Raw genomic sequence first — 144179 nt, forward strand, 5'->3', positions numbered from 1 at the left:
TACAGCCTTTTGACAAGAAGCACCTTGAGGTCAAGGGCTCTGCCCTAGTCATTTTTCCATTCCAGCAACAAGCACAGTCCCTAGCACACCATGAACATTTAGGAAATAATTTTGATTGTTGAATTACTGAATAAGTAACTGAATCAATGAAAATGAAAGAATGAATGAATAATTTGATGCCCAGGGCTAGTTCCAAAGAAAATGAAAATACTCAACAAGACTACAAACACTTTTGAGCTCTTGTTATATGTCCGGGCTTTATGTGAGATGACACTGAAGAAGAATTCCATGTTCTCCAACCTGCTTCCTGCTCTCATTGGCTTTTCCTTAGCCCCTCCAGACTTCCATGCTGTTCACCATAACCTGTGTCACAGGCTGCTCTTCGACCCTAACTCAGAATATATTTCCCCCCTCTACCTAGAAAATGTCCACTATTACTGTCTCCTGGATTTAACTGGCTGGCATGTTGATGAACTAAACACATTAGTTGAGCTCCCTCAGAGGCAGAGCCTGAGACAAGGATTCAAGTGCATGTGGTTTATTTGGGAAAAAGGGATAGAAGAAAAGACAGTAATGAAGAGTACATTATTAAGGAAGTTGTCACTATAGACAATCAAACTTCATCCTATGTGAAAATTTGCAAAAATGGCATAAGAAATATGTCACCTTGCTTAAAGTTATCCCACCTGGAAGCAAGAAAGTGGTATTTATTCACCAACTTATTGATGATTACCTGTTGCTGTCATTGTTGTTCAATCACTTATGTCTGACTCTTTGCAACCCCATGGACCACAGCATACCAGGCCTCCCTGTCCCTCACCATCTCCCAGAGTTTGCCTAAGTTCATGTCCATTACATCAGTGATGCCATCCAGCCATCTCATCCTCTGACACCCTCTTCTCCTCCTGTCCTCAATCTTTTCCATCATCAGGGACTTTTCCAATGAGTTGGCTGTTCGAATCAGGTGACCAAAATACTGCAGCATTATTCCTTCCATTGAGTATTTAGGGTTGATTTCCTTTAAGACTGACTGGTTTGATCTCCTTGCTGTCCAAGGGACTCTCAAGAGTCTTCTCCAGAACCACAGTTCAAAGGTATCAATTCTTTTGCACTCTGCCTTCTTTACAGTTCAGCTCTCACAACTGTACATGACCACCGGGAAGACAATAACCTTGACTATATGGACCTCTGTGGACAGAGAGATGTCTCTGCTTTTCAACACACTGTTAATTCTCTGGCACTTTCAAGCTCCTTGAACATGAGCAGATTGGCCTTCCTTGACTTTGGAGAAAGCACTCAGATAAGCAGTGTTGATATCTACAGTCAGAAGTTACCAGGGCATATTGAAGTGATAAAACTGAAGGACTCTGGGTGGGCCACTGACCACATTGGCCAACCTAACTGTTAGATGGAGAAATGGCTGATCACATCCACCATAAACACCCTCCTAAAGGGACCTGACTTCTAAAGAAGAGTTTGAATGGGATAATGTCTTAACACAAATGAATGCCTCTCTTATCCAGGCTGGAAGACAAAAAGAGGAAGTTGAGATTTGGTGGCGGAAGCAGACAGATGAGTCTCCATTTAAATATGGCAAGTGCAGGAGCCTTTCCTGGAATTTTGGGTGAGGTGAGCATTACTTTTATAGCAGAGTTATAATGCAGCCAATATTCTTTACAGGCCAGAAGTTGACCAGAAATTAACTAGCCTCTATCAAACCCATTCATGTTAGGAATTTTGCCTTTCAGCTACCAGAGAAATTCTGTGTCTACTCAGAGCACTACATCCCTCAGTTGCAGGACATATCTAGATTATCAAAAGGCTAGCTTCCCTTCCTTTCTCCTCCTTGTTTGCTTACAAACCTGTAAGAGAGAGAGAACTGATAGTTTCACAGAGCTTTTTAACATGAGATTAAAATCAAGAGGAAACTGAGAGGTCATCCTACAAACCTGTCATTTTATAGCCTGGAAGCTAAGGCCCAGAATGTGGAAGTCACTTGCCCAAAATCACACAATGATGAGTGGAAGATCTGTTTTATCAGGCAGAATTCAGTCAAGAAAACTAAATCACTCTAGGTTTGTCAAGCAAAAAGTGATGTAACGCAGGGAAATACAAAACCACTGGAAATGTTAAGGGGGCAAGAGTCAGAAATGGGCTGTCACTAGTGTGTAAGCTGTGGTTTCAACAGCCATAGAACTTTGCAAGCTGTCCAGAGCATGGAAACCAGTTCCTTCCATGGACCTGAGGCATGCAAATGTCAGGAGACAACTTCAAAACCTCCTGTGCTTAGCATCACATGCTGATCCTTCCAGAAGAAAATGATGGCTTCCGTCTCTTTCATCTTCCACATTTGCCACTCCATCTGGCTGGCAGGCTGTAAGCCACACTAAGCAGTGTGGTGAGCTCCCATTTTTAGGCATATATGCAAACCTAGGTGATAGAGAGGACATCTGCTCAGTGGTGTATGCATCTCCCAAATAACAGGTGAGAAAGAGGGCTGGCATTGGCTGGAATTCAGTACCTGGTCCCACCCTTGACAGCAGTTTTAGAGACCCTGACACTGGAGAATTTCCAATGGCATCATTTGGTCCATCACATTCACTGTCTTTCTGTCGCCCCCATGTACGTCTGTATTGCTGTATTACAGGTGTGTAGTGACAAATCTGGGCTTCCCTGGTAGTTCAGCTGGTAAAGGATCTGCCTGCAATGCAGGAGACTGGGGTTCAGTTCCTGGGTTGGGAAGATCTGCTGGAGGAGGGCATGGCAACCCACTCCAGTATTCTTTCCTGGAGTACCCAATGGGCAAAGGAGCCTGGCGGGCTACAATCCATAGGTTTGTAAAACAGTTGGAAATGACTTAGTGACTTAACAACAACAACATTGTCCTGAACTCCAAAGCATGGTAGTTTCACTACAATCTGGAGTTTTCTACCTTCATGGGGAAAGCTCTGTCTAAACAATTTCCACCTGATCCCCTCTCCCTTAGCCAGAGTTAGAATTGACCCATCAAATGCCAATGGGGTCATTGCAGTGTCTGGTTCACAAACAAGTGTGCAAATTACAGGACACAGTATAATTGCAAGTCATCCATTAGAAACCACTACAGGGCTATGAATTCTGCGTTCAGTGCAGTCCTCGTACCAAACTTGCAGATGAGGCTTTTAGGAAGACAAGATTCTCAATTCTTTTTAAGCATCCCTAAGCTTCCTGTTACCTTGTTTTAAACTCCTCTGCAGGCAGCACACATTCCTAATGTCTTTCTCACTAATCCACACTTATTGACAGTCACTTCTTCCTAGGCTATTGCTCTCTATTCTGAGATGAGGATGGCATTATTACATAATTAAATTCTTGTTAACTTCTTGCTGAATTAATGTGCAATCTCATCTAATTTATGAAATACTAGAATCAATTTAAAATGTGATGTTCCTGGTGGATTTGTTAGTGCTATTATTATTACTAAATGATACTATTAGTTAGTAATAACAATAATTATTCACGATGATGGTGATGATAACACTTTACCTTTGTACCTCTGCAGAGTCTTGGGGTCGTCAAATTATTTTATTATTTATTTTCTAAGGAGGGAACTAAGACTCAGATTAGTTAAGACATTTGCCCAAGATCACCCAACTGATTGGCTGCAGAACTGAAAATAAAACCTATGTCTTTGGGCTTCCAGTTCATGCCCTTTTAATTGCGTACATCGCTGCTATAAGGAAAAGCTTACGGAGGTTCCTGGGTAAGGATGACTGAAGAAGAAGGATGAACTGAGTAAAAGGACTGATGCCATGGTGGGTCCCTAGGTGGCATTGGATAGACTAGCAGACCTTCACAGCAAAATATCCATCCTGGTTCACAGAGTGGTCTGATTTCTGAGCTTTAGAGGTAGTTAAACACTCATTTTTGGGGCTTCCCCAGTGGCCCAGCAGGTAAAGAATCTGCCTGCAATGCAGGAGATGCAGCACACGTGGGTTCGATTCCTGAGTCAGGACGATCCTCTGGAGAAGGGCGTGGCAATCCATTTCAATATTCTTGCCTGGAGAATCCCATGGACAGAGGACCCTGGCAGGCTATGTCCATAGGGTCGCAAAAAGTCAGACACGACTGAAGCAACTTAGCATGCATGCACACAAACACTCATTTCTATATCCATCAGTCTGGCTTCCTGCCTTAAGAAGCATAGTCAGGGGGACTGCACAACCTCAGGTGGTACCATTCCCACGATTAGGCACTGTAGACGTATGTGTTCATCAAGAAAGCTTCCTGGATGATGACAGTAAAATGTCTTGTTCTAAAAAAAATTAGTGAATTCTGACAATTTTCTGTGACTTGGAGGTAAAGCTTTTTGAGGAAGGGGTTTTTTTCTTTTTTAATCTTATTCACTCAAGCTGAATAGGTGAACAGGTGTCAGGCACACAATCTAGGGTCCAGATAGATGGAAGAGATGGAAAAGAAATTTGCCTTTCATTTGTGTCTTTATTGATTTCCTCATAGTTCATCCATTCATGTGTTACGCATCTGTCAACTACGAATTAGCACTTGTCAAGAGCACTGCATCTCCTCATAGGTAGAAAAGCACTAAATTCCTTCATGATGACATCTGATCCTTGTGACGAGCAGAAAACCTTGTCAAGTAAGCACTTGATGGCACTGAACTCTCCCTTCACCAACATTTTATATAGTGACCTTCCCCCACTACCTCTTTGGAGCAGTCTCTCAGAACTAACTGAGGTGCTGTCTCCTAGGCTGCAGTCCTTATTTTGCCCCAAATAAAACTTAAGTCACAGCTCTCATGTCGTGCAGCTTTTTTAGTCAACATATTTTTAAAAACTAGACTTCAGTGGCTAGTCTGTGCTGGACAGTGTGCCTGACACTGGGATGCTTCAGGCCCAGTTTCTGCTTCTGGGAACCCAGTCTTATGGAGACTCAGACCCTATAGTGCATGCATGTGTAGTTGTTCATTCATGTCTGACTCTTTGCAACCCCATGGACTGTCGCCAGCCAGGCTCCTCTATTCATGGGATTCTCTAGTGAGAACACTGGAGTGGCTTGCCATTTCCTTCTTCAGACCTTATAGTAGTGTAGGGTTTTACAGAAACCTAGAGGCAGGAAATGTAATCTAGCCTCACATGGGAACAGACAGAGTGAGGAAAATAAGCAAAAGTCACTTTCCTACCCAGGTGGCATGAGGGGGCTCCAGGAGGAGGGAGCAGCATGTGCAAATCCCTGGAGGCAACAGGCTTCGTCCTCAGTATCTGCCATGTATTAGCTCATATAACCTCAGAACAATCCTATCAGACAAGCACTACTATTATTCTCATTTAACAGATAAGGAAAGAAAGGCACAGATAAATTAGGTAACCTGCTAAAGGTTACATGGAAGATAAAGACCAGACATAGCATTTGAACCCAGAGAATCCATCTGCAGAGTTCACAGTCAGAGAGACATCATCGGTGCTTGTTGTTTGTTGTCCAGTCTCTAGGTCATGTCTGACTCTTTGTGACCCAATGACCTGCAGCATGCCAGGCTTCCGTGTCCTTCAGTATCTCCTGGAGTGTGCTCAAACTCATGTCCATTGAGTCAGTGATGCCATCCAACCATCTCATCCTCTGTTGCCCCCCTTTTCTCTTGCCCTCAATCTTTTCCAGCACCAAGGTCATTTCCAATGAGTTGGCTCTTTGCATCAGGTGGCCAAAGTGTTGGAGCTCTGGCTTCAGCATCAGTCCTTCCAATGAATATTCAGGACTGATTTCCTTAAGAGTCTTCTCCAGTCCCACAGTTCAAAACCATCAATTCTTCAGTGCTCAACTGTTTTTATGGTCCAAATCTCTCATCCATACATGACTACTGGAAATATCATAGCTTTGACTCTGTGTTTAAGAGAACCCAGTTTGGCAATTGCTGAGCATTGGAGGTGGTAAGACATGAGGCTAGAGGACTCCTGGGATGTGAGTTAAGGGAACCCTTCATGGCCTGGGTAGTCTAACTCAGGGCTGCTTGTAAGAACATGAGCCTTATCTCTTCTTTAGCTCTAGCTGGTGACTTCACCTTTGTTTCCTGCTGCTTCCTGGAATCCACTGCCCAGTCCCCCAAGAGGCACATACCTAACAAATTGTGAGGACCCCAGGAAGTGATTCATCTTCCCCATTCTATGTCTGAACTGACTCCAGAGACATTTTCCAGAAGTTGCTTTGTCAATTTTTAACTAAATTTCCATCTCTTGTTTTGTTGCTATGAAGCTCTTTTCCCCTAAATGTTGAGTGATGGGAAGAGTGACCCGAAAACTAAATTTCAGTTATTGGAGGGCTCTGGTTTATATTGATTCCAGTTAATTATGAGTTTACTCTATTGGGTTATTGCATTACTCAAGTTCCCAAAAAGCTGGAAGGAATGCATAAATTTCAAAAAAATCTGTTACTTGCTCTCTCAGAACTTTTTGTCAGAGTCAAAATTTATCCTTGAGAGATTATCAGAGAAAAATTAAAATTTAACTGAAAAATAACTTACTCTGTACATGTCCTAAGTGTAATAGTCCATTATAATCACTATGCAAGATCTTGCCACTGTTCCGAGGGTTTGACTGAATGAACAGAGAGCACTTAATTTATTTTTTTGGCTCTATCCTGGGTTCAACAATTGTTCAACCATCAGATACAAATACTCCAACTATTAAGACACCAGGTCACTGCACACACAAGTTACAAAACTTATTTTACCAAACACTAGAGTATTTCCATGCAAAACAGCAAAAAGAGCTTAAGAAAAAGTCCCTCTGAAAACCACAGTGGGTATTTTGCTATTGACCATGGAAAGTGAAGGGCTTCCCTGGCAGGTCAGTTGGTAAAGAATCTGCCTGTAATGCAGGAAACTCCAGTTTGATTCCTGGGTTGGGAACATCCTCTGGAGGAGGGCATGGCAACCCACTCTAGTATACTTGCTTGGAAAATCCCATGGACAGAGGAGCCTGGCGGGCTACAGTCCATGAGGCTGCAAAGAGTCAGACATGACTGAGCAACTAAGCACAGCACATGGAAAGCTAAGAACTATCCCTTTGATCCACTGGCTGCCTGGATGAGCCCCCTTGTTGGAGAGGGCACTGGCCTGGGGGTCAAGGGAGTGGGGAGGAGAACTCAGTACTAACGCCATTCTACCATTACACAACCCTGAAGAGTTCCTTTACTTTGGGAACATCAGTTTCTTATCTAAAATGGATTGAATGTTATGATCTCTTGTTTCACTGGGGAAATAAGACCAAAACTTTGATACTAATATAGATAGGCAAGCCTCAAGTAAGCCTACATTATATTTAATCAGGTTTTATAAACTTTTCTTTTTGGTAAAGGACCAGGTGGTAAATATTTTAGGCTTTGCAGATGTAGCACTGTGTTTTGTAATATATATGTATATATGTGTGTATATATATATATATATATATATAAATAATCTTCATCTACAGTTAATGGCTCACAGGTCACCAGCCAAACCTTGGAATTTCCTGAGCCATAAAAGCAAGGGGAATATCTTTTGCTATGATGTTTGTTCTCTTGTCCTCAGTTCCTGAAAATGCTTCAGAGCCATACAGGTAAAACAACACTATCTTGTTATTCATAACTACTCCCTTTCTATAACTGCTGCTGCTAAGTTGCTTCAGTCGTGTCCGACTCTGTGCGACCCCATAGACGGCAGCCCACCAGGCTCCCCCATCCCTGGGATTCTCTAGGCAAGAACACTGGAGTGGGTTGCCATTTCCTTCTCCAATGCATGAAAGTGAAAAGTGAAAATGAAGTCCTCAGTCGTGCCCGACTCTTAGCGACGCCATGGACTGCAGCCTACCAGGCTCTTTCATCCATGGGATTTTCCAGGCAAGAGTACTGGAGTGGGGTGCCATTGCCTTCTCCATTGCTATAACTGGGTTTATGCTAATGAAATGACTTTTGCCATGTGCCTAAGGATAGAGGCTGGTTGCCAAGGGAACCAAATGGATAAAGAGGTTGGAGCTTTCAGGCCCATCTGATTTCTGGGGAGAGGGGAGCAGCTAGAGTTTGGACCTAAGGTCAGTGAGTTAATCAATCATGCCTATGTGATGAAGTCTCCATACAAACTCAAAAAGCACAGGGCTCAGAGAACTTCCATGTTCCATCAGGGAGGTCCCAAGCTTCACGAGACAGAAGTGTCTTTGTTCAGGATGTTGCCCTGTGTATCTCTATATCTGGCTGTTGATTCATAGTCTTTAATATCCTTTGTAATAAGTTGGTAATGTAGGGAATAAACAGGTTTTCTCAGTTCTATGAGCTGTTCTGATAAATTACTCAAAACCCAAGGAGGATGTCATGGGAGCCTCTGATCGATAGCCTGTCATTCAAAAGTATAGGTGACAATATGGACTTGCAAATGGCCTCCTGAGTTGTTGGAACCTCCAACTTTGCAACTTAGGGTTGTGACTGGTGTCTAGAGTGGAGGGCACTCTTGTGGGACTGAACCCTTTACCTGTGGAGTCTATTTGTATATCCAAGTGGACAGTGTCAAAACTGAATTGAATCCTCAGATAACCTGCTGGTGTCCAAGAATTGCTTGCTGGTATGGGGAAGCCTACACATACACACAGACACAGACACATACAAACAAGCATGCATGCATACATGTGCACACATTAGAATTAAGTCCAGGAACATAACTTAGCAGGCCATAGTGTTTGTGTCACCACTACTCAACTCTAATGCATCAAGAAAGCAACCATAGACAGTATATAAGCAAATAGGCATGGCTGTGTCCCAACAGGACTCTAAAAAAGAAAGCCACAGGCAGGACTCTAAGTTTACAACCTGATGGAGAGGATGGCTACGGGGATCTCATTGGGACAAGGGAGGCTCCAGGACCCTGCTCCAGCCCCACCTTGCAAAGGCCACCAAAGCTGTGCAGCCCAGGCCACCTCGGAGGAACCAGAGAACAGACTTGGGGTGTGTCTCCCTCCAGGATGGGGATGAAAGAGTTAAGGAGCCAGGGACAGGCACAATTGTTTCTTTCTAGGGAAACAATTCAGACTTGGGAATCTTGCTCTGCCACACAGCTGGAAGTCATTACTGCAGAAGTTTTTAAAGTGAAAACGTTTTATTTAGGCCCCCATGAAGGTTTTCTTAGGCCAAGGGTGAACTCTGTGCTCACACTGCTGCTGTCCCCAGCCAAGAGCTTTGGTCAGCCCTGCCGTGAGCCGTATTCTCGAGCCCTCCTTGCCCTCTTACTGACCCTCTGGCCACCTGGCCTCATCCCTCTCTCCTCCAAGCCTCTTTCATAAACTATCAGTCTGCTTAGGTCCTCTCTGGCAAGCAGGGCTGGCCTGTGCCAGCAATATGGAAAACTGTGTAGCTCAACAATGGGAACACTTACCTCTCATCAAGCTGGGATACAAAAATGACAGTGTTTCAGATGAACTCAAGAGTCTCTCTGGATGGACATGAACTTGGGCAAACTTCGGGAGATGGTGAGGGTCAGAGAGGCCTGGCATGCTGCAGTCCATGGGGTTGCAAAGAGCTGGACATGACTGGGTGGCTGAACAACAACAAGAGTCTTGCAGGGCTTCCCAGGTGGTGCTAGTGGTAGAGAATCTGCCTATCAATGCACGAGATTTAAGAGACACAGGTTTGATCCTGGGTTGGGAAGATCCCCTGGAGTAGGAAATGGCTACCCACTCCAGTTTTCTTGCTTGGAGAATCCCATGGACAGGGGAACCTGGCAGGCTATAGTCCATGGGGTTGTAAAGAGTCGGGCATGACTTAGCACACACGTCTCTCACCCAGAGCCTCGGGTACAGATAGAGTGGGAGGGGTTCACAGATCAACGAAAAAGTCAGGTCACCACACACAGCGAAAATCAAATGGTAAAAACAGACTCCTTCTTTCAGGCTGATTCAGACAAAGGAGACAAAGGGGTGGTTTGCCCGGTGTGAATGAGTGTAAGTCTCTAAAACTAAAACTCGATAAGCAAAAGCCTTTATTTAACTAGACACCTTTTTTCTTTTTTCCTTACTTTTAGGCTAAAGAAATTAGGGTAAGGAAGTGGCTGGTGTCTGGGCTTGATAAACAGTGTTTACAGCTAACCTCCTAGTATCACAATGTCTGGGATCCTGTCAACAGGTCCATCTCAGCCACAGTTGGGTAGAATGGTGACAGTTTTAAGTTCAGGGTAACTCTCCTTGGCACTGCAGGTTCAGAACCGTCACAATTCAGTGGCATTTTCCATCTGTGTGTCACCAAAGCAAGGGGTGGGGGGACTCTCAGACCCCTAATAGGATCATTTATAAGACTGGTGGTGCTCGCTTCTCTAGTGAATCTCCTAGTTTATCAGAAAACTGCTAAAAGGAACAGCCCTTTCTCTAAGCATTAGGTTCAAGATCTAGTAACTTAGGTAACAGTGGGTAATTCTGGTGAGGTCAGCTGTCCTTTCAGAAGCCCAGTGGAAGAGCTACATGTGGCCAGCAAGGAAAAAGTATACAGAGGATTGAGAGGCACAGACTTGGGTCTGAGCTCTCAACCCATAAATTCAGCATTCAGTATGCAAATCTGGAGTAAGCCAACCAAAATATCCCAGAGTCAGGAAGGAGATAATAAGAGCAGTCATGTAAGTGAACATTTGCTGAGTCCTTACAACGTGCCAAGAACTGTGCTACAGGTCTTCCACGCATTATATGAAGCACACGCAGCTGCTCCCATTTTACAGAAAGAACCCAAGGCTCAGAGAGAAGATGTGTGCATCTTTCCAGGTGAGCCCGCAAGGTTGTGTCTGTGAACACTCCTAGGAAGGACTTCTGACTTATGGCAGTACCAGGCAGGGCTGCGACTCAGCAAAGAGCCAAGAGCCAAGATACAGACATACTGGTTGTTAAAATACATAAATAATCTGAGCAGCTGCTATAAGCTTTGTACATGATCCCTTATGATCCAGTCGCTCTTCCAGAACATTCTAGAATCCAGTTACTGGAGAGTTAATACCTGGCCCCGCGACCTGCTCCATCAGTGGTTCTGATACCACTGATATCAGAACTCATGAGTGGATGCCACCAGTATTTGTGCTCAGTTGTGTTCAACTCTGACACCATGAGCTACAGCCAGCCTGGCTTCTTTGTCCATGGGATTTCCCAGGCAAGAATACTGGAGTGGGTTGCCAGTTCCTCCTACAAGGGATCTTTCCTACCCAGGGATTGAACTTGCATCTCCTGTATTGGCAGGTGAATTCTTTACCACTGTACCACCTGGGAAGCCTCGGACACCATCAATGTGTCTGTGTGCTCAGTTGCTTTAGCCATGTCTGGTTCTTTGTAACCCCGTGAACCACAGCCCACCAGCCTCCTCTGTCCATGAGATTTTCCAAGTAAGAATACTGTAATGGGTTTCCATGCCCTCCTGCAGAAGATCTTTCCAACCCAGGGATTGAACCCAAGTCTTCTGCATCTCCTGCATTTCAGGCATATTCTTGACCACTTGAACCATCAGGGAAGCCCAGAGCAGTTGTTAACTAGTTTGAATATCATCCCTGGCCCCAAGCATGGGCAGAACAAGAGGTACTCTCTAGGAAACTTGTTCAAGGATACCAGAAGTGTTCCTTTCTCTATCCACTTGCTAATGTTTAAAATTAGACAAAATATTTCCTGCAATTTATTCATTTATTCCTTCATCACTGCTATTGTCTGAACGTTTATGATCCCCCAACATTCATGTGTTAAAGTCCTAAACCTCAAGTTGATGGTTCTAGAGGATGGGAGGTGCTGGGTCATGAAGGCAGAGTCCTCATGAGTAGGATTTAGTGCTCTTATTAAAGAAGGCCTTTCCACCATGTGAGGACACGATGAGAAGGTGCTATCTATGAACCAGAAAGCGGGTCTCCATCAGACATAGCATCTGCTGGCACTTTGATCTTGGACTTTCCAGCCTCTAGAACTGTAAAAAAAAAAAATTTCTATTGTTTATAAGTTACCCAGTCTATGGTATTCTGTTATAGTAGCCTGAACAAACTAAGATGATTCAATATTTGAGACATTCCTATTATATTCAACTAAGCACACAGCACAATACGTGCCATGTGCCTGATTAGGCTCTGAACAAACAGCAGAATACAAGAAAAAGAGCAAGAGAGAATAGAAATAGAAAGAGAGGGAGAGAAAGGCAGACACAGGGACAGGGAAAGGAAGAGAGAGACCAGAACTTATCACCTCTGGTCGAACATGCAAGCACTTGAGGAATGCTCAAGATTGATTCATTCAGCAAAAGTTACCAGTCCCCCAAAATGCAGCAGGCTGTGTTCTAGGTGCAAGGAAACTACAGGGAATGAGACCAGGACCCTCCATGCCTGAAGCTTCCTTTCTCATGGAGAGAGAAAAACAATAGACATGAACCACTTGCAAACACAGTTAACCATAGAGAGTGAAGGAAGAACAAGGAGGGGACCTGAAGTTCAGGGTGTCCAGAAATGGCTGTTTTATTATGATAAAGATGATCTTGTATTCTCCTTCAATATTTCAGCTGCTGCTGCTGCTGCTAAGTCGCTTCAGTCGTGTCCGACTCTGTGCGACCAGTAATTATTAACTGGTAGTATCTATAATGTGACCATATCATTCCAGGGCAATGTGTCACGGTAGTTTATAATGTAGCCTTGTAAAACCTCGTAGACTTCCCAGTTACTCAATTCACAATGCAAAGTTTTCAACAATAAATCGTAAGATGCATGAGGAGTTGGTGAATGTCTGCATTTCTGATGCCTCTAAATCATCGTTTTGAACCATAGTTGCTATTAATTATGTCAATTGCATGGAAGGCTGAAAGTACAGAAAAGACTGAGCTGAAAGGATGTTTGACCCTGGATACTCTTTGTAAGTAGTCTTTTCTCCTTACGAAAATATTTATGTCATTTGGTTTTCTTATCACGTCATTTTCTTAATGTAGGACAAAAAGTGTCTGTCTAATGGAAAAGGTCTTATTGCTTTGGTTCTACTTAATCAAGATGTTGCTGTAATTCAGACATAAGCAATCTTCTTGTTCCAAAATTTGAGGCAAACCTCCTGTACTTTTCTTACGAAAGCTGGTCAGAACTATTGCTCAAAATCTGGCAAGACGTAGAACAAGACGTAGAACAAGATTTTTAACTGTTGAAAATCCTGGAACCAGCTCCAGAAAATGCTGGGCGGAGAACCTCATTGTCATCTTTGAGTTTCAGTATTGAGAATTCTCACTTCAGTGTTTCTTAATTTTAGCTTTCATAATACTGGCACTACCAAAGGGTGCCAAATTCAGTTGATAATCTTAGTGGGTTTTTTTTCTTTTGCTTCTCTCTGATTGTCATGCCCTGGCTTGAGAGGAGAGCTTATGGAAGAGCAGCAGCTTGGTGCTCCTTTAAGTGTCTAGGTTTCCAGGGCAGATTTTCTGTTCAAAAGGTATTTGCCGCCATGTCTATGAGCAGTCTGATGGGTAGAGCATAGATGAACTCATTAACTGTCTGAGACTGGACTGATTTCTTCCCTTTTATAAACATTCTTTGACTACAGGTAAAGAATACTACTAGACAAGGCAAAGCCTATGAAAACTAATTTTAAGCTGACAGACTTCCTGCATTCTAAAAATACCTGAGATTTTGGCTGTCTGTAGGAAATAGAGATTTCCTTACAAGACCATCAGACTTGAGATGGATACGCTCTTTCCTGAGAGCTACCTACTTTAAGCCACTAGGTAAATGTACTCATTCACTCAAATGGATACACTATTCTATTTTTGCATGATGCAGAGACATGATCTATAACCCAACTGGGAGTGCTTTGATTACCTATTTCCTTTTATAAATATTGGAACATTCATTAAATAGTTTTTGAATGCCAGATCTATGCCAGCACTAATTCTAGATCAAAAGTTCCCAAACATTTTGGTCTCAGAATCCTCTTACACTCAAAAAATTTTGAGGACCCTGCAAAAGCTTTTGTTTATATGGGTTATATCTATAAGCATTTACCAATTTCTAAATTAAGATGAAAACAATTAAAAGTTGATTGAAGTTAAAAAATCCATTCAGTTCAGTTCAGTCACTCAGTCGTGTCCGACTTTTTGTGACCCCATGAATTGCAGCATGCCAGGCCTCCCTGTCCATCACTAACTCCCGGAGTTCACTCAGACTCACGTCCATCGAGTCCATCATGCCATCCAGCCATCTCATCCTCTGTCGTCCCCTTCTCCTCCTGCCCCCAATCCCTCCCAGCATCAGAGTCTTTTCCAACGAGTCAACTCTTTGCATGAGGTGGCCAAAGTACTGGAGTTTCAGCTTTAGCATCATTCCTTCCAAAGAAATACCAGGGCTGATTTCCTTCAGAATGGACTGGTTGGCTCTCCTTGCAGTCCAAGGGACTCTCAAGAGTTTTCACCAACACCACAGTTCAAAAGCATCAATTCTTCAGCGCTCAGCAAAGTCCATTATATATTAACAAAAATAATGATAAATTTTAATAAAAGAGCTCTATTAAAAAAATAACTAGTGAGAAAAGTGACATTGTTTCACCTTTTTGTGAATTTATTTAGTATCTGGTTTCATCTGACAGTTCTACCTTCACTCTGCATTCAGTCTGTTGGGATATGTGTTTTGGATAAAGTATATTTTAAAAATCTGTTTCTCACATACGTATGTAATTGGAAAAGGGAAACTGATGTGATAGCCTTTTTGGATAACTGTGGATAATCTTCTTTGATGCTAAACTAAAACTCAACTAGTAGTAAGTTCTTAAAAGTCAGCAGATTTTGAAACCATATCAATTGATTTTTCATACTCTATTTCATTAAAATCCATTGATCTATCTTGCACTTCGAATGGATCCTTTAACATCATTTTGTAACTTCATGCATTGTTCACCATGAAAATGACAGTTCCCTGAGTTATTCAGGTAGACTAAAAGTTGACACATTGTATTACATGATATATTCTATTTTTTTTTCAAATCACACATTTGTTAATATCACCAATTTCATCAGAAAAAGTCTCAAAGTATTGGGAAACTATCAAAATGAGGATGGCAGATGCAAAATTTCCAACATTCTAATTTTCACTTGAAGTTTTCAATTATATCAGAGGGCAACTACACTATCAGCTGTTTTCCTTGAAGTGACATTTTAATTCACTTTTGGGAAGATGTCTGTTAGATCCCCAGATATAAAATAAATAACCATAGTTTGACTATCAGTCGTCCTTTCAAGTAACAATGGTGTTTCATGAAAAATGCACCTAGTACAGCTCATGCGAAAAATTTAAGTTAAAGTGAAAGTCACTTAGTCATGTCTGACTCTTGTAACCCCATGGACTGTAGCCCGCCAGACTCCTCCGCCCATAACATTCTCCAGGCAAGAATATTGGAGTGGGTAGCCCTTCCCTTCTGCAGGGGATCTTCCCAACCCAGAGATTGAACCCAGGTCTCCAGCATTGCAGGCAGATTCTGAGCTATACCAAACATTCACATAAATGCTTTTCTTCAACAAAAATGTTCTTTGTCATGCAAGGGGAATACTTTATGGTTGCTTTTAACATTGAATGTTAAAAGGATGTGTACTCAAGGGTCACAATTTTAAAACAATAATTTTTCTTGCTTCATCATGGACATTCTTTAATGAAACTGGCTTTCCCTACCCCCCCGGCCCCAGCCCCTACAAGGACATTATATGAGGAGCACATGACTATTCATGGAGTTTGATGGCACTGCTCGACTTGTGCTGTGGAGCCAACAGCTTTACCCACCAGTGCCTTCATACAATCATTGCAAAATATCAACATAATGAAAAAGACATTTAGTGTCTAAGTAAGGACAGAAATGATATGGACCTAACAGAAGCAGAAGATATTAAGAGGTGGCAAGAATATACAGAAGAACTACGCAAGAAAACTTAATGATCCAGACAACCACGATGGTGTGAGTCATCACCTAGAACCAGACATGCTGGAGTACAAAGTCAAGTGGGCCTTAGGTAGCATAACTACCAACAAAGCCAGTGGAGATGATGGAATTCCAGTTGAGCTATTTCAAATCCTAAAAGATGATGCTGTAAAAGTGCTGCACTCAATATGCCAGAAAATTTGGAAAACACAGCAGTGGCCACAGGACTGGAAAAGTTCAGTTTTCATTCCAATCCCAAAGAAAGGCAATGCCAAAGAATGCTCAAACTACCACACAATTGCACTCATCTTATACGCTAGCAAAGCAATGCTTAAAATTCTACAAGTGAGGCTTCAACAGTACATGAACTGTGAACTTCCAGGTGTTCAAGCTGGTTTTAGAAAAGGCAGAGGAACCAGAAATCAAACTGTCAACATCCGTTGGATCATAGAAGAAGCAAAATAGTTCCAGGAAAACATCTAATCCTGCTTAATTGATTATGCCAAAGCCTTTAAATTTTTTAAGAGATGGGAATACCAGACTACCTTATCTGCCCCCTGAGAAATCTGTATGCAGGTCAAGAAGCAACAGTTAGAACTGGACTTGGAACAATGGACTGGTTCCAAATTAGAAAAGGAGTACATAAAGGCTGTATATTGTCACCCTGCTTATTTAACTTATACGCAGAACACATCATGTGAAGTGCCGGGCTGGATGAAACATAAGCTGGAATCAAGATTGCCAGGAGAAATATCAATAACCTCAGATATGCAGATGATGCCACCCTTATGGCAGAAAGTGAAGAGGAACTAAAGAGACCCTTGATGAAAGTGAAAGAGGGGAGTGAAAAAGCTGGCTTAAAACTCAACATTCAAAAAACTAGGATCATGGTATCCAGTTCCATCACTTCATGGCATAGTTCCCATCTATTGATGGGGAAAAAATGAAACAGTGAGAGATTTTACTTTGGGGGGCTTCAAAATTACTGCAGATGGTGACTGCAGCCATGAAATTAAAAGAGGCTTGCTCCTTGGAAGAAAAGTTATGACCAGCTTAGACAGCATATTAAAAAGCAGATCTTTGCTGACAAAGGTTGGTCTAGTCAAAGTTATGGTTTTTCCAGTATTCATGTATGGACGTGAGAGTTGGACCATAAAAAAGCTGAGTGGTGAAGAATTGATGCTTTTTAAACTGTGGCATTGGAGAAGACCCTTGAGAGTCCTGTGGACTGCAAGGAGATCAAAACAGTCAGTCCTAAAGGAAATCAGTCTTGAATATTCATTGGAAAGACTGATGCTAAAGCTGAAGCTCCAATAGTTTGGCCACCTGATATAAAGAACTGACTCATTGGAAAAGACCCTGATGCTGGGAGAGATTGAAGGTGGGAAGAGAAGGGGATGACAGAGGATGAGATGGTTGGGTGGCATCACCGACTCATCACCGGCCATGAGTTTGAGCAAGCTCCGGGAGTTGGTGATGGATAGGGAAACCTGGCATGCTGCAGTTCATGGGGTCGCAAAGAGTTGGACATGACTGAAGGACTAAACTGAACTGATTATTATGAAAATAGTTTCATCTGTGGTCCATGGACCATGCTTTGAGAACTACTGTTCAAAGCACTGAGGATATCGATAAAGTGCCTGCTATCATGGGGATTATATTTTTCTGGAGGCCAAGCCTTGAGGGAGAAGATAATACACAAGTAAATTCATAAGCTAACTGTCAGAGAATTAAGTGCTACTATGAACGTATACTGGTTTACCAGTTGGCCCTAGTGGTAAAGAACCTGCCTCCTAATGCAGGCGAGATAAGAGATGCGTGTTCTATTCCTGGGTTTGAAAGATCCCCTGGAGGAGGACATGGCAACCCACTGTAGTATTCTTGCCTGGAAAATCCTATGGACAGAGGAACCTGGCCAGCTATAGTCCGTAGAGTCACAAAGAGTCAGATACAACTGAGCTACTTAGCATGCACACATGTATGACCATACAGTAGAATAGTGTGCTAGAGAAGAGAGACTATAACAAGAAGGTGACCTTACACTGGATGGTCAGGGGAGGTATCTTTGAGGTGATGACCCTGTAGCGGAGCTCTGATAGATAAGAAAGGGCCAGTCATGTAATGATCTGGAGGAAGAAATTTCCAGACAGAGGGAAGCGGTAGTGCAAAGCTCTGATGGGATTGCGTTTGGTGTGTTCAGGAAGGCAGAGGAGGCCATTGTGACTGAAGCTAGTATATGAGGTGCCTAGTGGCAGGAGATGTGGATATAGAGGTCACCATTCAGAGGTCCACCTGCTAAGTGGCATATTGGTGTGCTGACTAGAGCAGGGAATTTGCATTCAAGTTCTCGTTCTGTTATTTGGTAGTGGGGTGACGTTGGTCAAGTTAGAGTCATTAGGTTGGTTTCCTGGGAACCAGGCTCTGAAGTTGAGATTTGCATGCAAAATGTTAACTGAAGAGGCCCCTGGGATGCACACCTGAGAGAAAGGAAGGAACATGGACTAGGAAAAGGCAGCAGAAGTTCAGGAACTGTGACGAAAGTGTTAAAGTCGATTGAGTAGCTGAATCTGGGATAGCTTTTCAGAGATACCCTGAATCGGGGCAAGGGGCTGAAACTTTGTGCCAGTTTCTTGACAAGTCAGTTGATGTGGACTATCCCCAGAGGGAGGTCTGACTTTGTGCAAGACAACTCCCTTCCCTGGGGACGGACTTAGAGGTGACCCATCAAAAGCCTATAGTTTGGGCAGGAGGAAGGAGAAGTTGTGCTGCTAAGGGGAATCTGGGTAGCACACTACAACATCCACTGCACTCAGCCTCTCAGAGTTTTCGTGTCCTTATCTATAAACTGGAGACAAAAACTGGAATAATGAAATAGTAAATAATAATGAAATAATAGTAAATAAGAATGAAATAATAAAATGAATAATGAAATAACTCTAGGATAATGTATAAGGGATTATATAAACCACATTTACTGACAATGTGATTATGCAAATGGGGATTGTTGATATTGCAAGGAGTTTATATGACTTTAGTGTTACTGCCATGAATCCTTTATGATATTTGAACCTACTTGTAGTATTTTTATTATACAGTAATTTATCTTAATAGCTGGACTTTTGGAGACAACACTATTTTAACAAGCTAGCAGGTGAGCTGCACTGCAGTTGTTCCTGAATGTCAAAACATAAATCATCTCTAGTTTTTTTCCATAAACATCCTTACATATAGCCTTTTCTAAGTGACTATAAATTGTATTTATCACCTCTTGTTTTTCTCCTCTAGAGACTGCTGTCACAAATTACTGGATCATGTTCCCATATTAAGGGCTTCCCTGATAGCTCAGTTGGTAAAGAGCCCGCCTGCAGTACAGGAGACCCCAGTTCGATTCCTGCATCGGGAAAATCTGCTGTAGAAGGGAGAAGCTACCCACTCCAGTGTTCTTGGGCTTCCCTGGTGGCTCAGCTGGTAAAGAATCCACCTGCAATGCAGGAGACTACGCTTTGATCCCTGGGTTGGAAAGATCCCCTGGAGAATGGAAAGGCTACCCACTCCAGTATTCTGACCTGGAGAATTCCATGGACTGTATAGTCCATGGGGTTGCAATGAGTTGGACAGGACTGAGCGACTTTCACTTTCACTTTATTCTCATGTTAGCAGATAGGAAATTTGCCTGGTTCTCACCAGTAATTATTCTTTTCAGTCATTATTGTCTTGCTAATAAATTTAGGAAAACTAGGCTAGGGATTTCTTGGGAGGAAAGAAAAGATTCCATGATAAATAAGTTTAAGAAGTTTATTTACTTCAAATCTTCTTGGGGCCTTTAATAAGGTAATATATTGTGATCTCTAAGTATGGAACATAGCATGAGGCATAAGACACTGAATAGTACAAGAATGCATAGATTTTTTTCTGCTAATAACTAAAATTCTGAAAAGCTGACTTTGAGTCATTTTGATTAAAATTGAATAAAATGATTATAGGGCTTCAATGTATCTCAAAGTTCACCCTGTCATCTAGTTCATCCACATACCTACCCACCCTAATGCTATAGACATTCAAACAAAGGCAAATCCAAGGGTTAGTACAGTGAGGTAATTCTATTTCCAGGAAACAATTTCTGGAGAAATATACTAGACTGAGCATGATCCAGCATTCAGCCCATCATGCTGTCAGGCACATCATCACCTCTTGGTCCAGGCAAATCTCACTGGCAAGTGATTCCTGATCTGTATGGAAGGACAACAATTTCTCTATCAGTATATTATTTGGCTCCTCTCAATACATCAAGCAGAAGTTTAAATTTTGTTTCAAGATGTGAACTATAAAAACAAATTTCATTGCAATCAAGGCCTAATCAATTCTAGTTTCTTAAGAAAATACTTGGCTGTTGGCAAGCCAGGACCTGGTCACAAGGCCCAGATAAGGTGTGGACAGGGCCTGGAATGAAGACCTTCTGATTAAATAATGGGTGAGAGGAAGAATGGGCTTCCCCAGTCAGTTCAGTTTAGTCACTCAGTAATGAACTGTAGCACGCCAGGCTTCCCTATCCATCACCAACTCCCGGAGCTTGCTCAAATATGTGGCTGGTGATGAGTTGGTGATGCCATCCAACCATCTCATCCTCTGTCATCCCCTTCTCTTCCCGCCTTCAATCCTTCCCAGCATCAGGGTCTTTTTCAATGGGTCAGTTCTTCGCATCAAATGGCCTAAGTATTGGAGTTTCAGCTTCAGCATCAGTCCTTCCAATGAATATTCAGGACTAATTTCCTTTAGGATGGCCTGGTTGGATCTCCTTGCAGTCCAAGTGACTCTCAAGAGTCTTCTCCAACACCACAGTTCAAAAGCATCAATTCTTCAATGATCAGCTTTCTTTATAGTCCAACTTCACATCCATACATGACTACTGGAAAAACCACAGCTTTGACTAGATGGACTTTTGTTGGAAAAGTAATGTCTCTGCTTTTGAATATGCTGTCTAGGTTGGTCATAGCTTTTCTTCCAAGGAGCAAGCGTCTTTTAATTTCATGGCTGCAGTCACCATCTGAAGTGATTTTGGAGCCCAAGAAAATAAAATCTCTCACTGTTTCCATTGCTTCCCCATCTATTTGCCATGAAGTGATGGAGTGATGCCATGATCTTAGTTTTCTGAATGTTGAGTTTTACACCAACTTTTCACTCTCCATCAAGAGGCTCTTTAGTTCCTCTTCACTGACTGCCATAAAGGTGGTGTCATCCACATATCTGGTTATTGATATTTCTCCTGGCAAATCTTGATTCCAGCTTGTGCTTCATCCAGCCTGGCATTTCATATGATGTGCTCTGCATATAAGTTAAATAAGCAGGGTGACAATATACAGCCTTGATGTACTCCTTTTCTGATTTGGAACCAGTTCATTGTTCCAAGTCCGGTTCTAACTGTTGCTTCTTGACCTGCATACAGATTTCTTATGAGGCAGATAAGGTGGTCTGGTATTCCTATCTCTTGAAGAATTTTCCACAGTTTGTTATGATCTACACAAAGACTTTGGCATAATCAATAAAGCAGAAGTAGATATCCCCAGTGGCTCAGTGGTAAAGAAGCTGCCTACAATGCAAGGTGCTGAGGAGATGCAGGTTTAATTCCTGGGTTGGGAAGATCCCCTGGAGAAGGACATGGCAACGCACTCCAGTGTTCTTGCTTGGGAGATCCCATGGACAGAGGTGCCTGGTGGGCTACAGTTAAGGGGATTGCAAAGAGTTGGACACAACTAAAGCAACTAGCAGGAACCAAAGGAAGAAGTGGAATTTGAAGGGAAAGTGGAGCAAACATAGAAGAAAAGCAGGTGTCTTTTGATTTCAGGCTGTAGCAAAGGCAAGTATAGATGCCTGTGTTAATTCTTGTTCCTCTTGTCTGCTCACTACAATACTAGACTTAATTCTCTTAGATCTTTTAATGCAGATTTTAAAATTTATCAATAGTAAGTGTGCACTTTGGTTGATTCACATATGAGGAGATGGGATAAAACATCAGTCGTGTCCAACTCTTTGTGACCCCATGGACTGTAGCCTACCAGGCTCCTCTGTCCATGGGATTTTCCAGGCAATAGTACTGGAGTGGATTGTCATTTCCTTCTCCAGGGGATCTTTCCAACCCAGGGATCGAACCCAGGTCTCCCGCATTGTAGCGAGACGCTTTACTATCTGAGCCACCAGGGAAGTCCAAGACTTTTTTTGGTTCTATGATCCTAAGATGTGCTGTCCATTTCTGAAGAGGCCTTGGTTGGGTAGGATACCAGACCAAGAGCCAGAGACCTGAGTTGAAGTCTTTGTTTTATCATGGATTGACTGACATAGTCTCTTAGGCAAGTCACTTCATTTCTCAGGACCTTGGGTTTCCTCCTCAATCCCAGGTAGAGGCTGAATTGAATGAAGTAAGTCCTAGCTCCAGCATTCCAAGTGTCTCTCCCTCTTTGACTCTTAAACATTTCTTATATTCTTAAACATTGACCCACTCCCACATTGATTATAGGATCAAGGCCAGAGTCCTTCACCTGCTGTTCAAGGCCCTCTAGCTTCTGACTCCATTCTGCCTTGTCAGCCTGATCTTTTAAGCTAGCCTCTTCTTCTAATGTCGCTCGGTCATGTCTCTTTGTGACCACATGGACTGTAGCTTGCCAGGCTCCTCTGTCCATGCAATTCTCCAGGAAAGAGTACTGGAGTGGGTAGCTGGAAAGAGTACTGGAGTGGTGGAGTACTGGAGTGGAATCCCCTGGATTCGCCTCTCCAGGGGATCTTCCCAACCCATGGATTGAACCTGGGTCTGTTGCATCGCAAGCAGATTCTTTACCATTTGAGCCAGCAGGGAAGCTTTCCTGCCATCTATTCAGACTCAGTTCACATGTAAGACCAGCCCAAAGTACCACCTCCATTCTGAGTTGTCCTTGACTATGTTTTCTGGGAAAGATCCCTAATCCTCTACTGCTGATGACCATTGCCTTGTCTTTGGCCCTCCTTGCTTACTGGAAAGTACTCTTAGTTCTTCTTCCCCATAGAAATGTTTATCTTCACAAGTCTACTAATATATTGGCAAGATACAATGGAAATTGCTCTTAACTCAGGACCTAGTAATGAAGAAAACATAGAGGAAGTTTATTAACTAAAGCTTTTTGACTGATTGAGGATTTTTAGATGTCTTACTGGTTTCAGCCACGGTGATGGATTAATTCACAAATTCTAACTTGGGTTGATGAGATGGTGACAAGCAACTCAGCTCATGTGGGCCTCTTTCAGTTCAGTTCAGTTCAGTTCAGTTCAGAGTTCACTCAGACTTACGTCCATCGAGTCAGTGATGCCATCCAGCCATCTCATCCTCTGTCGTCCCCTTCTCCTCCTGCCCCCAATCCCTCCCAGCATCAGAGTCTTTTCCAGTGAGTCAACTCTTCGCATGAGGTGGTCAAAGTACTGGAGTTTCAGCTTCAGCATCATTTCCTCCAAAGAAATCCCAGGACTGATCTCCTTTAGGATGGACTGGTTGGATCTCCTTGCAGTCCAAGGGACTCTCAACAGTCTTCTCCAACACCACAGCTCAAAAGCATCAATTCTTCAGTGCTCAGATTTCTTCACAGTCCAACTCTCACATCCATACGTGACCACTGGAAAAACCATAGCCTTCCTTGTTAATTATACTACCATTTCCTTATCATATCTAAGTTCTATGCATTCTCATAGTATTCACCAGTGCTTCATAAACACAATTTCATCCACTCCTTACGATTACTCTCTCCAGTAAGAACTATTTGGCGGTGGTCAAGAAGTCTTGTCAAAGAGATGTTTAAGTCACTTGTCTTTGGTCACACAGCAAAGTTGAAATTTGAAGACTTTCTGAGTTCAGGGTCAACATTCTTTCCTGGAGTGGCCTGGAAGAACATACAATTTTGTTGTTGTTCAGTTGCTCAGTTGTGTTTGACTCTTTGTGACCCCATGGACTGCAGCAAGCCAGGTTTCCCTGTCCTTCACCATCTCCTGGAGCTTGCTCAAACTCATGTCCATTGAGTCCGTGATGCCATCCAACCATCTTGTCCTCTTTCATCCCCTTCTCCTGCCTTCGATCTTTCAGTCCTTCCAGTAAACATTCAGGGTTAATTTCATTTAGGATTGACTGGTTTGATCTCCTTGCAGTTCAAGGGACTCTCAAGAGTCTTCTCCAACACCACAGCTTGAAAGCATCAGTTCTTCAGCACACAGCCTTCTTTACGGTCCAACTCTCACATCCATACATGAATACCGGAAAAACCATAGCTTTGATTATATGGGCCTTGGTCGGCAAAGTATTATCTCTGCTTTTTAATATGTGGTCTAGGTTTGTCATAGCTTTTATTCCAAGGAGCAAATGTCTTTTAATTTCATGGCTGCAGTCATTGGCCTCAGTGATTTTGGAGCCCAAGAAAATTAAGTCTGTCTACTTCAACATTCTTGCCTTAAGAACCCCATGAACAATATGAACACACAATAATAAGGCATTATAAAGTGCATGTCATATCCAAAATGCTACAGAAAATCTACTTACAGTGTTCTCGTTTGCAGGATTTCTTTTTAGTATCTGACGAGGCTGGGTTAAAGGAGCACGCCTCATCTCCTTGTACCACTGTGGACAGAGAATGATTTATAATATGTAAAATTGTGGCTCTCTACTTTGGAAAGCCTAAGAGAAATTATGCAGTAAATGCTGACAACTTCAGTCTATAGGAATTGGTGTGGAAGAGACTAAGGATTATAGAAGTGGTTGGACTATACCTGAAAGCTACTGATTTGAGGAGACTTTGTATTATGCAGGAAAAGCAGTACAAGGATGCCCTGCAGTAAGTGATCATTGGTGACTGTCAAAGGAACATTGATGACTGTCAGTGTGACTTTAGGAAAGTCACTTAACATCTCTAAGCCTTATTTTTCTCCATCTGTGAAAGGGATACAGCAGAATCTGCTTCACATGTTTGTTGAAAGGATTAAATGGTATAATTCATTTCCTGGGTACATATTTGCTGAGTGCTTATTATAGACCCTTAGATACTGGGACAAGACTGAAGCAACTTAGCAGCAGCAGGAGTAGCAGCAGCAGCAGATATTGGGAATTCAGAAGGGAACAAATCAGACACAAATCTTTCTTCCAGAGACAAACAATAAATAAAATAAATAAGTGAGGGCTTTCCCAGTGGCTCAGTGGTAAAAGAATCCACCTGCCAATGCAGAAGACACAGGTTCCATCCCTGATTCTGGTAGATCCTGCATGCAGTGGAGCAACTAAGACCGTGAGCCACAACTACTGAGTCTTTGCTCTAGAGCCTGTGAGCCACAACTGCTGAGCCCACATGTCACAACTACTGAAATCTCACCTGCCCTAGAGTCTGTGCTCCACAACAAGAGTAACCACCACAAGAAGCCCGCATACCACAACTAGAGAGTAGCCCCTACTTGGTGCAACTAGAGAAAAGTACATGCAGCAACGAAGACTTCAGTTCAGTTCAGTTCAGTCGCTCGGTCGTGTCCAACTCTTTGCAACCCCATGAATCACAGCATGCCAGGCCTCCCTGTCCATCACCAACTACCGGAGTTCACTCAAACTCACGTCCATTGAGTCGGTGATGCCATCCAGCCATCTCATCCTCTGTTGTCCCCTTCTCCTCCTGCCCCCAATCTCTCCCAGCATCAGAGTCTTTTCCAATGAGTCAACTCTTTGCATGAGGTGGCCAAAGTACCAGAGTTTCAGCTTTAGCATCATTTCTTCCAAAGAACATCCAGGACTGATCTCCTTTAGGATGGACTGGTTAGATCTCCTTGCAGTCCAAGGGACTCTCAAGAGTCTTCTCCAACACCACAGTTCAAAAGCATTAATTGTTCAGCACTCAGCTTTCTTAATAGTCCAACTCTCGCACCCATACACAACCACTGGAAAAACCATAGCCTTGACTAGACAGACCTTTGTTGGCAAAGTAATGTCTCTGCTTTTGAATATGCTATTTAGGTTGGTCATAACTTTCCTTCCAAGGAGTAAGCGTCTTTTAATTTCATGGCGGCAGTCACCACCTGCAGTGATTTTGGAGCCCCCCAAAATAAAGTCTGATACTGTTTCTACTGTTTCCCCATCTATTTCCCATGAAGTGATGGAGCCAGATGCCATGATCTTCATTTTCTGAATGTTGAGCTTTAAGCCAACTTTTTCACTCTCCTCTTTCACTTTCATCAAGAGGCTTTTTAGCTCATCTTCACTTTATGCCATCTGCATATCTGAGGTGACTGATATTTTCCCCAGCAATCTTGATTCCAGCTTGTGCTTCTTTCAGCCCAGCGTTTCTCATGATGTACTCTGCATAGAAGTTAAATAAGCAGGGTGACAATATACCGCCTTGACGTACTCTTTTTCCTATTTGGAACCAATCTGTTGTTCCATGTCCAGTTCTAACTGTTGCTTCCTGACCTGCATATAGGTTTCTCAAGAGGCAGGTCAGGTGGTCTGGTATTCCCATCTCTTTCAGAATTTTCCACAGTTGATTGTGATCCACACAGTCAAAGGCTGTGGCATAGTCAATAAAGCAGAAATAGATGTCTTTCTGGAACTCTCTTGCCTTTTCCATGATCCAGCGGATGTTGGCAATTTGATCTCTGGTTCCTCTGCCTTTTCTAAAACCAACTTGAACATCTGGAAGTTCATGGTTCATGTATTGCTGAAGCCTGGCTTGGAGAATTTTGAGCATTACTTTACTAGCGTGTGACCTAGCATGGCCTAAATAAATAAATAAAAATTAAAAATAAATAAAGCAGGTGGATTCTTTACCAGTTGAATAAGTAAACCATATACTATGTTAGACTTTGATAAATGTTAGGGTGAAACAGTAGATAAGGAAGTAAAGGAGAGGGTGCTGGTAGGTTAGGAGGCATCAGAGAAGGTCTTTTTGAGAAGATCACATTGGAGCAAACCTAGAGAGTATAAAGGAGCAAGCTATGTGGAGAAGCAGATAAAAAGTAAGAGGGGGTGGTCCTGAGACAGAAACATGTTCACAGAAGAGTGGGGAGGTTAGTGTGGCTAAGCAGAGTGGATGAAAGTAAAGAGAAGTAGGTGACGTTACAATCAGGTCTTACAGGTCATCATGAGGACTCTGGCTTTTAATTTACTGAGTGAGGTGTGATGCCTTTGGGAGGCTCTGAGTAGAGCAGTGATGTGATCTGACCTAGGTCTGCACAGCATGACTGTGGCTGCTATGTGGGGAACTGACTGAGGGAACAAGAGAGAAAGCAGGGAGGCCACTGAAGATTGTGGTAAAAATTCCAGCCAGAGACGAGAAAGAGCCTTAGTGCAGTCACTCTGAAAAAGAACACAATTCTCCCACAATGTTCTGTGTGGACACCCACCAAGTACCCTTTAGTTTTCTTGTGCATCAAGGTATACTGAGCAGCTGTGGAGACAGACTTCCCTTGCTGTTTGGTTTGGGCCAGACATGGAACACCAGATGCCAACCCCCATAGGCCAACTCTAGAACATTCTCTGAGCCAGCCAGCCACTGTTAAGACATGCTGGGAACTTCAGCCAGAAATAAACATTTCGCTTCAGTTGTGTCTGACTTTTTGCGACCCTATGGACTGTAGCTCGCCAGGCTCCTCTATCCATGGGATTCTCCAGGCAAGAATGCTGGAGTGGGTTGCCATGTCCTACTCCAAAATATCTTCCCGACCCAGGGATTGAACCCACGTTGCTTATGTCTTCTGCATTGGCAGGCGGGTTCTTTACCACTAGGGCCACCTGGGAAGCCCAGTGGCACCATTCAAAGCAGGGAAGATTCCCTGCACACCCTGAGGGATGCCAACTCAAGCCTTTCTCTTGTGGGGGAGAAGGCGTGCCTTCTTTTTTGTTTCAGCAATCAAGCAGATCACATTACAGATCAAGTCAGATTTCAGTTTCCCTGGGGGTCAGGTTGGCACTGGCATCATTGATGTAGAAACACCCTGGGAAGTCCTAGCCTGGTCTCAGTTGGGAGCATAGCGACCAGACCACAGAAGAAAACAACATTCACAAGACAGTTTCCACTGTAACGAAATTCTCATTACATAGTTTGGCTCCTCTGCTATTGAGAGGCAGGTGGAAAGGTCTCTTTAATTAAATTATTATTTTAAAATGTTTCAGATTACCTTAAACAAGCATGGGAAGATGACTGGCTCCCTCCCACACTGCCTAGCCATCTGGTCTGACCAAGCCATTCCATGCTTTCAGCTGGACATACCTTCCATGAGGTCTTCACCATGGCAGCTATGTAGTTGGCTTTGCCAACCCCGACTGAAAAGCCAGGCACGCTCGCCCCATGTTCCCATGCTAAAGCACTTCATTTCAGGATTTGGTGAGCAATGCAGTCTGCCCCAGGTTATCCCAGACCTAGCAACCCACAACCACGCAAAAACACAGAGGTTCCCCTAGAGGCCCTCTGCAACCGTTCTGTGGCCAAGTGCTTTTTTGGCACCTGGAAACACAGCCTTCTACTGGAAAAGTTTGCTTTCTACCCACTTTCTAAAAGCTAAGAAATAAGGCCAAGGTTGCAGAGAGGCTGTACCCATTGAAAAGCAGCCATCTCAACTGTCTCCCAAAGGGGTGAATGTCCAGGAACAGAAGTTCATGTGGCACAGCACTGGTCTGTCTTTCCTTGGGGAGCCATCAGTCTCCTTTGAAATGGTTCCCATGTTGCCTGGACTTCTGTAGCCTGTGTAGGATGGGATGAAGAATGCAGTGTCATTTCTAGAACAGAAACTCTTAAGGGAAAGGACCTGGAATTGCTTTTGTGTCCATGAATGTGGTTGGAGTAGTCCGGAGAAATGGCATTACTGTTACTCATCCAGAGGAAGCAAAATATTGGTAGCTATAGTGACAGCAGCAGCAGGACCAGGAGGATCAATCTAGATGATATTTATTTCTTCTCCCCATGGAAATGTGCCAAGACTAGAGACCATAAATAAACTCATTTAAAATTCTAGTTTCTGGAATTCACCAGCCTTCAGAAGTATGACTGTAATAGGCAAAATTAAGCATACGCCCCTCCTGATGTTGTTCTCTGCTCCTAGCTTCCATACTGAGACTCCCATGAAGTATGTCTCATCTTTACTTCTACATGAACCTCTCTTCTGTGAGATTATGTAACTAAGATTTTCAGTCTTTCCAGATCGAAGTCCTTAGCAGAAGATTTGATATTTTCCCAGAATAGCTGTTAACATATTATCTTCACAAATGCAGTTACCTTACTGAGCAAACTCAAGAACAGACATGTCTATCTGTCCAAATCCAATTCCCATACTGAGGCTACCATCTTAGAATAAAAATAGATTGTGGGAGTTCCTATTAGTCCAGTGGCTAGGACTCCATGCTCCCAATGCAGGGGGCCTGGTCTGGATTCGATCCCTGGTCAGGGAACTAGATTCCATATGCCTCAACTAGGAGTTTCCAAGCTGCAACTAAGATCAAAGATCCTAAGTGTCACAACAAAGACCCAGCACAGACAAATAAATAAATATCATAAAAAAAGAGACTGTGCTTTGACGTCAGACAGACCTGCATTTGGATCCTAGCTTCTCTAACTACTAGATGGGTTGCTTTGATGGTTTTATGACCTTTTCGAAACTCGTCCTCTGTATCTCAGAGACAGTTATGCCTACCATTATGAGTTGATTATATTAAAAATACTCAGCATATGTCAAGTGTTTTTTTTCAGTGAGTAGATAAATACTCAATGCAGTTTGTTCCCTGGGTCAGGAAGATTCCTGGAGATGGAAATGGCAACCCACTCCAGTATTCTTGTCTGCAAAATCCCATGGACAGAGGAGCCTGGTGGGCTACAGTCCATGACATCACAAAGAGTTGGACAACTGAGCATGCAAGCAACAACTAAACCTTACTATGGCATCCAGAAGTGAATGGTCTTTAAGAAATTCATTAATAATGCCACAAAAGTAAAAATGTGCATATGGAACAGTATTTAAGTATGTCAGAAGTAATTACCAGACTATTACATAGCCACATTAAATGACAAAATTCTCTAGAAGATTAATAATGAAGAAACATGGATTCAATAATAGAAACTAGTACCCAAAGTAAGATGATTGAATTAATAACCTAGAAACAAGGACCACATTCAAGTCAATTTGGAGGAAGATACAGAATGCATGCTTATCATATCTGTAGATGGCTAGAAGTTAAGGACAGATAATGAATATTTTATGTAACAGAACCAGAATCAACAAGCATGTTGGCAGTTAAATTGACAGGCCAAGAGGAAATATAGTAAAGATCAATGCAAGCGTCTGCACTTGGTTCCAAAAGAATGAACAAGGTCCATCCATGTTGTTGCAAATGGCAGGATATCCTTCTTTCTCGTGGCTGAATAATATTCCATTGTTAACACATATACCACATACTCTTTATCCATTTATCTGTCTATGGACACTTAGGTTGTTTCCATGTCCTGGCTATTGTGAATAGCACTAGAAAGGACATGGGGATGCAGATATCTCTTCAAGATTGTAATCTCATTTACTTTGGCTATATAATCAAAAGTGGCATTGCTGGATCAAATGGCCATTCCATTTTTAACTTTTAGAGGAAACTCCATAGTGATTTTTGCAGTGGCTGTATCAATTTACATTTCCACCAGCAGTGCACAAGGGTTCACTTTCTTTACATCTTCACCAACACTTGTTATCTTTTGTCTTTTTGATGACAGTTTTTTAGTTTGATGAGTTCCACTTTTTTTCTTTTGTTGTTTGGCCTTTTGGTGTCATAGAAAGAATCTTCTCCCTATAGCTTATTCTAGGAGTATTGAAGTTTCAGGTCTTATGTTAAATCCTTAACTTCTTTCCATGTAATTTTTGTGAATGCCTCATTTTTTGAATGTCTGACTCTTTGTGACCCCCTGGCCTGTAGCCCACTAAGCTCCTCTGTCCACAGAATTCTCCACAGGCAAGAATACTGGAGTGGGTTGCCATTTCCTTCTCCATTCATTCATATAAGAGGGGTTGAATTTCATTCTTCTGCATAAGAATATCCAGTTTTCCTAAAACCTTTCTTTTGAGAGACTACGCTTTACCCATTGAGTGTTCTTGACTCCTTTGTCAAATATTAGTTGACTGTATATGCCAGGATTTCTGGGCTCTCAATTATGTTCCATTGGTCTGGGAGCCTATTTTTATGCCAGTACTATAACATTTTGATTACTGTAGCTTTGTAGTTTTGAAATCAGGAAGTGATTCCTCCAACTTTGTTCTTTCTCTGAATTGATTTGGTTGTTCATGGTCTCTTGTGGTTCCATACAGGTTTCAGAATTGTTTTTCTATTTCTGTGAAAAATGCCATTGGAATTTTGATGGGAATTATGTTAAATCTATAGATGGCTCTAGTTAGTATAGGAATTTTAACAATATTAATTGTTCCAATTTATGAATACAAGAAATCTTCCCATTGATTTGTGTCTTCTTAGTATCATTTGGTGTTACACTAAGTGATATAAGTAAGAAAGGGGAAAACAGTGTACAACATCACTGTATGATATCATTTACACGGAATAAAAAAGCCAAATGCATAGAAACAGAGAGAAAAATGGTGGTTTTCCAGGGGCTTGGGCATGAGGGGATATGGGAAGATGTTGATCAAAGTGTACAGACTTTCATTTATAAAGTTATAAGAGGAGTAAGTTCTGGGGACCTACTGTACAACATGATGAGCACCGTTAAAGATATTGAACTATATACTTGAAAGTTGCTGATGGTGACCTTAAATGTTTTCACCACATTAAAAAATGATAGGTATGTGAGGTGATGGATTGGCTAATGTTATGCTGGTAATCATTTTGCAATACATACGTCATATCAACATGTCCATCTTAAACTTACAGAATATTATGCATCAGTTTTGTCTCAACAGAGCTGGAGAGCAGGAAGAACATTCTCTACTGGGAAGAAAAAAAAAAGAATGAACAAGATGGGAAAGGATATTATAATGCTCGTGTGGATAAAAAAGGCTTATGGATCTTAAGGACCAGTGAGCCCTTTAGAAACATACAGTAGTTCAACTGCCCAGAAAGCTAATGAAAACACAGATTGTGTTAGGAAAATCAGAATAGATATAATGAGAGAATTTTATATGAAATTGGTGTCCCCAAACCTAAGTGGGCATATAGACAAATCAGAGGCAAAAAAATAGGATGGTAAATTAATTTTGCATAATATTATATGATTGAAAGTACTGGGAATGTTTGTTCTAATGAAGGCTGTCATTCTTTTCAAATACCACATATACAGAGGGAACATGTAAGGTGTTTCCTAAAATGGGGTAGTCATACCACCACCAAAACATTAATAATACATTAATAATAATGTTATTTAGTAATACACTAATGCAAATAATTCATATCATTAATAGCATACTGATAATAGAGTTAATATTTATCAGAAAAAATAGAAAACAACCATATCAAACCTACGATTTCATGGATATTATTGCTCAGTTTTGAGATTAAAATAGGTGTTTCAGTTACAATGAGTTGAAAGAGAAAACATTAGCCTTATAATAGTGTTAAGTGTGTGGTGGGGCTTCCCAGGTGGTGCTAGTGGTAAAGAATCTGCCTGCCAAAGCAGGAGATGCAAGAGAAGCATGTTCGATCCCTACGTCGGGAAGATCCCCTGGAGTAGGAAATGGCAACATGCTCCAGTGCTCTTGCCTGGAAAACTCCATGAAGAGAGGAGCCTGGCAGGCTACAGTCCATGGGGCTGCAGAGAGTGGGACACGACTGAGCGACTGAGCACATAGCACCGTGTGTGCTGTGAGTATTATAGGAGTAATATAGAAACATGAACCATGTGGAAGCAGATCAGATTTCTGGGTGACCCCAAGGGAAAAAGTGAAAACAAATGGGTGGAAGCTGCCTGAAGCAGATTTTAGCTCAACATATAGTACTTTCCACTCGGTTCATTCCAATGGGTTACCACAAACGTGAACCAGCTCTCCAACCCACAGGCTAAGAGCACTTGGTGGGATGGAGCAGGGGAGATTAAACAGTCAAGTAAACAGCTGAACTAGGTGACTTCCAGGCCCCCTCTAGGCCTGTTATTGTGGGACTGAGTTCTCTATCAAGTTCACTCAGCACAGAGACTCCTGGCCTTTTGGTGTTAAGGAAATCTGTTGTTTGTTTCACTTTATTTGGAAAATGTTGGGAGGAAATCAAGACCGCATTATCAGAGATGCTCTGGGTTTCTATTAGACGGGCTGGTAATGACTGCCCTCAGGGCATTAATTTCAGCTAATAGCCATGGTACCCATATCCAGCTGTGACATATTAGGCGGAAGTCATCACCTCATCCATCCCCACTTAGTTTAGTCTGGAAAAGAAGACCATGTTCCCCGATAATAAAAACAGGATCTGGGGAAAGAATGAAACTTCCCCTTAAAGGAGAAGAAAAATGTGTGTTCTCAGGCCACTGATTTTTTCGCTATCTGTGCATACAGGTTTGAAGCCTTGGGCAAATTACTTTATATCTCTGAACTTCATTTTTTTTCTCACCCTTAAAATGAGAATATAATACCAAATATCATGGATGCTAGGAGGATACATCATGTCATTTATCACAAACTAAGAGAAGGCAATGGCACCTCACTCCAGTACTCTTGCCTGGACAATCCCATGGATGGAGGAGCCTGGTAGGCTGCAGTTCACTGGGTCATGAAGAGTCGGATATGACTGAATGACTTCACTTTCACTTTTCACTTTCATGCATTGGAGAAGGAAATGGCAACCCACTCCAGTGTTCTTGCCTGGAGAATCCCAGGAAAGGGGGAGCCTCGTGGGCTGTCATCTGTGGGGTCGCACAGAGTCAGACACAACTGAAGCGACAGCAGCAGCAGCAGCAGCAGCAGCAGTTCATTAATTCATATATATTCTCATCAACCCCTTTTTCTTATCATGATTTTTATTTATGTAACAAATGGAACGTTAGTAATAATGCTTCTAATTAATTTGGCCAGTCATTAATTTGTTCAGCAGACATTTCTGAAGGTCATGAAACCAGGCACAGGGCCAAGTAAGCACAGTGATATTCTCCATTACAGAAACTAACAATCAAGCTTGACAGCAGTCCTGCTGGTAACTTGTTAAATTGTAATAATGCTCTACATTTAGCCCCTGCCCTGTGTGTAACAAATACATTCCCATAACTTAATCTCATTTTAATCGTCTCCCAAATCCTGGGATATAGCAGCTCCAGGAAGGCAGAAACCATGTCTGTCTTGTTGATTACCACATTCCTCATCCCTAGCACAGAGTCTGGGGACATAATGGGGACTCTGTAAGTATCAGTTGAAAAACATAAAGGAAAGAATTGATGAATCAATGAAATAAGCTGAAAAGAGAGTAGTAGCATCATTTTACAGGCAAAGAAATAAAGCGTCACTGGCTTTGGTATTTACTAGCCACTGAGTAAAGGAGTAATTTTGCCAAGTAAACCACTTCTGGGGGAAATGGCATCTAACCCTTCCATTTTCTTGGATACTAACTAAAATAAGAACTAAGTAATGAAAAATAAATGTAATCTGCAATAGCAGTGGTAGTAATAACGTCTACAGAATGCTTACCATGAGCCAGGCTTTGTTTGAGAAACTTCATGCAATAGTGGTGACAACCCTCTTGGATGGTTTGGGTAATGTCTTTGTGGCTTATTGTATCTTCATCTTGTTTTGGTGGAGTCTGTATTGTTCCTTCTTCACATCTTCTTTCAGTGGCAGAAATTACGAGCTGCTCAAAAGTAGGCTCTTTGTCTTATTCAGGTCTGCATTCCCAGCATCATGTTGTACCCATGAGCAGGTGTTCAATATACTTTTGATGAATAAATGAAAGAACGGTCTAATTGAAAGTCAGAAATGGAAATGCTCAATGGAGCTTAGAGTCATGAGAAAATCTGAAGAAGGGGCCACTTGAACAAAGCCTTAATTGAACTTTGATCAACAGTGAGTGCGAATGATGTATTAGGAGAACTGTAAGAAGACTACATGTCCTGCCTAAAGACTGGGTTGAGATGTGGGGTGGAACAGAGCTGGATGACCTCTTGGCCTCATGAGATCTTCCAGTCCTTGGTGCCATGAACAGATACTCTGTTTCAGTCATCACCCTGTTCTTTTGCCCTTTTGTGCTTTGGTCAGGTCTCCTGGTTTACTACTGAGTTCTATCTTTGTGAGCAAAGTGGAGTAATCAAACCCTATGAGACAGATCTTCTTTCATCATATGAGAGCCTAAGGTAAGAACTCTGTGTTTTGCCCACTAACATTGGCCAATGTATGCCCCAGGAGCAGCTGTCCCACGGGATGTCATGGATTTGTGAGGAAACAAAACAGAAAAGGTTTCAGCAGTCAAATATGTGTGGGAACTGGAATTTCATCATTGCATAACGTCCCAGAGCCTTTACTACAGAAGCCTTCATTAACACTGCTTCTGCGAAGGGGGCTTGGGGAGCATGGCATACAGAGAATTCCTAATTTTTTAACCATGGGCCCTAGGAGGGGTATGTGAATGGAATATGACATAGGACTGATGCTTTACAGACCTTTATATTCTACAAGCTAGCTATTCGGCCCTGAAACAAATTAAAATATGATTACCTAACAGTGCAGAGGTTTCTATGGTTTAAAAATAAATCCTATAGCCAGCTGCTGATTCTGCATAGTAATTTCTTAATAAGCACAATGAGTGATTTATCACTGGATTGAGTCAGTATTTATTTTCAATCACAGATCTTGCAACTGGAGGGTTCCTTAGAGTTTTACCATTGAGAAAATATTTATCTACTTGGGTTCGTAATGGCATGTGACATATGACATGCTTCATTTCCACCCTAGCCAACCCTCCCTGTACAACTCCATTCCATTCTTAGTGCTCCCAATTTGTAGCACTTGAATATGCAGGAACAATTTTTGAAAAATAAAAGTTTGGTTCAACAGAAAAAAGGAAAGCCTCAGAAAATGAAAGCAAACCCAAACCCTGGCTATTAGTTACTGTCAGTGGGAGCCAGAGTTAAAAGAAGTTACACTCAATGGCACAGTATAGTTTCTGAGTATTTAAGTATAGCTAAACCTTGCAAACACCCTCTTTCAACAACATAAGAGAAGACTTTACACATGGACATCACCAGATGGTCAACACTGATATCAGATTGATTATATTCTTTGCAGCCAAAGATGGAGAAGCTCTACACAGTCAGCAAAAACAAGACCGGGAGCTGACTGTGGCTCAGATCATGAACTCCTTATTGCCAAATTTAGACTTAAATTGAAGAAAGTAAGGAAAACCACTAGACCATTCAGGTATGACCTAAATCAAATTCCTTATGATTATACAGTGGAAGTGAGAAATAGATTTAAGGGACTAGATCTGATAGACAGAGTGCCTGATGAACTATGGATGGAGGTTTGTGACATTGTACAGAAGACAAGGATCAAGACCATCCCCATGGGAAAGAAATGCAAAAAAGCAAAATAGCTGTCTGGGGAGACCTTACAAATAGCTGTGAAAAGAAGAGAAGCGAAAAGCAAAGGAGAAAAGGAAAGATATAAGCATCTGAATGCAGAGTTCCAAAGAATAGCAAAGAGAGATAAGAAAGCCTTCCTCAGCGATCAATGCAAAGAAATAGAGGAAAACAACAGAATGGGAAAGACTAGAGATCTCTTCAAGAAAATTAGAGATACCAAGGGAACATTTCATGCAAAGAGGGGCTCGATAAAGGACCGAAATTGTATGGACCTAACAGAAGCAGAAGATATTAAGAAGAGATGGCAAGAATACATGGAAGAACTATACAAAAAAGATCTTCATGACCAAGATAATCACGATGGTGGAATCACTCACCTAGAGCCAGACATCCTGAAATGTGAAGTCAAGTGGGCCTTAGAAGGCATCACTACGAACAAAGCTAGTGGAGGTGGTGGAATTCCAGTTGAGCTATTGCAAATTCTGAAAGATGATGCTGTGAAAGTGCGGCACTTAATATGCCAGCAAATTTGGAAAACTCAGCAGTGGCCACAGGACTGGAAAAGGTCCGTTTTCATTCCAATTCCAAAGAAAGGCAATGCAAAAGAATGCTCAAACTACCGCACAATTACACTCATCTCACACGCTAGTAAAGTGATTCTCAAAATTCTCCAAACCAGGCTTCAGCAATACATGAACTATGAACTGAACTTCCTGATGTTCAAGCTGGTTTTAGAAAAGGCAGAGGAACCAGAGATGAAATTACCAACATCCGCTGGATCATGGAAAAAGCAAGAGAGTTCCAGAAAAACATCTATTTCTGCTTTATTGACAATGCCAAGGCCTTTGACTTGTGTGGATCACAATAAACTATGGAAAATTCTGAAAGAGATGGGAATACCAGACCACCTGACCTGCCTCTTGAGAAATATGTATGCAAGTCAGGAAGCAACAGTTAAAACTGGACATGGAATAACAGACTGGTTCCAAATAGGAAAAGGAGTACGTCAAGGCTGTGTATTGTAACCCTACTTATTTAACTTATAAGCAGAGTACATCATGAGAAACACTGGGCTGGAAGAAGCACAAGGTAGAATCAAGATTGCCGGGAGAAATATCAATAACCTCAGATATGCAGATGACACCACCCTTATGGCAGAATGTGAAGAGGAACTAAAAATCTCTTGATAAAAATGAAAGAGGAGAGTGAAAAAGTTGGCTTAAAGCTCAACATTCAGAAAATTAAGGTCATGACATCTGGTCCCATCCCTTCATGGGAAATAGATGGGGAAATAGAGGAAACAATGTCAGACTTTATTTTGGGGGGCTCCAAAATCACTGCAGATGGTGATTTCAGCCATGTAATTAAAAGACGCTTACTCCTTGGAAGGAAAGTTATGACCAACCTAGACAGTATATTCAGAAGCAGAGACATTACTTTGCCAACTAAGGTCTGTCTAGTCAAGGCTATGGTTTTTCCAGTGGTCATGTATGGGTGCGAGAGTTGGACTGTGAAGAAAGTTGAGTGCCAAAGAATTGATGCTTTTGAACTGTGGTGTTGGAGAAGACTCTTGAGAGTCCCTGGACTGCAAGGAGATCCAACCAGTCCATTCTAAAGGAGGTCAGTCCTGTGTGTTCTTTGGAAGAAATGATGCTACAGCTGAAACTCCAGTAATTTGGCCACATCATGCGAAGAGTTGACTCATTGGAAAAGACTCTGATGCTGGGAGGGATTGGGGGCAGGAGGAGAAGGGGACGATAGAGGATGAGATGGCTGGATGGCATCACTGACTCGATGGACATGAGTTTGGGTGAACTCTGGGAGTTGGTGATGGACAGGGAGGCCTGGCGTGCTGCGATTCATGGGGTCTCAGAGTCAGAGATGACTGAGTGACTGAGTGACTGAGCTGAACCGATATTCTACAAGAATTAGACCTTCTCGTTAGAAAAATATTTGTCTAATTTTTACAGTCATTGGATACTTATTAATTCATGGACCTTCTGTAAATACGGGAATGTTTCTTTCCCCATACCTTCTCCATTCTTCTAGAGGTTTTGTCACAAATGCTCTCTGATCCACACGTCTGCCCATTTTGCACACTAGAGGGTAGCGTTGAGCCTGTTTAGAATTTCCCACACTGGGGACTAAGAAAAAGTATGATGAAATTGGCCTTCCTTTTCACATAAATCAGGAAGACTAAGCACCCAGCAGCTGTTGCTCTTACTGTGAAAACCATTGTGATGGGCAGGATTTTGTTCAAAATCCCTAAATTCAAAAGTTTTCGAAAACCCCAGGCCAACAATTCTCCTTAGAAGTTTCTCTGTCTGGACTTGCGTGCCTGGGAGGATCAAGTCTTTAGCCGGGTTCTCGAGAGGTTTGTGAGTGAGGGCAAAATCATGACAGAGTATACAAAATGAACTAAATAAATAAAGAGATTGCCTTCTTGTAGCCTGTCTTCAGACTTACAAAGGTTGGAGTGGACTTGAAGCATGCAACAGAGTTTAGTCACAGAGATGCTTCTTAGCCTTTGTTTAGTTTCTGCCTTAATTCTATGTCTCTCCCTGCTGCTGCTGCTGCTGCTAAGTCGCTTCAGTCATGTCCGACTCTGTGCGACCCCACAGATGGCAGCCCACCAGGCTCCGCTGTCCCTGGGATTCTCCAGGCAAGTGGGTTGCCATTTCCTTCTCCAATGCATGAAAGTGAAAAGTGAAAGCAAAGTTGCTCAGTCATGTCAGACTCTTTGAGACCCCATGGACCACAGCCTACCAGGCTCCTCCTTCCCTGGGATTCTCCAGGCAAGAGTACTGGAGTGGGGTGCCATTGCCTTCTCCATGTCTCTCCCTAGTTAGCCCCAGTTATGGCCTTCCATCTTCTAGTCAGTCGTCAAGATTCACTTCCAACTCTGTATCTCCTTAAAAATTAAAACCAGGGGAATTTCATATCTAAATTCTTATGCTTAGCCCTTAACTCTTATGCTTAGCCCTGGATTATTAACATCTTAGTGTGACCTTTTAAGAGCTTTTGCTTATGTTCTTCAATTCTATCAACTATATTATAGGACCTATATGCCCCTGTAAGGACTCAGAAGCTTGACTGAAAGAAACAGACATCTTCTGAGTTTCTACTATGTAACAGGCCCTGAGTTAGGTTTTTCCATGCTTTGACTCAATTAAACTGGATTTCGACTGGCTATAATATCTGTGCCCTTTTCACAAAGTTGTAGATTATCCAAGAAGGACATCTGAAATGGCAGGACACATAGAGTGACCTTACCTCTAGATTTGCCTATGATAGTCCTGGTTTGCATGTGTCATCGGGGCATAATCATTAACAATGCCTCCTTTCACTCTCAAAGGCACCCCCAGCTTGGTCCAGAAGTTCTAAGGACTCAGACATTTCGGGTTTGGATTCTGGTTCTTCCACTCACTAACCATGTGACTTCAAGCAAGTTACTTAACTTCTCTAGGCTTCACTTCCCTCCATGTAGAAATCGGGGTGAAAATGCCTTCTAAATAGGGCTGTGATGAAGATTAATGCTGTTGTTGTTAAGTCCCTCAGTTGTGTTTGACCCTTTGCAACCCCAAGGACTGCAGCACACCAGGCTTCCCTGTCCTTCACTATCTCCCGGAGCTTGTTCTAACTCATGCCCATTGGGTCAGTGATGCCATCCACCCATCTCATCCTCTGTCATCCCCTTCTCCTGCCTTCAATCTTTCCCAGCATCAGGGTCTTTTCCAATGAGTCGGCTCTTTGCATCAGGTAGCCAAAGTATTGGAGCTTCAGCAACAGTCATTCCAATGAATATTCAGGGTTGATTTCCTTTAGGATGGACTGGTTTGATCTCCTTGCTGTCCAAAGGACTCTCAAGAGTCTTCTCTAGTACCACAGTCCAAAAGCATCAATCCTTCAGCACTCAGCCTTCTTCATGGTTCAACTCTCACATCTGTACATGATTACTGGAAAAACCATAGCTTTGACTATATGTGTTTAGATAAATGGCTGGCACATAGTAAACATTCAAAAATGACAGTTATGATTGTCAAAATGTATTCAATCACGTGAGCAACCCTAGAAGGGCCCAAAGTGACTGATGTGTGAAGTGACAGAAAGGAGAGAGAAGCTAAGGAAGGAGTGAGTACTGATTTAAGAAGAAAAACATCATATGTAGTGAATAGTGTGTTATAGCAGTGATTCTTACTTAAGGTGTTAATCCTGGGCCAGTGGCACCATCATTCTTCAGGAGCCTGTTAGAAGTGCAAATTCTCAGATCTTCTGAAGCAGAAATTTGGGGGGGCGGGACCTGGCAATGTGTATTTTAACAACTCCACCAGGTGATTTTGATGTGTGCTAACTTTTGAGAACCTTGGTTTTCCTGGAAAGGTAAGGGAACAGCAGAGAAGCTTCAGTGAGCAACAGAAAGATTAAGCCAGAAACATTTCTATACAGAAAAATTTACATAAAAGTCCAGATTTCCAGCAACCCTCACAAATTCAGAATATTTGGTGCCTCTGGGTGATCTCCCTCCGGAGCACTTAAAAAAATTATTTATAATATATTTATTTATTTATTTATGGCTGTGCTGGGTCTCTAGTTGCAACAAGCAGGGGCTGCTCTCCAGTTGTGGTGCTTGAGCTTCTCATTGGGGTAGCTTCTTGTGAAGCACAGGCTCTAGGGCGTGAGAGCTCAGTAGTTGTAGCCTGAGGGCTTAGTTGCCCCGTGGCAGGTGGGATCTTCCTAGACCAGGGATTAAACCCATATCTCCTGTACTGGCAGGCAGAATCGTTACCACTGGACCACCAGGAAAGTTTCCAGTCACAATTGACTACTATGGAGAAGCAGCTGCCCCTTTAACCACAGCATAGGGCCTGCAGCTTCCCCTAACTTTCCCTGTTCCCATTCATGACTTAAGACACACTCCCTGCTTTTAGATGAGAAAGTGATGGGTTGGAGAGTTTCCATGATTTGCATAAGTGTGTGACCCAGGCTCTGGACAGGACATGTGTTGGGGGTGGGTGGTCTCTGACCCTTTGAACAAGGTCTTGAAAGAGAAAGAATTTGAGACCCCCGAAAGCAGTCTTGCTCTTGCTGAGGTTCGTAAACTGTCCTGTATATCAGAATCCACTAGGTCAAAGATTTTCAGTGTGGCTCTCCATAGTCACCTCCTCCCCAGTCTGGTTTAGTAGGTTGGGTGGACCCAGCTCAGGAATCTATCTGTAACATAACCTTCCTTTCTTCCTCCTCCTTTACCCTCATCCATGTGATTCCAAAGCAGGTGGTCCAAGGAACACACTTTGGGAAACATTGAGTTATAACATTCCGTGTGAGATCTATACTTCGGGATGGAGTATGGGGAGGTTGAGGTGGGAAGCCCAGAACGAGATTTCATCACAGTCTGTGTGCAGAGAAGAGGGTCAGAGACATATGGAAAGTTGAGTACAGAGATTTAATGTGGTATAAAGGTGGGTTCTAATAGCCTGATAAAGGTTTTTTTTTTTTTTAATAATATATTACATATAACATTGTGTAAATTTAAGGTGTTCTCAGGGCTTCCCATGTGGCACCGTGGTAAAGAATCCACCTGCCAATGCAGGAGACACAAGAAATGTGGGTTCTTTCTAGGTCAGAAAGATCCCCTGGAGGAGGAAATGGCAACCCACTCCAGTATTCTTGCCTAGAGAATCCCATGGACAGAGGAGCCTGGAGGTCTACGGTCCATGGGGTTGCAAAAAGTTGGACACGACTGAATGTGCACATGCAACGTCAGGTGTACTCCTGTTGATTTCATACTTTCATATAGTGTAATGTGACTGTCACTGTATCATAATTAGCACCGGTGTTACATTATATAATTATCATTTCTTTTTAGCCAAACTTGTTAAAACAGACAGTAATATGGTAGTTATAATACTAGGGGATGCAGGGGCGGGGGGGCTCGGACAGGTGTTGTTTAAGGGCACAAATCTACAATGAGTAGTAAAAAAGTCCTCGAGATCTTATGCATGGTATAGTGAATCTAGACAATAGTATTGTATTATACTCATCAAACCTGTTAAGAGACTAGATCTTAATCATTCCAACCACTAAAAGAAAATTTAACCCATAAAATGTTACTGCCCTGAAGTAGGTAGTCTAGCCTTTGATAGAAAATAAAGGAGTGATAGTGGCAAAAAAACAAAGCAAAAGAAAACCAGGGGGTGAGAGTTCATGGTAAGTGTTAGCAGTGAGTTATCAAGGCTGAAAGATGAGCCCAAAAAATGTCACCCTCTGTGCCTCTTGCAGGACTTAAGAGTGGTAGTGAAGAGGGAATTCACAGGGCCTGGACTCCATCTTAGGCCTGTTCATGCTGATCATGCTCGGCCACCTCTCCAGTGGACTCTGAACTCTGTGTTTAGTACCTATGGAAATGACAGCAGAAGGATAAGACACCCTCCAGACAGGCCATAAATTTTTCTGTAACTATCAGAGTGTAACCTCGGGCTTATTGATTATTGGCCAATTGTTTAACTGTTTGAGCACATAACACGTAAATGATGGGGTTACTGGGGTTGTATTTACCTTTCCTTTTTTTATGTATGTCTCAAGGAATTTGGAGTGGTGGGTTCAGACACACACACACATGGGGTATAAAAGATTTTCACAAATGCTGGTCGAGGTCCTTGGCTAAGAAGAGACTCTGCCTTGGGCCCGCCAGGGTAATAAACCACACTCCTCTATCTGCATTGTCCTTCTGAGTGAGTTTGTTTCCCGGAACGCATGGCTACAACAGGAGCATGTGAGTTCCCTTTGAAGGATACTCTGACCATGTGTACATGCGTGTGTACTAAGTTGCTTCAGTCATGTCTGACTCTTTGCACCCCATGGCTCCTCTGTCCATGGGATTCTTCAGGCAAGAATACTGTAGTGCATTGGCATGCCCTCCTCCAGGGGATCTTCCCAACCCAGGTATAGATTTTGCGTCTCTCATGTCTCCTGCATTGGCAGGCTAGTTCTTTACCACTAGTGCCACCTGGGAAGCCCACTCTGATCACCCTTGACTATAAAGAAGGGGGAGCCTTGGCCTGGGGTCCTCCCAGCCTCTGTCCTTCTCTGACTTCCTACCCTTTTCTCTACAGTTGTCTACTCCATCTACTGACATGTTTTTTTCTCCTTCCCTTCTCTGTCTTTGTCTCTCTGTGTCTCTTTGTCTCTTTCTGCTCTCTCTCTGTTCCTTTCTCTTTCTGGAACTCTTCCTAATACGTAACTCACAAACAATGCAAATAGTGATGGCATCAAAAAGTATTCAGGAACAAAACATCCATCACTATGCAGGGAGAATCCAGGAGAAGAAACCAAATGCCTGAAAAAAGTTTCTAAAGTAATAAGTCCTTGTCAGACTCCAACCAGCTTGGGCCTCCAAACGGAGAGGCAGAGGTATTTGTCTCCTGTTCCAAAGACATGAGCCACAGCCCACAGAGAAGTTCCGCTCCCACTGTGCTTTTTCCTTTGACCACTGCTGTCAAATGTGCTTTGTCATGTCCTCTTAGCACCAGGCCTGGCGCATTTCTCGGTATAGTAAAAGCTAATGAGCCGTATGGCTTTTGGCAGTGTCGGGCAATATACATGCTCCATTTGGAGTAGAGTAAATCCTTGGAGTCTATAGCTGTGTGCGCAGCCTCAGGCTGTCCCCTGTGCTTCATGGGTCTGTAAATATCATAGCTGTTGTCACTACTCAGGATTATTAATATTCCAAAGGCCTGCTTTGACCCTACCCCCTACAGAGCTGGCTTCAGTAACACACAGCTTCGCATTGGATCCCATCCAATTGGAATTTATGACTGGAAGTGGCAGAAGGCCCGAGCTTTAGAGCAATGTCTCACCTTCAGCTGGCTCTGCAGCTTGGACCCTGAGGACATCATGGTATTTATTCAATTCAGATCCCATTTATTGTGCTTCTAACTGTGCTTAGCACTGAGCTTAGATGCTAAAGATGGCGCCATGACAAAGACTCAATCCCTGTTCTAAAGAAAGCCATCTGGGAAGGAGGCAAGGGCATGTAAATAAGTTCTCTTATATGCTAATAACTTTCAGGTCCAGCCCTGGGCAGGTTTTGGAAAAGAGCCACTCATTCTTTCATTTGCATCCCCTGAAACCATTGCTATTCGAGGGTGGTCCTCCAAAGGCAACAGCACCCTGGAGCTTGTTAAAAATGCAGTATCTCAGGCCCCACCCAGTACTGAATCAGATTAAAATTCAAGAAGCCATCATCTAATCAGGCTCTCCCAAACCTGGATAAGTTAAAAAAATCACCGGGTGCTGCCACTCTTAAATGCTGACACAGCAGATTTGATAGCAGGTACTTACAATTTGGCTGATCTATGGAATGGCATTTGGGAACTAGCGTCTAACCCTGCTGCTGCTGCTAAGTTGCTTCAGTTGTGTCCGACTCTGGGCGACCCCATAGACGGCAGCCCATCAGGCTCCCCGTCCCTGGGATTCTCCAGGCCAAGAATACTGGAGTGGGTTGCCATTTCCTTCTCCAATGTATGAAAATGAAAAGTGAAAGTGAAGTCGCTCAGTCGTGCCTGAGTCTTAGCGACCCCTTGGACTGCAGCCCACCAGGCTCCTCCGTCCATGGGATTTTCTAGGCAAGAGTACTGGAGTGGGGTGCCATTGCCTTCTCCAGCGTCTAACCCTATGGTTCTCAAACTTGTTTGAATATTAGAATCACCTGGGGAGCTTTGAAAAGTCTTGATGCCCAGCCTTTACTCTGAATAATGAAATCGTAAACAAAGGACATGGGGCTGAGGCAGCAGTAATTTTTTTTCCAGTTTTATTGAGAAATAATTAACATCCACAACCATATAAGTTTAAGGCATGCAGCAGAAGGGTCTGATTTATAGATATTGTGATTTACATATCACCATAGGTTCAGCTAATATCCACCTGCTCATATAGGTACAATAAAAAGAAATGAAGAAAGGGAAAATTTTTCTCCTTGTATTGAGAACTCATATAATTTACTCTCTTAAAAATTTTTATGTATCTCATGCAGCAGTGTTACCTATAGCCATCATGCTGTAGATTACATTCCCAGTACTTACTTATCTTCTAACTGAAAGTGTGTATCTATGGACCACCTTCATCCAACTTCCCCCTTTCACCACCCTCTGACTCGTAACCACAAGTTTGATCTCTTTTCTATAATCTTTATTTTTCTTTTTATTGAGTTAGATTCCTCATGTAAGTGAGATCATATAGTATTTGTCTTCCTCCATCTGACTTATTTCACTTAACATAATGCCTTCAAGGGCTATATGTGTTGCTGCAAATAGTATGAGCCTCTCTTTTTTTATGGTCAAATAATATTCCATTTTATAGATACCACACTTCTTTATTCATTTATCTATTGATGGGCTCAGAGGTCATTTCCATGTCTTGGCTACTGTGAATAATAGCAGCACTGATTTTAAAATCTCTCCAGGTGACTCTTGCTATTGTTCAGTTGCTCACTCATGTCTTTTTGACCCATGAACAGCAGCACACTAACCTTCACTATCCTTTGCTTTCTCCTGGAGTTTGCTCAAACTCATGTCCATTGAGTTGGTGATGCCATCCAACCATCTCATCTTCTGTTGCCCACTTCTCCTCCTGCCCTCAATCTTTCCCAGCATCAAGGTCTTTTCCAATAAGTTGGCACTTTGCATCAGGTGGCCAGAGTATTGGAGCTTCAGCTTTAGCGTCAGTCTTTCCAATGAATATTCAGGGTTGACTTCCTTTAGGATTGACTGGCTTGATCTCCTTGCAGTCCAAGGGACTCTCAATAGTCTTCTCCAACACCACAGTTCAAAAGCATCAATTCTGCGGTGCTCAGCCTTCTTTATGGTCTAGCTCTCACATCCATACATGACTACTAGGTGAGTCTAATGTGCAGCTAAGGTTGAAGGCCACTGCCACAAACTATTTAACTAGTATAAGAGCCACTGGACACACAGTCCCACAGGGTCAGCAGAGTTTCAGAATTTCCAAGTTGAAAAAGGTATTACATATCTATGGCCAAAACCTAACTTTCCTCCCCTAACCAGGGCACTTGTCATCTGAGAAACTGCCAGAAAACTGCCTTGGGACTACCTAGATCTCTAGCATGGGGCCAGGTGAGGAAACTCAGACCTACAGTTCAATAGCCTTAATCTGGCTGGTCTTAGCTTGGAGGCGAGTTTCAATGGCTTGCTCCTTCTCTTGTTCTCCAGCTTTCCCAGAGTCCCAGAGGTATTTTCCTCAGCACTCTGGGCTGTAGACATGTTGGCTTTCTTTCATTTTCTCAAATGCATCCCTTTCCTTCCACCTCAGGGCCTTTGCACAGGCTGTTTCCTCTGCCAGGGATGTTTCCTCTCCTTCCTTCTCTCCAGTTTCTCCTTCAAGAAAGCCTTTCCTGATCCTCTTAATGAGACTACATTCCCCTACTGTACCTTATATAGCACCTTGTACCTTTCATTCATTGTAACTATCACAGCTTTAAATTGTGTATTGTGCTAATATTTGAATACTTTTCTCTAAACAATTCCAATTAAAAGAGAAACCACATCTCTTTTGCTTAGAACTGTACTGCAGCCACTTGCATTGTGTCTGGAACATGAGAGGGAATCAATGAGTGCCTGAGTATCCATGCACCACTCTTGTCAGCATTGGAGGTCCCAGATCCTTACATATCCTCCCTATCCCACCCCAGAACACTGCTGTTTGCCAAGGTAATCAGTTTAGCCCCTGTGTCCCAGGTGGCTCAGCTGGTAAAGAATCCACCTGCAATGCAGGAGACTCTGGTTCAATTCCTGGGACAGGAAGTTCCCCTGGAGAAAGGATAGGCTAGCCACTCCAGTTTTATTGGACTTCTCTGATGGCTCAGATGGTAAAGAATCCACCTGTGATGTGGGAGACCTGGGTTCAACCCCTGGGTTGGGAAGATCCCCCGGAGAAGGACATGGCAACCCACTCCATTATTCTAGCCTGGAGAATCCCCATGGACAGAGGAGCCTGGCAGGCTACAGTCCATGAGGTCACAAAGAGTTGGAAACAACTATGTGAGTAAGCACAGCACACACACAATCTTGAGGTATATACCACTTTTTTTTTGGATCATCATGGGCTCCTAAATTTTACACATGATCAGTCTATCTGAGGCCCCTCTTCCATGTCCAGATATAAGTATTAGCATCCTCCCTCCAACCACCCAAGCATCTGAACCTCCATGGACCCTTCCTGTTGCTGCCGCTCTGAACGTGGCCTGGCAGTCCTCCAGGTGTTCTGTCTTCATCATAGTATTAAGCAGGAAGTATTATCAATGTTCTAGGATATCCTGTGCTCTTTATATACAAAATGAGAATAACAGTAACCATTGCAAAGGGTTGATGGAGCATTAAATGAGATATTCTGCATCCACAATACACTGCTCAGGCAATAAATGCTTAGAATTTTTATTACTATTAATAACTGCAAAAATCCCATCAGTAGTCACTTCAGCAGCACACCTACTAAAATTGGAATGATACAGAAAAGATTACCATGGGCTCTGTGCAAGGATGACACAAAGCTGGTAAAGCATTTCATATTTTTAATGAAAAATATTCCACTGGACCCCACAAAATATTTTATTGCTGCAGTTTGTACTTACTGAATAAGATGATGGGAAGCTAATATGGATTTGATAATAATCTTAGATGAGCTCACACTTTATTGGTTGCAACAACAATAAATCCAATAGTATGTCTAGAAGTGGAAAATCATGCTTATTCCCATTCTCAGAAAATGCATGACATGTCTAAGGATTTAAGGGTCCTTTGCAACAATTCCATGCCCTATTCCTCCCACACTGGGTCCTTAAGCTGAAAGTACAACTTCGGGAAATGGTACCCATACAGTCTCTCCTCTCTTATTTTCATTTTTGTCTTAGTATGCTCTGTCAAAAGAGCTGGGATACTACCCCTTTGGTCAGAAGTTATTGCTGTTCAGTCATAAAAAGGTCAGAACTCTCAGCCCATCAACTTTAGGGCAGAAAACTTGGAAGAGGTCAAAGCTGAACCCTTGTAAGGATGAGAATAAGGGAAAGGAATCTCGCTGTGGTTGTTATACCACCAGAGAGGTTGCAGAAAAACTAGAGAGGAAAGCAATTCATATGTTTATGTTTTTTCACTCAAAAAGCCTTTATTGAACACCCTACCATGTGTCAGGAACTTAATTTAGCTAAGGACTTCCTAGCAGTGTGACCTGAGGCAAGTTAATTAATTTTCCCTTTCTCAGATTGTTGCCTGTAAAATGGAGATGATCATTGTGCTGAGACAGGTATTCACTAAAATCATATGCACAGCGAGTGACACACAGTCCATGTGTGATGCAGTGAGTGTTCACTGCTACTGCTGTTGTTCATGTGGAACAAGATGGATGCAGTGTTGCCATCATGACATTTTGAGTCAAACGGGACACAGAGAAAAGTATGGAGGAAATTACAATAGCAACTGATAGAAGGAGTACAGGGAGTGTTGCAAACATGTAGAAGGGACACCTAATTCAGACTTCCTGGAGAAAACATCTAAGGCTTAAACTGAGACATTAAGGGTGAGTAGTAGTGTTAATGAAAAGATTGTTCTGGTACTTGTTAAAGATGGTAAGGAAGACTTTCTTCAAGAGGATCTATTGGCAGAAGGGGAGAAAGTTCAGGCTCAACTCTGAATACCATGGGAGTGGAGATTTATAGCCAAGGAGCAGGACAGGGGGCGGAGGATGGAAAATCATGAAGAGGGTAGGATAATTCTCACTAAACTAACCAAGCAGGATTTTTGATGAGGGCAGGTCAGGGGGATCAGATATCACTGGGAAATGGTGGGTAGGGGATGAGGAGAGGTGATCAGATATTGAGGGTGATCAGATATTGAGGGTGTTCAAATATTGAGGGTGAGGGAGTAGAGCTAAATCAACTTCAGAGGATTCCAGCTAAAATTGGACTCTATAGGATAGAGACCAAAGCCCAGGGCCCAGTCTAGTTGAGTAGAAGGCTCAGAGGAGGCCAGCTAAAGCCTGGTTAGAAAGGCAAATAGAAGCACATTCTCTCTTCTCCCACAAAGAACACCCCATTTCCAGACAGGGAATAACCTCTGTTGCACAATGGAATCACCCAGGGATCTTAAAATACACTGATGCCTAGGTCCCACCCCCAGAGGTTCTGAACTAATTGGTGCGGCAAGCAGTCTGAGCTCTGGGTTGGGTTTTCGTTTGTTTTCCAGATTTACTGAGATATAATTGATATATAATGTTGTATAAGGTGCAATGATTTTATATATATATATATATAAATGTTCATGGCACTAAGGTTCCTTAACACATCCTTCACCTTACATAATTACCATTTTGTTATTGCTGTTACACAATATTGTTTGGAGAAGAAAATGGCAACCCACTCCAGTATGCTTGCCTGGAGAATCCCACAGACAGAGGAGCCTGGTGGGCTACAGTCCATGGTGTCACAAAGAGACATGATTGAGCAACTAACACACAATATTGTTAACTACAGTTACCATGCTGCACCTTAGATCCCCAGAACTTACTGCTCTTATGACTGGACATTGGACATTGGTGTCCTTTGACCAATATCTCCTCATTTCCCTCATCCCTCAGCTCCTAGCAACCACCAATCTGCTGTTTCTGAGTTGGCTTTTTCAGATCACACACATAAGCAACACTGTACGGTATTCGTCTTTCTCTGACTTATGTGACTTAGTATGATGCAGTTAACATTCACCCATGTTGTCACAAATGTCAGGATTGCTTTTTATGTCTGAATAATATTCCATTGTGAAGGAAAAATATGCATATAGACATGCATGGTATTTTCTTCAACCGTTCATCCATCAATGGTCATTTAGGTTATTTCCATGTTTGGACATTGTGAACACTGCTGCAATGAACTTGGGGTGTAGATATCTTTATGAGGCAGTGATTTCATTTTCTTTGGATTAATACCCAGAAGTGAAATTACTGGATCATATGGTTGTTCTTTTGAGGAATCTCCTTACTGTTTTCCATTGTGGCTATACCAATTTGCAGTCCCATCAAAGTGTACTAGGGTTCCCCTTTCTGCACATCCTTGCCAGCATTTGTTATTTCTTGCCTAGTAGAAATAGCAATTCTAACAAGTATGAGGTGATAGCTTGTTGTTGGCGGGCGGCTGTGAGCCAGCGCCCTAAGCGCGGGTGGCTGCGACCCGCCGCACTAAGCACGGCCGAGAGGAGTTACCCCACGTCCGAGGTCAGGGGCAGCAGCCGAGAGTGCCAGGGTGCGACGACTCAGGAACGGCCGAGAGGAGCTACCCAAGTCCGAGGTCAGGGGCAGTGGCCCAGAGGAGCTACCCTGCGTCCTAGGCCAGGGGCAGCCAGGAGAAGCCACCTCGCGCCCGAGGCCAGGGGTGGTGGTCCTGAGGAGCCACCCTGAACCCAAGGCCAGGAGTGGCGCCCAAGGCCAGGGTCAGCGGCCGGGAGAAGCAACCCAAGGAGCGGTGGCTGCACAGGCACAAGAGGGCCTAGAGGAGCTATCCCACGTTGAAGGTCAGGAACGGCAGCGGTAAGGAGATACCCCTCATCCAAGGTAAGGAGCAGTGGCTGTGCTTTGCTGGAGCAGCCATGAAGAGCTACCCCACGCCCAAGGTAAGAGAAACCCAAGTGAGATGGTAGGTGTTGGAAGAGGGCATCAGAGGGCAGACACATTGAAACCATACTCACAGAAATCTAGTCAATCTAATCACACTAGGACCACAGCCTTGTCCAACTCAATGAAACCAAGCCATGCCCTCGGGGCAACCCAAGACGGGCAGGTCATGGTGGAGAGGTCTGACAGAATGTGGTTCACTGGAGAAGGGAATGGCAAGCCACTTCAGTATTCTTGCTTTGAGAACCTCATGAACTGTATGAAAAGGCAAAATGGTAGGATACTGAAACAGGAATTCCCCAGGTCAGTAGGTGCCCAATATGCTACTGGAGATCGGTGGAGAAATAACTCCAGAAAGAATGAAGGGATGGAGCCAAAGCAAAAACAATACCCAGCTGTGGATGTGACTGGTGATAGAAGCAAGATCCAATGCTGTAAAGAGCAATATTGCATAGGAACCTGGAATGTCAGGTCCATGAATCAAGGCAAATTGGAAGTGGTCAAACAAGAGATGGCAAGAGTGAATGTCGACATTCTAGGAATCAGCGAACTAAAACGGACTGGAATGGGTGAATTTAACTCAGATGACCATTATATCTACTACTGCCGGCAGTAATCCCTCAGAAACACCTGGAGTAACAGGCAAATTTGGCCTTGGAATACAGAATGAAGCAGGGCAAAGACTAATAGAGTTTTGCCAAGAAAATGCACCGGTCATAGCAATCATCCTCTTCCAACAACACAAGAGAAGATTCTACACATGGACATCACCAGATGTCAACACCGAAATCAGATTGATTATATTCTTTGCAGCCAAAGATGGAGAGGCTCTATACAGTCAACAAAAACAAGACCAGGAGCTGACTGTGGCTCAGATCATGAACTCCTTATTACCAAATTCAGACTTAAATTGAAGAAAGTAGGGGAAACGGCTAGACCATTCAGGTATGACCTAAATCAAATCCCTTATGATTATACAGTGGAAGTGAGAAATAGATTTAAGGGACTAGAGATCTAGTAGATCTGATAGACAGAGTGCCTGATGAACTATGGACGGAGGTTTGTGGCATTGTACAGAAGACAGGGATCAAGACCATCCCCATGGGAAAGAAATGCAAAAAAAGCAAAATGGCTGTCTGGGGAGGCCTTACAAATAGCTGTGAAAAGAAGAGAAGTGAATAGCAAAAGAGAAAAGGAAAGATATAAGCATCTGAATGCAGAGTTCCTGAGAATAGCAAGAAGAGATAAGAAAGCCTTCTTCAGTGATCAATGCAAAGAAATAGAGGAAAAGAACAGAATGGGAAAGACCAGAGATCTCTTCAAGAAAATTAGAGATACCAAGGGAACATTTCATGCAAAGATGGGCTCAATAAAGGACAGAAATGGTATGGACCTAACAGAAGCAGAAGATATTAAGAAGAGGAGGCAAGAATACACAGGAGAACTGTACAAAAAAGATCTTCATGACCCAGATAATCACGATGGTGTGGTCACTCACCTAGAGCCAGACATCCTGGAATGTGAAGTCAAGTGGGCCTTAGAAAGCATTGCTAGGAACAAAGCTAGTGGAGGTGATGGAATTCCAGTTGAGCTATTTCAAATCCAGAAAGATGATGCTGTGAAAGTGCTGCACTCAATATGCCAGAAAATTTGGAAAACTCAGCAGTGGCCACAGGACTGGAAAAGGTCAGTATTGATTCCAGTCCCAAAGAAAGGCAATGCCAAAGAATGCTCAAACTACCACACAATTTCACTCATCTCACATGCTAGTAAAGTAATGCTCAAAATTCTCCAAGCCAGGCTTCAGCAATACGTGAACTGTGAACTTCCTGATGTTCAAGCTGGTTTTAGAAAAGGCAGAGGAACCAGAGATCAAATTGCCAACATCCACTGAATCATAGAAAAAGCAGAGAGTTCCAGAAAGACATCTATTTCTGCTTTATTGACTATGCCAAAGCCTTTGACTATGTGGATCACAATAAACTGTGGAAAATTCTGAAAGAGATGGGAATACCAGACCACCTAATCTGCCTCCTGAGAAATCTGTATGCAGGTCAGGAAGCAACAGTTAGAACTGGACATGGAACAACAGATTGGTTCCAAATAGGAAAAGGAGTACATCAAGGCTGTATATTGTCACCCTGCTTATTTAACTTCTATGCAGAGTACATCATGAGAAACACGACTGGAAGAAACACAAGCTGGAATCACGATTGCCAGGAGAAATATCAATAACCTCAGATATGCAGATGACACCACCCTTATGGCAGAAAGTGAAGAGGAACTCAAAAGCCTCTTGATGAAAGTGAAAGAGGAGAGTGAAAAGGTTGGCCTAAAGCTCAACATTCAGAAAATGAGGATCAAGCATCCGGTCCCATCACTTCATGGGAAATAGATGGGGAAACAGTGGAAACAGTGTCAGACTTTATTTTGGGGAGGCTCCAAAATCACTGCAGATGGTGATTGCAGCCATGTAATTAAAAGACACTTACTCCTTGGAAGAAAAGTTATGACCAACCTAGATAGCATATTCAAAAGCAGGGACATTACTTTGCCGACTAAGGTCCATCTAGTCAAGGCTATGGTTTTTCCTGTGGTCATGTTTGGATGTGAGAGTTGGACTGTGAAGAAAGCTGAGCACTGAAGAATTGATGCTTTTGAACTGTGGTGTTGGAGAAGACTCTTGAGAGTCCCTTGGACTGCAAGGAGATCCAACCAGTCCATTCTGAAGGAGATCAGCCCTAGGATTTCTTTGGAAGGAATGATGCTAAAGCTGAAACTCCAGTACTTTGGCCACCTCATGGGAAGAGTTGACTCATTGGAAAAGACTCTGATGCTGGGAGGGATTGGGGGCAGGAGGAGAAGGGGACGACAGAGGATGAGATGGCTGGATGGCATCACAGACTCGATAGACGTGAGTCTGAGTGAACTCTGGGAGTTGGTGATGGACAGGGAGGCCTGGCATGCTGTGATTCATGGGGTCACAAAGAGTCGGACACGACTGAGCGAATGAACTGAACTGAACTCCTTGATGATTAGTGATGTTGATCATTTTTTTGTGTACTTATGGGCCATTTATATGTCTTCTCTGGAAAAAAATGTCTATTTAGGTCCTCTGACTATTTTAAAATCAGATCACTTGGGGTTTTTCATCTTGCTTTGTTTCTTATTAAGTCATATGAGTTCCTTACATAGTTTGGATATTAACCCCTTATCTGATATTTGATTTTCCTATATTTTCTCACATTCCATGGATTGCCTTTTGACTTTGTTGACTGTTTCTTTTGCTGTGCATAAGCCTTTTAGTTTGATATAGCTCCACTTGTTTATATTTTGCTCTTGTTCCTTGTGCTTTTATTATCATATTTTTTAAAAAATCACTGCCAAAACCAATGCCCAAGAGCTTTTCCCCTAAGTTTTCTTCTAGAAGTTTCATGATATTAGGTTGATGTTTAAATTCTTAATATATTAGAGTTAATTTTTTAAGTGATATAAGATAGGGATCTAACTTCATTCTTGTGCATGTGAATATTCAGTTTTCCAAACATCATTTATTGAAGAGACCATATTTTCCCCATTGATTATTCTTGGTTTCCTTGTCAAAAAATTTTCTGTCACTCAGTTCTATTTCACTGGTCTTTGTGTTTGTACACCAGTACTACACACTTTAGATTATTATAGCTTCATAATATAGTTTGAAATCAGAGAGTGTGATGCCTCCAGTTCTGTACATTTTCAACACGGCTTTGTGGGACTTATCTTTGGGAGATAAGGATGGTACCACATGCAAATAATAAATGTGACACACCACTTTAATAGAATGCAAGATACAAATTATATGATCTCTTGAATATATGCAGAAAAAGTATTTGACAAAATTCAGCATCCTTTCATGATCAAAACTCAACAGAGTGGGTATGGAGGAAACATACTTTGACATAATAAGGCCATATATGCCAAACCCACAACTAACAACATACTTAACAATGAAAAGTTAAAATCTTTCGATCTAAGATCAAGAACAAGACAAGGATGCCCACATGCACGACTCTTATTCAACATAGTAGTGGAAATCCTAGCCAGAGCAAATAGGGAAGAAAAAAGGAATTAAAGGCATTCAATTGGAAAAGAAGTAACATTGTGTCTGTTCACAGATGAGGTGATTTTGTTTACAGAAAATTTTAAAGACCCTATCAAAATTGTTAAAACTAAAAAATAAATAATGAATGAAGTTGCAGGACTCAAAATCAAACTATAAAAATCAGTTGTGTTTCTATACGCCAAAAATGAGCTATCTGACAAAGAAAACAATCCCATTTATAATAGTATTGAAAACAATAAAACAAGAATACATTTAACCAAGGAAGTGAAAGATTCAAACACCAAAACTATAAGACACTGATGAAAGTAATTGAAGAAGATAAAAATAAATGGAATGATATCTTGTGTTCATGGATCAGAGAAGCTAATATTATTAAAATGTCTATATTACTCATATTACCTAATTAACCATATTACTCATAGAATCATTGCAATTCCTATCAAAACTCCAGTGGCATTTTTCACAGAAATAGAAAATACAATTCTAAAATTTGTATAGAACCACAAAGGACCCTGAGTAGTTCTGGGGTTTTTAAAAGTTCCCCTGGTGATCCTGTGTTCAATCAGAACTGTGAACCTCTAAGTCTTTTCAAAGCCAGGATGGGGCCTTTGCCCCTAGCATATCAAGCTCTTATCAAATTGACCCATTACCTCCAGAGATACAGAATACAGTTAGCCCTCTATATACACAGGTTCCAAAGCCTTAGATTCAACCAATCTTGAATTGAAAATATTCAGGGGGGAAAAATTCCAATGAGTTCCAAAAACCAAAACTCGAATTTCCCCACAATGGCAAGTATTTATATAGCATTGAAATTGCATTAGGTATTTTAAGAAAGAGATGATCTGAAGTCTATGGGAGGATATCCATGGGATTTCCCTGGTGGTCCTGTGGTTAAGAATTCACCTTGCAATGCAGGGAACATTGGTTTGATCCCTAGTTGGGGAACTAAGATTCCACATGCCACGGAGCATCTAAGACCGCCTGTTGAAACTAGTGAAGCCCCCGCACTTTAGAGCCCAGGTGACACAACTAGAGAACCTGTGAGCCGCAACTAGAGAGTCCATGTGCTGCAACAAAACATTCTGCATGATGCAAGGGTTCGTTCCTGTGTGCGGCAGCTAAGACCTGATGCAGCCAAATAAAGAAAGAAAGGAAAGAAAGAAAAGTCCATGGCAGATACTCATAGCTTAAATGCAAACACTATGCCATTTTATATAAGGAACGTGAGTATCCATAGATTTTGGTGTCTGTGAGGAGGGGTTGAGGTGGGATGGGGGGTTCTAAAACCAATTGTCCAACAGATGCCAAGGGGCTACCGCATTATCTCTCGTAAAGTCACTGATAATCACACTGAAGTGGAAGAGTACATGCTACTCAGACTTTAGTGCATAGGAATCACCTAGTCATTGTATTAAAATGCAGATTTTGATTCAGTAGGTCTGGACTACGGCCTGAGAGAATTTCTAAAAAGCTTCCAGATGTTGATGATTCTGAATTTCAGACTGGAACTTGAGTAGCAAGGACCTACATCTAAAACCATTCCAGTATTTCCAAATTTGAAATAATGTTTCTTAATTACACAGAAAAGCACAACAGAAAAGCATACTCCTCAAAGACAATGGAGTATGGTATGACCATCCCTGTTCGAATGCTGAGCTTTGTTTTACGGAGGCCGGTAAGTTTGCTGTAAAATTAAGAGCTATACAACAAACTAGGTTTGAGCTATTGGTCTTCATTACAAAAGTGGAAATGTACATTTTCAGGAAAAAGCTCCTTATGGAATGTCTTGAAAAGCACTGAGGAGGAAGAGGCCAGAGATGCATCCACAGAGAGATCAATAGAACATAATCGTAAGTTTTAATCTCTGGATTCAGACTTCTTGGGTTTAAAACTGTCTACCATTTTCTAGCTGTGTATTCCAGGCCCAGGTAATAAACCTCTCTGCTTCAATTTCTTCACTTATGAAATAAAGAGAAGAACCTATTTCCTTGAGTTGTTATGACAATTAACATAATAAATGCTTGCAAGGAGCTGAGAAGAGTGTGTCTCTGGCACATCCTGGGCCTCCCTGGTGGCTCAGATGGTAAAGCATCTGCCTGCAATGTGGGAGACCCGGGTTCGATCCCTGGGTCAGGAAGACTCCCTGGAGAAGGATATGGCAACCCGCTCCAGTACTCTTGCCTGGGAAATTCCATGGACAGAGGAGCCTGGTAGGCTACAGCCCATGGGGTCACAAAGAGTCAGACACGACTGAGCGACTTCCCTTTCTTTCTTTCTTGTCACATCCTATATGATCATAAAAAGGTGGCCATGACAACCTGGTCTACCCTGGTTGTATTTTCACTTTGCAAGGTAGAGACTGTGACTTTTGTGAGTTCACTGCTGGTTCACCTCATCTTTGAGAGCACTCTGCCCAAACTCCTCTGTCTGTGGCTGCTCCCCTGAATCTCCTATGCTTGGATCATTCAACTCTTTGCCACATGGCTCTGCATTCAGCTACTACTATGTACCTACTAATACTAACCACTGTGCTAAGCACCAGGCCACAGAAGACACACCTTCTGCCCTCAAGAAACTCAGGCAGCGAAGGTGAAGCAACAAGAATCATGATGATCTCTTGTGATCAGAGCTGTCAGACAGGAATGGACTGAGGTTGGAGGATCGCTGAACAGCCCCTCCTTTTGCCTTATTTAATGACTGCCTTTGGCTTTCAAATTCAGGACTGCAGCAGTGTTTTATTATAAAGAGTTACCATTTGACCCGTAAACTCCTTATCGGCAGTTTTTACTTATGTAAAATTCAACAATGTAAAATTTTATTAATACTGTACCACTGAAGTCATATGTTTTCAGTCTGCTGAAAATGATGGTTATAAGATAAGACTCAACATCAGACATAATGTTATTTTTTCACTGCCATCTAAATCAGGGGTCGCCAAGCTTTTTCTGGAAAGAGCCAGATGGTAAATATCTTAGACTTTCTGGACCATATTCTCACTGTCTCTACTCCTAGACAATCCATAAATGATTGGGTGGGGTTGTGTTCTAATAAAACTGTTGATGAAAGCGAGCAGTTGGCCTGGAGGTCTTGGTCTGCTGATCTTTTAACCGGAGCGCCCATTTTTCACTTCACATATTCCTTACTCAAACACTGCTGCTGCTGCTGCTGCTTCTAAGTCGCTTCAGTCGTGTCCAACTCTGTGCGACCCCATAGATGGCAGCCCACCAGGCTCCCCCGTCCCTGGGATTCTCTAGGCAAGAATACTGGAGTGGGTTGCCATTTCCTTCTCCAATGCATGAAAGTGAAAAGTCAAAGTGAAGTCGCTCAGTCGTGTCTGACTCTTAGCGACCCCATGGACTGCAGCCTACGAGGCTCCTTCATCCATGGGATTTTCCAGGCAAGAGTACTGGAGTGGGGTGCCGTTGCCTTCTCAAGCACTGGGAAACAGTATTTCCTCACCTTCAAAGATAAAATGGTCTCACTGTCTCCTTTGCATTTGTTATCTTCATTACTCACAAAATGCTTATTTACATAAATCTGTAAGCTGATATATCTAGAAAACAAAGCGTTTTCATCTTTGTCTTTAATATGATAGCTCTAATACTTAGACCTGTTTCTATACTTGATCTTAGCCAAAAGGCCAAGAAGCGATAGAGCTGTTTCTTACAGTGACCAGAAAATTTTCAGAAGGAAAACTCTAAGCATTGTAAGAGAATTCAACATTTTTTTGAAACTTAAATGAGGAAACTACAGAAAGATCACTTACCTTTACAGGCCTCAGGGAACTGTGGTTTAAAAAGTGAACTTTTGCTAAACTACCCAGTCCAATTCTGGTTTCACCATTTAGTAGCTGGTGACCTTGGGTGAGTTGTTAACCATTCAGTGCCTCATTTCTTCACCTATAAAATGGGGATATTAGAGTTCCTACTTCATAAGGTTATGGTGGAGATTATCAGGTAAACTGTATAATATGAATAGAGAACAATGTGTACAGTAAGCACCCAACAAACGTAGCTATTGCTTTTGTTCTTTTCATTCCTGAATGTGAAGCGTGACCTTACCCTGGGCTTATTTTACTTTGTCTCTGCTAAGAAATATGGGGGCCTTCTTTTGATGCTGCAACCCCATCTGGTGCCCCAGCGATGTGTTGGTTTTACTGTGGAAAGTTAAAATTGTCCTCAATCAAATGAAAGTGAATTTGTGATCCCTCTGCTTTGACCTTGAGAACATTTCTTAAGCTTCAGCTATGCACCTTGGGGTAGCTTTCATCTACATTGGGATGTTTCTAAGGCAGTTAAATGAAACATTAACAGGGTCATATGCATATTAGCATTAAGGCCGCGTTGAGTATTTGGTGGATATTCTTAGAGATTTGTTTGTTTTTGTTGTTATTTTTGTTGATTCCACTTCATTTCTACTCCTATCTGTTATCTATACTGAGATGTGTTTTGTGGTTGGAGTTAAGGCCTAGTTCAGTTCAGTTCAGTTCAGTTGCTCAGTTGTGTCTGACTCTTTGTGACCCCATGGACTGCAGCACGCCAGGCTTCCCTGTCCATTACCAACTCCCAGAGCTTGCTCAAACTCATGTCCATCGAGTCGGTGATGCCATCCAACCATTTCATCCTCTGCCATCCCCTTTTCCCCGTGCCTTCAATCTTTCCCAGCATCAGGGTCTTTTCCAATGAGTCAGTTCTTCGCATCAGGTGGCTGAAGTATGCATTTGGTATCTTTCAACTAAAGACCCAGAAATCCTCTGTGTACACTCTGATTTTCCATCAATCACCATGCTTTGCAGACTTGAGTCAGGTTAGAATACTATATAGAGAGATAGCGATATCTAAGAGAAAGGGCAACTTTGCTGGATAGACAGCCCTTCAGTCAGGTCCTATGTGCAAATGTGCTTTGAACTATTAAGTATGAAGCAACAATTATATATAATGTACCTATTTTTGCCTCTGGCCTATTCTCAGACAGTACTGTCTAGTAAAACTTTCCACAATAATGGAAATGTTCTATATCTGTGCTGCCCAACACAGTAGCCACAAGCTCCATGGAATTACTGAGTACTTGAAGTGTAGCCAGTGTGAGTAAGGAACTAAAGTTTTAATTGTTTTCAGTCTAAATCATTTAAATATCACTGGCCATGGCGCAGGGCATGTTGCATGTGTTAAAACAAAACAATCTTGTAAGGCAAGTCATATGTGCCCTCCCCCCTTTAAAAAAGAGGATGAAATCTCAGAGAAGTTAAGGAGCTTTCTAAGAGTCACAGAGCTAGCAAGTGGCATGTGGTTAGACAGAATTCATATCCCCCACGTTTCTCTGATGTCATGCCCAGGGGTTCTTCTTCCACATCAAACTGTATAGCACTGTGCTATGTTATATTATACTGTATTTTATTACATTATATTCTGTTATGTTGTTGTTGTTGTCGTCCAGTCACTAAGTCCTGTCCAACTCCTTGCGACCTCATAGACTGGAGCCCACCATGCTCTGGGCAAGAATACTAGAGTGGGTTGCCATTTTCCTCCCCAGGGGATATCTTCCCAGGCCAAAGATCAAACCTATATCTTCTCCATTGGCAGGCAGATTCTTTACCACTGAGCTACCAGGGAAGCCCTTATGTTATGTTACACTATGTTATATTTGACTATTATTCCCTTGAAATCTATCATTACAACTAAATATTGTTATATGGAGGGAAAATATACTCTAACCCATTCTCTCCAGCAAAACAAAATGAGCAAACTTGACATGTACCAAAGGAAAGAATTCACAATTGCCTATGGATAACCCAGTAGCCCCTTTTCTCTGAAGAGACTTCAGAATAGGTCCTGACCTTGCTTTTTGATTCTTGCCACTGAGACAATGGAAGATGACCCCAAAAGAACAGTCAGTTATCACAGCAAACTGGTAGTTTGGGGGCAGTAGCTTATTTCTTCCAGCAGACTTAGATGGATTTGATTTCCCAACACATGTTTATGGATGTGCTCTCCTGCGTCCCACACACACAGAGCCATTTCCCTTTTGAACAGCTTGTCTGGTTACATCTTGTAGTAATTTATCTGCATGCTCCCTGCCAACTGGTTTGTAGGGAAAACATATTTGATGCATAACAATAGATCATTTGGGGATAAATCAAACTCTTAATGAAGTCCTGCTTCTCTTCAGCCAGGCATTTTACTCAGAAGTCTCTCTTGGACTCTGGTGGCTTGAGGAAAGGGAATGTGGGTGCCCCAATCTTCGAGACAAGTAGGCGCATAGAAAGCTGAATTTCTCTAAGACAAGACTAACGACACGGCATCCCTAGGGTCCCTTCTCGTGGAGTCCAGCTGAAACCACTGAAGTTGGATTGGAGACTAGAGCCTGGAGACAGTTCAGATTAGACCTATGTTTGGAAGAAATGAGAGATCTATTTTGCCCAAAGCCTCACACTTTCCTTGGAGGGAAGCCACGGCCGCCCACACACCCTTGTCTTTCCCAGTTCCTGTAAGGAAAAAGAAAGTTACGAGGAGATAGAAAGTATAAAGAAAAGGGGGGAAGGGGGGAAGAACAAAAGAGTGAACTGAACAGAAAATCTTTTTCAAACAAAGGAAGAAGGAAATGCAGAAGTAGTCGGGAGACACTGAGCACGAAGGATGAGGGAAAGAAAGGAGAAAAGAAATACATCAAAGGCTTCCATTAAAAACCATATGTATCAAAAACACTGTTCCTAGTTGGTTCAAGTTGAGTCTCTGCCATGTGCCAAACTAGGTGCTCCTAGGTCCTGCTAAGGACCCAGTGAGACTTAGAAAGTCCAAGAAAGCTGCAGTTCCTGTCACCAAAGCCCTTATCCTGAGCATCTACACCACAGATGCTACTAAGGAACTATACAATCTGTCTTACAGCTATTTTTCTCTGGATATCCAGAATTGGAGGAGTCAGAGGGGAAGGCACACTGGGAGAATCAGAGTAACTGATATAAAATGTTTAATCATATCAGTCTGTCCTCATTTGAGGACATGCATCACCCATAGACAGACTTAAATGCCAAGTAAAACACATCTTGTGCTTTGAGTCTGAACTCATGAACTCCCCCCGGGAGCCCTGTAGGGGCTGGTATATGCTTTTCATGGAGTTGGGGGGTGCATTTAAAGCTAAATTCTGTGATTGTTTTCTAAGGAGAAAAATGAGCTGTGTTGGTGCTTTTCTTTAGCAAATGAGGAACTCTTTCATCAAGTCAACCCCTTTCCCCAGTCTTCTCTGGCTCCCACTGCCTCCAGGATCAAGTCCAAACCCTTTGTCCTGAAATCCAAGGCCTTCCACAGGCTGGCTCCAGACGGCCTTATCAACAGTGTTTTTCCACCGCTCTCCACTGTGAATTATCAAATCCAGTGAAGCTGGTCTGCACCCTCTTTCCTACCCCAAGACACACATGTCCTGGCCCTGAGAGGACAGTTGCTGAGAGGATGGCTGCTTCAGCTTCCGACGCCTTTGGTCCCAGATTCCTTCCACCTGGAGTGCCCCTTGCTTCCATTAAAACTCACCCTCTTCTAAACACTATTTAAATTTCAAAGCCCAACTTTGAAGGCCAGTCTCCTTGGGAAGAATTCTCTGACCATCCAAATCCACAGTGACCTCTCCCTTCTCTGCCCCTTCATGATATTCAGTTTTAGTTCCACTGTGAAGGTGGCTACAGGTTGTCATTCAGTGATGCCTCAAGTCCCTGGGAAGGAGATCTCTCTGTCCTACTCTGCTTCCATTTCTCAGGCTTTCCTTTCTGGTCTCCTCCTTTCATGCCAACCAACACTGCCCTGCTGTCAGTGCCTCCTTGTAAACTGGTCTCTATCTGTCATCTCTCCTTCTCATTTGCTAGGAAGCCAGATTACCAAACTGCCCCCAACCCCAGTGTGAGAGAGTCACTTCCTCACCTCTCTTCCCTAAGGATGACAGGACGGGCAAGTATTGACTATAGTGTTTATTTCACTGTTTTGTTATAAAAATTCATGTACGCTTTCTGTCTTCTCCAGTGGATCATAAGTTCCTTGTGTATAGGGATTCAGCCATGTTTGTTTCCCACTCAGTGCCTCCAGCAGTACTCAGTACATGATGTACTCAATACATGTTTATGAAAATAATACTCAATAAATGTTTATGAAATATATTTTTATCATGATAGCATTACTCCACTGTGCCTTAAATATAGGCGTATATGCTGAATGAAGGCTTAGAGAGCCTTTCTGGGAGCCATTTCTCATTTCTCCAGCCATTTCTGGAGAAATAAGAAAGATCTGAAACATTTACGGTGGGGGGTCTTCTCTCTCCTGTGCCTGGCTTCATTCTCACATGGGCTTTTCTTTCATGGTAGTGTGGTTCCCTGGAGGAAGTTCAGGGTATCATTTCCCTAAGCACAGTGGATATAGGACAAATGGGGTGGCTAGCTCATCAACACCCAAGGAGGAGAAACCAAGTACAGCACGTCACCAGAACTAGAACTGAGCGTAACATCAAGGGGCAAGTTTGTGCTCTCAGCCTCTCAGGGCCACCTCGTGTCTCATCATTGCCTCTTTTGGTACACAATTTAGTCTCCTCCCTCAGTGGATTTTCTCCACCAGGCAGCTCAGCTCACTCAGGCTTTGTCTTGCTGTGAGGCTAAGTGCATTTCGTAATCTCTCAGTTTTCTCCCCCACTAGCTGGCAAGGGTTGCTCAATTTTCTAATTCCAACATAGTGAGTGAAGGATGCCATTATCTTTGCCTGCTTTTCCTTGCCAGGCCAGAAGTCCCTGGCAAGCTTTAAGATGGGCCAACTTTGATTCAGGTACCATCCAGGGTGAAGTCAGCTATGGTTGAGACGTGGGTGGGCTGGAGGGAGAGGGGACATCAGAGAAATATGACAGCCTAAGCCCATCCTGTCAACAGAGCCCCTGGGCAGGTACAAACCCCCTTTCATTGGACATTGTACTTGTTTCTGAAGACAGACACTGTCATAGCAGGGTAGAAAACCTGATTCCTACAGACAAGCAGTATAAATGAGTACAGCAGGCTGCTGCAGAGCAATGGGAGATGGTGTCTCCAACAATTGTTAACATGTGGAAATGTTGCCAGAACTTTCCATTTTTAAAGAGAAGCCATAAGCATGGATTTTAGTGTGAAGTTCCTGAGTTTAAAGCTCAGCTAAACTTATCTGTTCAAGCCAAACCAAACTGATCTGAGGGCCATTGTTAGCTCCAGCTGCCATTTTGCAGCTCCTACTTTAAAAACTGAGGTCCCAGGGCAGATCTCCTGAAAGTTAGGTAAATGACCTCTGAGCAAGTGGCCCCTTATTATAATTCATTTCCTTTCACTCTAGTTATTTGCATAGTAACCGCCCCCTCCCATTCAGTGACTAACTTATTAAAATGTTACTTGCTTTGGATTGCTCTGCTTTTGCATCATTTCAGAACCCTTCCAACTTCTTGCCCAAGTTCCCATGATACTACCTTCAACCAGGAGAAGACAAGGCTCCAGGGGGATTTTAATTTGAGGTTTCATGAAAGGTCAATTTGGGAATATGATTCCTTGTTAATGACCTTCTCGTCAGGTTTCTCAAAGACCACCCAGGCCTCTGGCTTGAAGATAAAACCAGGACTAAGGGCCAGCTGGGTAATCAGAAAAAGCAAATCTCATGCCTTGGGAGCTATGGAAGGTAGCTTTGGCAAGGTTGGATACAGAAGCCAGAAGAATGGGCATGTCTGTATGCCTCGGGACGGGGTGGAGAGATGGAAAGTGGAAACATGTGATTACTGAGTTGAGTAAACTAGTCATAGGATTCATCATGCTTTATTGATAATTCTTTGTAATGCCCAATGATTATGGCAAATTTCCAGCAGTAATGAATCTTGGCTGTTCCCTCCACTCAGGAACAAAACTAGTCCACAGGGTAAGTGATGCTTAAGTGTCTCTCCAAGAGAAAGACGGATGTGGCCCTTGGCTAGTTTCTTCAGAAGTATCTGGTTGGGGAAGAATCAATGTCTAACATTATTTTTATATGATAAGATTGGGGAAAACGAAATCCTTGAGGGCCAGTTCAATGTCATACCCCAGAGATGAGCCTTGAGAAATATAGCCCCTGCAAACCTCCTAGAGCGTACCTGGGCTGTGGTCTCCCCTCTTCTTTTTCAAACCCTGTGGGTGTTGACTGTGTTTTCTTGAAACACGGTATTCATATATTTGTATAGAAAAGAGTACACACTTGTTAAGTGTTCCTCTGAATAAATAATCACACAATGAACATATCCATATAACCACTACCCAGGCTAAGAGATAGAATACTATCAGTACTTAAGTTCCCCTACTAAGCCCCTTTCCAGACATGGTGCCCTCCAACTCCCCAAATATAGTCACATCTCGATTTCTAATGCCATAGATTAAAAAATGCCTGTTTTTGAACTTCTTATAACAGAAACCATATTATCCATATTTTGTGTCTACTTATTGCAACAGTTGATTCATTTCATTGCTGTGTAACATTCCACCATATGACTACAATACAATCTTTCCATTTTACTATTGAAGAAGATATGATTTATTTCAAGTTTGGGACCATTACAAATAATGCTGCTATGAAATTTTTGTTCAGACTTTAGGTACCCTTCTGCATGAATTTCTATTTGGTCTATATCTAGGAGTGAAATTTCTGGCTTATAGGATAGATGTATTTCAACATGGGAAGATATCATTAAACAATTGTCTAAAATGGTTATACCAATTTAAACCAATGTGCAAGAATTCCTTTTGGTTTGGCCTTTCAGTTTTTAAAGACAAACTTCATCTCCTACCTACCTCCCCATCAAGTCTTCCTTCACTTAACCACCACTCATTTGTTGCCTGCTTTTGCAATTTTTTTAGCACTTATAGCATTTTCCAAAATTCTCTGATACTGGGTCACCTAAAGAACATGCTAAAATTAAACATTTCTGGAGACAACCCTGGTAAAGCACCTAGGGAAGCTGCATGGTTCATCAGTGCCCCAGTTGATTCTGATCATCAGAAGAGTCTGAGGAACAGCAAATATCATAGAATTTGAGAGAAACAGATAAAAGTGGCCCCAAGGTACGATCAGGAGAAGGGAGTGACAGAGGATGAGATGGTTGGGTGGCATCATCGGCTCAATGGATATGAGTTTGAAAAGCTCTGGGAGATGATGAAGGACAGGGAAGCCTGACATGCTGCAGTCCATGGGGTCGCAGAGTCGGACACAACTGAGGGGCTGAACAGCAAGGTATGATCACTCAAGTTAGGAATAATACCTAAATATGACTGGTCACTTATTCAGCTTCACTCAATATTCTTTTCCTGCCATCCTCCTCACCATGCCCATCTCTAGCCCCAAGAATTTCAGAAAATGTAGATCCTAGAGACTTCACCTATTAATCTACCGAGCTATGTGGCCTTGCTGTCCTTGGATAGCAGCGGCAGCAGCAATGGGAAACTGTTAGAAAAGCAGAACCTCAGGCCCACCCCAGACTTCCAGAACCAGTGTCTGAAGTTATTTAAGACCCCCAAGCGATTTGTATCCATAGAACAGTTTGAGAAGCATTACTTTGTTCTGTGTGTGAGGGGAAGTGCACCAGATAATTTGGTTGATCCTAGGACCTAAGCAATATAGAAAGGCATGAGCTTTGGAACTAGACAGTTTTCAGTGAGTTTCAGCTGATAAGGAAGTTACTTAATATCCACCTTATCTAAAATCATCTGTAAAGAGGAACTAATAATCCCTACCAAACTGAGATGTTATGGGGATTAATGAAGTGACCTCAGTAAAGTATCTGCTTCATAGTTAGGGCTCCCCCGTTGATGGCAATTTGCTTTGCACAGTGCCTGGTACAATAAAAAGCACTCCAAATGCTGTAACTACTGTGGTTTTGGTGGAAGTGGTACAGATAACATTATTATTATTAACCTCAAGGAACTTGCAATTCAGGAGAAGGAAACATAGTTAAGCATATAAAAAGTTTAGGGAAGATGAAAGATTATAACTACAAAGGGTTGTTGTAGTTCATGTTGCGACCCCATGGACTGCAACATGCCATGCTCCCTATCTCTTGGAGTTTGCTCAAATTCATGTCCATTGAGTCAGTGATGCTATCTAACCATCTCATCCTCTGTCACCTCCTTCTCCTTTTGCCTTCAATCTTTCCCAGCAACAAGGTATTTTCCAATGAGTTGGCTCTTTGCATCAAGTGGCCAAAGTACTGGAGGTACAGCATTCAACATAAATCCTTCCAATGAATATTCAGGGTTGATTTCCTTTAGGACTGACTACAAAAGGATCCTTCTCCAAACTGGAGATCCTACAAGAATCAGGATTCTAAGCATGTAAATATTAAATGTATTTCAAGGCAGGGCAACTAACATATCTAATCATTTAGCTTATGCAAGGCACACATTTAACATTATCTCATTCGATACACCCAACTACAAATGAGACAGATACTATTCAAATTGCTCCCACTTAGTAAAGGAGAACAATAGAGCCCCACAAGGTTAGCTAATTTGCCCAAGGTCACCTTAAAATTAAGAGGTGGAGCCAAAATTCACTTCACTGACTCCAGAGCACATACTCTTAATGATGGTGATTCTGAATAATTTTCTTCACATGACTTAAGATTCTTAGAAAGCAAGGGAAACCACTGTGGCTGGAGTGAGTTGAGGGGCTTCACAGAAGAGACACTGATTCACCCAGAGCTATACAGACTCAGCAAAACTGGGCAGAGATGTATTCAAGAAAAAGATACGCCCCTAATTCCAGCAGCATTTCGGTTGCACAATTACGTCTCAGTTCACAAAGTGTGTTCACAAACACTCATCCAGGGCTTGTTGTTTAGTCGCTAAGTTGTGTCTGACTCTTTGTGGCCCCCATGGACTGTAGGCTGCCAGGCTCCTCTGTCCATGAAAGTTTCCAGGCAAGAACACTGGAGTGGGTTGCCGTTTCCTTCTCCAGGGGATCCTCCTGACCCAGGGACTGAACCTTCATCTCCTGCATTAGCAAGCAGATACTTTACCACTGAGCCACCTGGGGAGCCCCATTCAGGGCTACTGAGCTAGAATATAAATGTTCTCTGTCTTGATAATCTTAATGTCTATAGCTTCTAATTTAATCCTACAACTATCATATGAAGTTGCTATCTTTGTTTTGCAGGTAAGAAAAAGAGAGGCAGATACTCAGAAACCACATTGAAGGGAACTACCATTTGTCCTTTTAGGAAGATCTGGAGGCTATAGAGTGACCAATCATTATGATGTGCTGGAAATGGAAGATTTCCCTGGATGCAGAACCTACAGGAAATTCTTGGGATAAGCTGGCCCCCCCAATAGACCTAAACACAACATCCATGCTTGCAGTAAAATGCTACCATTGGTGTGTGTGTGTATACACATGCACGCACTAAGGTAGGGTGTGTTATTCCCACCAATCAGAGATCCAATACTCCACACATTACCTACCCATGACCTGCTCTCTGCTTAGTCCCCAGCAACTTGATGGTCAAAGGGTCAGATTCTCTTTCTCTGAACACTGACTGTAGCACAAAATTTTCTCTCTACCCCTTTCTTCCCTTCAAACTTGCTGCAGTGTATGTCTAGGGCATGTGATGTGCCAACACAGTGATGAACAGAACAGGTAATATTCTCGCTTTCAAGGAAATTACTTTATTAGCAGGGCTTTGAAAATTGCTGGGGTGAGGTTGGGAGGGTTTTGGTGGGAGGGATTCTGGAAGAGCCAGAGATCATTCAAGTCACATTAGAACAACTTTCTGACAATCAGAAATAAATCCTGGTTCTAATATTGGGGCTGACCTTGCATAAAAAGACATTGTCTTTGTATTGCTCCATGGTCTGACTACTGAATCTTTCAAAAAGAGAATAATCAACAGACTGACCTTTGCTTTCACAATGTGCATGCTGTGCTAAGTTACTTCGGTCATGTCCGGCCCTTTGTGACCCCACGGACTGTAGTTTGCCAGCTCCTCTGTCCATGGGATTCTCCAGGCAAGAATACTGGAGTGGGTTGCCAAGCCCTCCTCCAGGGGACCTTCCCCACCTAGGGATCGAACCTGCTATCTCTTATATCTCTTGCATTGGCAGACAGGTTCTTTACCACTAGCGCCACCTGGAAAGCCCTTGCTTTCATAATCAGTTCAGTTTAGTCTCTCAGTAGTGTCTGACACTTTGCAACCCCATGGATGGTAGCACGCCGGGCTTCCTTGTCCATCACTAACTCCTGGAGCTTGCTCAAACTCATGTCCGTTGAGTCGGTGATGTCATCCAACGACCTCATCCTCTGTTGTCTCCTTCTCCTCCTGCCTTCAGTCACAATAAATTATAGTAAATATGAGGTGAATGTGGTATCTTAATAATGTTGAAAAGAGGCCACTTCTAGAGGATGTTTCTTGTGAGCAAATCCTTTTGCCAGCATCCCTCACTGTACAACCTATGCCACTGAGCATGGCAGCTCTTGTTGGATATGTTCCTGTGAGGACAATGGCAGGCAAAGCTAGTCTATATGCTAGACGGGGTAGATAAGTGGTAGTCCATGCAGGGGACAGTGATGGGAGCTTCTCAGCAAGGAGGGAGGTCAAGCTGCCTTGGTTCCTCTGCCTCTCTCAGGAGTTTGGGGGGCTTCAAAATATGAGTCCTCCAATGACTTTATGGACAAGGATCGAAATGATCAAATTCACGCATCACTGGCAGCAGCATAAGCAAACATCCAGAAGAGGCATCCCAGAAAACAGGGAGGATCCATTTCAAGTTCTGAGACCGACTGAAGCTTGGCACTCCCTGACAAATACACTCCAGCTGGTTTTGATCCACACAAGACACCAGCGTGTATGCGCATTCGCGTGTTTATATATCTGCATATTACAGAAAATGCACTTGGTAAGCAGGAGACCTCCATTTCATCTTCCTTTTACTGAACGGCAATCTCCTGGAGAGGAAGATCCATGAAATGTCAGGGAAGATTATAACTCCGGGCGGTCCAAGGAGATGAGGTAGGTAGCTGGCATTTGCACAAGGGAATTTAGATTATCAGAACACCTAATTGGAAGAGATTTGGTTAAGCTCTTCCTGCCAACTTTCCTATAGATAATGGTCAAGCCGTGGGGCCGTGTGTGCTCTGAATCTTGAGGGGAGCAGGCAGCCCAAAGCCTCCTTGGCCTGACGCACCCTTCGGCTTAGCAGACTCTAAGTAAACAACTGATTCCACTAATCTCGGAGGCCTCCCTCTGGTGTCTAATAAGTACAGCCTCCCTCTCGGCATTTGCCTCTTCTCCGTGGCTCCCTTATGAAATGTGATGCTAGCTGTAGAGTTGGAAGGAGAAAGGAACTGAGTAAGTGTAATTTATTATCCAGGATTGTTTTCAACCTTTTTCCAATTATACACATTTTTCTTTTGGCTTTGGCAGACCTGAGTTATGAGGCTGTTCTGGTCACTAATGGGCTGAAAACAATGGGCCCCAAGTATTCCTTAAGGGATGTATTACTGGCCTGTAGCAATTTGCCTATGGCGTTCATTCTGTTGAATGCAGTTAATTAAATGAGAAAACTAGTACTGACTCCTGCTCCTCCCACAGTCTGCTTTCCCTCCCTCCACGTGCACCAAAGGCTTAATATGGGATCGTTTCATTTAGGGACCAGAAGGCTGTCAGACCAACAGAGATGGAAGCCCAGACTGGGTTGGGTGCTCTCATTGGAATTTGTTTATTTGTTCTCACCCACTGGGGAAAAATAATGGGCTGAGGAAAGACAGAAAGCCTGCACTTTTAAAACTGCGGAGCAAAAAACAATGGGCTGGGTGACAGGGACTCTGGTTTATGACCTTGGGTTGGAGGCTGATTTGATGTGTGACCTTGAATAAATCATTTATCTCACTGGGTTTCATGTTCCTGACTTGAAATGGGGAAGAGTCATGAGACCACCCCTCACCTTGTCTATTGGATTGGTTGTGAATCCAAAGCTCTTTTCTTCATCCTGCCCACTTACTGGTGGGCATTCTCTTGGATTCAGGATTTGTGACCTACTCTTTCCACGGTATCAGAGATCTCACACCTCCTCATAGCATTAGCCCTGGCATCTTTGCAGGGAGTCACAAAATCCATATCAACTTCTCTCTCAAGGTCCAATCTTATTTAGCCAAAATATTCATTGGAAATTTTCTAGGTGGATGTTTCACTTTATGAGATTTACTCATCTATCCAAACTCACCCAGGCCACAGTTCAATCTTTATATAGGAACCACAGGCACGGCCTAAAGAGGGTATGGGCTTTGAATATTAATCTAGTACTTCTAATTCTGACTTGCGTGAGCCACTCGTACATACCAAGCTTGGAATGGAGACAGTCAGATTTCTGCAAATGGAAAACTCTTGGCAGACTACCTATTACATTGCAGACACTCAATAAATAACATCCTTCGTCCTATCCTTGAGCTCTTTTGGAATTTATATAACACCTTCAACTCTCAGATTATCTTTTATGTCTGTTACACAAAGTTTTCAAATACAGAACAAAGCACATAAAGAGCTGACTATCCAGTAACATTCTGGACATTGAGCCTTGCTTTCTTATTGAGTTCCACTATTAATTTGGAGACATGTTCCATTGGAGACAAGAATAACTTTGAAGCTATAACAAATATGTAGGGATATAGGTAATAAATATTATGTAAGAATACATTTAGGAATGTAGCAGTTTCTGAAGCACAAGAAGAACCATGAAATTTTTGTGATAAAATGCTAGTATTAACATTCAAAAATTCATTATTTGTATAAAAATATACAGAAATTGAAAATATCAGGTCTAAACTGTGGAAAAAATGCAATACAGAAGGTTCCTTCTTATCGGATCAGGAAATTTTCTTGTTGATTTTAAGGTACTTTATTTAGCACTGGTGGTTTCATAGCTAGTCAAGGCATGGTCTATTTCACCTTTCTTCTTAAAGCTTCCGCAGACCTTTTAAAGCAACATCCTCCCCTCAGAGACTACATTTATACTTTTGGTGACAAGGTGAAAACAAACAAACAAACAAACTAGACTCACTATCCCAAGGAGAGAGGTCAAAAAAATAAATAAAAATGCAGAGTCAAGTGGAATTGATCTAGAAGGCTTGGAACTTATGTAGGGTGAATAAAAGTTTTAATTCGTACCTGACCTTCCTAGAGTCAGTGCTGGGAACAGGGTCCTGCCTAGGCCTTGTCTATCTTTGCTACTGTTGTTGTCATTTTCGTGTGGTTCTATTTGTGGAAGCTCAGTGCTTCAACACTGACAGTAAATAAAGTTAAGGTGAGCATATTTCTTTAGAAATAGGCTCTGCTTTCTATTGCAAAGTTGTAACAAAAATATAAATACTGAGATTAGTGAAATTAATCAGGGATAGTGATATTATATTCTTAGCAATCTCTCTAAGGGAGACAGAGAAGACATACATTATTTCTTTTATACAATTAGGAAAACAATGAAAGACTCGTTACAGTATGTGATCACAACAAAAATGAATATTATGATGCCTTCCTAAGTGGTACTTTACCACTAGGATCAACCTGAAAGCTGTGATTTTCCTATGAGTAAGAAAAACACATAGAACACATACACACATATATCCCTAACTTAGACATGATGCTTAAAGGAAGAATTAATGGGATAAAACACCTTCAGCTTATGGTAGATGTCTTGCTTTCCTAATGAAAGACCTTCCCTAGATGAAAGAACCTTTAACACTGGAACCCTCTAACTTCAGATCTTTTAAGCTCTAGTAGGCATGAGAGCCATTTGCATACTTACTATAAATAGACTACAACCTGTGTGTGTGTGCACCCAGTCATGTTTGACTCTTTTCTACCCCATGGATTATAGCCCAGCAGGCTCCTCTGTCAATGGAATTTTCCAGGCAAGAACACTGGAGTGGGGTGCCATTTCCTACCCCAGGAGATCTTCCAGACCCAGGGATCAAACACGTGTCTCTTGCATCCCCTGCAACAGCAGGTAGATTCTTTACCACTGTGCCAACTGGGAAGCCCAGAGATTTTCTAGCACCTAGCTTAATTTCAGTCATCCTCTCTGTGTATTAACCGAAAATGTATCCAAGTAAAATTTTTAATTAACTTTATTTATTTTTGATTGAAAGATAACTGCTTTACAGTATTGTGTTGGTTTCTGCCAACCATCAACATGAATCAGTGATATATATCTATACCTATGTCCCCTCCTTCTAACACTCCTCTATCCATGTAAATTTGTACCAGAATTTGTTTCTGTCTTTTATGTGGTTACCATTGCCAGTACTTTCTTATATTCTGGAAGACTATGTTCATAGAGTGGCTGAATATTGTACAAGTAATGCAAGTATTAGGAAAGTGACACGGTGTGATGAGCTTGGAGGTTCTTGTCCACCCTAAGACACTGGGATTCTGTGTCTTCCTCTTCTTTATTCAGCTGTGATGACACCATTCATGTTTCCACATTCTAGAAAGTCATTCCTTTACTGCATGGGAAGTGGGAATGTGTGTCTGTGAGTGAGTTGTTGTTGTTCAATAACTAAGTCATGTCTGACTCTGCAGTCTCATGAACTGCAACATGCCAGGCTTCCCTGTCCTTTACCATCTCCCAGAGTTTTCTCAGACTCCTATCCATTGAGTCAGTGATGCCATCCAACCATCTCATCCTCTGTCACCCCTTCTCCTCTTGCCCTTAATCTTTCCCAGCATCAGCTCTTTTCCAATGAGTCGGCTCTTCGCATCAGGTGGCCAAAGTATTGGAGCTTCAGCTTCAGCATTAGTCGTTCCAATGAATATTCAGGGTTGATTTCCTTTAAGATTAATGGAATGAGTTAGTGTATGCATAAAAACCATTCAAGAGAAAAATAACCAAGTTTTACATTCATTAGAAAATAACTGATTAATAAACTAATTTATCTTGGTTTAAAACATTCAGCTCCATAGGACACTGTGCAAACCTAACTCTGTCAGCCTCACCCCAGAAACCTGGGTGTCCTGTGTGAAGTGACAAGAGTCATTTTACAGTTGGAAAAATGCAAACGAGAAGACGCTAGAGTCAAGAACCCAGGTCTCAGGCATTTGCGCTCCACAATGTTCTCGGCAAACTCCCATTTCTTCATGTTGTATTATACCTGATTTTGTTGACAGAGATCACTCAAGACCAAAGTTCCAAACTGCATAGGCTGGTCACCATGAGGGCACAGGGGAACCCAGGACAAGACAGCTGTTCACTATAATACGGAGAACAGTTAAGTAGTCTTCAGCAGATTTCGGTGTTATTTATATTTTGTCCACAAGATGGTAGCGTACACTTTCCATTTAATGTAAAGCTGGCCCGTGATTCTAATTTCCCAGAAAGTAGAGAATGGTTTGTGTTCAGTTGAGGTCAGCCACTCACTCTGGATGTCCTTCAGTATTTGTGTGTGTGTAATGAACTATTGATCTGGAGTATATTTAGCTCTGCTGTAGCAAGGTGGAGTTTCATCCGAAACAAAAAAAAACCAGAAATGTATTGCATTCCAGCTTTTTAAAGGAAATTTGAGAAGTGGGAATACTTTAGACATCTAAAAACCACACACCGAGTATCAGATACTGACATTTTCAAAAATACTACCTTAGTACATCATGCAAAAGACATTCAGGATGTCAAGTTCAATTAATCTTGGGTGAAATTTTTCACAGTATCGAAGTTCCTTCCATGAAACTAGTTCAAGAGGGCTATAGGAGGTTTCCTCTCAAATCCATGGGGAAAGCCAGACCTTAGATGCTATGAAATTTCCATGAGCTAAATAGAGGGCAGCATCAGCAGTTGGCCTGATCCTCTGCTGTGTACCTCCCTTCCTCATCCAGCCTTCATGCCAGAGGGACAAGACACAGATGGGAAAAACATCTGGGCCTGTCTGCCTCCATTGACCAGAGGGCCTCCTTTGAGGTTCAAGTCTTGGGCTCACATCATCTCTCTTTTTTTAAAAACTCTTTTTAAAATGAGAAGCTCAAGTGGGATTCCCTTTCATCTTTCTGTATTATTTTCAAATTAAATAAGGTCTAATGCTGTGTATCAGAACCACAAAAGCAAGGCTCCAGGGCATCTAAGCGACTTCCCATTCTGTTGTCCAGAACAGCTGAGCACCCCACCTAAGAAAGAGAGAGGGAGATGAGCCAGGAACAGAATCTGGGACAGGATAATGGCAGAGGGGCAGGAGGGGAATCCCTATTGTCCCAACTTTGTGGCTGCCTTTCCAGTGGCTCCAGAACCAAGTCAAGACTTCAGCCCTCCATGGTCATATGAGCTACCCATTCCATACTCCCTACTGCCCAAAAGGCCTCCTCTGATCTAACCTAGAGAGCTCACCTCACTGCCCCTTTGATTTCCTCCAGTTTCTTGTCTTTCTGTTCTTTTCAGCTTCAGTAACTCTGACCTGAATCAGAAACCCCATAGCTCCTGCTTGCACAGAAGCAGCATTCATGTGTCAAATGTTCTCTAAGAAGTGATGCAAATAGAGGGTGCGGTGAACTTTTTTTTTCAGGAGTAAAGGAATACAGAGATGGGTGAAGAGGCCATTAAGAGAGAGAGGAGAGTACTTTAAGATATAGAAAATGCTACTTCAAGTGTAACCATGGTTATGATTTGGTAACTCATCTGCTTTCCATAAAAACTGGAAATTTTCTCTTTGAGGTGAATACATTTTATCATTACATCTGCCTAATTATATGGAAAAGTCGGTGGCAACTTAACGAGTTTTTCTGTTCTCCATCATCTTGATAGGTTTTTTTTTTTTTTTAATGTAGATCATACCTTAAATTATATGTGATGGACTGAATATCAGCAAGAAGAGTTCATCTCAATAATGCCCCATTCTGATACTTCTAGAAGCCCTATGCCTGCTCCTGTGGAGGACTATAAGGATCTGTTCATGCTAGGGTGGAGCTGAGATGCTGCAGAAATGTCCAAGGATGGAAAAACCATGGAGAGAGAGAGGAAACAATGGGGAAAGGAGACCAGTGGAGGAAGGGCTGGCTCCTGGTGATCACTGCCAACTCGGTAGACGGACTGGAAGGGAACAATGGTGTGGCACCATCCCCTGAATTCTCTGCATTTTTGTGTTTGAGTAATTGTAAGATTGTTTTCCTTCTAGAAGTCTCTACTAGTCTTTCTAGATAGTGTAAGGCTAGATATGGGCTTCCCTGGTGGCTTAGCTGGTAAAGAATCTGCCTACAATGCCAGAGACTCTCGATCCCTGGGTCAGAAAGATCCCTTGGAGAAAGGAGTGGCTACCCACTCCAGTATCCTTGCCTGGAGAATTCCATGGACAGAGGAGCCTGGTGGACTATAGTCCATAGGGTTGCAAAGAGTCAGACATGACTGCGTGGCTAGCACTTTTGCAAAGGCAAAATGGAAGAGTATAGAAACACAGTTCCTTAGCATGGAGTTAACTGTTTCAAAGGACTCATTATTCTTCAAGTCCACCTACTCACTCACTCTATCACCTATTTATCATCTATCTATCTGGACTGTGTTATACATATCAGTGTATAACCTGCTCTTTTTGCTTAATCAGTTCAGTTGTTCAGTCATGTCCATCTCTTTGCGACCCCAAGAATCGCAGCACGCCAGGCCTCCCTGTCCATTACCAACTCCCAGAGTTCACTCAGATTCACGTCCATCGAGTCTGTGATGCCATCCAGCCATCTCATCCTCTGTTGTCCCCTTCTCTTCCTGCCCCCAATCCCTCCCAGCATCAGAGTCTTTTCCAATGATTATATCATAAACCTCTTCCCAGGGGATTCAATATTTTTTCCTAAAATGGGATCTTTAATAGATGCATTACATTCTATCACATGGAAGCACCAGGTTTTCATTTGCTTGGTTTTTTAGCCAAGAGTATAGAAACACAGTCCCTAGTTGGGCATCTAGGGCGTTAAGCAGCAAATTCATTTGATTTAAGCAGGGCTTTCCTGGTGTCTCAGATGGTAAAGAATCTGCCTGCAATGCAGAAGACCTGGGTTTGATCCCTGAGTTGGGAAGATCCCCTGGAGGAGGGCATGGCCAAACACTGCAGTATCCTTGCCTGAAGAATTCCATGGACAGAGGAGCCTGGCAGGCTATATAGTCCATGGAGTTGCAAAGAATCGAACATGACTGAGTAACTAATACAAGCTGTCTGAAGATGAAGTGAAGATAGATCTCAAAGACATTGCCACCTCCTTGCCCACAGAGAAGGGAAAACAGGCTGGACTGAACAAGCTGAGGAGGAATACTAGCTCTGGATGGGTGAAGAGGCCACACCTCCCAACTCTGAGAGTCTCAGATTACAGCTGCCTGAGAAGTGAGCTCGAGGGCACCTAAAGTGGAGCAGGGCAGGAGGAGAAGGCAGACAAGCAACAGAATCGAAAGCTGTTGTTCAAATCTCCTAAAATTGTAGACTTTTTTCCTTTGGAAAGTGGGGTCTTGGTTTTCTGCTCCAAAGGACAATGTGTGCTTGGCCTCACACTCACCTATAAAGGCAAGTATCAGTGGACCTCAGTTCACAGAAAGATTTATGTGTGGGAAACTGGTACTGCATGAGGCCCACACTTGAGATTTGCAGATGTTCCACACAGAGTATCATTCCTCTGTGTGGTGAAAGTGAAGAAAATGTTCCATTCTTAATTGAGAATCTAGGTGGAGTCACCCCGCAGGAGGCATGGCCCCAAAAAAGCCCATGGATGTGGGAGGTGGGCCAGTGCCTGGACAGAATCACTCATGCAAGGAAATGAAATGGATGCTCTTTGTCTACATGGAATGTGGAACAGATTCTTAATCTTATTACTATTGTTGTTAGATGCCCTCATTTCCTCTTTCACTTCAAATTTTGTACTTTTCAATAAAATATAAATTCTCTTTCACAGTTCTTGAGGTGAGACATGCAAATAGGAAATCAGTGGGTTCCCATCTCTCTCTGATTCCCCCACCCCCACCCCAGGCACCAGGCTGAGAAGCAACATAGAACAGTTCAGGTAGGGGGACTTTCTTGACAGTCCATGGATATGACTCCAAGCTCATACTGCAGAGGCAGTACAGGTTCCATGACTTTCCAAATTAAAGTCACTCAGTTGTGTCCAACCCTTTGCGACACCATGGACTATACAGTCCATAGAATTCTCTAGGCCAGAATCCTGGAGTGGGTAGCCTTTTCCTTCTCCAGGGGATTGTCCCAATCCAGAGATCAAACCCAGGTCTCCCACATTGCAAGCAGATTCTTTACTAGCTGAGCCATGAGGGAAGCCCAAGAATATTGGAGTGGGTAGTCCATCCCTTCTCCAATGGATCTTCTTGACCCAGGAATTGAACTGGGGTTTCCTGAATTGCAGGTGGATCCCTTACCAACTGAGCTATTGGCATAGGATCAGGGAACTAAAACCCCCTCAGTTCAGTTCAGTTAATTTCAGTCGCTCAGTCATGTCCAACTCTTTGCGACCCCATGAATCGCAGCACACCAGGCCTCCCTATCCATTACCAACTCCCAGAGTTCACTCAGACTCACGTCCATTGAGTCCGTGATGCCATCCAGCCATCTCATCCTCTGTCGTCCCCTTCTCCTCCTGCCCCCAATCCCTCCCAGCATCAAAGTCTTTTCCAATGAGTCAACTCTTCGCATGAGGTGGCCAAAGTACTGGAGCTTCAGCTTTAACATCATTCCTTCCAAAGAAATCCCAGGGCTGATCTCCTTCAGAATGGACTGGTTGGATCTCCTTGCAGTCCAAGGGACTCTCAAGAGTCTTCTCCAACACTACCAAAAGCAAAAAACCAAACAAACCAGTTCTGGTGGGCTTCAAGGGCTTCCCAGGTAGCGCTAGTGGTAAAGAACTCACCTGCCAATGCAGGAGACATAACATATGCGGGTTCAATCCCTGGGTCAGGAAGATCCTCTGGAATAGGAAAGGGCAATCCACTCCAGTATTCTTGCCTGGAGAATCCCATGAACAGTGGAGCCTGGAGAATTACAGTCAATAGTGTCGCAAAGAGTCAGATACAACTGAAGCAACATAGCATACATGCAGGGTGGGCTTCAGTGGCTGTTTGTACTCACTCAGAAACAGGGAGTGCTGGGGTAAAGCACCAGGAAGAATGAACCAGAATATCTCTCCTGCCACCATCCCCATCTTTGAAATTGTAGCTCTGATTCAAATCAGTATTTGCTAATAAGCACCAGTTCTACATCAGAGACTGCTATGGACTTGGTGATTGTGTCTCCTCAAAATTCATATACTGAAACCCTAATTCCCAATGGGATGGGATTTGAAGGTGGGCCCTTGGGGAGCTAATTAGATTTAAAGATGGTCAGAGATCATGAGAGTAGAGCCCCCAGGATGGGATTAGTGCCTTTATAAGCACAGGAAAGGATGAGAGTTTGCTCTCTCTGCCTCTGTCTGTTCCTCTCTGCCACATGAGCATACAGCAAGACAGTGTCTGTCTGCAAACCACCCAGAGGGCCCTCACCAGACACCAGATCTGCCAGCACCTTGATCCTGGACTTACTGGCTTCCAGAACTGTGATGATAAATGTCTGTTAAATAAGCCACCCAGTCTATGGTGATTTTGTCACAGCATCCCGGGCAGAGTAAAACAAGGGCTGTAGTAAAAGAATCATTAAAAGACAAATTCACTTATGTACTCTAAAATATATATTCGTTGCCTACTGTATACCAGGCATTATGATGGGCACTGGGAGGACAATGGTGAAACAAATAAATATAGAAGCTATGCTTTCCATGAACCTGTCAGTCTAGTAGGCAATATAGATATTAGATTGAAAATGACTTTAGCATTTTAGGATGTCACATTATTATACCACTTTTCCCAGATCCAAGTTCTAAAGTACCTAAGAGAGACAAGGAGTCAGACAGGGAAAGTCCATGCACTACTTTATGACAGGTAAAGCTGTTTGGAGCATGTCGTTCGTTTGATCACCTAAGCCTTCTAATATGCCCCTGAACTGAATTTTTATGAAACTGCAGGCCTCCTTCACAGGAGAGTACAGTAGTTTAATCATTTAACTGAGAATCCCTGCAGGAAGACAGGCCAAAAATCATTCCGATCCTCTGCCAATAGCATGCATGCTCAGCTGGGTCTGACTCTTTACGACCCCATGGTGTAGCCCACCAGACTCCTCTGTCCATGGGATTCTCCCAGCAAGCATACTGGAATGGGTTGCCATTTCCTTCTTCAGGGGATCTTCTGAACCCAGGGATTGAACTCATGTCTCTTGGTCTCCTATATCGGGCAGGCGGATTCTTTACCAATTGAAATACCTGGGAAAATCCCCTGCCAACAATCTGGGACCACCTTCACCTCCTATCTGACCAGGAGTTAACCCAGGATGGCCCTGCCATTTGTCTGGGCTTCTCCACCAAAGGAAAGAGCCCCTTCCCTGGGTAAGCCCAGTTGGCTAAGAACAAAAAGCCGGATGGTATAACAGACCAGGTTGATTACTCTAGTGGAGATCCTTCCGTAAAAAGTCAAAGCAACGAGTACTATACCTATTCCTCGTTGGTTCAGCTGGTAAAGAATAAGAATCCACCCACAGTACAGGAGACCCCAGTTCGATTCTTGGATTGGGAAGATCCCCTGGAGGAGGGCATGGCAACCCACCCCAGCATTCTTGCCTGGAAATCCCCATGGACAAAGGAGCCTGGAGGTGCAAAGAGTCAGACACAACTGAGCGACAAAGCACATGAGTGATTAAGCACATGAGCGACTAAGCACAGCACAAACAGCACATACCTATTCCTTACAATTCTGATGAGCACTTCAGAAGGGGAAGCCCAGGGTATCATGGGAGAACATCAGTTGAGGACTTAACTTACTCCAAGTGGGAGGGTGTGCAAGCAAGGTATGCTTCCTAGTCTCAGGTAATTTGCAGGTTAACTCACAAGGAGAGACTCTTCAAACAACAGTAAGTATAAATTCTGTACTAGCAACATAAGTTAGAAACACAAGGAGCATGGAGGGACACACAATTGATGTTTGGTCACCACTGTTTACTGTTCTTTTAAGTATGTATCTTATCCTGTTCTTATGCATGAGATAATGTCATGCACAGATTGTCTACCAGCTTAATATGAGAATAGAACAATTATAAAGTAAAGACCTCAGTCATACTAGGGACAAATTCCAAGTCTGAGTGGGTTTTTTGTTGTTTTGTGTTTTGCTATTAAATCTGTTGGTTGTCTAAGAAACTACCAAATCAATTGCGCTTTATGACCTCACGTAAACAAAATCCTAAATCCACCCAAAAGTGCAAACACATCTGAAAATACTTTTAAGAAGCTGTTTTTTATTATGAAATTAGTGCGTATTGGTTAAACATTTTAGAAAATACAGAAAATTTCCACCAGTGAACCTCATCCACGGTGATCACTTTGATGAACTAATTCCTTTGCTTGTTATTATTTTTTCCTGTGCATAGTATTTATTTTGCTCTTTCAGTGGTTTTGTTTTGTATGCAACTTTCTATTATCTGCAGTGGCTTAGCTCATTTGTGGACTATTATAAAATCTAAGACAAAGAATCTGTGAGAAAACAGGAAAGCTATCACAAATCAGTGAAAAGCTGCATTCAACTGCATGTATCTATTGAACGCCTATTCTGTACCAAGCACAGAACTGCAGAGCAACCTGCTGGCACACATGGAGTTAACTCTAACAAAAGGAAGCCCTGTCCCCTTCCCCCACCCACTAGGGGAGGGGCCAGCCCCCAGCTTGGTTTCCTTGCCCCTAACCCCTACCTACAGGGGTTTGTGGCCCAACAAAGGAAATACTTGAGAGGCTGTGAGTTTTTATAAACTCAGAGTTGGAGACAGAGGGATTGGTTAAAAAAAAAAAAAGGAAGAGAGAGGGAGTAGACTTCAATTCCACTTCATTATTTGAAGAAAGCTGAAGAACAGGTAACAATTCCATTATTTAATCAGTTAATCCCTTGGCCATTTCCACCCAAGCAATTAATATGTTATGATTCTTATTTTATTTTATAATTTTTAGAATTTCAGACAGTATCCATGGAATGATAACTAGATTCCTAATTATAGAATAGAAGTTAAGTAAATAATGTTTATGCTCAACCCACTTCCTATATTCTGTGGCTAGTATAGTTTTAACTTTGATTTGGGAATTCTCTATAAGATCTAGTTGTCTACAAGAACTACTCTCTGATTTCCTAGAGCTGCACAGGTGAGGTTTACTGGGAACTGTCTACAGTTCTGATTCTTGGAATAGACTTTATTTATTATTTTTTGTAGACATGGCAGATACTGCTAGTTGTTGACCCAATGCTGATCCAGTCTCCTTTCTTACTGAGTCTTGATTTAGTTGGGTGTTAGAAATAGTCACAGCTAAAACTGCATTTCCCAACCTACCTTGCAGAGGAGGTTGCTTGTATAACATGCTTCTGATCAATGAATTAATCACAGGCAGAAGTCACCAGGGGGGCTTCTCAGAAAGGCTACCAAATGGGGAAGAATCAGTAGGCAAGTGTCCCTTTTCCCTCATCTTCCTACCTTCACGCAATGGCTAGAGTCCTGGCAGCATCTTGAGAAGGTCACATTAAGGACTGCAGTGGGGAAAGCTAGAAGGAACCAGGGTCCTTGAACTGCCTCTCCAGCTCTGAACTGCCTGAACTTCTTTTTATATGCGAGAAGAATAAACCTTATCTTATTTAGGCCATCACCAAATATTTGGATTTTTTGTTTTAAGTAGTCAAACAAGTTCGTGACTAGTCAGTGGATAACTGTTTTTATCTTCAATACTTGTCAAATTTTTATTTCCATGATTTTTTAAAAAATGTTCACTCCCTTGGAGTTTATTTTTATATTTGCTTACTTGGAGTTTAGTGGGCTTTTTGGAATCAAGGGCTTTAGACTTTTTCTAGGTAAAGAAAGTTTTAATTACTTTTAGCTTGCCCACTGTTCACTGCCCTCCATATCGATCATCTTCACTTTCAAGCAGAACTGGACTGCAGTTAATTTGCAGAGCTACTAGCAAGCGCTGAGCAGGAATCCATTTAGGATAGCTCTCCTGGTCCACAGTGTATCCCACCTTTATGGCATGGTTCTCTGAAACTCTGAACTGCACAGTTTGAACTGTCACCCCAACTGCTGGGTATCTGTTGCCATCTACTCTAGAGTACTTTCTTTGAGGGAATTCTACTCCCAGAATGCAAAAGCACAACAGTAACCAGATGACCACCACCATCATCCTTGTCCCACCAGGTCTGACCCTGCTTTCTGGAAAGAACACTTTGCAAAATGATACTGAAAGATGGAGCAGAGGACACCTTGGGCTGCTATAAGAAATACTGCATACTGGGTAGCTTAAACAACCAACATTCATCCCTAATTGTTCCGGAGGCTGAGAAGTCCAAGATCAAGGTACCACCAATGTCTGGTGAGGGATTTCTGACTTGTACATGGCCATCTCCTCTGTATATCCTCACATGGTAGAGAGAAGAGAGGAAACTTTCTCATGTATCTTCTTATAAGGGCACTGAAAGTGAAATGATAGTCATTCAGTCATGTCCGATTCTTTGCAACTGTAGCCCATCAGGGTCCTCTGTCCATGGAATTCTCCAGGCAAGACTATTAGAGTGGGTTGCCATTTCCTCCTCCAGGGGATCTTTCCGACCCAAGGATGGAACATGGGTCTCCTGTACTGCAGGCAGATTCTTTACCATCTGAGCCACCCACCTGCCAATTATGAGAGCACTAATCCCATTGTAATAGCTCCACCCTCATGACCTAATTACTGCCCAAAGGCCAACTTCCAAATTCCATCATTTTATGGTTTTAACTTGAATTTTGGGGAAAAGACAAATATTCAGTCCAGACCCGACTAGGAAGAAGACAACTATGGCCTCCTCAAAGCACAGAACTTATCTGATTTCAACGTGGCTACCTGTTTTTTTAATGAGGATGAGATGGTTGGATGGCAACACCTACTCCTTGGACATGAATCGAGTAAACTCAAGGAGATAGTCAAGGTCAGGGAAGCCTGACCTGCTGCAGTTCGTAGGGTCACAGAGTCGGACATGACTTAGTGACTGAACAACACGAGAAAGATCCTGAGTCACAGGACCAGAGGGCAGAGAGTGGGAAAGGAATGAAATATTATCCCACCTTGCCCCATGTTAGGCCAGGCTTTCTGAGTCTTGACTGGATGATGCATTGGTATGCCACTGATTGATTTTTATCAATCCAGTTCCACTGATCAGAAAATTATCAAAGGTTCTAGGTTGTGTGTAGTGTTGTGATTTTTTTTCCCTCCAGGTACAATATCATAAACTTTCATATCTTTTTCCTGGAAGGAAAATCATATCACATACTAATGCTGTGATTTTTAAATACATTGTATAAGTTGTCATTGTGTTTTTAAAGACAAGTTGGAAGAGACTCCACCAGGAGCTATAGAATCATAAACCCGTATTAATAAACCCCATAATAATCGACAAAGTGGCAGCCTATTTTATTAATCATTAGTTAAATGTTCACTATAAAATATTTATAATTTTTGCTATCAAAAAATAATCCAAAATATTATTTTCTTAAGAAAGATTTACAAGAGGGATATTATTGGGTAGGAGTTAGGATTATGATTAAAGCTCTCAATATATATTAAAAACAATTGATTAAGCATCTTTAAAACTCATAATCTTACCTTTCTTAAATTCTTCTGGATCTTTTACAAACTACAGAGGTAGATGAAGTCTTTCTTGACTAGTTTTTAATTCTCCTTTACTTTTTAATCTTTTTAGTAGCGTCGTAAGATGTGTATGTTGGCTGGCCATAAAGTTCATTTGGGTTTCAACATTTTGGCATTCCAATATCATTCTCATTATTTACAGATAAGGAAACTATTGTTTAGAAGGGCCATTTGTCCAAGATCACAGAATAAATGAGCGGCAAATTAGAGGCAACTGAGTTAAAGCTGTCCCGGGAAGCCCAGGTTTCTCTGGCCTCAGATCCAATGCTCTTCCACCCCTCCATGACCACGTCTCAAGCATTGTTATTTTGCACTTGGAGAGACTTGTACTCAGAAAGACACAAGAATTTGTCAAAGGCCACACAGCTAGGTAATGAAATAGATTCAGCTCTACAATTCTTTATTAAGAAATTGATATTATTCAGGATCAATTTGTAATAACAAATATAAATAATATGAGGAACTAGTCAAATGCAGTTTACATACATGCTGGAACTCTATGAGGCATAATTATCTTATAATTTTATGGTCCCTAATAAATTTTCTCCCACACCCTCTCAGTGCACTCACTTTTCACTTAACCTTTCTTCTTTCAACAGAACAGGGCGGAGTTCGAATTCATCCCTTACCTGAATCCAGACTTAGAGGAAGGGGCAATCAAGAAGGCAGATTTCAATGACAAAAGAATGATGAAAAGGAGAGCACCTTCCCCATGCACCATGCACCGTGTGAGGGGCAATTGGCACAGCTTGCCCAGGGAAAAATCCATTTTTGGAATAACGTTTTCTACAAAAAGAATTTTTTTCCCACTTTCATGTACTTGTCATTTTTATATGACTATGAGGGGGGCTTCTCAAGGTATCTCTCCCCTTAACCTTTGTACTCTCTTTCATGTGATGTCCACACTGTGCTTTGAAAAATGGGATTCCTGTTCTCAATACAATGACTAGACAGCAGTTTCAGAAGAGTTTCATAGCTTCCCAATTATAAAACTTAACTTTGCTATGAAAACATCTTTACAAAGACATCAATTAGGAAGCTAATGTCACAATGACCAGATCCGCTCCTGCCACTCTCTCCATCTTCACGTAGTTAAAGACGACAGTATCAGTTGTAAAAAAGTGACTCATCTGGAAAGCTGCAGCTCTGATGAAGACTGCAATGAGATAGCAAGGGAATTCCCATGTTACAGTTAAAGAGTTTTAGAGGTTTTTTCCCTCTCTCTGTCTCTAAGACCCACCCACCACTAGCCTCCCTTACTCCTTCTGTTCCCCCCCACACCAGATGCTACAGTTGCTTGTGCTGTGTTGTGCTGTGTGCTTAGTCGCTCAGTCATGTCCAACTCTTGCAATGCCATGGGCTGTAGCCCGCCAGGCTCCTCTGTCCGTGGGGATTCTCCAGGAAAAAATAATGGAGTGGGTAGCCATGTCCTTCTTCAGGGGATCTTCTCAACCCAGGGATCAAACCCAGGTCTCCTGCATTACAGATGGATTCTTTACCATCTGAGCCACCAGGGCAACTTAATGAGTGATTCCTACACTTTCTGTTTACTTCCCACCTCCTTCTGTCACACTGAATCTTCATCTGAATTACATCTTTCCTGCCCACTGAGTGAATACATACTATGATGTTCGACTTAAACTGCATCTCCTCTTCAAAGCCTTTTAAAAACCTTTTCATGGTAAGAACTAATCATTTCCTTCTTTATAATCTCATTCTCATGGTTTACACAATTATTAAAAATATCTTCACTGCACTAGGTGATTTTCTTTTCCAACCTCTACCCTAGTTTGCAAGATCTTTGAGAGCAGGAAAATGATCTAACTAAACAGCCTCAGCATCTACCACAGGGGTCAGCAATTTTTTTTCTGTAAAGGTCTAGATAGTGAATATTTTAGATTCTGTGGGCCATATGATCTCGGCTGCAAGGACTCAACTCTGCTGTATTAATATAATGTAAAAGTAGCCAACACATAAACAAGTGGGTGTGGTACCTAATATTTTGTGGCAGCCTGGAAAATCAAACCAAACTTATACCCATCCTATGGATTTGTGAGTTGTAAATCAGACTATCTTATTCAAAACAGAGTTGATGAAACAAGTTAAAAGTGACATTCTGTCAGGTTATAATTCTTGCTTAGGGTACTTGTAATAGTTCCCTAATGATACTCTTTTTTTTTTTTTTTTTTGTACAGTTCTTCTGTGTATTCTTGCCACCTCTTCTTAATATCTTCTGCTTCTGCTAGGTCCATACCATTTCTGTTCTTTATTGAGCCCATCTTTGCATGAAATGTTCCCTTGCTATCTCTAATTTTCTTGAAGAGATCTCTAGTCTTTCCCATTCTGTTGTTTTCCTCTTTCTTTGCATTGATTGCTAAGGAAGGCTTTCTTATCTCTTCTTGCTATTCTTTGGAACTCTGCATTCAGATGCTTATATCTTTCATTTTCTCCTTTGCTTTTCACTTCTCTTCTTTTCACAGCTATTTGTACGGCCTCCCCAGACAGCCATTTTGCTTTCAGAAAATGAAGATCATGGCATCTTCTCCCATCACTTCATGGGAAATAGATGGGGAAACAGTGGAAACAGTCTCAGACTTTATTCTTTGGGGCTCCAAAATCACTGCAGATGGTGACTGCAGCCATGAAATTAAAAGACGCTTACTCCTTGGAAGGAAAGTTATGACCAACCAAGACAGCATATTCAAAAGCAGAGACATTACTTTGCCAACAAATGTCTGTCTAGTCAAGGCTATAGTTTTTCCAGTGGTCATGTATGGTTGTGAGAGTGGGACTGTGAAGAAAGCTGAGTGCTGAACAATTGATGCTTTTGAACTGTGGTGTTGGAGAAGACTCTTGAGAGTCCCTTGGACTGCAAGGAGATCCAACCAGTCCATTCTAAAGGAGGTCAGTGCTGGGTGTTCTTTGGAAGAAATGATGCTACAGCTGAAACTCCAGTACTTTGGACACCTCATGTGAAGAGTTGACTCATTGGAAAAGACTCATGCTGGGAGGGATTGAGGGCAGGAGGAGAAGGGGACGACTGAGGTTGAGATGACTGGATGGCATCACTGACTCAATGGATGTGAGTCTGAGTGAACTCCGGGAGTTGGTGATGGACAGGGAGGCCTGGCGTGCTGTGATTCATGGGGTGGCAAAGAGTCGGACACAACTGAGTGACTGAATTGAACTGAATGATACTCTAATGACTAGTGTGAACTTACTAGCTTACAAAAACACAAACTTTTGGTTGTATAGTTCTGCAAGAAGTCGAAGATCAGTCTTACTAGGCTAACGTTGAGGTATAGACTGCACTGGTTCCTCCAGAGCCTTCAGGGAGAATCTATTTCCTTGCCTTCTCCAGCTTCTAGAGGCCTTCTGCATTCTTTGGCTCATGGCCCCTTCTTCCATCTTCAAAGCCAGAAGCATAGCATCTCCATATCTCTCTCTGATGCTCTGGTTTCTGCTTTTGGCATCACATCTTTCCCTGATTCTGACTCTCCTGCCTCCTTTTTATAAGGATTACATCATGACTACATTGGGCAAACCAGAATAATCCAAAATAATCACTTCATCTCAGCCTTCTTAACTAAAGCTCATCCTTGAAGTCCCTTTACTAAGTAAGGTAATTCATAGGTTCTGAAGGTTAGGACATGGGCATCTTCAAGATACCATTACTTAGCCTACCACAGTGAAAGTGAAAGTGAAATCGCTCAGTCGTGTCCGACTCTGCGACCCCATGGACTGTAGCCTATCAGGCTCCTACTTCCATGGGATTTTCCAGGCAAAAGTGCTGGAATGGATCGCCATTTCCTTCTCCAGGGCATCTTCCTGACCCAGGAATCGAACCCAGGTCTCCCACATTGCAGGCAGACGCTTTACCATCTCAGCCACCAGCCTACCACAGTAGTTGATACTAATCACTAAGAGCTCCTATAGAAGGTACTGCTCTTCTCTCCAAAAGCTGACTGCCAGCTTTAACTGTTAAGGAGAAGGGCTCTATCATGCTCCAGTTCTGTCTCACACAGGTCCACTCTGAATCTGAGTTCTCTGTGATGGCTGTGTGTACTTTCAGGATGCTCAGCTGGGATGTGCATCTTAGAACTTATCTGGCAGAGTCAGTACTTTTCTCCTTGGAGTTGCAGGCAGAAACAGACTCCCTTCTGTGCGAAATCTGAATACCATTATACTTGCCATGAAAATACAATTAACCTCCTTCTCCCCATCATTTAACAATGTCGTTAAGTTTACACAGACTTGATAACGAATGTACCTCTTCCCTTTGCCTAAATTCTGAGCCAGTAATGAAATTAGACCAGCAAGAAAGGAAGAAGAGAACTCAAAACATCAACTTCATCATTATACTTCAGAATTTAGCTTAAGGCACTAAGCAAATAGGCTTTCTACCACTAAATTCCAGAATTAGATGGATTTATCCACCTGTACGGCTTCCCAGGTGGCTCAGTGGAAAAGAATCTGCTTACCAGTGCAGGAGATGGAGAAGACATGGGTTTGAGCCCTGGGTCAGGAAGATCCCCTAAAGGAAGGCATGGAAACCCACTCTAGTATTCTTGCCTGGAGAATTCCATGGATAGAGGCCCTGCCTGGTGGTCTACAGTCCATAGGATCACAAAGAGCTGGACATGACTGAGCACGCAGTCACATATCCACCTGTCCAAGCAGTATGGATTCTATTGGTCTCTCCATGACAGGGGTTGCCCAGGGAAATCTTAGGGCAGGGAGGCACAGAGCGAATGAAACACTGGTTTCTCCAGGCAGCTTACACCCAAAAGGGCCTGGTTAAACTATAAATATACAGCTCCTCTCCCAAACTCACCAATAAGAATAGTTACTCCACTTCCATTGTGGGAAGAAAGAAACAGGACAAGATCAAGGAGGGCTTCGTTAGTAGAGCTCTGCCCAAGTGCCAGAAAACTTCAGCATGGTTGGAAGGAAGTTTCAGCACCATCAGTTCCCTACTCAGCTCAAACAGGTGGCCATAGCTAAGGAGTAGCCCAAGACTGTTACCACTGAATCAAGAGGCTGGTAACAACATTGCTAGGAATTCCTCAAACATGGAATGGTGTTTAAGTGTTTATTTTTTAAACAAGCAAGGACAAGGTAAGAAATGTCAGTTATATATAAATTCACTCATAAGGGATTGAACCAAATTACAAAAACATACTCCCATTTTAATTTGTACATGAAATTGCTTAAAAGCAAGCATGGCTCACTTGGAACTATTTGCTTTAAAAAGCATGAGTGTCATGTAAAAATATACAAAATTGAGAACTTAAATAAAGCATAAAGAACAGTCAAATGACACATTTTTACCCAGTCTCCCTGACCATACTCTCTTTCCTTACTGATGTTCCTGCCAGATTAATTTACTTAAAACACACTTAGACCACATCACTCACATGACTTCTTACAGGGTGAAAAGCAAACTCAGCTTGGACTTCAAGGTCTTAGTCTATCTCTAACCTTATTTCTTACTACTTTTCTTTACATACTCTTTGCTTTATACACAGTCAGCCAGTTCATGTCCCTTTACAACTGGTCACTCTGTTTTCCTTTTCAAAGGCCACTCCCTGCACCCTCTTCCCACCTGTCCCAAACCTACATTCACCTTAACACCCAATTCAAATGTCACAACTCCCCAGGCTAAAAAGAATCTTTCACTCCTCCCAGCTGTCATTTAAGTCCTCTCTAGGGCCTGGACTCTAAGTCTCCTGAGGGCAGGAACTATACCTCGTGATATCTTTATGACTCCTACTGCAGGAATGCTGTGGACAGTTGTGCAGGCTGTGCATGGCAGCCCTGCCCTGGAATACCTAGCACACTGCCTTTACATGATAAGCATTTGATCAATAATTTCTAATAAATAAGTGAATATCTGTTCAGTTCAATTGCTCAGTCATGTCCAACTCTTTGTGACCCCATGGACTGCAGCACGCTAGGCTTCCCTGTCCATCACCAACTTCCAGAGCTTGCTCAAACTCACAACCATCCAGTCAGTGATGCCATCCAGCCATCTCATCCTCTGTCGTCCCCTTCTCCTCCTGCCTTCAATCTTTCCCAGCATCAGGGCCTTTTCTAATGAATGATTATAAATTAATTGACATTGCCATTATCCTCACATACCAATTTAATGAAAACTCAGTTCTTTAGATACCAAAAAGTCTGAAGTCAGAACTTAAGGAGAAATATAAAAGAGAGACAACATGGAGAGTTTAAGTTCTTCATAGGATGACATCTGGAGTCTAAACACCCTCTAAAAGGGCATCTAATGAGAGAATACCTCCATCACCACGTCCCCCCGCAACACACACACACAAATACACAAGGTATACAGTTCCTCCCTAGCCTTATAGATTCATCCCTGCAAGGCCCACAGTGTATGGTCAGGAGAGCATGTCTGTGGCAGCCCTGTGCTGGCCCCACAATTAGGCATGCCCTCCTCCTCCCCACCTTCACACCCTTGCCAGGATCCCTCTAGTGTCAATGTTACCTTCCCACTCGGTTCCTGTAGCCAGTACTAGGAAAACTGCTACTGGAACGACTTCCAGTGACAAGGCTGAGATTTCTTTTCATGGGAAGCTACCTGGCTTGGTAAAGGAGTTAGAATGCATGGCAATCCCAGTAATGCTGGGAGCCACCATTGCCAAGAGATGAGATTCTGAATATGTGGCCTGTGTTTGAGCTGGGGTGAACTATAGCTTGCTTATTCAAAAGAGCTCTGCCCCGGAACAGGTATCACATGCAGCGGACTGGGTAGAGGCCAGGCTCACCCAATGAAACCAGGCCCCTGACCCACTTTCAGTACCTGCTTCAGTACATAGCCAACTAACAGTAAGCAAAAAGAGGCACCCTGACAGTGTCTGGGTGTCACTTCATATCCAGGTGGCCTGACCAGGTAGTGCCCCGTCTGACCTCCATGACAGAATTTGGACCACACAAAGCTACCCAGAATCTAGGATGGGAGGCAATGGTGCCCCGCATCACAGATTTCAGGTGTGACAGGTGACAGACTTGGGGTTGAATTCTGAGCCACTGCTCACAGGGGAGGTTCACTTTCACTCACTCACCTCCATCACTGGGGAAAGTCCAGTCAGGTGGTGGGGGGACTGAGCCAGTTTTCCCTTGTACCCACCAAACAGAGCAATGGTTACGAGGACTGATTCTGGAGCCAGGCAGGTCCCAGTCCAACTCCAGTCCTGACATTTAACCACTTCTCTAAACTTCCTCATCAGTTTTCTCATCTATAAAATGAGACTCCTTAAAATAGCACTGAATTCAGAAGGGTTTTTTTTGTGAGGGTTAAATATATATGATCATGTGGGTAAGGTATTTGACACAAAGTCCCCAATTAATAATAGCTACTCTAAGGAGGAAGAGTTCCAAAGAATAGCAAGGAGAAATAAGAAGGCCTTCCACAGATATCAATGCAAAGAAATAGAGGAAAACAATAGAATGGGAAAGACTAGAGATCTCTTCAAGAAAATTAGAGATACCAAGGGAACATTTCATGCAAAGATGGGCACAATAAAGGACAGAAATGGTATGGACCTAACAGAAGCAGAAGATATTAAGAAGAGGTGGCAAGAATATATGGAAGAACTGTACAAAAATATCTTCATGACCCAGATAACCACGACGGTGTGATCACTCACCTAGAGCCAGACATCCTGGAATGTGAAGTCAAGTGGGGCTTAGGAAGCATCACTACGAACAAAGCTAGAGGAGGTGATGGAATTCCCACTGAGCTATTTGAAATCCTAAAAGATGATGCTGTGGAAGTGCTGCAATCAATATGCCAGCACATTTGGAAAACTCAGCAGTGGCCACAGGACTGGAAAAGGTCAGTATTCATTCCAATCCCAAAGAAAGGCAATGCCAAAGAATGCTCAAACTACCACACAGTTGCACTCATCTCACAGGCTAGTAAAGTAATGCTCAAAATTCTCCAAACCAGGCTTCAGCAATATGTGAACCGTGAATGTCCAGATGTTCAAGCTGGTTTTAGAAAAGGCAGAGGAACAAGAGATCAAATTGCCAGCATCTGCTGGATCATCAAAAAAGCAAGAGAGACTCAATGACCATGAGTTTGAGTGGACTCTGGGAGTTGGTGATGGACAGGGAGGCCTGGAGTGCTGCGGTTCATGGGGTCAGAAAGAGTCGGACACGACTGAGCGACTGAACTGAACTGAACGGAAGGAGGAACAAATGCCATTTAATTAAATAAACTGCCTTTTCTGTTGCATAAATGGAACAAATGAGGACCTGCACTGATTTTCTCTTTTATCCCTTTTTAATGGTTCTTATTTTAAGAGGTAAATAGTCCCTGGCTTTTCTATAATTCTTTTTTAACTCATATGGCTTGAGAACTTACTATTGGTCTGGCCAGGTGAAGTTTAAACACACAGAGTATCTTTCAGTCCTTATGGAGGAGGATGATATATATTATCCCCACCTTACAGTTGGGGAAATTGAGGCTCAGGCATGCTGAATGACTTGCCAAGTACATTAAGCCAATATAATTGAGCCCAGGCATGCTGACTTGACGTCTCCTCAGAGCATAAGACTATTTCTACATAACCAAACTACTGACTTTATCAATGACCCAATAAATGTGGAAATCAGGTACATGCGAGCATTCTCAGTTGCATCACTGTGTCCGACTCTTTGCAACCCCATGGACGGTAGCCCAGGCTCCTCTGTCCATGGGAATCTCCAGGCAAGAAAACTGGAGTGGGTTGCTATTCCCTTCTCCAGAGGATTTTCCCAACCAGGGATCAAATCTGCATCTTCTGCAGCTTCTGTATTGCAGGTAGATTTTGTTTACCACTCCAGGGCCACCAGGGAAGCCCATGGAAATCAGGAGATTTCTGTTCTGTTTCTAAATCCATACCTGAAACTTTCTGTAATGAGAACTGGGCCCACAAGTGGCCCCTAAACCTACATATTGAACCAGTCACCATACCTCCTAGCTGGCCCCAGAAGAAACCAGCCCAAAGAAGCTGGTGATTTCCCCCAAAACTCTGTGCTGTTCACATGGAGAAGGAAGCAAGGGTCAGAGGCTGCAGGTGGTTCCTCCAGCAGAAGTAAGAAACAAAACCTAGCTAAGAACTTTATACCATACAATCCCACTTATATTTGGAATCTAAAATAACCCAAATTGCCAGCATCTGTTGGGTCATAGTAAGAGCAAGAAAGTTCCAGAAAAACATCTACTGCTGCTTTATTGACTATGCCAAAGCCTTTGACTATGTGGATCACAACAAAATGTGGAAAATTCTTTAAGAGATGAGAAAACCTGACCTGCTTCCTGAGAAATCTGTATTCAGGTCAAGAATCAACAGTTAGAACTGGACATGGAACAACAGACTGGTTCCAAATTGGGGAAAGAGTACATCAAGGTTGTATACTGTCACCTTCTTTATTAAACTTATATGCAGAGTACATCATGTGAAATGCTGGGCTGGATGAAGCACAAGTTGGAATCAAGATTTCCGGGAGAAATATCAATAACCTCAGATATGCAGATGACACCACTCTTATGGCAGAAAGCAAAGGAGAACTAAAAAGCCTGTTGATGAAAGTGAAAGAGGAGAGCGAAAAAGTTGGCTTAAAACTCCACATTCAGAAAGCTAAGGTTATGGTATCTGGTCCCATCACATCTGAAGAAGGCAATGGCGCCCCACTCCAGTACTCTTGCCTGGAAAATCCCAAGGGTGGAGGAGCCTGGTAGGCTGCAGTCCATGGGGTCGCTGAGGGTCGGACATGACTGAGCGACTTCACTTTCACTTTTCACTTTCATGCATTGGAGAAGGAAATGGTAACCCACTCCAGTGTTCTTGCCTGGAGAATCCCAGGGACGGGGGAGCCTGGTGGGCTGCAGTCTATGGTGATGCACAGAGTCGGACATGACTGAAGCAACTTAGCCGCAGCAGCAGCCCATCACAGCATGGCAAATAGATGGGGAAACAGTGGAAACAGTGAGAGACTTTATCTTCTTGGGCTCCAAAATCACTGCAGATAGTGACTGCAGCTGTGAAATTAAAAGATGCTTGCTCCTTGGAAGGAGAGCTATGACCAACCTAGACAGCATATCAAAAAACAGAGACATTATTCTGTCAACAAAGGTCTGTCTAGTCAAGGCTATGGTTTTTCCAGTAGTCATGTATGGACATGAGAGTTAGACCATAAAGAAAGCTGAGCACTGAAGAACTGATGCTTTTGAACTGTGGTGTTGGAGAAGACTCTTGAGAGTCCCTTGGACTGCAAGGAGATCCAACCAGTCCATGCTAAAGGAGATCAGTCTTGAATATTCATTGGAAAGACTGATGCTGAAGCCAAAACTCCAATACTCTGGCCACCTGATACAAAGAACTGACTCACTGGAAAAGACCCTGATGCTGGGAAAGATTGAAGGCAGTGGAGAAGGGGATGACAGAGGATGAGATGGCTGGATGGCATCACTGACTCGATGGATGTGAGTCTGAGTGAACTCCGGGAGTTGGTGATGGACAGGGAGGCCTGGCGTGCTGAAATTCATGGGATGACAAAGAGACGGACACGACTGAGTGACTGAACTAAACTGATATATAAAATCATTACCTTGTACATCTTAAATTTATACAATGTTATATGTCAATTATATCTCAGTCATGCTATATAAAAATAAAATTAAATATACACTATTTAAAAAAACAATAATGTGGGAAAATTGTTATTTGTGTAGTGTCATATGGAGTGACCCATATATTTTATAATTTTCGGGTTCAGTTCAGTCTCTCAGTCATGTCCAACTCTTTGTGACCCCATGGACTGTAGCACACCAGGCTTGCCTGTCCATCACCAACTCCTGGAACTTGCTCAAACTCACGGCTGGTGATGAGTCGGTGATGCTATCTAACCATCTCATCCTCTGTCGGCCCCTTCTCCTTCTGCTTTCAATCTTTCCCAGCATCAGGGTCTTTCCAATAAGTCGGTTCTTCTCATCAGGTGGCCAAAGTATTGGAGTTTCAGCTTCAGCATCAGTCTTTCCAATGAATATTCAGGACTGATTTCCTTTAGGATTGACTGGTTGGATCTTCTTGCGGTCCAAAAGGCCCTCAGGAGTCTTTTCCAACACCACAGTTCAAAAGCATCAATTCTTCATCGCTCAGCTTTCTTTATGGTCCAACTCTCACATCCCTACATGACTACTGGAAAAACCATAGCTTTGACTAGATTAGCCTTTGTTGGCAAAGTAACATCTCTGCTTTTTAATATGCTGTCTAGGTAGGACTTCCTTGGTGGCTCAGACAGTAAAGCGTCTGCCTACAATGCGGGAGACCTGGGTTCAATCCCTGGGTTGGGAAGATCTCCTGGAGAAGGAAATGGCAACCCACTCCAGTATTCTTGCCTGGAAAATCCCATGGATGGAGGAGCCTGATAGACTATAGTTCATGGAGCAAGCGTCTTTTAATTTCATGGCTGCAGTCACCAAGTGCAGTGATTTTGGAGCCCAAGAAAATAAAGTCTCTCACTGTTTCCAGTGTTTCCCCATCTATTTGCCATGAAGTGATGGGACCAAAACTTAGTTTTCTGAATGTTGAGTTTTAAGCCAACTTTTCACTCTCCTCTTTTTTGGGGTAAAGAAGTTCAAAAACATTTTTCATTTCTACTGTGTTCCAGTAATATGACTCTTATCAGTAATTTATAAAAGTATACATACTTTTCATTTTCCATTCATTTTTTATACAGTGTCCAGATTTACACAAACATTTTCAAATTGGTAAAATAGTATATCAACTTCAAGTGCTCTCTTTCTTTTGTAAAAACAGAAAACAGTGGTTTCAACACATAAGCATTTGCTTTTTTCACATATCAAGAAGCAGAAAGGAAGTCTGTCGGGGTGATGCAGTTGCCCAACAATGCTGTCACAGATTTAACCTCCTTCTCTCCTTCTGCTGCACTGCCTTTAAAGGAACAGCATCATTGTTGCTGTCCTGGTGGGTGGCTGCTGCACCAACAGGAATAAAATCCAGCATTTCAGCTGGCTAACAGAAGGTGGAAAGAAATAAATGCTAAAGAACCATGCTTTCTGGGTATAGTTCTTTGAAATAGCTTTCCCTAAAGTCCCATTCAGCAACTTCCATTTAGAGCTCATTGAGTCATACACACACACCTAATCAAAGTCTCTGGAGCTGCAGAAAGATAGAGAAAATGTATGCTGAAGAAGACTGGGACTATGTATGAGTATTAACAATAATAATAATGTAACATAGCGAGCAATAACAAATATTTATCTAGGACTTACTATACATTAAACACTGTCCAAGAGGTATTTTCATTAATTACTTCATTCAATACTTGAAACAACCTTTGAGATAGGTACTATCATTATTCTCATTTACCTATGAGGAAATCAAGGCACAAAGAAATTATGCTATTTGAAGAAAGTCTCTTGGTGAATAAGTGCTCAAGGTGCAACTGAAACAGATGGAAGAAAAATTTTAACCTAGGTTTACTAAGAAATTAAGAAAGGGATCTTTTGTTTCTTTTACCTTCTGTTAAAAAGGTGGCTTTTCACTGAAACTCAACAAATGTTTAATTAACCAATGTGAGTTGGGGATTTAAATTTCCAAAAGTCATGTGACAAAAAATACCAGAGTAAGAACACCAAGTAGGTCCATTATTTAGCAAAGAGCCCATTTGATTTGGCTTGGTTATCCTAAATGATGGTCTTGAAGATGAAATTTGCCTTGATTATGAAATTACTGCTGCTTATAATATTAATCAAAATTCTCCAAGCTAGGCTTCAACAGTATGTGAACCAAGAACTTCCAGATATTCAAGCTGGAATTAGAAAAGGCAGAAGAACCAGAAAGCAAATTGCCAATATCCATTCAATCACAGAAAAAGCAAGAGAACCCCAGAAAAATATCTACTTCTGCTTCATTGACTGCACAAAAGCCTTTTACTGTGTGGATCACAACCAAATGTGGAAAGTTCTTAAAGAGATGGGAATATCAGACCATCCTACCGGCCTCTTGAGAAATCTGTATGTTATGAGAAACCTGTATGTTATGTTCTCAGAAGCAGCTGCTGTTGCCTTGGCCATAGAACAGCATTTATTTGCTGATTTGGGGACATTTATGTGAAAAGTTGGCTGAGCTGTGGGGATGCTGAACTTCTTGGAATACAAGGCTATAAGTCACGGGTCATAGGTCTGTGACGCACCTGTAAGTATAATACCTTAGCTGGTCTGTAACCTCACACCCCTGACTCTCTACTGACTATAGCCTAAACCCAGAGGAGGCTCTGGTACTTTTACCTGAGATGCGTAGACTAATGTCCGGCCTTCACACACCTCCCATGAAACAAAGGTTTTTTCCTGGGCTTCCTCAAAGATCTCAAGACTCACTACTTAACACATGCTTATTTGTCTGACCAACTTTTCTTGCTTAACTGAGAAAAGAGGGAGGCAGTCCAAGTCAAGTGGACATTTCTGGAATCTTGCAGTCTTGAGAGTTTTGACCCAAACTCAGTTGACTTCCAGAGACTTACTGCTAGCCTCATAAGTTCAGAGTAAATGGTTTTCTGTACCCCCCACCCTAGGCAACTGCCATGGTTCAACATTATACTGTCCTGAGAACCTTGCTAAAGAACAGGAGAACTCTAAGAATGATGTAGTGGGCAGTGCCACCTCTGATTTCCCTGTCTGTTGAAAGCCTTCAGAAGCTTGTGGTCTAGTGGCCTAGTCCCTGCCTACCACCTCCATCATATCTCTTATGACTGCTTACCCTGTGTCTTATATTCCAGCAATTCCAAGCCATGTAAAGTCCACATCCTCCCCAAAGACAGCCGTGCTCTTTCTTACCTGTCTGTTTTTAAGTTTCTTTGAAATGCCCTCTTCCCAGTAAATGCTCATCACCCTGCCTCCTGCACCCCACCCCTTTGTTCCCTGTCTTACTGTTAAGACCCTACACTGGTATCATTTCCTTCCTGAGCCTGGTCAATCCAGTTAGAGGGTATGCACACACCACATTGTTTCAGAACTGTACCAGTTATGTGTCTGTCTCTCCCATTAGATGGTAGCTTCTTTAGAAAAGATACCGAGACACTTTTATCTTTATTTTTCTGATGCCTGACTCAGGGACTACAGCAAAGTAGGCTCTCAAAATAAATGCTGAATAAATTAAATGAATCCATAAGGGTTTCTGGATGGGTAGGAGATTACGGTTTTTTTGTCAAGAGTTTTATTCAAAGGCAGACAGAATAAACGATGTCACAATAATAATAGCTATAGTCTATCTGAACAACTATTATCAGACAAGTATTTTCAATATATGGAACCACTGCAGTAATAATCTGAAGTAGATACTGTGATTATCCCTATTAAAATATAAGGGAGTAATTATGATGATGATAAATACTGCATATAGCAAAAATCAAGAATTTAAAATTAAGAAATTTAAGAGATCCACACAAGAGAGAAGTTAAGTATCTTTTTCAAGGCCACACATAGATATACATGTGGAACCTAGGATTGCTATCCAGTGCCATTTGTAATATGCTTAATAAATGACATCTTATTATTTGGAGGTGAATGTAGAAGCTGGCCATGTTGAAGACCAATGGAAATTCCCCCAAATGCCATTAAATTGAGTTACTCTACTGGGAAAACTCTGACAGCAGTAGAATCAAGAAATACTCCATCCAGTCTGGGGCTGGCAGAATCTGTGTACACATGTACTCCAAAGGCAGGAACAGCTTGTTAATCTGGCATTTAACTACCAGAATTTCTATTAACCATTATTACTGGAAAGAGTTATTGATACATAATGATGGCCCTAGGGTATTGCTTAGTCATGAAGTACCTTCTGGATCATCAAAGAAAACTGAAGTTATGTTCAGCTGAAGTTTAGTATTCAGTCTGTTTTATTGTCTTCAATTATTTTAGGTGTTAGTAATCACTAAATAGCATAGATACATTGATGCCTCTTAAATATTTTATTAATAGTAACCGGAACCTTCCCCTAAAGAGAAAGTTTGATATTATTTCCCATGTTTATTTTACTTGAAAAGATATGTAAATGTCTGTGTAATTTCAGAAATGCATATTTGTGAGAAAATACCAATTCATAGTAGCTTTTGGTTATTACAAAATTTTCAACTACTGGGTATAATTTGCTTATTTAATAGATATATGCCAAGCATCTGCCATGTGGGCAGGAGCTGTATTGAGTACTGGAGTTGCAGATGTGATTAAAATGGGTACAGTCCCTGTCCTCCTATAATAAGGAAATCCATGAAAGTTTTTGATGTTAAGGTAGGAATTCTGATTTTCAAAGATGAATGCTATCGTTAGTAAGACTAAGAGTCCCAGGTTGAATTAAACAAATACTACAATTGAACTATAAGCCCATTTCTGAGTATAGAAAAGAAGTGATCTGAATGAGGAACTGAGAAATAAGACAGTGTGGTGATCTCTTGGGGATGGACAGATAAGCAGGAGGCATACGGTCCTGTATTGGGAAGCATTCTTTGGTCAGATTGTTGGAACCCGAGGAGTTTGGACTTTATCCTGTAGAAAAAATGGAAAATAGACTCTGGTCTGCATGCAAATTCTTTGGTAGTGTCTACTTGAAGCACTCTTTGGGGAGCTCTATGAGGTCCCCTGCAATTCAGGAAAAGTGCTATGAATGAATTGTGAGGTCCACTGATGATATTGGAGGAGGAATGACTACTCCAGTGCAATGAATGCGTTTGTCATCCTGTCTATAGAAAATAGATGGCAATCAATCATTCCATATTTATGGGTCATCTTCCACCCCTTGGATAAAGTATTGCTCCAAACCAAACTCAACACCTTGAGAAGGAAAGAGTTCTAAGCATCTAGGGTCTAAGTACCTAACGTATTAGACGTTGCTCTTAACAATGTAGCTGCAAAGAAGCATATTCATGGTATATTCAGTTTTCAGTACAGGCTCAAGGAGATATGAAATCCTGACGTTTCTTCATGTACCAGACTTTGATGTATGGAAATGTGCTATTTTCTTACAGGGCAATTCATAGGCAAGGATGGAGAACTAGAGAGAGTGCTTGCATCTTTCCCTAAATGTCTGATGACAAGACACAATCAGGGTATAGGGGAAGGAGGTTAGCACCCTAAAACAATCATCCAAGCAGGCCCTCAGTGTGTTAACCAATCAAATGCACAGGAAGTAGTGTGGGCGGTGAATTAAAGTTTTAGGTCCCCAGTTCCCTTCTCACTAAGAATGTCCAAATCAAGAGTCCACTGCTTGAATTGGCTCTAGCTGTGGATTGGCAGTCCTCTTAGACTGCTGCAGTGCTGGGATTTATTTGCTTTAAAGTTTCCTCCAAAACATCTTTAATAGGCAGATGTAAATCTGGTTTTAGAAAAGGCAGAGAAACCAGAGATCAAATTGCCAACATCTGCTGGATCATGGAAAAAGCAAGAGAGTTCCAGAAAAACATATATTTCTGCTTTACTGACTATGCCAAAGCCTTTGACAGTGTGGATCACAGTAAACTGTGGTCAATTCTGAAAGAGATGGGAATACCAGACCACCTGACCTACCTCTTGAGAAACCTGTATGCAGGTCAGGAAGCAATAGTTGGAACTGGACATGGAATAACAGACTGGTTTCAAATAGGAAAAGGAGTACATCAAGGGTCACCTTGCTTATTTAACTTGTATGCAGAATACATCATGAGAAATGCTGGGCTGGAAGAAGCACAAGCTGGAATCAAGACTGCTGGGAGAAATATCAATAACCTCAGATATGCAGATGACACCACTCTTATGGCATAAAGTGAAGAGGAATAAAAACCTCTTGATGAAAGTGAAAGAGGAGAGTGAAAAAGTTGGCTTAAAGCTCAACATTCAGAAAATGAAGATCATGGCATTTGGTCCCATCACTTCATGGGAAATAGATGGGGAAACAGTGGAAACAGTGTCAGACTATTTTTTTGGGCTCCAAAATCACTGCAGATGGTGATTCAGCCATGAAATTAAAAGATGCTTACTCCTTGGAAGAAAAGTTATGACCAACCTAGACAGCATATTAAAAAGCAGAGACATTACTTTGCCAACAAATGTCTGTCTAGCCAAGGCTATGGTTTTTCCTGTGGTTGTATATGGATGTGAGTGTTGGACTGTGAAGAAAGCTGAGCGCCGAAGAATTGATGCTTTTGAACTGTAGTGTTAGAGAAGACTCTTGAGAGTCCCTTGGACTGCAAGGAGTTCTAACCAGTCCATGCTAAAGGAGATCAGTCCTTGGTGTTCATTGGAAGGACTGATGATGAAGCTGAAACTCCAATACTTTGGCCACCTCATGTGAAGAGTTGACTCATTGGAAAAGACCCTGATGCTGGGAGGCGAACGGGACTACAGAGAATGAGATGGCTGGATGGCATCACTGACTTAATGGACATGAGTTTGGGTAAATTCTGGGAGTTGGTGATGGACAGGGAGGCCTGGCATGCTGCAATTCATGGGGTCGCAAAAATTCGGACATGACTGAGCAACTGAACTGAACTGAACTGAAACCTGTATGTTCTGCTTACAATAAGTCTTGTACATAAGAGGTAAAGAAGGGACACAGAAAGTTTTACTAAATTCTCCTTCTACAGGAAACTAGAATAAAAGTGAATTAAAACTCCAATGCGGGTTTTTCATGGTTAATAATTCTTAACAATAAACATATACACCTTGTGTTTATGAAAATAATGTGGAGAATTTGTGGAGCTCTTTGTGGAATTTGTGGAGTTCCAGATGATTATGGCCCACATTTTTTGAGCATAGTCACCTAAAATATTTGGATAATTGGAGAAAATAGCATTTATTATTTGAATTATCTGAAATGCTCCTCTTCAGCAGACTGTATAGACCTGTATGCAGGTCAAAAACCAAGAGTTAGAACTGTACGTGTAACAGTGGAGTAGTTCCAAATTGGAAAAGGAGTACATCAAGGCTGTATATTGTCAACCTGTTTGTTTAACTTTCACCATGCAAAATGCCAGGTTGGATGAAGCACAAGCTGGAATCAAGACTGCAGGGGAGAAATATCAATAACTTCAGATATGCAGATGACACCTTCCTTATGGCAGAAAGCAAAGAGGAACTAAAGAGCCTTTTGATGAAAGTGAAAAAGGAGAGTGAAAAGTTGGCTTAAAACTCCACATTCAGAAAACTAATGGTACCCAGTCCCGTCACTTCATGGTAGATAGATGGAGAAACAATGGAAACAGTGAAAGACTATTTTCTTGGGCTCCAAAATCACTGCAGATGGTGACTGCAGCCATAAAATTAAAAGACACTTGCTCCTTGGAAGAAAAGCTCTGACCAACCTAGACAGCATATTAAAAAGCAGAGATGTTACTTTTCTAACAAAGGTCCCTCTAGTCAAAGCTATGGTTTTTCCAGTAATCATGTATGGATGTGAGAGTTGGACCATAAAGAAAGCTGAGCACTGAAGAATTGATGCTTTTGAACTGTGGTGTTGGAGAAGACTCTTGAGGGTCCTTTGAACCACAAGGAGATCCAACCAGTCAATCCTAAAGGAAATCAGTCCTGAATATTCATTGGAAGGATTGATGCTGAAGCTGAAACTCCAACACTCTGGCCACCTTATGAGAAGAAGTGACTCATTGGAAAAGACCCTGATGATGGGAAAGATTGAAAGCAGAAGGAGAAGGGGCCGACAGAGGATGAGATGGTTCGATGGCATCAGTTTGAGCAGGCTCTGGGAGATGGTGATGGATATGAGTTTGAGTAAGCTCTGGGAGACGGTGATGGACAGGAAAGCCTGGCGTGCTACAGTCTATAGGATTGCAAATAGTCAGACAGGACTGAGTGACTGAGCAACACAACAACTAATATTAGTAATGTCCTGATTATAGGCCTTTTATACCAACAGGTCTGAGGACATTGCAGAGCACAGTAGATACAGTGAAAGAAAGGACCACTTTAATGAACGTGGCCTGCAACAAAAGTGCAGGACCAGTTTTCACATCTTGGGTAATACTGCCTGTGTTTAAAGTGATAGACTTATGACTTTAAAACTCATTCTGATAAATGGGACTGATTCATAGTCTCACCAAAATTCTAATAAGGGATAATATCCCCCCAAACACTTCAGTTAAATCTTGCCACTCTCAATGTAGTAGTCATTACTGCTACTAATGCTTTTGGAGCATGCAGTTAAGACTGTAAACGTTACCCCCATGTGGTTTGGGAAGTGGCATATGTCTAAATCTGCCCATTGAGCTGTAAGTGAAAGGATCACATATTACTTCCAGGCCAGAATATTCCATTGTGATTTAGAAACCTAGAACTCTCTTGCTTCTACCATTCAAGATGAAAACTGCTTTGTCAGCCTTGTTTCCACAGAGAGGAGGTATGGAGTGGAGCAGAGCCCCCAGTTGACCTGCAATATACATGAAATAAACCACTAAGATTTGAAGGTTTTTTGTTATTGCAGCACAACCCAGCCTACCCTGACTGTTATACTGGGTCAGTCATTTACTCATTTAAATGGATAAGAACCCACTCTGTGCCAGACACTGTCTTAGGCCCTCTTAATATATCAGTAAACTAGGGCAGTACTTGGCTTCCTAGAACTTAGACTCTAGTGGAAGAATCTAGTGCGATCTAATTCAACAACTCTTCAGCCCAGAGAGGAAGGAATAAACTATAGAAGAAATTAACCCTTCTCCTCAAAGACAAGGCTAAAATTAGAAAACTCCTTCCTGTGATATTCTCTTAATAATCTTCTCTTAAAGGAAGCTAAGTCCAATAGGCACTGGTCCCTCTGCTCCTTCCCCAGGACACCAAAGGATGTTCAAATCCTATCTGAATTTTGAACTTCTAAGTTAAATGATTTGGAAAGTTTACCGAAGGGAATTCTGGAGAAAGAGCAGGATTTAGTAAAGTGTGAAGGTGTGAAGGAGTCTTCTCAATTGCAGAAGATAAAAATCACAGAGATGTGAAAGTGTAGATTCTTCTCCCTCAAACCAAATGGACCACAGAAGCATCAAGTTATAGGATGAATAAATTCGCCAAAACATCAACTTGAACTCCTGAAATAGTTATTTCATTTTGCATAAGACTCTATAGTACTCACAAAGAAACGTTCATTTCCCACAGGATGAAGCCCATTTTTCCTTGAGAGGAATCCTGAGCAGATACACAAATAATTAAACTGAAATAGACCATTTTAACCCCAACTGCAGTTCAAACACCCCAGCCATCAAAGCGGGCCAGCCAAAACCAGCTGCTTAAGATCATCCTTTGAGGTTCAATGAACTGGGGCTTTGTTAGACCAGGAGTGAGAAAGGATTTCAAAGACAAGGGCCCTCCTTGGGAAATGATTTCCTGATGACCTCTTCGAATTACATGCTTTTTCTCATAATACAGTTAGCCCCCTAATCCTTATTCCTTCCACTGTGAATCTCTCCTAAGCCCCTCAGCCAGCCCCTCAGAAGAGAAAGATGGGAGGAATGGCCACATCTCCCCAACCCATGACGAAATTTCACATATTAACTTTGTCTTCCATAACACAAAATGAGCAAGAGACAAGTTTTTCTCCTGTTTCTGACTCTACAGGCTCTGCATAACTTGAGTCTTTGTTTTTCTATAATGGTTTAATTTGAAAAACAAAAAGATGTTAAATTTAAAGACTAGTAATCATATCATTCTGAGATGCCAGCATCACTGTCACTTTAATAGCTCCATTTACAACAATTTCTGAAGTTTTTTTTTAATATTTTGGTTATTTTGTTTGGATTTTTTAGCTAAAACAAATGTTTGAGCTTTAACATCAGGTGTTGCTTTTTTCCCCTGTAAATTATGATAACTTTTAAAATGATACTTACCATAAATTCAGCTGCCCAGCTTTGACCTAAGGCTATTATTATTATTGCTCAGAACTTTATCAAAGGGCTTTCTTACCTAAGGAGTTAATGTTACAATACCAGAAGAAAAGGAAATAGGAGGAAGTGAATATGAACCCAGTTCCTAGAAGCAAACACACACTCTGGACTCAATATTAGTTATGCTGAGAGCGTTCATAATAATCCGTTGCTTAAAAAAAAAAAAAAAACGGTTGTCTGGAAAACAGGATTGGGGGTGAGAATTCTGTTTTTGGACATTCGCTTGTTGGGTGACCTCAGGAAAGTAACTCTGTGCATAGACTGTCTGCCAGCCATTGTACAAACCATTTGTCATGAATTAACTCACTTACTCTTCATGTCATCACCTTTGTGGCAAGTATTACTATCATCCCCACTCATGAGATAAGGGAATCTGATGCACAGGAAAGTTAAATAAGTTACCAAATGTCACAGGTTTTAAGGTAGGTCCTTGCCCTTAACTTCTTTTTTTACCACTGGAAGTTCTGGAAAGTCTCATATAGGTTCACTAGCATAAGCTTCCAAAATCTTTACTTTTGAAGACACACCCTACCACTTTGTTTTTTAAAATTATGTATAATTCCACCAGTGACTTCATGTTTTCTGATTTTTTTCCCTTAAAAAAAATTTTTTTTGAAGACTTGAATCAAGACCTTAGATGAAATCTTTGGCTTAGGTTAAAATTTTTAAAGGAGAAGATGACAGATGAAGAAGGGAGAAAACTCCATCGATTATCTCTTTTTATTGTCTTGTTTTTTAAAGTTGGTTTATCTTTAATTCTTGAGCATCTTAAAGGAGCCACTTTGAGCTCTATGCATGGTCTTACTTTTCTCAAGGGGATAAAGGCATCATCAGTGCACTGAAAAAAGCTTAAAAAGATGGAAACCAACAAGAATATGTCATGTAAGTATATATTCATTCCGTTGTGTTGTTTTTGTTTTGAAATAGCCAACCCCATTAAAATAAGAATAATCTAGGACCTAACACATTTCACTTTTATCTTAAATCTTGTGTAATGCCAGAAAGACATTACAGCATCGTGGCCCGGCTCAAGGACTCCAGAGGCAAATGCCTGGTTTAAAAACCTGTCTCTCCAACTTGTTCAAAGTGTGAGAATGTTATTTCACCTCTCTGTGCCTCAGTGAACTCATGAATAAAATGACATCAGTACCTTTCTCCCAAGGTTGTTTTGAAGTCAGCATGCCATGGGATGAATATTAATCACACGATAAATATGTGATGGCTATTATTCTAATTATTTTATAATTATAAGAACCCAATTGCAGCTCTAATCATAACCTTCTCACTTTCTGAAGCAAAACTTCTTTCATTAACTCTACACATAGGAAAATTAATTACTTAACAATTTTTTTCAGCATTTTCTGCAAAGCAGGCACTGTTTTAAGTGCTTTGCAAGTATTAACCTGGGTAATCTTTCTTCCCACCCCACCAAGTGGGTACTGTTACCACACCCATTTTACAGGAAAGGAAATTGAGGTGCAAGGAGGTTAAGAAATCTGCCCAACATCACTATGATAATATATGATAGAGCTGGGGTTCATATCCAAGCCACTGGTCCCACAGCCCCCAGTCCTGCCCCACTCTGCTCTGCTCTGAAAGCTCACCAGCTGCTTTGCTCCTCCCCCTCCACTCCATCCCCACTCAGGACCTTTGCATAAGCAGTTTTGTCAGCCTGGAACACATGTGCACTGACCTTGAATACCTATTCACTTGGATAATTCTACCCCTTTCCTCCCCCAGGACTGGACTGTCTCCTCTGTCGCCTCCTCCTTTCCACCAGGTGCTCAGCAGGTCATTCATTCATACCTCCCCTAAGGTTCATCACTGCAGTCCAGCAATCACTCCTCATTATCACTGCTGTGCTGTTTGCCAGAGTGCCTCACAGTGCCCTGATCTCCACAAGGGCAAGAGCTGAGCTTTAGTTTTGTTCGTACCTACAACCATAATATCTGGGAGTACGTTAGCTTATATAAAACATTTGCCTTGTTGTTGTTCAGTAGCTAAGTTGTGTCCAGCTCTTTGTGACCCCATGGGCTGCAGCATGCCAGGCTCCCCTGTCCTTCACTATCTCCTGGAGTTTGCTCAAATCTGTGACCATTGAGTTGGTGATGCTATCCAACTATTTCATCTTCTGCTACCCCCTTCTTCTTTTGCCTTCAATCTTTCCCAGCATCAGGGTCTTTTCCAATTATGCAATATACTGTATCAGGGTATAGATAATACTGGTTTTATATATTACCTAGTATTATATTATTTATAATATTATATTATATATTATAATATATAATATTTCACATATAATGCATATATATGCAACTCTTATGGGGTTGTTTTGAGGATTAAATGAGCTTTTTCATGTAGAGTGTGTAGATCAGTTTTGCCCCATAGTAAGTGCTCAGAAGGACAGCTCTTATTATAATTAACTGTATGGGGGTGGGGTGGGGAGAGGACAGACAGAGCCTGTCCCTAACTACAATACAGTGGGATAAAGAGATATTTGGTCAAACAATTTGAAGTCATTTTTGTCAGTCAAAAATGGTTAAGAAGAGGCAGTTTTGTTTGATACAAATTAAAGTGGTCAGAGAACATAGAGAAAGGAGCAGTCGGTTTTGCTTGGAGAAGTAAAGAAAAACTTCACAAAGAAGCTGGACCTTGATGGAATCCTGCAGGCTGAGTAGACAGTCACTGAATAGAAAAGGAGAGAGATGAGAAAGCAGGACCAATAGACTCTTATGGGCATAACTCAGAACCCATGCCAGAATTCAGACTAGAAGAAACCAAATTACAGCTCTTATTCAAAGTTCATTCACAATGTTATAAGATTTGTTAGTGGCTTCTGAAGAGTTAAGAGCACTCTTTTGAGTGCCCATGGACTTTGGTGCCAGACAGACCTGGTTTGAATCCCAACTCCAATATTTACTAAGTGAACTTGATCAGATGACAACTTCTGTGAGCATCATTTTTCCTTATCTGCAAAACAAGTTCAATAGGACTTTATCTTACAGGACTGCTATAAAGATTAGAGATGCTGCAGATACAGTAGCCCTTTGGTATCCAATGTTCCAGGATACCAGGTATCTATGGACAACAAAATCCACTGGATCCTAAGTCCCTTACATTCCACCCTCCTGAACTGTAGTTTTGTACTGTGAATACAAAGGACTGACTTTATATAAAGTACTTTGTGGATTACCTAACATATTAATAGTTTTCAATTAAGAATGGCCTGTATTAATAGTATTATTAATGTCTTGGAGGACTCAGTGCTCTATAGGAACCAACTCACTGGCAACATTCAAGGACTAGTAGCACACCTATTAAGTCCAGGCAACTAAAGATAAATACTATGATTTCCCAACCAGAAGGCTTTAAAGGCCAAGAACTATTGTGTTGAGAAGATGCACTATCCTCCCCCAAAACATTAATTAATATTTGTGTAGCAGTTTTCCATATGTGAAGCACTTTCCTATGGATTAACTCATTTGCTCATCTCAGCAGCTTTATGAAGAAGTTTCTATTATTGTCTACATTTGAGGGGAAATAAACTTCACAGAAGTCCAGGCCTCAGAGAAATTCCCATGATAGCAAGTGGCAGAGTTGGGAGGCTCAATATAATTGAAAATGTGCTGTTGCTACTGCTGCTAAGTCACGTCAGTCGTGTCCGACTCTGTGCGACCCCATAGACTGCAGCCCACCAGGCTCCCCCATCCCTGGGACTCTCCAGGCAAGAATACTGGAGTGGGTTGCCATTTCCTTCTCCAATGCATGAAAGTGAAAAGTGAAAAGGAAGTCGCTCAGTCGTGTCCAACTCTTTGCGACTCCATGGACTGCAGCCTACCAGGCTCTTCCATCCATGGGATTTTCCAGGCAAGAGTACTGGAGTGGGGTGCCATCACTTTCTCCAATTGAAAATGTAGACAATGTCTGTCTATTTCTTAAAAATTTCTATTTTCTGAACACAGAATTTATTTTGAAGGTTTAGGAAGCTGTAACCTGACAGTCTCAGTTAAGAATGATAATGTGGGAGATTATACAATCATAAAATTTTGTGTGGGGCTCATCAACAATCATCTCTCTTAGTCTTCTCATTTTACAAAAAGAAAATTGAGAAAAGAGCAACTAAATGACTTTCCTGTAGTCACTTTGAAAATTCATAGTTGTACTTCTAGTTAGAGGTGGCAGATTTAACATATGCTTTACATTACACTCCATCTCCCAAACTCACTAAAAAAGACAATAAAAGGATTGATTTTAAAGACATTAACCCATAAGGACAAAAAGAATAAGAAGGAAAACAACAACAACAACATTTTGGAAGATAGAAAGCAGATGGTTGAGGGGCAACAGGCTTAGCAGACTCATGAAGCTGAAATTTAAGTTGACAGTGGGGGAAGCCCAGAAGCAACCTGATTTGCACTGCAAAATACCAGAAAGTCTCAGAAAGCAGCAGCAAGAAGTACCTCTGAAAGTGGGTGTGCAGCCGAAGCTGATATAGGACTTGCTAACTGCGTTTGAGAAGTGGTCCCCTCATCCTCTGGCAGAAGACTGAAGACTGACTCTCCAGTAAGTCTGTTATCAGTAAGATTCTAAACCAAAGGATGACAGGCATAACTGAAGGCAGGAATATCCAACTGACAACAAGGGATTCATTAAAAGCACACATTCTGAATGATGAGAATCTCAGCCTCTTGTCTCAGTTTAGTTCCTGGAACTGATAGCCATGCTGTAATCCCCTAGGCTAAAGGTTGAATGACTCTGGTCTGGGAACTCTGACCCAGCCCAACATTAAGATTTAAAGATATTGATGGCCAGGTATCCAGCTGATCCATTTAGATTAGCTTAGTGACACATAGGAGTCAACAAGTCTTATCCATGTACATAAATCTTTCCTCAGCTGCTCTGTGCTTCTCTCTTAAGATGGCCAGATTTAACAAATTAAAAATGTGATATTTAACATATACTGAAAATGTATTCATTGTTTATCAAAAGTTCAAATTAAATTATTCTTTATCTCACCTGGCAACCTTATCCTCTCTTAAATAAGAATGGGCAGCCAAGAATCACCAAATGTTTCAGGAAAGCTTCAACACAAAGACAATGACTAAATCACACAAATGGGAGAAAAGGGACAAAAAGACCAAAAAACGATGCAAAGAAAATAATTTCAAAAATTCTGCCATTTCTTTTCTCAGCACTTTAAGAAAGGATGTTGTACCTTTGAAATAGGATCAGCTTGTTTTTAAAAGAAATAGTCAAAAAACATTGAAGAGCTATTGCTAATTAAATTTATGATAGCAGATGAAAAACTCAATAGAAGGGTTTTAAGGGAAAATAGAGTTATAGATAAAGAAAACATGGGGAATGGAGCAAGGGGAGAAATAATAAAAGAAGTAATTCAAGAAAATTCTCCAGAACTGAAGAATATGAGTTTCAGATGCAAAAGACCCTCTAAGCACAAAGGATGACAAAATGCCCTCAGTAATGGAAATGAACAAAAAAAAAAAAAAAAAAAGGAGGGAGGGATTGAGCTAAGAGCTATGTCTGTTTTAGTACTAGGAGTTCAGGATGAAAGATAATATGTTAATATGTTTGATAAATATAAAACAATTTGGTTATAGTTGCTCTAGCCTAGGACTTTCCTGCTGGCTCAGACAGTAAAGAATCTGCCTGCAATGAGGGAGACCTGGGTTCCATCCCTGGCTTGGGGAGATCCTCTGGAGGAGGGCATAGTAACCCACTCCAGTATTCTTGCCTGGAGAATCCCCAAGGACAGAGGAGCCTGGTAGGTTACAGACCATGGGGTCGCAAAGAGTTAGGCATGACTGAGCAACTAAGCACAGTATGGCCTAGAAATAATACAAGAGTTTAATAAATCTATCAAGCTTTAAGAAATGAGGTTTTATAATAATAATGATATACATGAATAAGCACAATGTAGTGAAAAGAACTCTGGATCAAGGATCAGAGACACACATTCTAGTCCTATGTCTGCCCCTGTGTGACTTCATACATATCACTTCACATCTCTGGACACAGTTTTATCATGAGGGTTTAGAATTTCTAGAATCCTATTTGCTTAGGCAATCATGAAATATATGGCATTAAACATAATTGAGCACACAATTAAAATAATTTAAAAAATTCATATCCCAATAATACTTATTAAATATACAATCCTTTTTTCTTAAATTTTACATATTATTTCATTTTTATATAATAAAAAATTTACATTTCTATAGTACTTCACAGGTTTCATTCATTCATTCTCCAAATTCCAAACGATGTGAGGTATACGTAATGAATTATACAGGCATTGCACCTGCCTTCTTGGAGCTTTTATTCTAATAGGGAAGATAGTAACTTTTTAAAGTAACAAATAAATACATTTCTATGTAGGATAAATGTTATGAAGGAAAATAGGATTATATGAAAGAAAATAATAAAGGGGATCACTTTTAGATTTGGTGATTAGCAAAGGAATTTCTGAAAAAGTGGCTTTTAAAATGAGAATAAATAAGAGTTTCGGCAGGTAAAGAGTAGGAGAAACAGCTTATCAGGTAAAGGAGGAAATACATATGAAGGCCTTGAGGGGGAAATCATGCTTTCAGGGAAATGTTGGTTGGCCAGGATGGATGTGTGATATTCTCCAGAGGAAGAATGGTGTGGGATAAAAGACAGAAATCAGATTATTCTGGGTCTTTGAGTCCATGAAAGAAGGTTGGGTTTTATTTTTAGGGCAACAGGAAGGCACTAAATTATTTTCAGCATGGTGTGACCTCCAATTTACAATGTATGATCACTCACCATTATTTTATCTCTTTGGATCCTCAATGTTATGCTTTGAGATAAGCAGCGTGTTGATATACTGCACTGAGAAAAGAAGCAGAGAGGTTAAGTGTTTGTCTTGTGAACAGGTCCAACAGTGAGTTAACATGGGCAGACCCAGAGCAAGACTTGGGTTTTCCAACACCACTTAGTACAGTGCCTGATGCATAATCTCAATAAATATTTGTTAAATGAATGTACATTACACCAAACATTCTAGCTACTGAGATCCATGGGTCTTTTGGTAAAGAAAAATTGTTAAATCAGCCACCAGAGGGAGTGTATACTTCCCCCATGTAATAGAAACATTGACCTTGGCAAAGACAACTGGCAGGAAAAAAAATTTTTAACTGAACAAAGTGCTTTCTCCAGTTTATACCAAAAAAGATTTCATGAAATAGAACTGGCAACATCACAACAGAACCTTTGTTATGTGTTTGAGCCGGCCATCTGTCCATGAGACTCAGTTGTGGACAGCCTCCTGACTTAGAGTTCGCCTGACTTTGTAAAAAAAAAAAAAGTGGTTCCTCCAAAGTAAAGTGTAATGAAATGGAAGTAGCAATATTTCCTGACACGATTCAAACTGTACATGCTGAACAAAAGACTTCTTATTTTTTTCACCCAACCCTGCTGTTTTGAATTTCCTTGAACTTGCTTCAAAATAAAGTTTGGGAAGAAGAAAACTTTGCCTGTGGCACAGAAGTGGTCCAAGATGGCTAGAGAGTCTACCTGTTGAAGAGTGAGATCAAATTGCTGTTTCCATTCTGCAGCCAGGGGAAAAGAACTACATACAAATGCATCTGGAAAGAACACACAAACACACACACACACACATAAATACATGGTTTAAGACATGGCTTTAAAAGATTTGGATGCTACCAGCCAACCACATTTTTCTCCATTTAATAAAGATATAATTTTGTCAACAGCCATTTGACAAAATTTTTCATAGTTCTCAGCCAATGTGTGAACTGGATACAGATATACAGGTCATCAACTTTTACCTGAGTTGAGAGCTCAAGGAAAGTTTCCAAAAGAGTCCCCTAAAAGTAAATCAGCCATCTATAATCAATCAACAAGAACTGACTGGTCAAGCACTATGTGCTAAGAACAGAATTTAATCTTGAGGGAGAAACAAACAAGGGACTGACACACAGTTCCTACACTCAATAGCCAACTCTTTTTTGTTAGTTATTAAGTATATTTTCCAAATATTCTTTTTTTTTTAATTTAGAGAACTAATATCCAGGGAGTTGACTGAATTTTATTTTTTTGCTTCCGGTTGTATAGGGTCATGAAAAAACAAAGACCAGTAAGGGATCTCCTGATGGTTCCATAGTGAGGTACAGAAACTTCCTTTATTTGTCTTTCCTTAAATCCTCTTACAGGCAGAATGTAGGGAAAGAGAATTGGGTGTTGGGAGAGAGTCTAGGGGACTTTGTGCTCATCACCTTGGAAGTCTCATTATTACAAAGCTTTGTGTTGTTTAGTTGCTAAGTCATGTCCAACTCTTTGTGACCCCATGGACTGTAGCCAGCCAGGCTCCTCTGGTCATGGGATTTCCCAGGCAAGAATAATTGGAGTGGGTTACCATTTCCTTCTCCATACAAAGCTTTGGGCATTTCTTTTCTTTTTTTAAATAAGACATATCAGTTCCATAACATCCTCGCCCTAGAATCTTCTGGCCATATTACAATTGGAATTTTATATTTTCTTTCTCCCTTAACTTATTTAAATAGGAATTCATGATCACTCTAAAAATGTTGGTGAGAGTAGTATTTTTGAGTGTAAATGAGTTTGTGGTGAGAATGTTTATGTGTGGTGACTAGTAGCTAGCATTTCCAGTCATTAATTAAAATAAAAAATAAATAGAAGAAAACACTTTTCAAAACAGAAGAAATCAATTTTAAAGTTTTCTAAAATTACAGTGATTTTTTTTTAAACTTCAACATTCCAAAATATGTATCAGAGACACCTGTGTAGAAGATATTGGCTCAGGTGCTATGTAAGATTCTTAAAAAGGTCTAGGATATATTCTTTCCCCTAAAGTTCTTGGGAACTGGAGAAGTGAGAAGCTGGGATGTCAGGCTCTCAAAATAGGCAATATTAAGCTGATAGTGGTCAGGAACACAAGGAAGCCCAGACTAAGCTTTGTAGGAATATAGGGAAGAGACAGCTTCCACTGCATTTGAGTGAACATGCTCTTGAGGGTGTTGGGCAAAAGAAAGAATATAAACAAAGGGACAGAAACTGGAAATCACTCTGGGTATAACTAGGAAATACTTCCATCTCATTTGACTAGAAAACAGGTTGATTATAGGGGCTTCCCAGATGGCACTAGTGGTGAAGAACCCGCCTGCCAATGCAGGAGATGCGAGACGTGGGTTCAATCCCTGGGTCAGGAAGATCCCCTGGAGAAGGAAATGGTAACCCGCTCTGGTACTCTTGGCTGGAAAATTCCATGGGCAGAAGAGCCTGCTGGGCTACAGTCTGAGGGGTCACACAGAGTTAAACACTCAGTGACTAGTCAGTAAGTGACTAAGCACGCATGCATGCATAGCACACTACTGTTAAGCCTGGAACTATCTTTAGGCTCAACTTGTGGAAAGACCTGTATGGCATTTTGAAGACTCCAAATTTAATTAAGCAGAGAGGTGAAAGGGTGAAAGACTCTCCTCAGAAGTGGGCTTCAAGAAGATTGATTTGGCTGAGGAGCACAAGACAGAAACAAAACAAGAACACAAAATCACAAAAACAAAACAAGAACACAAAATCAAGGAGACAACCGCCTCACAGGTTATTGCAGGAATCCAGGCAAGAAGAGATCATGCGATGTAAACTGAGGTGAAAACGTGTGGAAAAGCAGGGGGCAGAGAAAACTCAGAGAACAAATATTAAAAGTGAGTTAAATAAATGGAGTGAGACAGTCACATAGTTTCAGTTTGCTAGTGTAATATTTGTTGCACTTATAAGAATAAAGAAGTCAGAAGGCTGACTAAGTTTCAAAAAGGAAATGTGATTTTGGTTTTGAAAACTCATTTATGCTAAAATGCCAGCAGTACATATAAAGAGAGAAGTCCAGCAGATTGTTGGAATTAAGGGTCTGGAATCCAGGAGGCAAGAGAGTCCTGGAGAGAAGTTCTATAGAGGTAAAGAGTGGTCACTGAGGCCATGGCACTGCATAACACTACTGAGAGAGAGAAGGAGAGGCAGGGGAAGAGGAGGAGAGAAGGGACCAGAGGGAAAGACTCTTTGAGAATGTTTTTCTTTTCCTCAGCTGAGGAGGAGCCACTTAGAAAACCTAAGAAAAACTATTCTTTGTTGCAAGAGGAGAACTACTGCTATTGCAACGTACAGGAGTCGTTTCAAGGAGAAGAGGATGTCAACAGGGTCATTTTAAACCCTGGAGTGGGTAAAGGTGAAGGTAAGATTGACAGAAAAAGAAAAAGCTGTTTCGGGACTTCCCTGGGTCCAGTGACTAAGGCTACACTCCCAAAGCAGGGAGCCTGGTTTCAATCCCTGGTCAGGGAACTAGATCCCATATGCCACAAACTAAACATTCCACGTACTACACTAAACATCATAGATTCTGCACGTCGCAGCTAAGATCTAGCACAGCCAGATAAATAACTTTTTTTTGAAAGAAAAAGTTTGTTTGAGGAATTGATTCGAAAGTGAAGTTAAGTATGGCACCAATTATTAAGACAGATTCAAATGATGTCATTTGGGCAGAAGTCACTATGCAAGGATGTATGGTTAGGGAAATAGAGAAAGAGGAGCGAGCCAGTGGAGACTACTAATTCAACAATTCTAATGAGGAAGGAAACAAGAGGACTGTGGTGCCAGTTTCCAGGTTAAGAGGTATATGTGTTGATTTTACATGCTGGGAGAGAGTGAGGGTCCTTTTTAAAAATGAGGTAAGGAGCTTTTGGAAAGCATGAGGTCACTCAAGACAGGATAAATTAATTACCCAAGAGAGAAGACCACTGGGTGATCATGAGCCCCGGGGTGCCTTTCACTTAGCAAGGAGGGCAAAGGTTTTGTCAGATGAAGGGAGGGAGGAGAGTGGATAAAAACAGAGACAAGAGAACAAATCTTCAAGGAGGAGAGGAATGGTGAGTGAAGAAGACGGATCTTCTCAATGAAGGGGTTGAGAGTCAGGTGGGAGGGTGGGACTGAGGGTTTGAGAATCACAGAGAAGCATTACACAACCCCTTGGGTGCAGGTCAGGGGCTGCAATGGGAGGAAAATATAAAGGAACGAAATGACTGCTAAGTGGCAAAGATTTTTTTCTCTCTGGCTTCCTGTGGGCCCTCACTTTCAGGCCTGAAACTGCTCCCCACCAGACTTCAAAGCCACTTGAAGGGTTGACACCTGTAGCTTGGTAATTCCAAGCATTCGGACCATGCCATCTGACATTGCAGTGAAAGGCTCTTCCAGGTCCCTCACGCAAGAAAAGAGACGCCAAGGAGCAAGGCAAAGAAGTATCACTAAAAAAAATAGGACTGGACCTCGGCCATCTTTCTACCTCTCTCTCCGCTAACAGGTCAGAACCAGGGAAATGCCTGACCCCGCTTCTCGGGAAGAGTGAAGTATGTGTATCAAAATACATAAATCCTAAAAAGCCTATTGTGAAGGGCAGAGCCCTCATTATTTGTATTTTGATCACTTTTAAATATTTTTAAAGTGAGCGCTTCCAGGGGTAAGGTAAATAGTCCCATTTTGTGGGGCACTTGATTAAATTCCAAACATATCATTTTGTGGGGCATGCCTGCAGATTCTGATACCTTTGAGCAGGTTTGCCAAGAAAGCGCAAATGTGAGAGGAGCCCAGCGAAACAAGGAAACTATTCTCCCAGTGGCAGGTTGCAGGGCTGTGCAAAGGAGAGCCAGCTGACTTTTGTCTCCACGCTGAAGGGGAGATTAGAATGGAATAAATTAGTGATGTGGGCCTGAGTTGTTACTACATAACAATAACACTCTGTGCTCCATTCAAGGAATGCCAAGCCCTTTGACAAGACTCTTGCTTTCTCTTTGGACTTCACCCCGGAGGTGAGGAAGGGCACAGGCTAAGCGCATCCCAGGTCCAAAGAGAAGTGTGCCTCCCCACCCACTTACCACAGTCTCACTCTCTGCTCCTTCTCTACCAACTTCTTGCCTTCCTTTCATCACAAAAACTGAATAGACAAGGGATAGTCAAGTGATGGTCACATATATTTAATGATTGATTTGGCATTGATCCTTGAATTGGGAATATCCCTTGGAGAAGGGAATGGCTATCCAGTCCAGTATTCCTGCCTGAAGAATTCCATGGATGAGGAGCCTGGCAGGCTACAATCCACGAGTTCTCAAAAGAAACAGACACGATGGAGCAACTAACACTTTCACTACTTTTACTTTTTTGATATAGCTACCAATCAAACAGAATGATATGGAAGCTGCACTGGAGCCCAGGATTAGAGGCGCTCACCATGCTAGGCATTACCTCCTTGTTGCTGGAGTGTGGAACTTTCATCAACTGGAATTATTTCAATGTTTAGACAACAAGGACTGTTGAATCTTGGTCCTGAGCTATTGCCATATTACAGATAAAAATGGGTCCACAGAGGTTTTAAATACTTTACCCCCAAACCACAAATTGATTATAGGCTTGGGACCCAGTGACTCAACTGGAAGGTCTTTTCCACCCACCTTGCTGGCCCTCTGCCCTCTTTCCTTTGTCATTTTGTGTGTGTATATATATATATATTTCACATATATGACTCTGTGGCTCCATGGATTATACAGTCCATAGAATTCTCCAGGCCAGAATACTGGAGTGGGTAGCCATTCCCTTCTCCAGGGGATCTTCCCAACCCAGAGATAAAACCCAGGGATCAAACCCAGGGATCGAACCCAGGTCTCCCACATTTACCAGCTTAGAGATGAAAATATGCAGTGTTCTGGAGAGGACATGCAAGGGCACCAGAAGACTCCCTCCCAGGGAACTTCTCAAGTTGCATATATTAATCTCTGCTGTTCCCATGAAAAGGTTTCTCAGTAGTGGCAAAATGGGAGGAGAGGGAGTGAGGGAGTAAAGAAAAAACTGACTGAAGAAAAGCTTCTATTTCCTCTTTTCCCCACAGAGAGGCAAGGACCTTGTTTTATTTTGTTCTTCATGGTACCCCCTAGAGCTCAGCACATGGTTGACACCCAATGCAATTTGGTTGAATGAATGAATAATAATTTCTCCCATTTTTACAACACTTTATATTCTTGTAAAGAGCCTTTACACCTGCTCTCACTGGATCCTCAAGGAGTTCAGCAGGATTACAGGGCAAACATTGTTATTTCCATTTACAGATGAAGAAGCTAAGATGCAGAGGGCTAAAATGGTTTGCCTGCATCACAAACCAACCATATTGGGCCCTGCCAACTTCCTGGTCTGGGGCTCCTTCTCCTACTGGGCAGTGTCTCCTATATATGAATAAAAGTTAGCATAACTGGAAACAAAACAACTTACAATTTGCAACCTATTGCACACTTAGGGTGACACTGAAGGAGTACCAGCACACAGGAGCCCTGGGTCTCCCTCTCCCTCTTGCTTGCCCCACACTCACCTCAATTCACCAGATCACCAGCTCCAAGGAAGTCCCTGATTATTCCTATACCTCAGCCATAACACCTGCATACAGTGCAAGCTTTATATCTTTTCATTTTTAAGTGAATTCTCCCCTTAAGTAAATAATTTAAGTAAAATTACTTAAGGGAATGATTTTTGTAGCCTATACCAATTGGCTCAGGACTCCCTTTCTTACAAAGTTCAAATATGACATTTAATAGATGGAAAAGAATAACATGAATCTCAAGAATAACATCAGTCTAACTATGGACAATTCCTATTCATGAACTCCCTCGCCAGGGCCTCTAAATGGCAAGGGGCAGAGGCCATGGCTTTTCCCTCTTTTTACCTATTACAAGTTCCTGCAGTGTGGTTTCTGGACCAGCAGTATCAGTAGAATCGGAACCTCTTATGAATGATAAAATCTTAGTCCTAAACCTACTAGAATCAGAGTCTCTAGAGCGAGGGGTCCAGTGATCTATTTTAAAAGGCCTCCAGGTGATCCCAGTGCACATAAAAGGGTGATGGCTACTAATCTATTATATCCTATTATTTTCCTGCCTGAGCCAGGAACACCTTGTGTTCCCGTTGGGTGCTCTGGGACTCTCTGCCCACTCAGTTCTTTAATTCTTCTTCCCTCCACATGAAAACCTATGATATAGTCTTATTAATGACATTATTAACTTACCTCCTTGGAGTAAGGGGTGGACTAGATAATCTTCTGAGGTTTTTTCCAAGTCAAGAAGCTCTGATTCTTCAGGGGAGTCACAGCTAAGCAGATGGCCTTAAAGAAGAGGAGTATGATGTTGGCTATGTGTTTATCATGTATCGTGTGCTAAGTTGCTTGGGTCATGTCTGACCCTGTGGAGTTTAGCCTGCCAGGCTCCTCTGTCCATGGGATTTTCCTGGCAAAAATACTGGAGTGGGTTGCCATGCCCTCCCCCAGGGGAATCTTTCTGACCCAGGGATTGAACTCATGTCTCCACGTCTCCTCATTGGCAGGCAGGTTCTTTACCACTACTGCCACCTGGGAAGCCCTGGGTTTATCATATACGGCCTTTATTATGGTGAGATACTTTCCTTCTATATGTACTTAATTAAGAGTTTTTATCATAAACAGGTATTGAATCTTGTCAAATACTTTTCTGCATCTACTGAGATGATCATACAGATTTTATTATTTTTTGGGTTAATGTGGTATATCACATTGATTGATCTGCAGATGTTGAACCATTCTTACAGCATTACAGCATTATTTACAATAACCAAGATATGGGCCCATCAACAGATGAAAGGATAAAGAATATATGGTATATATATATATAAATATATATATATATATATATAAATGGAATACTACTCAGACATAGTGAAAGATGAAATCTGAACATTGCAACAATATAGATGAACTTTGAGGGTATTATGATAAATAATAGATATTATTATTTCTCTTTCTATTATTATATTTGTCTTTCTCAGCTAGAGAAAGACAAATATCATATGATTTCACTTATATGTAGAAAATAAAAAACAAGCAAACAAAAGATAAATGAACGAACCAAATGAAAGCAAACACGTAGACAGAGAACAGAAAACAGTAGTAGTTACCAGAGGGGGAGTGACCAGGGGGAGGGCAAAATGAGTAAAGAGACCAACTGCATGGTGATGGATGGAAACTAAATTTTTAGTGGTAAGCATGCTGTAGTGTACACAGAGATAAAAATATTGCGTTGTTCATTCAGGGTTTTCCATAATATCTTACAGAAAAATCTGAATGAACTTTTTGGTCAACCCAATAGAACGGTGCACAACATGAAACTTATATAATGTTTTAAACCAGTGTTATCTCAATAAAAATTAAATTATAAAAAAAGAAGACAGACAGAAGAGAACTTCTGCCTGGTAAGCTTCCTTTGCTACAGGCTCCAAGGCTGGAGTAAAGTGAGGACATAGGCCAGTTGCCAGCTCTTAGTTACAGCCCCAGGAGATCTTTGATGTTCTCCCCTTGCAGGCTGGGGTCCCTGTTTTCAAGAATTTATCAGAATGACCTAGACTTAGCAAACTTGCTCTATGTACCTTGGACAAAATATCCGCTGAGTCAATTCTGTGAGGAGCCTTGGATTGTCAGCCTAAAAGCCTGTTTATAGTTGACTGCCTCTGGCAAACTGCTATCAGATGCAAAAAAAAAAAAAATTGTCACAGGTTTGGCATATACTAGATTATCCTCAGCATTTGCATTAGGTAGGTGGTCAAGCAATAGCAGGCAGCAAATACAAAAGGAAGGATCCAGTCCCTGCCCCACTTCTCCCTTACCACCCCCTCCCTTCTTTCCCAAATTCCCACCCATGAAAGGACAACCTAAAGGACTCAAAAGAAGGATGACTTCTCCACACTTGGATATTCTCACACAGTTAAGAAAGAACCCAATCTCTGTTCAGTTCCTGGACTCTGATATGCTTTTCCTTTCTAAGCTTCTACAACCTACTGCTCATGAGTTCATTTTGCCAATCACAAAATGTAGCTAACTCCTAACCTTCGGCTTTACTTTCCTCCCTCTTCTAGGTTCTTTGAGTTATGAAAGCACAATGAGTGAATGGAGAGACGGTTGAGTAGGATAAGATAAAAATGTTACGATCTCCATTGAAGACAACAGGCAAAGGTCCTGGAATTGGAGTCACGAGACTTGGGTCTCCAGCCAGGGCTTTGTCACTGGTGAGCTGGGAGGCTGAGGCAGGTTACTGCCCCACTGGGTGTCACTGCAAAACAAGGGGCTTGAGCAAAACAAATCTCTGGGCTGTTTTCCAACTGTTTGATACTTTGAATAGAAAGACAGGACACAATTATGTCTTATTTGGGAGCTGCATTGCCCTTGTCTGAAAACTCGTTTGGGGACAGCAAGTAGACTTCACTTTGTTTACCAATCTGTTCTGTCCGTGTTGACTGCTTGAAATGTGGGAAAGGGTAGCGTAAATGACTATAAGATCTTCCATGGGAGGGCAGGTAGTTACATCCTTAGTGCCTTGTTTGTCTCTTTTCCTGCTCTTTCACAGCTAATAATCCTTCTATAAATTTGGCTTAAAGCTCAACATTCAGAAAACGAAGATCATGGCATCCAGTCCCATCACTTCATGGGAAATAGATGGAGAAACAGTGGAAACAGTGAGAGACTTTATTTTCTTGGGCTCCCAAATCACTGCAGATGGTGACTGAAGCCATGAAATGAAAAGAGGCTTACTCCTTGGAAGAAAAGTTATGACCAACCTAGATAGCATATTCAAAAGCAGAGACATTACTTTGCCGACTAAGGTCCGTCTAGTCAAGGCTATGGTTTTTCCTGTGGTCATGTATGGATGTGAGAGTTGGACTGTGAAGAAGGCTGAGTGCCGAAGAATTGATGCTTTTGAACTGTGGTGTTGGAGAAGACTCTTGAGAGTCCCTTGGACTGCAAGGAGATCCAACCAGTCCATTCTAAAGGAGATCAACCCTGGGATTTCTTTGGAAGGAATGATGCTGAAGCTGAAACTCCAGTACTTTGGCCACCTCATGGGAAGAGTTGACTCATTGGAAAAGACTCTGAGGCTGGGAGGGATTGGGGGCAGGAGGAGAAAGGGACGACCAAGGATGAGATGGCTGGATGGCATCACGGACTCTATGGACATGAGTCTGAGTGAACTCTGGGAGATGGTGATGAACAGGGAGGCCTGGCGTGCTACGATTCATGGGGTCGCAAAGAGTTGGACACGACTGAGCGACTGAACTGACTGAACTGATGAATACTTTTAATTGCACCTAGGCTGCCTAAAATACAAGTACCATCAGATCATAGAGTCCAGTGCCCAGTACTGTTTTTTATTTTCTCTGAGACTGAATGTCAACTCTCAACTTGATAGAGAAGAGTACAGCAATGACGGGAGGAGGAATTTCCCTGGGATTCAGTGAACACTTCATTTGGATATTACTTCTTTGTTGAATTCTCTCACTGAGAGTTTGAATAGGAGGCCATAAGCTTGAGAAAAGATTCAAAATGGAGCCTAGCTGCTCTTTATTGCTCAGATTTTCCAACCACAGGTGAAGTTTCCCTGTGTCTTGAAGACCTCATTCTGCTCCCCTGTACTCTTCGTTTGTGTTGGAGGGGGCACATTATTATAGTTGGGTATTAAGCTTTGCGGAAGGCTGAGAGAGAAGGAGGCTTTCTTGGTAAGCCTGGCTCTGTGGCTTGGCAGTCACACAAGAAAATGACTTTATCCCCAAACCAGATGTTCAAGTTGTTTTAATAATATCTTATGAGCCCTCCTCTAAATAAAACAAAAACTCACTCTATCAGAATGTTCCCTGGGATTAGAAGGTTGATCCTTGCTATCTGGTTTTACCCACCAGAGGGTAGCACCAAGACGAATTTGTAATAACACCCTGACAAAACTCAAAGTTGGTTCGGGATGATTTGCTCAGGATTCTTTGTGAAAGTATCAGTACCTGAGAACATCAAGATAAGTACCTAAATGCCTCATAAAACTTCTAGGTAGACACAGGTCTCTATTTATTATCTGAAATAGTGTTAGGACATTGAATAAATCCCCATGAACTGGGACCGATTTGCATTTTTCTTGCACAATCAGTTTACCTGGAATCTTAAAATGAAGTTTTCCAGTGTACATGAAGTTGGCTTCGATGATTGTTATAGTTTGCTTTTAACTCAACCATTCTAAGACTTTTTTAGGAATCATTGCCTTGTCCAGACTTTTCACATTTGCATTTAATTGTCCTGCTATCTCTTCAAGAAAATTAGAGATACCAAAGGCATATTTCATGCAAAGATGGGCTCGATAAAGGACAGAATTGGTATGGACCTAACAGAAGCAGAAGATATTAAGAAGAGATGGCAAGAATACACCGAAGAACTGTACAAAAAAGAGCTTCATGACCCAGATAATCACGATGGTGTGATCACTCACCTAGAGCCAAACATCCTGGAATGTGAAGTCAAGTGGGCCTTAGAAAGCATCACTATGAACAAAGCTAGTGGAGGTGATGGAATTCCAGTTGAGCCATTTCAAATCCAGAAAGATGATGCTGTGAAAGTGCTGCACTCAATATGCCAGCAAATTTGGAAAACTCGGCAGTGGCCACAGGACTGGAAAAGGTCCGTTTTCATTCCAATCCCTAAGAAAGGCAATGTCAAAGAATGCTCAAACTACTGCACAATTGCACTCATCTCACACGCTAGTAAAGTAATGCTCAAAATTCTCTAAGCCAGGCTTCAGCAATACGTGAACTGTGAACTTCAGATGTTCAAGCTGGTTTTAGAAAAGGCAGAGGAACCAGAGATCAAATTGCCAACATCCGCTGGATCATGGAAAAAGCAAGAGAGTTCCAGAAAGACATCTATTTCAGCTTTATAGACTGTGCCAAAGCCTTTGACTGTGTGGATCACAATAAACTGTGGAAAATTCTGAAAGAGATGGGAATACCAGACCACCTGACCTACCTCTTGAGAAACCTGTATGCAGATCAGGAAGCAACAGTTAGAACTGGACATGGAACAACAGACTGGTTCCAAATAGGAAAAGGAGTATGTCAAGGCTGTATATTGTCACCTTGCTTATTTAACTTATATGCAGAGTACATCATGAGAAACGCTGGGCTGGAAGAAGCACAGGATGGAATCAAGATTGCCAGGAGAAATATCAATAACCTCAGATATGCAGATGATACCACCCTTATGGCAGAAAGTGAAGAGGAGCTAAAAAGCCTCTTAATGAAAGTGAAAGAGGAGAGTGGAAAAGTTGGCTTAAAGCTTAACATTCAGAAAACGAAGATCATGACATCTGGTCCCATCACTTCATGGCAAATAGATGGGGAAACAGTAGCTGACTATTTTTTTGGTCAGAATCACTGCAAAATCACTGCAGATGGTGATTGCAGCCATGAAATTAAAAGATGCTTACTCCTTGGAAGAAAAGTAATGACCAACTTAGACAGCATATTGAAAAGCAGAGACATTACTTTGCCAACAAAGGTCCGTCTAGTCAAGGCTATAGTTTTTCCAGTAGTCATGTATGGATGTGAGAGTTGGACTGTGAAGAAAGCTGAGTGCTGAACAATTGATGCTTTTAAACTGTGGTGTTGGAGAAGACTCTTGAGAGTTCCTTGGACTGCAAGGAGATCCAACCAGTCCATCCTAAAGGAGATCAGTCCTGGGTGTTCATTGGAAGGCATGATGCTAAAGCTGAAACTCCAATACTTTGGCCACCTCATGTGAAGAGTTGACTCATTGGAAAAGACCCTGATACTGGGAGGGATTGGGGGCAGGAGGAGAAGGGGACGACAGAGAATGAGATGGCTGGATGCCATCACCGACTCGATGGACCTGAGTTTGGGTAAATTCTGGGAGTTGGTGATGGGACAGGGAGGCCTGGTGTGCTGCAGTTCATGGGGTTGCAAAGAGTTGGAGACGACTGAGCTACTGAACTGAACTGAACTGTCCTGCTATCATCAGTGGTGGCTTCTGACTCAGGGGCACAACCCAGAGAGTCAAAGGATGACCCACTTGATCCTTTGGTAGGACTATGGGTTTTCTTTGAGTCTCGGGGACCTCTATGTTTTCTTGTGTATTTTCACATAGCATTTTGTTTCTTTCTCCCATAGCAATATCCTAATTTTGTAATTAGACAATTCTGATTAATGTCCAGACCTCCTGTGTTAGCCCTTTATGGATAGGAGTCATGTATACCTTATCACTAAAGCCCCTAGAAAGATTCTCTCTCAATAAATACCTATTGCAAAATGAATAAATGATTGGATAAAATAATGAATGTATAAATACAGCTAGCAATTAGCATTCTTTTTAGAAAGGTTCTTGAGAAGTTGTAAGTAAACTGCAGTTTTTTCTTAATTAAATACACAAATAGTTGTTGAGCAACAGGCTCTAGGCACTGACAGATATGTTTTTATCTTTAAGTAACTCACAGACTCTAGGGGGAAACAGATGAGAAATTAGACCATCACAATTGATGCCACATGAAAAATAAGAGCAAAGGGTTTGTGAAAATACAAAAGCAACATCTGGCTAAGTCTGGAAGAGATCAAAGATGACTTTTGAGATGCGGTGATGCCAAATCTTGAGAGTAGGTGAAGGAAAGTCAATTCAAGAAATGTCTTTAACAACAGATCTTCAACACAAGAGGTGATGTGTTTGGATTCCTCCTTATACAAAAACTCCCCATAGGGTCAATGGCCAAATAGGGGACACAGTTAGCAGGGAAGTTGAGAGCAGAATCTCTGGAGGCAGACTGTCCTGGCAGGAATCCTGCTTCTACCCAACCCGTAGGCTGTGTGACCTTGAATAAGTTGCCTAAACTCTTTATGTCTCAGTCTCTTCATTTTAGAATAATAGTATTATCAGCCTCATGGGATTGCATGAGGAATAAATGAAATAAAATATGCAAAGCTCTTAGAATAAATCTTGACACATGGGAAGACCAAATAAATACCAGTTGTTATTATCATTGTCATTGCAGTTGAGTACCTCCCAGATGTGGCACATGCTGAGGGCATGGTTTGGCTCTCTCTTTGAAAGAGAGAAAAATGAATCAGGGAAGGATCACACTGAATTTTTTTAAAAAAAAAAGGTGCATTGACTGTGTCTAAATAATGACCACTGATTTTCACCCACCCACCAATACTCCATGGGATAGTTCTAACATTACAGATTGACTGGAGAACAAAATAGAAAATCTATGCATCTAAACATATCATTTTCAAACCTGCCTCCTCAGTGCCTTAAATCATCATCATCATTATATTTATAAATATGTGAAGACCCATCTACCTTTCCAAATTAAACACTGTTTGTCAAATCCACTAATTATTTATTGAGCAGCTTCTACAGCAGGAGACATGCATGACTTGATTCTTGTCTGCAGAACTCAGAATCTTATGAGGCAGACAGATGTGTGAACAGAAAGTGAGAGTATAATAAATGTGGTGGGTACCACAGGGATGGGACTTCCCAGGTGGTGCTAGTGGTGAAGAACACCCCTGCTGATGCAGGAGACACCAGAGACATGAGTTAGAGCCCTGGGTCAGGAAAATTCCCTGGAGGAGGGCATGGCAACCCACTCCAGTATTCTTGCCTGGAGTATCCATAGATAACTGCTGGGCTACAGTCCATGGAGTTGAGCACCTAACACTTTCACTTTCAAATGCAGTGGGTACCAGAGGGATGGGGCTTCTCAGGTGGTGCTAGTGGTAAAGAAGATGATGCAAGAGACACAAGAGATGTGGGTTCGAGCCCTGGGTCAGGAAGATCCCCTGGAGAAGGACATGGCAACCCACTCCAGTATTCTTGCCTGGAGAATCCCGTGGACAGAGGAGCCTGGTGGGCTACAGTCCATGGGGTCACAAAGAGTTGGACATGACTGAAGCAACTTAGCACACACCAGAGGGATGTCTGCATGAAGGGCCACTGGAGCCCAAAGGAGGGGGAAATATGCCCACCTAGGAGTCAGGAAAGTCTCCAGGGAAGATAAGTAGGAACATGATGAGCAAACATGGGGAAGGCAAGGTCTCCCGAATTCACTGCGTTGTACTCACTAGGCAAGGAAAGCACCTTGCTACAACGGTGCTCAATAAATAGACATAGTATCACTGAATGGGTGAATAAAGAGGCTAGCTCTTCCTACTGCCCATCCTTCTCTACCCGCTCCTCCCAGCGACATCTTCCCACATGCTCTCTTCAACCCCAGGGAGAACCTCCATTACATTACTCATCCCTTTCACTGCCTGGTCTTCTGCAAACCTCTCAAAAGCCTCCTCTGTTATTGCTCAACAAACACAGGTGTCCTGGGTGAAGCATAGAGCATTTAAATCATGAGGAAAGCCTGACACAGTGAGCATCTCCCACTAACTTTTCACTGGAGAAGTGTGAAGTGCTGAATCAGGGGAGGACAGAGTGTGCTGGGTGGTCACTGTAATAGCCATGCCATGTTCCACCTGGCCTTTTCCCTTCACCCTCCCTTCAGAGAAGAGTGTCAGGTCTGCTGAGTTTCACATCTACACCCAGAAACACAAAACACATGCCCCCGTGCCAAGAGGGCTGAACCCAACACACCCCAGGGCTCCTTACCACCTCCCCAGACAGAAAGGAGACCCTGAAGCAATCTAGGAAAATGGGACCTCCAAACCATCCCACAGCTGCAAGCAATGTAATGCTTCACTCAGGGCCAGACACTGCCTCCTGGCCAACCCATCCTTTCACTCTGCATCAGCGCCATCCCCTCCCCATCCTTTCTGCACCCAGATTTCATTCTCAGTGCTAGACAGCCAACAGTTTAAAAGGTCTTCCAAACAAAATCACATTTCCTTCTCTTTTCATCCCCAGAGCAGGGTGTATCCAAACCACGTGGCAACCTCACTCCTCGTAAATCAATTGTTTAATTGACAGAAGAGGGGATTTGTTTACAGGCTCTCAAAACTCAAAATTTCATATGACCCATCTTCCTCAATGCCCAGAATACCTTGATAGTCTATTGTTTCCACACGGACTTTGCAGCTTTCAACGTCTGGAGAAGGGTCAAATGCCTGAACTCTAATTTTCTCCCCATTTCTCTGGTCTGAGAAGACAAGAGTATCATCTGGGATTTGTGGCCAAGGGTAATCTGTGTGGCCTCCTTGCATGAGAAAGAGATGGAATGTTTGGATGAACAGGTTTTTTTTTTTTTTTTTCCTTATCCATAGATTGCCCAGAATGCTATGCAGAGAAGTCTCCAAGTTTTGGAGTAAAACAAAACAAAACACACACAAAAAAAAACTTTCAAATATTTGAGGAAGCATTTTAGAAAGCACTGGGGGAGGAGAAACTGGTAAAATTATAGAGAAAAAAAAATGGAGAAAGGAAGAGAATTGAAGCAGAAGGAACAGAGGAAGACAGGAAAACAATGAGAGGAGGCCTATGTCCAGAAACTTCTATCTTTGAGCAGATCTTTCATTTAAATGAAATGCTAAGTTCAGAGAGGAGCTAGTGAAAATTCATGCACTGATTTCTGCAGAGTCTTTTATAATATCATGGACTGATGAGGCATCTAAGAAGTGAGCTATAAGTGAAAGTAAAGTGAAGTCGCTCAGTCATGGCCGAGTCTTTGCGACCCCATGGACTGTAGCCTATGAGGCTCCTCTGGCCATGGGATTTTCCAGGCAAAAGTACTGGAGTGGGTTGCCATTTCCTTCTCCAGGGGATCTTCCCAGCCCAGGGATCAAACCCTGGTCTCCTGCACTGCAGGCAGACGCTTTACCATCTGGGCCATCAGGAGAACCCACAGAGAGAGCTATGCTATGCTATTTTGTAATTAGAAAATGTGTGTTGCTTCAGTAAGCTGATAAAGCCTATGATCTCAGGCACATTCTCACTAGGCTGGCCTCAGCTGTACCTCCTGTCTAGCTCAAGTTCAACCACATCTCACCACCTCCTCTGTAGTCACTGTGGTGCTCATCACCATAATCTTCCTCCTGGAGAATTGCAATAGCATCAGAAAGGACTGGAAAGTCCAGGGTCCCCACTCCTGAACACACTAGAATCACCTGGGTATCTTTTGAACCTACAGAAGCCTGGACCCCACCCCAGATCTGATACATGATTAAATGAGCATCTCTGGAGGGTGGCCTTGGGCATTGTGTTTTTCAAAAAGCCTTCCAGATGCTTTTTCTTTGTTTGTTTGTTTTTTTTTAAATATCATTTTGTGTATTTCTTTTGGCTGTGCCAGGTCTTTGTTGCTGCACAGGGTTTTTTCTAATAGTGCGACATAATGGCTACTCTCTAGTCATGGTGCTTGGGCTTCTCATTGCGGTGGCTTCCCTTGCTGCTCCATGGGCTCTAAGACATGAGGGCTTCAGTGGTGGTGGCCCAAGGGCTCAGTAGTTGTGGTTCCCCAGCTCTAGAGCACAGGCTGAATAATAGCTATTGAGCATGGGCCCAATTGCCCCTAGGTATGTGGGATCTTCCTGGACCAGGGATCAAACCTGTGTTTCCTGCACTGGCAGGCAGTTTCTTTACTGCTAAGCCACCAGGAAAGCCCCAGATGATTCCAATGAGCCTGCCATGGCTGAGAATCACTATTGTAGGCCACACTCCAGGACACCACTTATTCATGTATTCAAAAGATAATCCTGAGTGCCTACAGAGTATCAGGAACTGCATCCATGCAGTCTATCCAGTACTCACCAGGAAAGTCCAGGCCTAGATTCTCCAAGTGTACCATGGTGTAGTGATTGGGGTCCACAGCCAAGTTAGTAGGATGTCATGGGGCCGTCATCTGGTGTCTGGGTCACTCAATTACATTAGGATGGTGCAACACAAATGAAATAGCACACCCATGGTATTTTTATTGGGCTTTTCTTTCCCAAATGCACCTTACCCATCTTTGCAACATAACAGTATGATAATTTGGGTGCAGGAGTCATCTTCCTGGTTTCATTGAGGACTTTGCTCCAGCAGTGCTGGTCTTTCAGTCCCTTGGCTGTATGCCCCAAGGCCTTTGAACTTGCTCTCCCCCTGCTTGGGAATCCTCTCTCACTTAGTCCACAGTCCAGTCTAGAGAAACCTTATCTGATCACTCAGATACCCTTCCAGTTACTTTCTATTGTATCACCTTGTCTTATATTCTGTGGGCTTCCCTGGTGGCTAATACAGTAAAGAGTCTGCCTGCAGTGCAGGAGACCTGGGTTTGATCCCTGGGGTGGGAAGATCCCCCGGAGAAGGAAATGGCAACCAGTATTCTTGTCTAGAAAATTCCATGAATAAAGGAGCCTGGCAGGCTATAGTCCATGGGGTTGCAAAGAGTCGGACACGACTGAGTGACTTCACTTTTCTGTATTCTGTACAGCACATATCACCATCTGAAACTGTATGATTTATTTGTTGATATATTGTCTCCTCCCCTCTCCAGTTGGATGTGAAAGAGCTTAGGACACTGCCATCCTCACTGCTAAATACCCAACACATGATTCAGTTTCTATTTTAAGGCTATTTCTCCTATTAACACAAAGAATGGACTGTAGACAGGCAATATGGAAGCAGGGATATGAGCTGTTGGAAAAGTCTGGCCCACAGTAATGGCAGAAAGTGACGAGGAACTAAAGAACCTCTTAACAAAGGTGAAAGAGGAGACTGAAAAAGCTGGCTTAAAATTCAAAATTCAGAAAACAAAGATCATGGCATCCAGTCCCAACACTTCATGGGGTGGCATATAGATGGGGAAAAAGTGGAAACAGTGACAGATTTTATTTTCTTGGGCTCTGAAATCACTGCAGATGGTGACTGCAGCCACAAAATTAAAAGATACCTGCTCCTTGGAAGAAAAGCTATGACCAAAACTAGACAGTGTATTAAAAAGCAGAGACATCACTTTGCTGACAAAAGTCTGTGTAGTCAAAGCTATGATTTTTCCAGTAGTCATGTATAGGTTGAGAGTTGGACCATAAAGAAGGCTGAGTGCCAAAGAACTGATGTTTTCAAACTGTGGTGTTGGAGAAAACTCTTGAGAGTTCCTTGGACAGCAAGGAGATCAAACAAGTCAATCCTAAAGGAAATCAGTCCTGAATATTTATTGGAAGGACTGATGCTAAAGCTGAAGTTCCAGTACTTTGGCCAGCTGATGTGAAGAGAAAAGACCCTGATGCTAGGAAAGATTGAGGGCAAGAGGAGAAGGGGGCAAAGAGGATAAGATGGCTGGATGGCATCACTGACTCAATAGACATGAGTCAGTGTGAGTAGGAAAGGAGCAAATTCAGGGAGATGGTGAAGGACAGGGAAGCCTGGTGTACTGCAGTTCATAGGGTCTCAAAGAATCAGACATGACTCAGTGACTGAACAACAGCAGTGACAGTGGTGGAGACAAAAAGAAGACAGCATATTTCAGAGATACTCAGAGATGGAACCAAACCTTGATGACAGGTTGGAGTAAAGGATAAAAAAGAGATTACCGGTTGATTCTGAGAAGACTGCTGACAGGGAGCTGGGTGGATGCTTGCTCCATATCTGAGACGTACATGACTCGGGGGCCTCAACTGACTTATACACATCTCTTCTGTTTCTCTGAATTACACCTACAGGCCTTTAAATAATGTCTTGTGCAACAGGTACCTACTAGCATCCTACAATCCCTTCAGATAGTTTTAAAATTAACTTTGTTCTTATGTACATTTACATGGTTCAAAAACTTAAATGATATAGAATAAGGCATACATTGAGAGGTCTAGCTTCTACCCTGTCTCTAACTACGGTTATCCACTCATCTCATCATTTTTAGATACCCGATTATATCAGCTTTTCTGTGCAACAAGCTTATTGGCTTAAAGCAATGATTTAGCTTGTGATTCTGTTGTGAACTGAACAGTTTTTTGGGGGCTGGGTGACCTTGGTGGAACTCTCTGAGTACCCTCCATGCTTCTGGGGTCATGGTGGAAAGTGGTGATCTAGGCTGGTATGGTCATATTGTATTCGCTTAGGTGAATTGCAAGTACACGTCTTAGAATTCCCTTCCCTGTATAATTCTGGACTAAATGACACAGGATATTTGCAAGATATTTGGGGGGTGGAAGTGAAGTGGCAGTCATTATGCTTGGAACACTGGTACAGAGCCTGAGGGACCAATTAGCCCATATGCTTTGTCACAGATCCACAAGCTAACCCTTCTGCTATGGGGCAGCAGCAAGACCCACATCTCCTACAGCTTCCATGGATCCCCTCCTTCTGCCTCCCTGAGGCCTGGGCCAGGCACGCGTATGGCTGCACAACAAAGGGAGTAGATGGAATGGAAGACAGACATGGCCTCCAGGTTGGCCTCCATCTGTCTTACTTTGGGTTCACTTTTTCTTTTGAATAATCTACACTGCTGACCTTGGATGACTTTCAGGAATAGCATCAAATAGAAAAGCAGCAGCATTCAATAGTGTTTATTAGCTCTTCTTCGTGGTCTTTGACTAATGACTTTCAGTTTTGCAATGTTTAAACCCTACAGTAAGTCTCTTATTCTATACCACTCTGCAGTTGACATGTTGCTGGCTAGTTTAGGGGTTGAGATATGAGGTAGGCAGCTGGGTCATATGTCTTTCACCATCCATCAAGCTAGCCCAGGCTTTTTCACATGGCACTCAGTATTGCACGAGCAGCTAGAGAAGGCAGTTCCCAAATTCTGCTTGCTTCATATTGGCCAAAGCAAATTATATGGCCACGTCCAGAGACAGTGTGGAAGGCACAACTCATGGAGAATAGATAAAGAGAAGACTGAGCAGATAAGGCTTTTACTGCAAACAATATGCCTTGGCATTTTTGTTGATTTCTTCTGTATCCTCTTTATGGGAACACAAGCAAATATGAACACATATTTTACTTTCCCACTTTTCTCATGTGGAAGACTGAATATCATATACATGCCATATACATACTTGGGATTTTGCCTTTTTAACTTAATAACATATCTCAGCAGTATCTACTTTTCTATTCTTTTATAAAACTGCATAGTATTCCTTTTCATGACTGTGCTATAGTTTGCTTAATCCAAACCTTGTATGTGGACACTTTTGTTATTTCAAAAACACTGTAAAGAATCAACTTGTACCTGTGCTATTTTATTCATGCTGCTGCCTTTTAAATTCAGAATATTTTATAGTTTCCTCCATGGATTATTTTATGGGGCTGAGATTTCTCCCTTGTCTATAGTTGTCATGTTGGTGTCATATGGTCTGGGTATCCAGTGCCTTCTTGATGCTGGATGTTGGGAAGGTCATCTATGCACTATCCTAGGGTAGCCATTCTAAAACTTTAATCTACAAAACATTCACCTGAAAGACTAAATAAAAATTCATATTCCCAGGTCCCAGTCCTCAGATTCACTGAGAAGTTGTTCTTGAGTGAAGCTTGGTATCTATTTTAAACAAGCATCTCAGATACTTATGAAGCAGTTGATCTACTGCACACAGAGAAGTAGGTTTGTAAATACTGGTTACGTGGAATTATAGAATGTCAAGTGTACCAAGGGCTCACAAGAGGAAGAAACATTCTCTGGGGGAAAAAAAAAACACCGCAATTTAAGGCAAATGTTCCTTTGTTGATTCATTCATCCTGCCTCTCTTGATGATGCCCATCCCCCATGATGTATTATGGGGTGGAAGTTGTTATAGCGATGGGATAAGGGCACAGAATTAAAAGGTGATTGTGAAAGCTTGTTCAATTTGTAAAGAAGCCCAGCAAGAGGGCTCTGAGATGCCAAGAGGTAGCTTGAGTTCAACGGAGTCTTCTAAGACCCAAGCCAGATGGGGCTCTGTCTTTCTTGTGTTCCCCCCGCTTATGCGGGGGAGGGGGGGAAACACTATTGGCTGAACAGAGTAGATCCCAGTAGTGCCTGACAATGAGGCACTAAGGAGAAAAGACCAATACAAAGTGCAGAGAGAGAAATGAGATTCAGGAAGAGGGGAGGGCCTCCATTATTCAATCGAGGGCTTTAATATAGAGTTGGACAGGTTTTCTGTGACTGCCCATGTGACCTGGGTCTCTTGTTTCACACTTAGTCCACCACCCATTACATAATAATTATCAAAGAATAATTCCTTCCTTGTGCACTCTTAGAAAGCAATTCTCCCTGCCTCTGAAACATATCTCCCATCTTTTTCATGTGGTCAATTGATTCTCCTGTCTCTGCCTAGCAGGCTGAAAGCTCCATGAAGGCAGGACAGTGTCTGAATTTTGCTTCTACTGCTTGCCAGGCTGACTAACTGGTGTTCCAACAATGACTCAAACCAGACATTTTATCTAGATAGGAATATGTCATACCCAGTGCCTGGATAGGACAGGGCTAACTAGGTTTGAACCATAGAGAACCAGAAATTAGTCTGTTGAAAACTTTTCTAATCATCACGCACATAAGGCTGTAAGCAAAAGATTCAGTTCTCATAGATCCTTACTCACAACAAACTTGAAAATGCAGTTAATATTAATGTCACATGCATTTATTATTTTTCTTTTTTATAAATGGGAAAACAAAGGAAATAGTATTTATCATTACACCTGTTTCTTGTTGGGTACAAACCTGTATTGCTACTATAAATAAAGCTTATTAGTACATTTTTTCTATTCTCTTTTCAGAAAATAAATAATATTAACCATTGTCATATGAAGAAACTATCAAAGAATATCCAATCAAAACTCAGTTAGAGAAAATATTATATCAATGTGCCAGGCAGCTAACAAAAATTTCCTTTGTGATATATGTGTTATTTGTCAACTTTTAAAAATCTGTGATTTGTTGTGATTTCTTTTCCTATAAGCACAATTTTATATTTTTCTTAATGAGCATCTCCCCCAAACCAGAATCTGCCTGTGGTCATGCCCCATGAACTTTCTGTACACACTTAGGTAATAAGCAATTGTACCATTACTTTAAATTGAGAACATAGTCTCAGATTATAAAGTTTAATTAGTCTAAGGTATCATTGACACATCCTAAAATGACATAGGGCTGCTTCCTCTTTCTTTAGTGTGCATATAGTTCAGAAATATATATTGAGTATATTTGGAAAACTGCAGTCAGATAGGGGAAAGTTGGTTGATTTCTTCTATATTTTTCTACCGTATGCATTTCTTCTCCACCCACTTTCTAGCTGGCCATCCGTTTTTGCCCCCTTGAAGGTCAGAAAGGAGTGGTGAAGAAAAGCCTTAATGGAACTGCATTGGGTGGCTTCCTGATCTCTGGGCCTGGCAGATTCTGTCTCTATTTCAATAGGTTCACAAGATGTTCTGCACTGGGTTCCTCTCCCTGCAGTTCCTTTGATCCTGGCAAATGTGGACACAATATACATCTCTTTTGAGTGGCTGCTTTTCTACAGTATTTGGGGTCACAAAGAGTCAGACTGAGCTGAGTGAATTTCACTGAGTGGTTGCTCTTAATTCCTCCCTTACCAAAGTGCCCACCTCCAGATTCTTGCTGCTGGGATCCCTCTGTACCTCTAGGATCAGAAATGACCCATCTCTCTTTCTCTTGGTTAGTCCATGTTTGATCCTTAGAAAATCCTCTTGCCTCCTTTCCTCCAACATGCCCTTGGAGTACAGGCTAATCCCATTAGGGAGTTCTTTCCTTATCCAGTGTGAAAATGATGGACAACCTTCATATTCATCATCTTACAGGTTCCCTGGGAAGGGGTCAGACTCTGCTCCCAGCTACACAATACTTTTCTCCCAGTCTCCTTTCTCTAGAGGCAAAGAAATAATAGATCACTTGCCACTCCTTCCTTTTCATAGTATTGATCTGGCTGAGAGGTCAAAAATTCATTGACCAGTTCCTCAGGATCATTTCCTTTGTAAACATTCAATTGGTGGTATCTCCTTTTGGAATTTTTCCATCGACTGAATGTTGGGACCTGGTCACAACTTCAGTTTTAACATCCTGTTACAGTCTGAATTGCCTTTGCTTCATTTCATGGTATACAGCTCCTTTGTTCCTTGGATCACTAAATTGACTAGTAATTAAGAAAGGCATGATATTTTTAAAATGATATCATGTGTTCAAATTAGCTCAATCTTCCTCTCACCTTTGCTCATTTTTAATTTCTTTGAAAGGAATCAAATTGCACTAAAATACTTTTGGCCAATGCATGAGCCTATATAAATACAAAATTCAGTTCAGTTCAGTCACTCAGTCGTGTCCGACTCTTTGCCATTCCCACGGATTGCAGCACGCCAGGCTTCCCTGTCCATCACCAACTCCTGGAGCTTCCTCAAACTCATGTCCATCGAGTCAGTGATGCCATCTACCATCTCATCCTCTGTTGTCCCCTTCTCCCATCATCAATCTTTCCCAGCATTCCAGAGTCTTTTCCAGTGAGTCAGTTTTTCGCATCAGGTGGCCAAAGTACTGGAGTTTCAGCTTCAGCACCAGTCTTTCCAATGAATATTCAGGGCTGATTTCCTTTAGGATGGACTGGTTGGATCTCCTTGCAGTCCAAGGGACTCTCAAGAGTCTTTTCATTGAGTATGTATACAGTGTTTCTTTTGTGCAAAGCGGTCTACTGGACACACAAAAACCAACACACAACAGAGGTTATGTGAAGGGAGGTTGTTTAAATTATTCTACAACTATTTCCCACTCCAACAACCATCTTTTTTTTTTTTTTTTCTCAAACACTTCCCAAAACCCAGAGAAGCTAAGGCCAGATTGGTAGGAATATGTTGCTAATGACACATCAATGCTGCCCTTCAATGTAGGATTAAACCCTGAGTAGATTGGAACTGAAAATCTATCTCCCTCATGTTCCCAAAAGAGAATTACCCTCTTAGCATTTCTTGTTCATCATCTCACAGGTGCTAGATTCCAGTGTGGTACATCCAATGTGAATTTCACCATCTCTCCCTGGCACCTGAATCTTCTTGATTTCCCATGTAGACTCTCATTTTGAAATTGGTTGTATTTTTGAAATTAGGCCTCTTTGGCTGCATGATTTGATGGAATTCTTCACAGGTCCGAATGCTAATACAAGTTGGTGACTAATTCCCCAGTCTTAGGAAAAGGAGTTTTTCTAATTTGGGGTTGAATTTGGCAAGGATCCTTTTCAAGAGCCCTGCAAGAAGACAGAATTCCTTTTCTTGAAGTGTTAGCTTCCTCAATCAAGACAGGCTCTGTTGGGAGTTGGATCTCTCCCCACTGCTCTTAGCTTTAGTTGAGGGGGGAGGGGGAGGGTGGGTAAGCTGCTTTCCTGGTACCCTGGGGGAGAATAAGCAGTGACCTTAGATGTCTTTTCCCAGAGACTTCTGGGAAGAAGGTGCAGCTGCCATTTTAGTTTTCTTACAGACAGTATCTTGTGTCTTTTTTTTTTTTTAATGCCTTCAAGGAGTAAAATCAAATATATCTTCTTTATGGCCATGCCAGGTTTTGCATTTTGCTAAGCACTAAAGGTTTTCTTAAGGTCTTAAAACAAGTGTCAGGGGTTTTAATTCTATAAAAGAGAAAGAACTGGATGTTCTGAAGGCAGACCACATGGTTGCCACTTAAAAGTACAAGTTTATAGCAAATGGCTGAAACTTTCTAGTAATGCTGAAATGATTTTGTATAAATGTACTGTTTCCAGATATTTTTCAGGGTTCATTTGGGAATGATTAAGCTAATGTTACATCTTTTCAGTGTTATGAAAAAGATGACTTTCAATCAGAGAGAGATTTCATTGAATCGCTAAGGATATAGAACCAACCTGGTCCTCTTCTCCCCCTGGTATGTGGAGAGAATGGGATTTTATTATTAGGGCACCTCAGGACACTCTGGGTGTCTGCTATGTATCCAAAAGAATGAAGAACATGCATCCTCTGGAACTCCCTGGGGAGTTTAGAACTGACTTTTAGTTGCAGCAGGGTATTGCTATCATGCCCATGACAACCTTGGAACTCTCAGAAGGCATGCCACCAATTTGCTCTGCAGTCCCAGCAAGGATATGCTTCACTGCATTATACAAATATACAAATGAAATGAAAAGGACTTGTTAGAACCATCTGGGAATAGGTCAAGAGAGGAATCTGAATGTTGTTGCCAGCCAACAGCTGAATGGGTGTTGTGAGGACAGTGTGCCTATTGGGGGGACCCCTGCATGCATTTGGACAATCTCATGCTGACAGGGAGGTCTCCTGAGTGTTTTATGTACTGGTTACATTCCCATGAATGCTAGCCTGAAGTCACTGATACATGACAGAGAGACACAGCTTACCCAAGGTAAGATCCAAAAGAGGAAAAAGCAAAGCAAATTCAGATAAAAGATAATTTGCAAATTTCACCCACATTGGAGAGGGCAATCTGCTTTACTCGGTCTACCAATTTAAATGTTAGTCCTATTCAAAAACACCCTCAAAGAAATACCCAGAAGGATGATTGACTGAATATCTGGGCATCTATGGCCCTATACCTATGGCCCGATCAAGTGAACACATCAAATTAACCATCACAACTGCACCCTTTGTCAACTTGGCATCCACATGCATCTCCTTAAACCATACTTAATCTCCAAATGAAAGCAATAACAAAATCATAATTTCACCCAATATGATATAACTATCCTGCATTCAACCTAAAATGCACTAACCCCCTCCCTCGAAGAAGAGATCAAAATCCTTGAGTCATGTTTATTCTTCCCCTCGATAGCTCATAACTAAAATACTATGACTTAGGTTAACAACACTTAAACACTATGATATAAAGTCTATGTATCTTATACTAATGATAAGGAGATAAGAGAGGGAAGAAAACAAATTCACTCACATATAACTATAACAAAATAAAGAGTAAATATGCATGACAATTTCAGCCCTTAGTTTTTTAACTGGTCATGTGGTTGTAACTGGTATTTATAACTACCTTTATCCACTACCCATATCATATTCCCTTTACTTTTAGCACCTATTTCAGCTGGTGGGATGATCTAAACTTATTGCTACAGGGTCTGAGCCATTACTAGTCCTACTTGGATTGAGTTGTCCTGGTTTTCCACTGACCTATTCGTAGGGCATGGTAATACTAAGAGATGGCCTGAGGGATCTCTTGAATTCCAAGCATACTCTTCCTTACCTGCATTGTGGAATACTAGTCCAATGTCATCTTGGTGGTCAGGATCATTTCCCAAATCAGTTGAGCAACTCTCTTCTTTGCCTGTTGATTCGGAGGCATTGGGCAGCAGTCTTAACTTCCAATTCAATGAATCTTTGTTGCATCTCTTAGTGAAAGCCTTTCTCTTTTTGGAGCTAAGACCTCTAGACCAGCAGAGCATAAGGATGTAGGAATAGGAAGCAAAAATGTAGCTAGTGGATCACTAGGGGTGCTGCCACTGCCATTTCCACCCCTTATTCCACCTGTGGATCCTGGCTCTCAGACAACAGCGCATATATTGGCTGCTGATTCACAGCATGTATAGCCTTGCCCTGGCCCTGCCACATATTGCCACACAGTCAACACCATAACTGAGTCTTCAAAAGACCATTCCACTGTTCAAGCCAGTTGCTCCAGACTAGTGGGGAACATAGTAACACCAGTAAGCAGGGGCCCATTGCTGTACTTCTTTGGCTATGAAGTGAGATCCTTGATCAGAAGCACTGCTGCGTGGGACAGCATGATGGTGGGGAGGCATTCTGTAAGTCCACAGATGGTAGTTTTACCAGAAGCACTGCACACAGGGAAGGCAAATTTGTATCCAGAGTAAATGTCTATTCCAGTAAGTACAAAATGCTGCCCCTTCCATAACAGAAAAGGTCCAATGTAATCAATCTGCAGCTGACCAGACAGCTGGCTGATCACCCTGGTGAATGGTGCCATAGCCAGGACTCAGTGCTGGCAGATGGGCACTTGGTGGCAACTGTGGCCAGGCTGGCCTTGGTGAGTCCATGTTGCTGAGCCCTCACATACCCTCCATCTGTGCCACCAGAGCCCCTTTGTTCATGAGCTGATTGGGCGATGACAGGGCTCTTTGGGAAAACAGACTGGTAGCTATCGAATGAGTATTTCTATCCACCTGATGATTAAAATCCTCCTCTGCTGAGGTCATCCTTTGGTGAGCATTCACCCCAGGATACAAATTTCTTCAGGTTTTGTGTTTTGCCCATTCAGAGAGGCCTCTCCACAGACCTCATCCCCAAATTTCCTCATCAGTAATTTCCCCATTGAATTCTTTCCAGTCCTTTACCATCCAGTCAAACCACTGGCCACAGCCTATATGTCAATATTTAATTGCCTGCCTGGCCATGTCTCCTTCCAAGCACAGGGACCAACCAGGTGCACTGCTCAGAGTTCCTCCCACCAGTAAGATTCCTCTTTACCACTGTCCTTCAGAGAGGTTTTGTGAAGGGGCTGGAGTGCTGCAGCTGTCCACTTTGGGGTGGTACCTGCATACCGTGCAGAACCTTTTGTGGACCAGGCCTGAGTCTTGTCAGCTGATGATAGGGAACTCCTATGAGACAGGACAGCAGGAGTGGGGACTGTGGGAACATATGCCACTTCTTCATGTAACTTAATTGTGCCATCAGGGACTGCTTGGACCTGATCATGTAGGTACCACTTCCATCTGATGATGAAGTGCTTTCATGCATACTCAGCTTTATGCCTCAGTGGGTCAGATAACACGTAGTTCATGGTGGCCAGCTCATGTCATATGGTAACTTGGTGAGCCATGGTTGACTGATCAGTCTCTACTAAGGTAGTAGGTCAAGAGCTGTTCCCCAGAAGAAAAGCAGTTATCTGACCACAGAGAATAGCCATGCTGTGTGGTGATGCACTAGTAAGGGCCTGCATGCATGTGTGCATGCTAAGACACTTAAGTTGTGTTCAACTCTTTGCGATCCCATGGACTGTAGCCTGCCAGGCTCCTCTTGTCCATGGGATTCTCCCGGCAAGGATACTGGAGTGGGTTGCCATGCCCTCCCCCAGGGGATCTTTCGAACTCAGGGATCGAACCTGTGTCTCTTACATCTCCCACGCAGGCAGGTGAGTTCTTTGCCACTAGTGCTACCTGGGAAGAGGGCTCTAAACAGCATCCCTGTCTGGCACTGACACTTTTAGCACCACTGGATCTGTTGGGTCAAATGGCCTGAATGATGGAGTAGCTTTCTAACCACCTGGACCCATTGCTGAGCCTTCTCTTGTTTGGGCCCCACTCAAAACAAGCAACTTTTCAATTCACTCAAACACGGGGCTGGAGTAACACTCGAATGAGGAATATGTTGCCTCCAAAATCTAAAAAGGCCTTCTAGGCATCGTGCCTCTTTCTTGGTTGTGGGAGGGGCCACATGGCAACTTATCTTTCACCTTGACATGCTTCATACAACCAGATCCCTAGGAGTTTCACAGAGATAGAAAGCCCCTGAATTTTAGTCTGATCTATTTACCATCCTCTGACATATACATTTCTTACTAATAAGTCTGGAGTAGTTGCTACTTCTTGTCTGCCAAGTCTAATCAGCATAATATCATCCATGTAATGATACCTTGTGGAAGGAAAAGGCAAACTACATAATACATAGAGCTGGGGAGCTGCTGAAGCCCTGACGTAGGACAGTGAGGGTGTACTGCGGGGCTTATCAGCTGAAAGCACACTGATTCTGGGATTCTGGTGGATCTGTGGAGAGGGCAGACACCTGCAGGTCAACAGCCACACACCAGGTGCCAGGAGGTGTGTTACTTGCTCAAGTGATGACAATACATTTGATTCAGTAGTTGTAATTGGAGTCAGCACCTAGTTAAGCTTACACTATTATCCACATTCACCAAGATCCATCTGTCTTCTGCAGAGACAAAATGGGCAAGTCAAATGGGGATGTGGTGAGGCTCACAGCTTCTGTATCTTTCTGGTCCTTTTTGGTGGCACACATCTCTGGAAACCCTCCAAGAATACCTTACTGCTTTTGGTTTACAGTTATCCTTGGTAGTGGAGAAGGAAATGACAACCCACTCCAGTATTCTGGCCTGGGAAAGCCCATGGACAGAGGAGCTTGGCAGGGCTATAGTCCATGGGGTCGCAAGAGTTGACAAGACTTGGTGACTAAACCACCACTATCCTTGATAGAATCAGTATGAGCAGATTTCACCTAGCCTTTCTCATGATAACAGCCTCACTCCACAGGCCAGGGAACCAGGGTGGGGGTTAGGATTCTGCCAGCTGCTGAGCCTGTCTATCCCTATTATGTATGCAGAACTGAGGAAATAACCACAGGCTGGATTCAGGGACCCAAGAGCTTTAGACTTGAGCTAAGATTCCATTAACCACCTGGCCTCCACAAGCCCCTACTCTGAGTGGAGGACCACAGTAACCTTTTGGGTCTCTTGGAATTAGTGTCAGCTCAGAGTCAGTGTCCAGTAGTCCCTAAGTCCCCTGACTATTTCATTTTCCCTGGTGTAATTACCATGGTAAAAAGGCATAGGTCCCTCTAAGAAAAACTGGGGTAAGATTAACAGCAAAATGTTTGGGTGGTGTCCTGTGGTTCTTCCTCAATGGGACCCAGTGTCTCCCCACCCCCACCATTCAAGGATCTCTGTAAACTGACTCAAGTCTTGGAATTGATTGAGAGGCTGCAACTTTCTGTTTTTATGATTCAAGTTAGACTTCTGTTCACTTAACAATGACTTTGCTTTATCTGGGTGAAATTGTGAAGTTTCCTTTCTATATTATAAATCTTGGTGTCTTCCTCCCTGAGTTGTGCTTGCTTTCCATGCCTGGCGAGCCTACTAGTGTTCCCCTGATCATAAGGGCTAGCATTTATTTTGTGCCCACAATTACCAAGCATCGATCTGAGTGTTTTACCTGCATATTATTTATCCCTCACCCAGCTCTATATGGGCTTCCCTCGTGGCCCAGACAGTAAAGAATTTGCCTACAATACAGGAGACCTGGGGTTGGTCCCCAGGTCAGGAATATTCCTGGAAAAGGGCATGGCAACTCACTCCAGTATTCTTGCCTGGAGAAGCCCATGGACAGAGGAGCCTAGTGGGCTACAGTCCATGAGGTTGAAAAGAGTTGGACATGACTTAGTGACTAACACTTCACTTTAACTTTATATAGTAATTAGTGTTGCTTGTTATATCCCCTTTTCAGATGAAACAACTTGTGGTACACAGAAGTGAAGAAAGTTGCCCAACGTTGCATGGGCAGTAAATAGTATAACCATCTTGTAAACCCAAGGGGTCGAGTTCCAAAGCCCATGCTTTCTGCTGGCATCTCTAGGCTGAGCTAGGAAGAGCATAAAGAGACATTCATGAATCTGTGGTTCCTAAGACATTTTCTCTTATTTTTCTGAATCGTGTCAGAAAAGCCATCTACTCTAAGGCAACAACTCTAGTTGCTTCAAATCCCATTAGGCTGCTTATCTACATCAACCCCCAT

At 42.2% G+C, this 144179-nt stretch overlaps 1 non-coding gene across 1 annotated transcript; it reads left to right on the forward strand.

The window, feature by feature from the left end:
• The first annotated feature begins 47889 nt into the window (after nt 1-47889).
• Nucleotides 47890-47995, forward strand: LOC120858946. Its single transcript, XR_005719976.1, has one exon. It is a non-coding gene; the product is annotated as a U6 spliceosomal RNA (small nuclear RNA).
• The last annotated feature ends 96184 nt before the right edge of the window (nt 47996-144179 follow it).

Source organism: Oryx dammah, unplaced genomic scaffold (assembly GCF_014754425.2).
Source record: "Oryx dammah isolate SB20612 unplaced genomic scaffold, SCBI_Odam_1.1 HiC_scaffold_29, whole genome shotgun sequence".
NCBI classification, from domain to species: Eukaryota; Metazoa; Chordata; class Mammalia; order Artiodactyla; family Bovidae; genus Oryx; species Oryx dammah.